This window comes from Haliotis cracherodii, unplaced genomic scaffold, assembly GCF_022045235.1.
Source record: "Haliotis cracherodii isolate W230 unplaced genomic scaffold, xgHalCrac1.p SCAF_2, whole genome shotgun sequence".
Lineage (NCBI taxonomy): Eukaryota > Metazoa > Mollusca > Gastropoda > Lepetellida > Haliotidae > Haliotis > Haliotis cracherodii.
In genome coordinates, this window is record NW_027266275.1 from 50,969,134 (window position 1) to 51,113,312 (window position 144,179).

General features: G+C 41.1%; 6 protein-coding genes and 1 pseudogene across 10 annotated transcripts; 3 read left to right on the forward strand and 4 right to left on the reverse strand.

Moving 5' to 3' along the window:
• Positions 1 to 5,583: 5,583 nt before the first annotated feature.
• On the reverse strand, positions 5,584 to 14,026 carry LOC139469227 (protoheme IX farnesyltransferase, mitochondrial-like). Its single transcript, XM_071251365.1, has 6 exons — positions 13,693 to 14,026; positions 12,682 to 13,075; positions 10,775 to 10,899; positions 8,552 to 8,622; positions 7,978 to 8,210; positions 5,584 to 6,276 (listed from the first exon to the last, which is right to left on the reverse strand). Exons 1-6 carry the CDS (start codon positions 13,846 to 13,848, stop codon positions 5,849 to 5,851), a joined length of 1,407 nt encoding a protein of 468 aa, XP_071107466.1. The 5' UTR covers positions 13,849 to 14,026; the 3' UTR covers positions 5,584 to 5,848.
• Positions 14,027 to 14,077: 51 nt separating this feature from the next.
• On the forward strand, positions 14,078 to 18,801 carry LOC139469228 (ribonuclease P protein subunit p21-like). Its single transcript, XM_071251366.1, has 4 exons — positions 14,078 to 14,167; positions 14,864 to 14,964; positions 15,697 to 15,779; positions 17,720 to 18,801. Exons 1-4 carry the CDS (start codon positions 14,099 to 14,101, stop codon positions 17,839 to 17,841), a joined length of 375 nt encoding a protein of 124 aa, XP_071107467.1. The 5' UTR covers positions 14,078 to 14,098; the 3' UTR covers positions 17,842 to 18,801.
• Positions 18,802 to 21,535: 2,734 nt separating this feature from the next.
• Positions 21,536 to 30,217, reverse strand: LOC139468187 (methionine-R-sulfoxide reductase B1-A-like; annotated as a pseudogene).
• Positions 30,218 to 30,415: 198 nt separating this feature from the next.
• On the forward strand, positions 30,416 to 47,448 carry LOC139468189 (protein FAM227A-like). The gene is made up of 15 exons (XM_071249997.1): positions 30,416 to 30,539; positions 32,505 to 32,672; positions 33,415 to 33,468; positions 35,524 to 35,600; positions 38,424 to 38,459; positions 38,622 to 38,735; positions 39,146 to 39,208; positions 39,523 to 39,663; positions 40,569 to 40,695; positions 40,894 to 40,998; positions 41,878 to 42,329; positions 43,434 to 43,590; positions 45,327 to 45,405; positions 45,978 to 46,125; positions 46,415 to 47,448. Exons 1-15 carry the CDS (start codon positions 30,416 to 30,418, stop codon positions 46,481 to 46,483), a joined length of 1,914 nt encoding a protein of 637 aa, XP_071106098.1. The 3' UTR covers positions 46,484 to 47,448.
• LOC139468190 (thymidine kinase 2, mitochondrial-like) lies at positions 46,851 to 63,491 on the reverse strand. 2 transcript variants are annotated; one of them, XM_071249998.1, is made up of 10 exons: positions 62,882 to 63,491; positions 60,402 to 60,472; positions 55,230 to 55,304; positions 52,159 to 52,212; positions 51,876 to 51,965; positions 51,029 to 51,102; positions 50,698 to 50,786; positions 49,479 to 49,558; positions 49,149 to 49,229; positions 46,851 to 48,898 (listed from the first exon to the last, which is right to left on the reverse strand). In XM_071249998.1, exons 1-10 carry the CDS (start codon positions 63,111 to 63,113, stop codon positions 48,815 to 48,817), a joined length of 930 nt encoding a protein of 309 aa, XP_071106099.1. In that variant the 5' UTR covers positions 63,114 to 63,491; the 3' UTR covers positions 46,851 to 48,814. The 2 variants fall into 2 exon arrangements, with proteins under 2 accessions (XP_071106099.1, XP_071106100.1); XM_071249999.1 differs by lacking the exon at positions 52,159 to 52,212.
• A 31,745-nt stretch (positions 63,492 to 95,236) lies between these two features.
• Positions 95,237 to 102,717, reverse strand: LOC139468191 (leucine-rich repeat-containing protein 14-like). 4 transcript variants are annotated; one of them, XM_071250003.1, is made up of 5 exons: positions 102,665 to 102,717; positions 101,016 to 101,555; positions 99,971 to 100,132; positions 99,603 to 99,781; positions 95,237 to 97,746 (listed from the first exon to the last, which is right to left on the reverse strand). In XM_071250003.1, exons 2-5 carry the CDS (start codon positions 101,488 to 101,490, stop codon positions 96,961 to 96,963), a joined length of 1,602 nt encoding a protein of 533 aa, XP_071106104.1. In that variant the 5' UTR covers positions 101,491 to 101,555; positions 102,665 to 102,717; the 3' UTR covers positions 95,237 to 96,960. The 4 variants fall into 4 exon arrangements, with proteins under 4 accessions (XP_071106104.1, XP_071106101.1, XP_071106103.1 ...); XM_071250000.1 differs by having other exon boundaries at positions 99,968 to 100,132; XM_071250002.1 differs by having other exon boundaries at positions 99,968 to 100,132; positions 102,079 to 102,706.
• LOC139468193 (small ribosomal subunit protein uS7m-like) lies at positions 102,718 to 118,627 on the forward strand. Its single transcript, XM_071250004.1, has 6 exons — positions 102,718 to 102,819; positions 114,097 to 114,264; positions 114,669 to 114,732; positions 115,523 to 115,693; positions 116,354 to 116,491; positions 117,476 to 118,627. The coding sequence occupies exons 1-6, from the start codon at positions 102,752 to 102,754 to the stop codon at positions 117,551 to 117,553; spliced, it is 687 nt and encodes a 228-aa protein (XP_071106105.1). The 5' UTR covers positions 102,718 to 102,751; the 3' UTR covers positions 117,554 to 118,627.
• The last annotated feature ends 25,552 nt before the right edge of the window (positions 118,628 to 144,179 follow it).

The following is a 144,179-nucleotide window of genomic DNA, read 5'->3' on the forward strand; positions in this document are numbered from 1 at the left end:
TCACCCTGAAGAGATCTGGGTACAATCAGTTTGTGGCCTTTGTAGAGGAGTCATTCTATGCATGATATTTCTTCCTTGAAGTGCCAGTATTGTCTTAAAGTTCCTGAAAGCGTGTCTCTGGTAGCTGGCCATCCATCCATTACCAAAGATCGGAGTTCTCTTAAACTCTCATCCTCATTCGTAGCTCTTTTGAAGTGGTCATACTTTTCTTCCGTGATTGGCAAGTAGCTGAGGATATTTACCTCCAAGTCTGGCAGCAGTTTATCATCCATGTCTGGGAGATATGACCGACTTAGCTGGTCTGCAATGTGCATCTCTGATCCTGGCTTGTAGGATACCTCAAGGTCATACCTTTGTAGCACCATCAACAGCTTTTGTAGTCGTAAAGGGGCCTGATGCAGTGGTTTTCTGAAAATAGCCTGGAGGGGCTTATGGTCAGTCTCCACCTTCACAGTCTTGCCATAGAGGTACTGGTGGAATTTTTTACAACCGAAAGCTATCGCGAGAGCCTCTTTTTCAATCTGTGCATATCTTGTTTGCGTTGCAGTTAGGGCACGTGAGGCATAAGTAACAGGTTTTCCTTCTTAAAGCAGTACTGCACCGAGCCCGGTAGAACTAGCATCAACAGACAGGGTGACTGTCTTATCAGAATCATAGTAGGCAAGGACAGGAGCACTTGCTGCCATTTTCTTCAGCATGGCAAAACTTTGTTCGTGATCCCAGTGCCACTGAACATCTTTTGAGATGAGGATACGGAGAGGCCTGGCAACATCAGACATGTTTGGCATGAACTTTGCCAAATATTGGATGAATCCTAAAAACGTATGAAGTTCTTTGACATTTTCCGGTCTGTTCATGTTCTGAACAGCTCTTACTTTTTCAGAGTCTGGCTTCAAACCATCACTGGTAAGCAGATGTCCGACATATGTTACTTGTTCTTTGCGGAATTCACACTTGGACATGCTCAGTCTTAGGTTGTACTGTCTGGCCTTGTCTAGTACTTGCTTCAGCCGTTCATCATGTTCCTGTGTGTTTGTTCCCCAGACCAAGATGTCCTCCATAATAGATTCTGCACCTTTGATATCTTCAACCATCTGGCTCATAATTTTCTGAAATACTTCAGGAGCAGATTTTACCCTGAAAGGAAGCCTTGTAAAGCTGTATCTTCCATATGGTGAATTGAATGTGCATAGCTTTGTGCTATCTTCATCAAGCTGTATCTGCCAAAACCCTGACGTGGCATCAAGCTTGGTAAAGACTTTTGCACCTGGCATTTGTGCTACAACTTCTTCAATTGTCCTCAGTGGATAGTGCTCTCTCTCTATTGGTCGGTTGAGATCAACTGGATCAATGCATATCCGGATTTTGTTGGGCTTTATGACCGTAACCATACTGTTTACCCACTCAGTGGGTTCTGTTTGCTTCACAATAACTCCTGCCTTCTCCATTCTGTCTAATTCGTCTTTAATTCTCTCTTGTAAGGCATATGGGACCTTTCTTGGTGGATGTACGACTGGACGGTTAGTTTTGTCAATCTGAATGCTGTTTTCCAGGCAGGCATCCTAGTCCCTCAAACAAATCTGTGTACTCTTCTTCTATGCTAGGTTCTGAGATTTGATGTAACAGCTGGACAAGACCCATCTCACTACTAGTCTGCACACCAAAAACAGACGTGGCTGTCATATCTACAACATGGAACAGGACGTGATGTTCAACTCCCTTTACCATACAAGGCAATGTTACTATACCTTCAACTGGAATGATATGTCCAGAATAAGATTTCAAGGGAGTTGATGATTTTCTCAGTGGCCCTGTGGTTATCGTCCTAACAGTTGCCAATGGTAACACATTACACTTGGCCCCTGTGTCAATCTGAAATGTTACAGTGTTTCCATTAATTGTTGCTTCTGTGGTCCAGTCTTCAGATTCCTCGTCCAGACCATGTATATTTAACATTCCGATGAAGAAGTCATCTCCATCACTGTCATCACACACATAGTTGTGGGGGTCTTCCTTCAGATCTACATGTAGTTGGTTTACAGTTTGGCGCTGTGAACTGCTGTGAAATGGTGGTTGTGAGCAGCATACAGATGCAAAGTGATTGAATCGGCCACATTTGTTGCACTTCCTGCCGTCAGCCGGGCACTTTTGGTTTCGGTAGTGATCGTAACCACAGTTGCCGCACATCTCTCGGTCTCTTTTCACAGCTCTAACTATCCCTCTACCTCTATCTCTCATATGCTGTCCACCTAGGGTACCTGGTCCTCCATGTCTGGAAATTGCATCTATATCCTTGGTTTCTGTCGTCATGGATTTAAGTTGTGCCATAGTTGTCTCATATGTTTTGGTGATATTAACTGCCTTATCCAGGGTAAGGTCTGATCCTTCACTGATGAGCTGTTCCCGTACTTTGTTGTGTCGGGTGCCAAACACAATTCTGTCTCTCACCATTTCATCTGGATTGTCATAGCCACAATCTTTAACTAAAAGTTTGAGCTGCGTGACAAACTGTTCACAAGTTTCCCCTTCCTCTTGTACCTTGCAACCAAACTTGTATCTTGAAAACACATGGTTTGTTTTGGGTGCCACATATTCAAACCTGTCGTAGTAAGTTTTCAATAATTTTGCCTCTTCTTCGGTTAAATCCCATGTCGAGAATATCATTCTTCCCTTTCCTCCTATCCATTTCATAAGGTAATTGCAGCTTTCTTCCTCTGTTTTCTTCTTCAGAGGCCCATTAAACATGAACTGTGCATGCGTTTTGAATGACTTCCATGCAGCAAACAAGTCAGTACTCTCCCAGTTCATACTTGGATAATTACTACCAGCTCCCTCCATTTCAACATTTATTTACCTGCTTGATCTCTATTCTAGCTTCTTACACTAGTGTTACCACTTCTGACATCATGTCATGTATTGGTAATCAAGACTCAACATGAGAGCTCATCTGACTAAGTTTATTCAGCCATGTGCTCATTCTAGGATCCCCCAAAAGTTGCACAGGCAAACTCAACTGAATGGTTGTAATGAAAAGTGGGAATTCACTGAAATACATCACAAACATGACGTGAGGTTGCAGGTTCGATTCACATAATGTACTTTTCATGTGCATTGTGTGTGACTTTTAACCAGTAATCGGGGGTGTTTGAGGAACAACAGGGCTCTGTCCTATTGGCAGTTCCAGCAAGTTTAATTCCCGTCATTCTGAACCAGATTTATTTCTGTGAACTGATATGGTATAATGTCCACCCACTGATCGAGCAGTTAAAGATGAACCTGTTATATTCTGCTTGTTGCCACTAGAAAGGACATCTAGTCTTGAACATGAACTGAGCCAAGGACCGCATGTATATACCCTCCACACATATCATAAAGTTGAGCGGATGTTTATGAGACATCGATTCTGGACTGGACTCATAGTACCTGTGCGTTTATTGTTTGATGCAACACTAAGAAATAGTTCAGTTAGGTGACGGCTGCCCGTAAATATTCGTGTCTTTGCCAGACGAACCAGTGAGTGATATTGTCAGCAACGTTCCAGACCGTCAATTACACGCACATTGATGTAACAAATGTATTCACGCAGACATTGGGACAAGTATGTGTTTTGCTACATATCTCTTCTTACAGTTGGTACATAATTAAACCAACACATCATGTCACAAGACATTAATGACAAACATTTGAACAAGACACCTGTGCAACAAGCATACGATGACCTGGAATAGTACCAGGTGCGTCGGGACGCTTTCTGGGGCTGAATAGAGTGAGTGGGTATGGTTTTACTCCGCTTTTAGCAATATTCTACCAATATTCTTCGGCTGACGAGCGAACGCTTTAACCACTAGGCTACCCGAACACCCCAGGGCTGTATAGGCAATCACTTTTATGAGTATTACGTATATTCGTTATACATATGCGGTTCTCGTATTATTATTTACATGATTGACTACGGTTTAACGTTGCTTCAAGCAACCACAAGGGCTTTGCACCGTGTGAGGAACCTGGTCTATGACGGCGGGTCTGTAAATAATCGAGTCTGGACCAGACAATCCAGTGATTGATATCATGAGCATCGATATACGCAATTGGGTTACGATGACATGCATCAACCCAGTCAGCAAACCAGACCACACGATCCCGTTAGTTGCCTCTAACGGCAAGCACGGACTGCTGAAGACGTATGCTCTGCCGGGATCTTCGTGGGTTTCTATATGGCCGACAGATGATCAGGCTCTCAACAGCCACTGGCGTTGTTCATATTATCAACCACTGGTTTGTTTATTGTACAGACGATTATTTTCCGACCAGAGTGATAAATAACTGGTATAATGCTGATTGTGGTCTTAATCAACATCAGCTGATGGGTCTCCTAAAGATTTCCTTCTCGGGAGTTGAGAACTGATAGGTCTATCTTTTGCTTCCTCCTGTATACAAGCGTGCTGTAAACCGCTTGACCTCTGCTCGTGACTGGGTATTGGGCACACGACCGTGATTAACACTGGCCTAGGTTCGCTTTGACCGGCGATCTGTCTGCCTGTGCTGGAAGACATATCAGATGAAGCAGAATGGGGGTCAATGACAGCGAAGAATTCACGGTCTCTCTCTCGCTCACTCACCTGTGCACTGTACCTACTGTTCTGAAGCTGGTCGCCACTAGACTTTCTTTCTTTTTTTGTTGTTTAACGCTGCGCTCAGCAATATTCTAGCTATGTGACGGGGGTCTGCAAATAATTGAGTCTGGACCAGACAATCCAGTAATTTATATCATGAGCATCGATCAACCTAATTCGGATACGATCATATGCATCCACAAAGTCAGCGAGCCTGACCACCTTATCATGTTAGTCGCTTCGCATGGTTTGCTGAAGACCTATTTTACCCCAGATCTCCACGCCTCCTAAGACAAGCATGGGTTGCTGAAGACCAATTCTAACCGGGATCACACTTTGCCCATGACTTGGGTTACATCAAATTGATAAACCTCCAAGACCTGCATCACCGCCACATTTATAGGTGAAACATTGCTGAGTGTGGTATTATACAACAAATAAACAAACAAAAAACTGACATGTCTCCCTGTGGACTGGAACAAGTAGTCATTGTTATTACATTCAGAGCAGGCCATTAAAAGATTATTTTGTGATTTTGGGGGGAGACAAGAAACCCACCAAGTAAGTTTTTCCATCCCAGTCTGGTAGTGCCTTACCTTGCAAGTGTTTAATCTCAGCATTAAACGATGAACACAACTCTTAAAACATAACATACAATCTGAATACAATAAAACCTGTTAATCCAGCAGTGTTATTGGGAAAAGCTGATCTTCTGGAGGATTACTGCTGGGAACGCTAAAACACAAAAGGACATTACCCCATTCTCATCAGGATGATTTTACAGGGAACAATCCTGTCTGGCAGGCTATTACCATCATTTCCCATTATCAGCGTTGTCTATCTGTATTAATATTCCAATGGCTATTAACTTCCTAATGGACGTTGAGAAGCCCAGTGGAAATATTCTCTTGGGCTAGCTACTGTATCATAATTCTTGGGTAACAAATGACAAATATCAACAAAGCACAAATTAAAAAAAACAAACATTTATTCATATACAAACGTTTGAAAATGTTCATGTTTTCCCCTGAGTGTATACAGACCGAACTGAACTGAAACCTCCAACAGGTAAGGTGATGTTTCCAGACACTTGATAACATGGTCCATCCTCTTGCTGCACCAATCTTGTTGCATCATGCGCCATGTCTGTCCAAGGGAGACCACTCATAAAATATCACAGTATTGCAGACCATTAACAACAACATGTCACACATACATAAAACTACCATGGTCTGTTACTGTACACTTGTAAGCTGTTCACTTGACGAGAGATGACTTTCGGCTGTCTTTTCCTGGGACTTCTTACTTACCAACATCATCACTAGAAGCGCTGGGATATGTATCAAGCTAAACCTAAACAGCTTCCGTGATGACTTGCTGTCCCCATCACGGTGGAAGCAGTAACCTAGGTAACAGAAGTATAAGTTAAGTGGCAGTGATCCAGCAACAAACGTCCATGTGGTCAAGTCTACTACTGGAGCCATGAGGCTCAGTCCAGTGGTCACAACACAGTAGCGGAAAGCTACACGTTTACACAGCGCTGGGTTTGTGACGGACATCATTCGGTAGCCTGCACGTGAGTAGTCTGGGCGGAGGTTCCAGCTGAGGGCGTTGAAGTGAGGAAACTGCCAGGCATACATGATTGCACCCAGTAGCAAGGCTCCTACAGGTGAAGAACACAGCATAGTTTACTCATCCACATAATTAACATAACAATAGAATGGTTAAAAAGGATATCTAAGGTGTTTTCTACATTTTGTCTTCAATTCGGAGACTATCAACAAACATCACTACCTACAGATATCAATCAAGTACTGCAGGTAATCAGCATCAGGATTCATGAATTGTTAGTGTATGCAAAAATATCTTGCTGTTGCAATGACTATGAAATCTTGTGACAACAGTAGGTCTTACTGCGTACAGTATGTGATTTCATCTTGATGAAGTTGGCAACAGTGTAGGCCCAGACAGTCATCAGTAAGTGAGTTAATACTGTTTAGCACAGAGTTTGCAAAGTTTCAGCTATATCACAGTGGCATGTAAATAATAGTGTATGGAACATACTAACAAGTGACTGAAATCATGAGCAAAGATCCATGCCATCAATCCATGATGGCACGCAATCAGACAATCACACCATATGACCACCCTATTCAATTTAGCTGCCTGTTAAACTGTTATAGTATGATTCTATAGTATCGTGGGCACTTATTAAACGCTGTATTGGTAAATCCTGTAATCCCCACACCCTGTCAACAAATTACTTATGCAAATCTATTCACAATATTTCATCGCTTGATCGAATACAAGACTCCTTGGGGTATGTCACGGCTACTCCTAAGTATACATGTTATCTTTTATATGATAGTTTCTGGAATGTTTTTGAAGTGGAATTACCCCTACCTCCATTTGAAATTGATTAGAAAAGAACCCATTTGTATGGACGAAGTCCTTTGACCCAACCTGTGTCGTATGCATACTGATTATGCATAATCCAAGACAGGAAGTGATGTAAAGTATATGTTCCACACCTATCAAGTATCATACCACAAAATAGCCATACCACCATAATATTGAGTTGCCTGCCCTTGAGTCTCTAATGACAGGTACTTTGTTAACCGAATTCAGAAAAGAAAATCAGCACTGATCAATCCTAAGTGATGCGTATTAAAACTTGAACACAGAACAAGAAACATTTAGCATATACTTTACTTACTAGGATCAATCTTAATTAAGTACAGCGAAAAAATAGAGTACCATGCTTCAACAAGCAATAGAGTGTTGGGGACCTGTCTTAACTAAAGTACTCACGCAAATGAAAAAAACCTGTTTTTCTCAATTTAAAAATCGACACAAAGTGTTACGTAGCTGTAAATACGAAATAACAAAACAACTGGAAAAGTACTAGTCTGGATTTGCTAGTTTGATCTCAGTGAACAATACAAAATGTACTTTACAGGAGGTAATTTGTCGGCACTTTCAACATTCAAAAATAAAACTAAGTCCAAATTGACATAGCAGAAACAGACTATAGGCATTATGCGCCTGTTCTCACCTGTTGTCAAGGTGTCATAGGTCACCTTGATCTACTTACACCTGGTTATGCCCTGTTTCACAATAGTCTGTTTTATTCACATTTTTACACGATTTACGTGTAAAAAGGCATAAAAACATTTGATACGCTGTATTTGTGCCACGGCCCAATTAGTACTAATTTATTTGTTTGAATATTTACATATTTTGTATATTAACTGCAATAATTTAAGATCTGAGGTCGAAAAAACAGTTTTTTTTCATTTCCGTGAGTACATTAGGTCCCCATTGGGTGTTAAAAAAATCAACACGATAAAAGTTGAACACAAACCTGTTTCCAGCCCGCCTGAACTCGCAGCCCAGCCCATCATGGGGGGTATGGCACCAACTACAGACCCCACCCAGGTGTTGCTGATGCTCAGTCTCTTCATCGGGGTGTAAGCTAGAGTGTACAGTGCAAGGTTGAAAGTGCCAAGCAGGGCAGTTGTGCTGTTCACACCCAGCCCCAACATGGAGATGCCTGTTACTCCACACACCCCAGCAAAGATCACACTATGAAGATGGCTGGAATAGCAAGACAATTAGAGAATTAGACCTCAGATACTATCAAAATATTTCTGAGCCAGGATGCAATGTCCATCACAAAACACTATGATATAGTGGTATGTAACCATGGTTTTCTGAATACAGTTTTATAATCTGCTCTCCAGTAGAACTGTTCATTTATAAAAAGTAAAATTGAGATTTACAGTTCATTTACTCAGACAACAAATAAATGTTAACACTGGTAATATCTTGGTACCAATATTCACAGATTATGTTTAATATTGCAATTTAATGTAGAACGCAAATTCCCATCTTGCACTTACTTATCATGCAAATAACAAAGTGATTGTGAAACTTACCTCAGATGACCCCGTACCAACACTCGGTTCTTTGTGCGGTTCATCTGAGAGTCAAATGGGACTTCGAAGAACTGTAAGCAATAGGGAATTCAAAACCTGTCAGATGCAACCAAGCAATCAGTTGGTCTGTTCAGATGCTTATTGGCATTGATATTTTGAAAAGCACAAGGGTTCACTGTCATTAATCAATATTTTTGTGACCTTTCATCTCCTATCTATGATCAATTTTACCAGCATTTGCATACAATCTTAGGCTTAACACATCTCTCTCTCAATCAGCATCATGAGTGGGATAAAAAAAAAATAGCCACCCAAGCCCCCCCCCCCTCGTACATATAGAACAACCGCATAGCTGTAAACGCATAAGCAAAACGGCATATGACTTAAAATTTATCCTTTAAAATCATTGGGTATCAGTAATTCTATCTGGGTTTTCAAATTTCTGTTACCCACTAGTTTTTACACATGCGGGTATTTAAGTTAAATTTTTTAAAACACTATTCATCTAGTCCCTGCAAACTGGTGTCGTGTGGGTTTGAGAGCTTTATAGGACTCAAAAATACCACGACACATCCACAAGGAAGTGTGATGGCAAATGATCATGATGTAACTGTCATCTTGGAGTTTGGCAAGGTTGACGGAATGCCCGTTTATGATTTCAAAATAAGTTGCTGATTTGCTAATCGAATACGCAAGGTTACTTCACAATATTTTGATGATACGCACAAGTTTTATTTTTGTAGTGTATCTGTAATGTTCGTTGTGTATTTGATATGCTTGGATTTTATTTTACTGCGTTTTTCTGCAGTTCTGATGCATATTTTACACAGATATGCAGCTTATGACGATCATGGTGCGAGCGTTCGATATCAGCCGAGGAGCGAGCATGGTAACTCGATCGAGAATGCCAATCCTGTGAGCAAGATCTCCGATCGTGACAGCGAGAACGCCAATCCTTGGAACGAGAACGCCGATCGTGAGAGCGGGAATGCTGATCTGTAGTCTTGGAGGGTGAAAGTCGCACCGAAACTTTAAAAGCCAAGTTAGTTAGGGAATGCCATTCCTCACATCGGGAACCCAGGGTGCACTGACCCCGACAGTCGCAACATAATGAGTGGGGATCAGACGTGGAATAGGTATGTCTGCATTCTTTACAAGCAGGACGTTGTTTGTCCTTTTTTCTCATATTATTTAGGATAATCGACAACTTGGTGAAGGACAAACAATCCTGTGATGTTTAAACACCTCGCCACACAATGTCGATAAGAAACAGAATGAATTGTTAGAGGCGCACACGTGGTCAGTTCAAGCAGGCACAGCGTGCACGAGAGGCATGTGATTGACCTAGCTTTTGGACGTAACCATGGAGATGCAGGGGGGCTTGGGTGGATATTTTTATTGTCAGGAGCTGGAAACATGATTCAAGCATGTTCCCACATAGCATGGATGAAGAAGGGAGAAATGCAAAGTGTGAGATAGGCTAAGTTTAAAACTTTTATGTTTGCACGACTAATTTGCACTACTACTTGAAGAAAATATTTACAGTAAGAATTAGGGCTGCAACGATTACACTATGCTTCGATTATTATTTGGTAACGAATATGAATATTTATTCAGGAATACAATCACAACTCAGCAGTTGATGTATGATTTATTATATTCAGTGAAAAATAACATAAATTATTTGACATGGTTGGTTAATTATCAACATATTATACATTCATATACTGCACGTTATCCAGGTTCAAGTATCTGCTCAAATACAACAATGACTGATGACTACAATACTGTCAAATTATATATATGACTGTTGTCTTTAAAGAAATCTATGCATATAATATGTTATGAATATTTTTAGGTACAGGGTATGTTGATGCACATGACTGCATATTCATAAATATTCAATTCTAGTGACCATGAATAATGAATTCAATTCATGAATGGATACGGTTCGATTCACCGAATACACAAGTGAATTGTAACAGCCCTAGTAAGAATCGATATATTTTACTGGTGTGCGACTGTGATAGATACTTGTACTGAGCAGTATATAATCGTGATCCAGCGATGCATCGGTACTTCATCCCACTACTTATGATAATATAACAAGAGTTACTAACCACATCATGACTTTGTTTGAACCTACCTAACACCATGACAATGGATGATCATCATGATCATGCTGATACGACATGTTGGTTGTGACCAAAAAGTTAAGATTACCTGATTAATGGAATTAGCTGCACAGGAGGAAAGTCCAGTACCCAGTGTGCATAGAATGAATGTCGTGGGATCAAAAGCTCCAGGTGCCATTGCATACCCAGCCATTGATGTCAGCACAACCAGCCCTGCAAGATACAAACAAGGAACTTTCATTACATTCTTCAGCTGGATTGAGCATTAACAATGATACAACAGCAACAAATCAAAGCATTGTTCTTGCCATAAAACAGGACTACTCATTACAAGATCAGCAAACATGTTACACCAGTCTATTCAGAGATGCTTATCATTAGGCAGTCAACAAATGTCAGTTTGAACAGATATCTCAGTTCACTATAAAAGGTTGCAAAAGTGTATTGGCAAGATGGCTTTTTGAGGCTTGAAATTCCTTACATCACAGTGCCAATGGCATGGTTAAATAGTTATTGTCTTCTTTGACATGTGCCGGGGTGACCAAGTCTGTTCTAAACCCATTTTCGACCTTGAACATGTTTGAATCCTCAAAGGGTTAGCTTGTATTAACTCTGTCAAAACATAGTCACCGTAAATCACCGCTACAAAATTGGCGTGTTCCAGGGGTGTCCCAAATATTAATCAAATATTACCACCAAGCGGTTTTACTTTTAGCATGCAACCAAGAACAAAAGATATGCATATGTCCAACTAATTCATGTAAACTTTCTATAGTTTCTGTGGAGAACCTTACAAAATATGATCTTTAAAGTAAGATTTCTGTGAAATAAATCATCAAAATCAAAATCCAATAGGGCCGTCACTAAGATAGATATCCAAAAACGGCTGACAGAGTTTGATGTGTTATGCATGGAGACAATTCTCAGAAAGTTTGAAATCATTTCATTCATTTGATTCAGAGAAGATAGGTTTTGAAGACAGGTACCCCAAAAACCCTGTGAAAACCTTGAATCCAATATGGCTGCCAAACCACGTGACCACTGACCAAAGTCAAAGAACAAAAAATATCAAGGGACTGAAGCAGCAGATACACACAAGGTTTGAAAGTAAACGGACAAACGATTGTTGAGCAGCAGGGCAAAATATATCGTCCAAAAATACTTGTTTTTAAGTTAACTGCCCTTGGCCTTTGGGACTACAGCCTTGGGATTTTGGCGGGCCCTAGCACCCAACGGTTTACATACACATACAAAATCGAGTCAGTCGTAATTTTGCTAGGTCTGGTAAAAAATCGGCGGAATAATAAATAATAATAATAAATCGAACGATTACAATAGGGCTCTACAGCCTTTCAGCTTGGAGCCCTAATAATAATACACAACTCAAGCTGCTTTTTGGGTGCTGAAGGTCAACAGTCACATTTCCATCTCATGCCAATGGGTACCCATGTTTAGTGCTGGGTGAACAGAGGCACTTTTTGAACAAAGCACTAGCCTAAGGAGACACCTATGTGCTACAGGTGCTTCAGTTTGGGCAGGACCAAAGCCCTAGAAACCCTCACTCACAGGAGTCACACTTCCATGGTATGAACAATGATGAAGATGGATCAAATTCAAAAGCATTCTTGTTGGCACAAGGTTTGCTCGGAGGAGATCACAACACTTTATACCATGTTGATGTTTTAGCTAATGAATACATTTTGTGTTGGTTGTCTCAAAGTTTGTACATATTTGCAGGTTATGCATCAACAGAGCATGTCATAACCGTTGCTGTTTGCTAGTTATTACCTACAAAGGCTGTGTATGTTCAGATTTCAATTATCTACTGCTGATTAATTACAGGTATTTATGATATTGCAATATATTTGACATAATCATGACAGTTTACTCTGATCTGTACTCTTCAATTATTGGAGGAAATAAAGAATGTCTGTCATGTTAAAGGCAAAGATTGCATGACAATAACTTTAGATTACATATTATCCACTGCTTTACCAGTTAGTCTGATCTTGGAAAGCTTGAGGTAGTACTGAGGTAGTTTCCTCAAATCAAGTTGACATTCTCTCCACAGATTTTCGTCAGAAGCTGTCGTAATCTTTGGTGGTACTGTGATGTCCGAAGGAGGCGCTGGTATGAACAATGTTTCCACCTTAATCTTTGAAGGCGAAAATGGAATGTCTTGTACTAGTGGCAGAATAACACTTAAATTTCTACCAACATTTTTTGCATTGAGATGCACTAGCTTTGCTGCTGTGCGAAAGTGAAGTGACACATAGTCCTTGGGTGTAGCTGGAGGGACCAGTGCGATGTTGTCCAACTCATCATCAGAGTTGGACCCTTCAAAGGTACCTGAGGATGGTTTCTCATCAGAGACTGCACGAGTGTCATACTGTAAAATAAGAGAGATATATAATATTATTCTTTATCATGTACTACAACATTAATTTTACTGCCAAAAGAAGACTCCCATTTTATGTGGCGAAGAGCTGATTAGCACATTGTGTAATTCCAGGCACGACAATAACAGTGTTCCTCAGGCTGCAACATACCAACTAATCATGCTAATCCTTGTGGGTTTCACCAAAGTGTTCAATGTCTAACACCTATATCACTTTTCACACTTCAACATGACGTTATATAACTGATATTCTGTTCAAAGGCATAAAAACTGAAATAAGCAAAATACACTAGCTCATTCAGTCACTATTTGTATCTATAATTTAGGCCCTTAGGATAAAACTCTGTATGTACTAAGTTATCTTTTTATCTCCAAGCAGTTGTTTTCTCTAAGCTTCTCGTCATTTAAAAATCAACTGAAACAACAGTATGTTGTCTTTCAACAGATCAAATAATATATAAGTTGAGATAACAGAACATTTGTTGTTAATTTACACAAACAAGACAAAATAAGATACTTTTTCACGTTTCTAGAGTTTGATTTCACCTTTATGAAGGTTTTATGAAGGTAATAAATTAATCGTGTGGAAAAACACTGTACAAACTTACATGTCTTACAGAATGATGCGTGCATCCAGCTGAAAAGGCCTTCGTGTGTAACGTCCTGTGTCTGGTTAACTGTTGATCGCTTATTGCCAGCAGACGCCTCCATCGGACGCGATTGATCCTCGCCAAGGTTATACAAGGGTTACATGACAGACGCATCGTAACCGGCAACACAAGCGAAATGTCGGTATTTACCGCTCAGACTAATATTTTTGGGATGAGAGTTAAATACTTTAAAGTATATCGTCACATATTTCATTGTATATGTTGTTCAAGATCACATAACACTCTTTCCATCACGACACACGTTCTTCTGGTTCACATTTGCGTGGTACTTAACTTCCGGGTGGCATCGGAAGTTGTATTGGTCATGTTAGAAGCGAGATCTCAAATCGTGTATCGATAGAAGATGGGGAAAGTCAAAACTCCCGGTATCGCTAATAAGGAAACTTTTCAACGTATCAACTTTTTGTATCAGGTTAGGAAATCACATGTCATATATGTGAATTGCATTATCTGCATAAATCTATCAGCTGACAAGGATTTATTTAACCACGAAGGGTTGACAACTTCTATTGAAGTAAACGTCTCACGCCAGTTCATGTTTATATTTACTGTATTTATCTTTGGGAACCCTTTTTGTGTGTATGATATATTATCCTCAAGATCAAACTAGAGTTTCTTTTCATACCCTCCTGCTAGATTTTAGTGTAGCTTAGCTGCTGTGTTCATGAGTGAATATGACACACATAAACAGCTGCTAACCTTGTCCTTGGTCACTGTTTAGTTTAGCCATAGACCATATAATATTATATGGTCTCTGGTTTAGCATATGAACAGAAATAAGCATACTCGAAGTCACATCAACTACTTAGCATTTTAATAAACAGGTTAAAGAATTATTTGGGCAGTCTCATAATGTGAGCAGTCTTGTCATGCTTTTGACATGTTCCACAGAAACTGTGACTATCTGGGTGACACTTTTTCATGATAACAATTGAGCAAAAGATTATTTTTTAGCATCATATCTCTAGATACTATGGAATCTAGTAATCTAAGTACATTCGAAAATGTCACAATTTGATCATGGATTAAAAGACAAATACAACTTTTAAACTGTTAAAATTCTTCATTGTCCTGAACAAGATTTCAGTGTTTGTCCTGTTTTCTTCAGGCAGCGCACCAGTGTCTGGAGACCTCTCCACATGATGTGAGTCTGTGCCGGTATTACGTTCACACACTGAAGACACTAGCCAAGAGACAAGTTCTCCGATTGTAAGTTCATCAGATATGAAGAATATACTTCTCATGTTTTACATGAAGTCACACAGACAAAACCTGCTGTGTTATGTTCTTGGATTTCCAAGAACTTTCATTTCTTACTGTATTAGCATCCGGTATTTAGATTTGGCGGTCTAAGTTTACTCAGGGGTGATCTGATATGACCTTTCTGTGGAGGGGTCGTCACATCTCCACACAGAGAGGTACTTTACTGGAGTAAAAGATCACAGATTTTATTGAGGTTGTATAAAGGTAGGGATGCCATCATATATCATGATATGATGTATCGATATATTTTTAATTTCGATCTGTACCAATACCAATTTATGAATATCAATACCACATTAATAGTTCACTGCTACAGACATTTTTACATTTATTAACATGAACATGGTATAGATTGACAATGAGAAGGCAGACAATTCTATTTTAGACATGTGATGGATCAGTCTAGTTCATATTTAGCATGAAATTGATTAATTTCAGGTCTACATACGTAATTTATATCTATACCCATACAGAATATTTAACTGTTTAAGTGGATATATCAACACTAGACTGTCCAATCAATGACACCTCTTGCAAGAGTTTGTTAATGTATTGAGATCTAATATTTGTGAACCAATGATCTTGTGTTATCACTTTATTAACAGACTTGCTTAAGTGTAGAATATCGGCTAATTCATTATAATAAGCATGAGAAGAGGTATGGTTTCTCATCATCAGACACCCAGACATGAGGCGGACGCTGTGCAAGATGTGCAGTGTGCTGCTGTTGCCAGGGGTGACAGCAAGAGTCAGGACAGGCAGTGAGTATCCTACTGAGGGCAGGGCGTTCTCTAAAAAACAGCCCAGGGATATTATGTTTGTAGAAAGTTTAAGGTTTCTTTGGGAAATCTAGAGTAAAAGAGGTCTTCAGCTACCCATGCTTGTTGTAAGAGGCAACCAAGGGGATCGGGTGGTCAGGCTCGCTGACTTGGTTGATGCATGTCATCGATCCCAATTGCGTGGATTGATGCTCATGATGTCTATCCTTGGATTGTCTGTTCCAGACTGGATTATTTACAGATCGCCATCATATAGCTGGAATATTGCTGAGTACGGCATCAACAAACAAACAAACAAACTGAGGGCAGGACTTTCTATCACAACAGCACGGGGATATTATGTTTGTGTTAGAAAGTTTCTGGTTCCCCGACAGCTCTCTGTATAAGTAGGCTTCGTATCTGACATGTGTCTCAGACATTCCCCTGAGGAACACCTCTATTACATTGGAGCTCAGGGTCTGTTGTCAGAGAGAAGTTTGGGACCATGACATAATTTTCCCTAAAGAACATGAGTGAAACCACATAAATATGACCCATGTAAGTTATGAGAAAACAGGTCATTTTTATAGAAGTGATGTCTTTTTTTTATAAGTTTCTCAATATCTGTCAATGTAAGCATTGCAAACACCACAAGAACTGTTACAATCCTGTAGCTATTCTGTTATTATGATGTTGTAATTTGATTTGGACCAAGGTGGACATATACTGAAACACTATGAAACACAATGGTAGTTATTTACAATTTCTAAGAAATAAATATGGTGAAGTTCTCATAATTTTCTAAGAAAACATTGTATCAGGCAAAAATATTGAGTTTGGGTTTTTACTGGTGAAGTGACTAGAGAGACAATAACTGAAGAGCTCATATTTATTGTGTTAATGTGAGAAAAAACTGTCTTTTTTTTTGTTTGTTATGTTTCTTAAACCCCGACCTTAACAGTCTAAGTGGGTGAGGGTATATATATTTATAACAAGGAATGCCGTCCATCCTTCCGACGACATTGATTTATGTGACCTATAACTTGAAAACTGCTCAATAGATTCTGTTCAAACTTGGTGAACACTTTTTATACCAATAGGAGGGGAGCAGTGCAGTATTTGATTTCAATGTTTGGAGTTTCTGAAAAAATACAGCTTTTTTTCCATTCTTTTACTTAGAATTATTTTACTAAAACATTTGTGTGATCTATAACTTGAAAACACTACTATTTCTTTTGAAACTTAGGAAGCAGTTTCCATACTAAAAGGAAAGGAGCATTGCAAAATTTGGTTTTGACATGTGCATTTTCTGAAAAGATATGATGTTTTTCATGTTGAGAACTTAGAATATTGTTTTTACTTCAACATTTGTGCAACCTATGACTTGAAAACTACTTCATGGATTTTTTTCCAACTGGAAAATATCAATAGGAGCGGTGCGGTGTGAAGTTTGTTTTCAATATTTAGATTTTCGAATATAATATGGCTACAATAGCTATAATATGTACTATTTATATTTTTATCATTTTACTTAGAATTAATTTACTGAAACATTTGTGCGTCCTGTAAGTAGAATACATATTCATGGATTCTTTTTAAATTTAGGAAACAATTTCCATACTAGTGCAGTGCAGAGATTATTTTTGTATGTGTATTTTCTGAAAAAAGATGTGATTATCTTCATGTTTTGAACTTGACTATTTCTTACATTTGTGTACCCTATAACTTTAAAACTACTTCATGGATTCTTTTGCAATTGGGGTACAGTTTCTATACCAATAGGAGAGGTACAATGCAGAGTTTGATTTCGATAAGTTGATTTTCTGAGAAAATATTGCTTTTTTCATGTTTTGAACTTAGAAATATATGGGGAGATAAGTCCGGGAATGAGTGAGCCCTGATCACTCTTTGTCTTGTTATGATTATGTTTGTATTCTATTCAGAGAAACAGATCAAGTTAACACAAGTCACCTGTTTGGAATGTGGAGCTTGCAAGAGGTTTCCATGGAAACCAGATCATCAGCTTTGGGCAGACACAGAAGAGGCATGGCTTGCAAAAACCTGATCCTCCTGAAGACACACAGAGGCTTCCTCACAGGTTGTCAGATTGGGTTTTCCAAAAATGGAACACTATGTGTGTCTGAAATCTGAAGTATCCCTGTGGAGCATGTTTAGAGATGCATCCTTTAGGCTTGTCAGAAACCTGTGATCTTCCCCGATTCCCTGGATAATATTTCTAGGTTTGTCAGCACTAAACCTTTGCTCCTGGGTAAACCAAAGTAAACTATTAATTTGTAAGACCTGCATCACAGGTTAAAGAGTGAGGAAGGCTAGATGAGGAACAGTATCGCTTTTGTGGCAGTCACCCAGAGGCCTGGGATCTGTGAACATTGTATGTCCATGTTTAAAATCACCTCAGGAAGCCTGAAGTGGAGTGTTTCTCTTTGTGTGAAAAGAAAATGAAATACATACATCTAGCTCTACAACAGAAATAGTCACAACAATGCTGGCAGGTAGTGATAGTAACGAGGAACACATGCAAGTATTGGCCTGTGATTCACGCTACTTGAGCTTGTGTTGAATACATACCACCTGTGTTTCTCTATCTTTCTTCTTCTTACCATTATGTAAAAGATGGCGAATGTGTTCATTCAACATGGGACCACCTCCGTGGTCTCGTGGTAGAGCATCTGCCCAAAGAGCAGGAGGTCCGGGTTCGATCCCTGGCTATGTCATACCAAACCATGTTAAAAGATGGTAGTTCTTGTTACTCTGCCTGGCACTTGGCATTAAGGGGCTAAAGCAAGGATGGGCCGGCTCGGTGTGAGGTATCCATGTTAAACTGTGGCATGGTATCTCAGTGGGCTAGCACTATAAAATCAACATTGGTCACAACTAGTACAAGAGGCCACACACACATATGCATGCACGTCGCTATATAAGTGCAATAATCTTGAAACATGATGTTAACCCCATTTCACATCATTCAACACGGTTGACAGATCATAGATATTGAAAGAAGTGAAAGGAATTAAACTTTGTGAAGATATTTTGTAGTTGTTTTAATTCATTAATGCTGTTTGATGCTGATCCAAGATGGACATCGTATGGCTACGAGTGAGTGAGTGAGTGAGTGAGGTTTTACGCCGCTTTAGCAATATTCCAGCAATATCACGGCGGGGGACACCAGTAATGGGCTTCACACATTGTACCCATGTCGGGAATTGAACCCAGGTCTTCGGCGTGACGACCGAACGCTTTAACCACTAGGCTACCCGACCGCCCGGATGGCTGCGAGAACTCCCGAGCAGGGCAGTGATGACAAGAGTACGACCTTCCTGAATTAGTGAGATAAAACCCACTGGGTACGGTCTGATGCTATCACTGTCAGGACATGGTTTGTCTGGCCCCCAATACCTTGTCATATTGATGTTGCTGACTACACTTTGGGTCACTGTGGTGTAACTGCAATGTTGCTGGCTACACTTTGGACCAGTGTGATATAGCTAAGATCTTGCTGGCAATACTGTGGGCCAGACTGGTATAACTGATGTTGCTTGCTGCACAGTGTACCAATGTGATATTGCTGGCTAGTTTGTGAGCCAGTGTGGTATAACTGATGGCTACACTTTAGGCCAGTGTAATATAGTGAACATTTTGCTGGCTACACTTCGTAACATTGACATAATTAGGATGTTGCTAGCTATACAGTGTTACAGTATGATATAGCTACAATGTTGCTGGCTATACTGTGGGTCAGAATGATATATAGCTAACATTTTGCTGGCTATATTGTGGGCCAGTGTGGTATAACTGATGTTGTTGGCTCCACTTTGGACCAGTGTGATATAGCAAAGATGTTGCTGGCTTTTCAATGGGCCAGTGTGATAGAGCTTAGTTGTTTCTGGAAACACTGTGGGCTAGTGTGATAGAGCTTAGTTGTTTCTGGCAACACTGTGGGCTAGTGTGATAGAGCTTAGTTGTTTCTGGCAACATTGTGGGCTAGTGAGGTATAACTGATGTTGCTGGCTCCACGATGGACCAGTATGATATAGCTTAGATATTTCTGGCAACACTGTGGGCTAGTGTGGTATAACTGATATTGTTGAAATCACTTTGTGCTACTGTGACGTAATAACCCAGCTAATACCCCCATTCCACTGACCATCGGAACCTGATCTGAAGCCCATCTGATCCCAATTTTGCAAAATTTTCAGTGTTCTGATGAGTTCCAATGAAAATTCACCCGACATCCTCTTTTTTGGGCCCTGTTTTCCGTAAAATCCGATAGAGATCCAACATTGATCGGGGAAATCGGATGAAAGACTGGTAGCGGCCCGATGTCTGTCCGCCATTTTCATCGGCGGCCTCCGATTGATCTGATTGCGGTCTGATTGTATTCGAGGGTGACCTGACACTAATCTGACACTTCCAACACTCTCCCGACACCAATCCGACACATCAGTTACTATTCATAGGGTAATCGGACACTGACCCAACACTGGTCGGATTTGTCGGAAAATCGGCAGTCAAGTATAAAAGCGGGCTGCACCTCCTGACAGTACTAGACATGGATCAACTTCTTCGCAACGCTGCAGCCCTGGGCTGTGTTTTTATGCTCCAGCAACACACTATGCAACAAGATGCAATATCCCTTGAGGTCCTGAGAAGGAGCCCGAGAAGAACGCGAAGAAGCCCACGTCGTTATTGGGTTCGACCATGGCTGCAAGCTGATAGAAGGCTGTTATATGGGCACTACAACAGCATTCTTCAATTTCTTGAGAGTTACGCCAGAATGTTTTGATGAACTACTCCAGAGACTCGCACTAAGACTCACTAAGGGTATACTAATGCCTGTTCTTTCTTGGAGCCATCTTCAGGATCTTGGTGCTGTAGTGTCCGATGAAAATCTGCGAAGTGAGTGTCGGCTGACCCTCCTTTTGTAGTCCGCTTGCTATGCAATATGTGTCGGATGGCAGTTGAGTTAATGAGCGATTACCGTCTGATGTCACAACGGATAGCAATCGGACGGTGCTAAATATCATGTTAACCTCCGATGAGAATCGAATTGGTGATGGGCAGCTATCAGGTGCAGACCGCAGATTGCAATCAGATGAGCGTCAGATGACTATTAATTATTAGACACTCATCAGATTTCCGTCAGACGTTGGCTAGACACGTCCGATAGTTGCACAACCCGACACACATCGGACTGACTCGACATTCATCCAACACTGACTCGATTTGCGACCGGAAATGGCGTCCGATGGCGAACTAAGCTCTGAGCTTAGTTCCTTCATCGGACGATTTCGCCTCATTGGATCACGCCCGACACGTCGGACACTGACCTGATAGTCAACAAACACAAATCGGAATCATCGGAGTGTGATACGATACTCTTCGGGGGGTTACCGGAAGTCAAAAACTTTGCTTCCAATGAGTGACCGATGAGCCACAATTCTCTGTGGAATGGGGGTATTAATGGGTTCAACAGAGAACGGACCTCACCAATCTGGAAACACCAACATCTAGAAGCTACTGATGGGTATGTCAGTATAGTTTGAAAGGACATTCATACAAAACAACAACTTGTTAATCCAGACATATCTGTACAAGTAACTTGATAATCTGGACAATTTCAATGGTTTGTGTCTGGATTAATGGGGCTTCACTGCATACGGATTGTTCAGTGTCAGTAGAGACCTCTCACATTTGATATTGGTGAGCATCACATCTGCTAAATAAAACACAAGAGAGCATAAAATTACAGTTTTATTTATATTAACTTTCCCAGAAAGGGGAGACATTGCATCAGAGGTTATTTCCTCCCCCAAAAGAATTGCATAAGCTCTTGAGTGATCTTACAACAAAAATAACATCCAGCTCATTTCTTGCATATTCCTTGTACACTATTTTACATACTTTGTACGTACATGCAATTGATATGTTTCCACAGTTGGATTTCAACAACTTGGTTACAGGACTGTTTGGCACAGGTGTGGTACACCCCACAGAACATGTATGTACATCTGCTGTAATGTTAGTTGGTCATGGTCAAGGAAAAACCAAAGGAAAGTTTTTGTGTTCAAAGTGTAGTCTTACACTGTTTGCAACAGTTGTACTACAATAATATTTTCTTGCATATTCAGCAACACACCACTAGAAAACAGAGCCTGTTACCAAAGGTGTCGTCACTGATCGTGGGTTGTATTTACTACTAATAATACTTAGATTAGAGAAAGTCTCATAAAAGATACCATTCATTTGTGATCAGCTGAGCAAGTTTTCTCAAATCCAAACAAAAAAGTATGCAACCATAAACAGCCCAAATACAAAGATATGAATTACAAAAGTGTAGAAGAGTAATAACCTTGCCCTGCAGGAGCTTTATCACAGTGCCAGAAAAGAAGAAATCCTTTCCCCCAAAAAAAACAATACTAGGTCTATGTACTCGCTGACTTGGTTGATGCGTGTCATTGCATCCCAATTAAGTTTATCGATGCTCATGATATGAATTATTATTTATATAGCTGGAATATTGCTGAGTGCGGAGTTAAACAACAGACAAACAAGCAATCAATCAAAAACATCTGATACAGTAGAGAAAGAGGCTGATACATGGCCATAGTATTTACCATGGTGTTGAGAACTTCATGAAATATAAATTATCAGTATATATATATATACAATACACCCGTAAGCCTTCTCTGTTGTATCAAAGCTCTCCATATTCTCAGTGGCCCGATTCTGTGCCAGACGGAGTTACTTCCACTTGGGGGCTTTCCCACAGGGGGCTCTGGCCACCCAGCTTCACACGCTCCGAACTGGTACAGAGAGGGGTCAGTGGGACTGGACAGCTTCATTGTGATAGGTCACAGCCCCCTTTATTGAAACATACATGTATGTGAGAATGGAAAAAAGGTCCCCATTGACTTCAGACAGAAAAGCTTTTGTGAGGCAATCACTAAGTTAAAAAACAATAGCTATGAGTGAAAAATTGAATTAACTGGATTAACTTGATCTCTCATTGTTACCAAATGTTGAATTTACAATGGAGCATATTATACTCTTAAGCAAGTGGAAATATCAACCTTATCAGGTTACCCAGTGAGATAAACAAGGTATTTGATAAAGTCCAAATACCCCTCTCCATGTAAATACCATTGTCATACCGGTACTTAAATGCTATTACTCTATAAACAAGAAACATTGGCCAAAAATTCTAACAGTGTTGTAAATCACATTTTGACCATGTTCCTGAGGCAAGAGAGTTAGCTGACTATGTTAGTCCAGTTTACACCCTGCCGAACTCGGCTGGACTTATGAAGATACATAGATATGTATAGTTTGGGTGGTCTAACAAGTCTTTGCATAGGCCAATCAAAATCGTGTAACTATATCGACATCCGGTGCGTAAAATGATTGAAGGATTTGCAAAGCATGTGTGCCAAATCTTTTCATGTTTTTAACCAAGGTGCTCACATGATTTGACGTAATTTGTGAAGTAAGGCCAATTATATCACAATATAGATCTTGATTATCGTTCAGATCGTCCTGACTGGCAACCACCAAAAGCAAGGGTACCAAGGGAATATTCCACCTTCCCAAGACACCGTTGTAGCCATTGTCACATTTCATTTTTAAAGGTTAAACTTTCAAAAAGGCTAAAATCAAACAAACTGACAGGTCTTGTCTACAAAATGGCTAATATCCGTTTGTAGTCAGACAAGGGAGAACATAGAGTGTGGAGTGGGAGAGACAGAGAGAATGTGCAGTCAGTCAGTTGTCAAGATGGGGTGTGGAGGTAGAGAATCCTGAGATTCGGAGGCTGCACCTGGACTCACTATCTATGTGGACTTCAGTCCTGAAAATGAAATAGTTCCATTATCTTTATGGCTTTAAAAGATGTGCAGACTATAGTATAATACAGACCCTATTCACAAACCATTTCATTAAAGATATACTTTTTACTTTTAGACAATCTATTCACATTTTGTCCATGACAACCATATCATGCATTACTGCAGCTAGTGTGTGCTTCTGCCTCACAAATAGGGTCTGTTTGTTGTGTGATTGGAAAAATTCCTGTAAATTGTATATTTATATACCTATCCTATCTCACATTAAGCATTTCTTCTTCGACCATATGTGGATCGCAGTTCCTCTAGCCTGTTAGCTCTGATGAAAGGGAATGATGTGACATCAGGTTGTGTTGGGTTGCTGTGCACGGGATCACATACATGGCTGAAGTGTTGGATGTTAACCATGTTAACCATGGTGATGTTGGGATGTGTTCAGGTTGATTGTTTTTTAGAAGCTGGAAACTTTGTTCAAGCTCGTTTCCACATAGGATCGAAGAAGAAATGCTCAGTGTTAGAAAGGATAGTTACAACATATAAATATACAATTTATAGAAAATTTCCCAATTACAGAACAAAACTACACAAATGTAGTGTGTGAAAGTGGGACTTAGTCACTTTGTAACACTTTGTAAAGGGATTAACCGTTAGGCTTGATACAGACTCTACATGTAATGTGAGCAGATTATGAATGACTTAACACAAACTAGGACTGCTAGTTTGTCTAGTCCCCCTTAAAAGCATGTGTTCTGTATTTATCATTTTTCTCTGAAATCACATGCTCATTGAAGTTGAAACTTTGAATGGGAGATCCTACCTATAATGCTAATCTGCTCATAGTCTTCTCAGTTAAGAAACACAAAGATGTGGCTAGTAAGCAGTAGGTTTCCACAAAAAGAGAGCAAGGAAGATTGCAAGATGTACAGTCTCTCAGTATTCCATGTTTGTCATAACAAACTGATTCCAACAGGGATGTAGGTGTCACAACATACATGATGTGTGATAGAGGTGCTTTCATATGCTATTGTACCAACTACTGAACCTTTCATTCCACTTACAATGAGCAATAAATTTTGTTGTTAACTTACACGACCTGCTACAGAGGTGACATGTGCAGTAGGCATGTTTCTCCGGTAAACTCAAGAGTGATATTTAGGGTTAAGCTGGTTACCATAACAAGGATACATACGTAACAAAACATCGCTACTTACTATCACTAGAAACAAATTTGAGAGATTCACTGAATATTCAAAATCTTGATTGGCCTTTCTTGGGTCCATCACCAATAAATTCATGCCCCAGTCCATTGCCACATTTGCCACAGGAAATCTGTAAACAAACAGTAATCAGTAGTAACCGTGATAACAGGATATGTCAACAAACAGTAAACACTGGCCACAGGATATGTCAACATACAATAAGCACTGACCACAGGATATGTCAACATACAATAAACACTGACCACAGAATATGTCAACATACATTAAACACTGACCACAGGATATGTCAACATACAGTAAACACTAACCACAGGAAATGTCAACATACAATAAACACTGACCACAGGATATCTGTCAACATACAGTAAACACTGGCCACCGATATATCTAAACATACAATAAACACTGGCCACAAGATATCTTTCAACATACAGTAAACACTGACCACAGGATATCTGTCAACATACAGTAAACACTGACCACAGGATATCTGTCAACATACAGTAAACACTGACCACAGGATATCTGCAAAACATACAATAAACACTGACCACAGGATATCTGTCAATATACAGTAAACACTGACCACAGGATATCTGTAAAACATACAGTAAACACTGGCCACAAGATATCTGTCAACATACAGTAAACACTGACTGCAGGGTATGTCAACATACAATAAACACTGGCCACAGGATATATGTTAACATACAATAAACACTGGCCACAGGATATATGTCAACATACAATAAACACTGGCCACAGGATATATGTCAACATACAATAAACACTGGCCACAGGATATATGTCAACATACAATAAACAGTAACCACAGGACATCTTTCAACATACAATAAACACTGGCCACAGGATATATGTCAACATACAGTAAACAGATGCTCCTACTGGACATCCATCCAACAATTCTCCGTGATCAGCCTATAGTTCATGCAAGGGAACTGCCTAACATTTTGCTTTACATTGTTGGGATAACAACTAACATTGTAACTAAGTCTCCACTGCTAGAAACAACACTGACTGAGAAGTTACCTTCACAGCTCTTGGTGACTCTGTTCTACGTGACACGCTGTCAGGTCGTATCAACTCTGTGAAGGATGGCCATGGAGAGGAATGCTCAAACTTGGACCTGCTGTGAAACAGCTCATTGTTACATGCAGAACACACATAGGTACCTGAAACATAAACAGTAATGAGTGTCAGTTGCAACACCATTTTTATCTTGTACATGATGACAGGTTAAATTTACAAAAAGACATCAACTATTTTTAATGGCCATGACACATAACTAGCAGCAAGATTTTAGGTGATAAAGTTAAACTGAGTATGACCTGTGATGTCAGGGATCATGTGCTGTACAGTAATTTGACGGGGTACATGGTGTAAGTAGGGCAACACTGCTTTCAACAGTATTTCAGTTGATCGCAACATGTCATATTAATGTCAGAGGAAAGCCTAAACATACATAGGTTGTACTTGTACATACTACATACGTTTATCAATTTGGCAAAACCCATAAGCAGAGACGTGGGGCCTACAGACCAAACCTTATAGACTTATAGACTGTGTGTTAAAGCCTGCATGAATCTGAGATTTAAGTCTGTCAGTGTTATTTTACTCTCAGAGTCTCTATCGGCAATATTCTAGTTATATCAAAGTGGACTGTGATACCGTATTTGCTGTATTAAGCGTCATGCTCCAATAATTAAGTGCAAACTTCTAGACCAATGTGTACATGGTGTAAGTAATCTTAGCCCCCGACTAAAGTTACATGACAGACCTTATTTTCTTACCAATATTTTTATAGATTATTTAATTGTGCATATTAAAAGATTTACTGTCAATATTACCATAATCTACAAAAGAGTAGAAATAAGTGATTGACAGCTTGAGCGATGACTCATACGAAGAGGTGTGGTAGACAGTACCTGAAGTAGTTTCTGTATGTATAATGATTATATCTTATTCATTAGTTTTACTTCAGCAAATTGAAAATAAAGTTATTTGGTATATTTTAGATCTCTAATGCAGTAATTAAATAGATGTATAAAGCAAGTATCTTCATTGATGTAACGACAATAACTGTATTTCTCATTTTAGCCTGCGTAAGATATTTAAGGAGGCGTTACCTAAGCATCATCAGTAAAAAGATCTAGTCTTTTGTTAGGTTCTGCTCATGGGGTCTGTCCACTGCAATATAGGGTGGACAGGCATGTCATTGTTGATCAATCAAAGTTGAAGATCACAACAATTTTAAGATTAGTAGTCCAAATTATTAAGGTGTACATGTCAGTATAATATACTCACACACAAAAGAAACGCAAGTGGTTTTAAGCAAATAGGTAACAAACACGGAACCATAAATTGATACGAGTTTTAGCATGTAGTGAAGCCTGATGGTGTTATCAATATTTTTGGTTGCATTTTGGAAGCCCCGAGTAAAAACGCAACATAAAAAACGAATCGCCAAAACACACCATTTCAATAAATATGTGGGTATCATGCACCCATTTCTCGCGAAATCGAAAATGCACGAACTGTCACGAACTGTAGTGGGTATAAAACTGTGGCCGATTCTTGGATCAACCACTCCTTGGTCAACAATGCCACGCCTAACTCAAATTCAGAGAAACCAGGCTATCGGACGTTTGGAAGCTGGAGAGCCTGTCGAAGATGTTGCCTGTCATTTCAACGTTAACATAACCACAATTTACCGTCTCCAACATCGATACAATGCTACACAGACCACAGATGACCTCCCTCAGAGAGATCGTCCTAGGGTCACCACACCTCGACAAGATCAGCAGATTACCCGTCAACACCAGCGACATCCGTTCCTAACTGCAAGTGAAAGTGCTCGACAGACCATAGGAACACATAATCGACACATTAGCCGGGACACTGTGATCCGACGTCTCCGTTCCAACAACCTCAGATGTCGCCGACTAACACGTCGTCCTGTTTTCCAACCATGGCATCGACAAGCACGACTTCAGTGGGCACAGGGTCATCGCAATTGGCGTCACCGTGGGTGGAGGCATGTCATCTTCTCTGATGAAAGTCGCTTTTGTGTCTCCCATGCAGACGGAAGAGTCAGAATTTGGCGGCGGTGGGGTGATCGTTTCGCTGACAGAAACTTTGTGGAAAGGGATCCATGGGGTGGACCTAACGTCATGATATGGGCAGGGATTGGACTTAATGCAAGACTTGGACCCATGTGCTTTCTGAATGTTGCTCAAGGTCGGGGACACGGCATCACTGCTCAGCGGTATATCGACCAAGTGATCAGACCCCACGTTGCTCCATTTTTTGCACATCAACAAAACATTTTCCAGCAGGACAATGCTCGTCCCCATGTTGCCAGAGCTACCGTGGCCTTTCTGCAAACAACACAACATCTGTGTTCTACTGTGGCCAGCCCTCAGCCCTGATCTGAACCCCATTGAACACTTGTGGGATGAGGTTCAAAGGCATCTGCACAATGTGCGCCCAGTTCCTACAACTGCCGATGAACTACGCACAGCTGCTCTGGATGTGTGCAGGAGGATCCCTAGGGCCTTCACAAATCGTCTGATCCACTCAATGTACAGGAGATGTGTGGCAGTGATCAATGCTAATGGTGGTCACACCAGGTATTGACTGACATTTTGGGTATTGACCCGAAACTGTGTAAGCCCTTAACATTTGAAAAATAAAAATTATGTCATCTGCCTTTTAATCCATTAAACTGTCTTCAGTCAAATTAACATGCATACTGCATACTCAACTTGCGTTTCTTTTGCCTGTGAGTATATATATAAATCACTGTAGGTATAAATAGTATATTAACATGTTACTTGTACCACCGTCAGTGTTTGAGTGTGTATGACAGTGTATGTGTTCCAGACATATTTCATTTCATTTTATTTGCCTTTGGGTTTTGGTATGAGTGTTAATTGGATTAATTTGTGCATTGAGTAACTTACTTGTATTGTGTATCAATGATTTGATGATAATCTAGATGTAATTTTTATATGTGTAAATAGAAATGTTTAGATGAAGTGTTTTGTATCAAGGACAGGTTTCCTCTGACTTTTATATGTTTCAATATAGATAAAGCTTCAGTCAACTTAAGTGTACGCATGACCAGATCCTTTTATACCTGTATCTTAATACTTTTTGCCAGCTGGTAAAACAATTCCCAAAAAGAGAGTCTGTACCCATCTCTTGAGACTTACAGTGGATACCCGGGTAGGGTCAGGTTGGGTACCCGGGTAGTAACTTGGACTCGTCCCCGCCCTAGTATGTATCATAACGTTTGTCCTAATATGATGAAATCATACTCTGCCCTGCCCTAATGTTTATTATTGCATTCATTGTGCAGGGTGTCTTTTTCCCCCATTACCAACAATAAATAAATAGACCTCACACACCTAGCAAGTGTCATGTTTTTACCACATCAAAACACATTTCTGGCTATTTCTGGTATAACAATACTAGGGCTGGGACGCGTAACTCGGGTACTCGGGTCGGGTGGGTACTGAGTAGGACCCGGGTACCAATAGGACTACCCAGACCCGTGGTTAGTTACGTGATATATTGTTTAATCATAAAAAAAACATCTAGAACTCTATGGTTACACTACAAGTCACTTTCAGCCTAAGCACCATTGCTTCTGAACTTTATAGGTTTGAATAAAAATAACACTTCAGTCAACTTCAGTGTATGCATGACCAGATCGTTTTATACATATATTTAAATACATTTTACCAGGGCTGCACTCAAATTATTTCCAAAGGACATTTTGTACCAAACTCTTGAGCCCTGTAGAGGGTAACCGGGTAGGGTCGGGTAATAGCGGTGTGGGTACCCACGTAGTCAATTTGGACTCGTCCCAGCCCTAAACAATGCACAATCTGCCAGAGCACACAACGTGACCAAAAACATCTTCTATCTTTCGCTCTAGTCTAGCGAAAAACCCTGCTTATTACTGGGAACCCACTTAACCATTAAATCATGATTTGTATCATCATGAAAAGTGAAGGTGTGTGGTTAGATACACATAAGGAGCATCCTACGACAACCTTCTCAAAGATCTTACGTTGTTTTTCAGATGGGATACCCTTATGTTATGTGTATTGCAATACGATCAGCCGAGATCAGTAATTCAGTTACATAACCATTAACCGGTCAACACACTACTATCACATGTAATACTGTCATTGGGTGCCAACCTGTCTCGAAATGATCTTTATAATGTTCACTGCCAGACCAACCGCAAAACGACATCTTGTCAGGATGTGATAATTCCTACTTCCTCGATTAATGACACTACCCTCCTTCGTGAACTTTATCAATGTACGAAAGTAACAAGCTACACTTTGTATATATGTATATGTTACATAACACGACATGTCTTAACGATTCTGACCAATTATCAAATTTCAGTTCAATTAATTCAATTTGCATCTGTTATTAGTTCTTCTGCAAGAATACCGTTATTTAAATTCGAAACGTATGTCACTTGAGACCAGCTTAGCGTGTGGTTGCTGAGATAAACAACATGGCGGACCTCATCAATCGGGTTGGGTCGCCCATGGACATTTGCGAAGAAAGTCTTGATGAGGCGCCAGATAAAATAGAGAAAAGGAAAAGGCTGTTAAAACTCAAACAACGAACACGATCACGTATCCTTTGCATTTAGTTTGCAACACTTCGAGTTTCGATTAGAATCAACTCGCTGCTGGAATATTGCCTGTCCTAATTTCGATCAAAATGTCCAACTTATTCGTATCTGTACAATGCTATTTGGTTTGTCAAAGTTTCTGAAAATATGATTTCCAGATTAACAATATATCATCTGCAAAAATGGTTTATATGTGCCATTGAAAAAGTAGATCATAGCAATTGTGGGAGCACCTTTAGAATACAGTACCACATCTTCTCGTGAGGACGGTCTCTGTCGTAGGTCACATGTCTTTAAGACAAGCAACCAGTTTTTGTGAGAATCCGTCGGACGCGAACTCGCGACCTTCGGAGTGTTAGCCCGACAGCTAACCGACTGAGCTATGTGGTGTCTCGTGACTTTAGTCTTCGGACACTTATGAATTATCCTGATGCCATTTAGCACACTTGTCCCATTCCGTAATCTACAAGATACCGCGGAATGATCTGATATGGTGCGAACTGAAAACGGCTCCAGGCGTCAGACCTCAGACGTTGAACTCGCGAGTACGCATGAATGACATGGTATTTAATCATTCGTCGGGTGGATTTTGTGACAGAAAAGTGTGGTAGGGAACACTGTAAGGATGATGTGGATAATAGTAAGGAACGAGGGAGGCATGTGCATGAGTGACGACACAAAGGTGAGTTTGCTTTTGAATCAGTACTGAAAAAATGTAGCCGGTGAAAGTGGCTTGTGTGAATGTTCCAAGACAGTTTCCAGTAGCCAAAGAATTCGACACAAAACCATTTCATCCTTTTTACTCGACGTTATTTTGTGAAGAATATTAGGAGCCGCTATAGAATTTATAATAGCCACTAAACGGGTAGATTTACCTTACCCTAATGATCGTAAAGGGATGCTTGACTGTAAAGGGGATCCAAGGGCTAAGGACAGAGTTCGAGTAATCTAATATCCACTTAACGGGTACCTAACCCTAATGATCGTAAAGGGGTGATTGATCGTAAAGGGGATCCAAGGGCTAAGGATAGAGTTTGGGGTAACCTACCCTAACACTAGCAATATTTGGATGTGTTCAGCGCCAATATATTATCCCTAATAAACTGCATTCTTGTGCATAATAATGAAAATTAATGAACCGAAAAAATAATATATGTATATTAGTTCCCATTTATAACCATTTTAGCCACTTGAATTACGAGAAAAACGAAATAAATAATATCTAAAAAATAAAAGTTCTTTCCTAAACTAGCGGTTGCTATAAAATGGGCCGCCGCAGGCTATATTTAGTAAACAAATATTCAAAACTCTCCACACTGCTTGGCGTATTCATTGGCATTTCATGTAGAGATGAAAGATCACTGGGAGGAGCATATGCACACACGATGACCCCTGACGTCACAGGGTATTGTTTCCCCAGTGTGACTAGCAACAAAATACTACAAATTACGTCATAGGGTATTGTCACGTGTTTGTGATACTGTATTCTAAAGGTAGGCCCTGTTGTGGTACTGTTTGTACATTTCCCCCTCATATTATACCTTGACAGGCCTCAGGGGCGACTTCTGAATTGAGCCGGTTATAACTAATATTAAAACAGTTGTACCATACTGATTCAATGACTTATTATTCAGAATAGATTCTGATAATTGCATGGAAAATATCGCACCATGGTTACAAAACTGATTTTTACCTGTATTTGAAGAAAGGTATAGGGTCTATAACCAAATAATGCGCCTACTGATGAATCCTTTTATTGAATTTTATGGTATCAGAGCCACTACAGAAATAAGTTCCAAAAGAAAGTTAATCTGACACATGGAGATTGTCACACACAAAATAAGCGGCAAATGGGACTTTTGTTTATCAAATACCAACATTTGCACACAATCTAAATACTATTTTTGTGCATGAAAAATATGTAACATATGTACCTGTGTGTTGAAATCTTTAACCGTGTCTCCAGCATTTCTGATTGGTTCCATAGAAGCTGTAAACAAGAAAATCAGCAGTTTGGATCGTAAGCTTCAGGGGTACACTCAGCTGGTGTGTGAGAGTCGTGCCGCCAGCCATGCAGACCTTGCTGATCTGTTCCCGACCACTGCTATGGGTCGGGACAGGTATCATCAGAGAGGTATGTGAACCATATATTCCATTTATGTATACCAGTAGAAACGTATACATCAACATATTATTGGACACAGGAGCCACATGGGGATTCTGGGGTAAAACATGACCCCAGTAGCCAGTTCACTGGTTTGTCTGGTCAGGATAATGTGCAAGCCACCATGATATAGCTTTAGAACACAAGCTAATTGTGCAGACTGCTGTGTTTTACAAGAAATAAACGAAGAAAACACTATGTGTCAACAAACTTGTATGCGGATACATTTTGCCAAATCTTATGTCAATAGAATTGTGATGAAATATGTGGACTGACCAGTATTGGACATGTTGGAGAACTATGTAACAAGTGTCTCAGTGGGTGAGACCACCCTTTTTGTTACCAGTATTTGTATAAACTTTATTCCATTGTTGACATGTAAAAGTAACCCCCATAAATGATACTTACAGAATGAAAAGCAAATAACAACTAACTAGTGTCAGATTTTGCATCAAAACTATGAATGTAACAATCACAATGCCACAACAATTGTAGAAATACTTTCTGAAGATTATTTCACAAGTGCAAATATTATTACAATGTTGTGTAAATTATTACCCTCTAGAATAAAAAGTATTTCACTTAATGTTATGTGTTTTTGTATCACGAAGTACACACTGACTCACATGATTCATTTCATGTATACATTGAAAATAAATTTAGATAACCTTCTAATCTAGAACCATTGAACTGCTGTTTCTCTTCATTCCAGAAAGGGAGACGAAAGAAGTTAACTGTTTTGCTGGAATCTACACATTCAAGTCCAGTAAGTCCAAAGTCTATCTCATCGAACTTGTCAGTTTTGTATCAGTCACACAGGTAGCCTTATCAAACAACAATGTTGCAATTATTGACAAGTTTGTAGAGAGAGCAGGTGTGACCAGAAGATAAGGGGTAGCTGAAAAGTTCTGAGCCTAACTACAAATTACAATAATAATTTCAATTATTTTTCGGGAGGTAGTCCACCATTAGGATTTCTTTGGAATCCCAGAAAACTGAAGCCTTCAGCTTGCCAGTTGATGGAACAGACTATCAGTCTCAGAAACAATTCTGCTATTCTGCAATCGCAGAAAGATTTGCAGAACATTTGACTTACCGCAGAATTGCAGAAAAATCACGGAATTTGCCTTTTTTAATTAATTCACATTCTTATTTTCCTATTTGTTTATTTTCAAGCTTTTCTATCCAAATTTGCACTCAAATGATGCTCAAACATGTAACATGCAATTCAAACATACAAAACATGAGTCCTACAATGAAAATTTGAAATATATCATTCCAACTTCATGTTGCTCATGCTCCTGTGGTATTATGACTACATAAACTATGTAACCATAAATAAATAGCAGACACTATGCATATGTATTTGCATAAATCTATGTCTTGAAATGTCTAAATACAAGCGATTAAGTTTTTTAAATGAGTTTGTAGTATCGTTTCTGGGGGAAATGGTTATGCTGTTATTTGCCGCAGAATGTTGGTAATTTTACCGCAGAATTCATCTGGGACTGGACTTTGCCTTCTGAGAAGGAGATGTTAGACGTTTCCACTGCTTTGACTATTGTTTAGTCTCTGGCTGATAGTGGTGAACCCAAGACTCATCCATGCATGTTATAAAAATTGCTCAACAAACGCAGCTGGGTCTGCTTCAAAAGGAGGTAAATTCTCTAGAAATATGACAAATCTGGAGTGTTTCTGATCAGAAGTCTTGGAACCCAGCGTGCCCAGTTCATTCCTTAGATTGTTCTCAACCCTCTCATTCGAGATGCCTACACTATTGGCTATGTGACATGTGGTGATTCATATTTTATCACCATTTTCCAAAGTGGTGGCAGTTGAATGTCTTTCTGATCTTTGATCATCTTTGAGTCTCCCTCTTGAACTCTGCTGCCCACCACTTAAAAGTGTGACAGGAAAGAGCATCATCCCCTAAGGTTTACACTGTCTGCATGCATAGCTGTTGCAGTTGGCCCTTACAGTTGGATATACTTGATTTTTTCCCCTTCCTCATCTTCACTGAAACATCTGTATCAAAACAATGTTAAAACTTTAGCCAAGTCCACTATATTAATGGAATGTTTCATTGCACTGATGTGTGTTTCCCTATGGGGTTTCCATGGCAGAAACAGTTGTCATAGCGATTGATTTACGACATCCATTGTCTTAAGAACATTTAATTGCAAAGGCTCATTACCCTGGAGCCATGACATCTCTATGCCTTAAAACACTTAATTGCTGTTATTTATAAGATGCTAATCCTATTTGTTAATCCCCATTTTTGTGTACATCGACCGTCTGCCATCCTGCTGATGAATTACTGTTTACATTTATATTTATTACTTACTAAATGTCAGGTGACTTTGGCTATATAAGCTTTGGTCCAGGAAGGAAAGAAAAAAAGAAGAAAGAAAGGTCTTACCCTTAGCCTAGCTATTGTTAGGCTGGGTGCTCTGTGGCACCGAGACAACAACCACTACCACTATGTGCTGACCTGACACAGTGTCTTTTGTATGTATATATCTACATGTATAAAGTAAAACTGTATATACCGCAAGCCATCGTCTCCAAGTTGTCACTTCCTACTGAGAACCATACGTCAGCCCCTTGCATATACGAGTGTGCAAATTATAAATTAATCAACGTCAGACCACGTGCGTTGTTACAGTCATCAGTGTCTGATGTTCCTTGCCATCAACCACTGATGAGTTGCATTGAACACCCACTCATCATTCAAGTAGAAATAGTAAACATGCCTAATGATATGGCCTTCATTTCTCAATGCAATACTCACTGAAATATTCCATGTTGTGACACATTTCAGCCCTTGTTCCCGGACTCAGTCAGAGGGTGAAACACATATCTAAAATCAGCATGCAGCCCAGCAAGACAGCTCTCAGTGTGAGTATCTGGGATCACAGCAGCAGGCTTCGATCCCACTATAGCACATTGCAAATATCTGTTTAGTAGTATTACACAGAAAGTGTTGAAGCTACAGGATTTGATCCAAATACAGCACATTACAAATATCTTCTTCTTTTTCTTCATGTTGAAGCTACAGGGTTTGATCCCTCCATTTGTCACTAGGGTACATAGGAAGTGTTGAAGCTACAGGGTTTGATCCCTCCATTTGTCACTAGGGTACATAGGAAGTGTTGAAGCTACAGGCTTTGATCCCTCCATTTGTCACAAGGGTACATAGGAAGTGTTGAAGCTACAGGCTTTGATCCCACCATTTGTCACTAGGGTACATAGGAAATGTTGAAGCTACAGGGTTTGATCCCTCCATTTGTCACAAGGGTACATAGGAAGTGTTGAAGCTACAGGCTTTGATCCCTCCATTTGTCACAAGGGTACATAGGAAGTGTTGAAGCTACAGGCTTTGATCCCAATATAGCACATTACAAATATCTTCTTCTTTGTCTTCATGTTGAAGCTACAGGCTTTGATCCCACCATTTGTCACTAGGGTACATAGGAAGTGTTGAAGCTACAGGGTTTGATCCCTCCATTTGTCACTAGGGTACATAGGAAGTGTTGAAGCTACAGGGTTTGATCCCTCCATTTGTCACTAGGGTACATAGGAAGTGTTGAAGCTACAGGCTTTGATCCCTCCATTTGTCACTAGGGTACATAGGAAATGTTGAAGCTACAGCGTTTGATCCCAATATAGCACATTACAAATATCTTCTTCTTTGTCTTCGTGTTGAAGCTACAGGCTTTGATCCCACCATTTGTCACAAGGGTACATAGGAAGTGTTGAAGCTACAGGCTTTGATCCCACCATTTGTCACAAGGGTACATAGGAAGTGTTGAAGCTACAGGCTTTGATCCCACCATTTGTCACAAGGGTACATAGGAAGTGTTGAAGCTACAGGCTTTGATCCCACCATTTGTCACAAGGGTACATAGGAAGTGTTGAAGCTACAGGCTTTGATCCCACCATTTGTCACAAGGGTACATAGGAAGTGTTGAAGATACAGGCTTTGATCCCACCATTTGTCACAAGGGTACATAGGAAGTGTTGAAGCTACAGGCTTTGATCCCACCATTTGTCACAAGGGTACATAGGAAGTGTTGAAGCTACAGGCTTTGATCCCACCATTTGTCACAAGGGTACATAGGAAGTGTTGAAGCTACAGGGTTTGATCCCTCCATTTGTCACAAGGGTACATAGGAAGTGTTGAAGCTACAGGGTTTGATCCCTCCATTTGTCACAAGGGTACATAGGAAGTGTTGAAGCTACAGGGTTTGATCCCTCCATTTGTCACAAGGGTACATAGGAAGTGTTGAAGCTACAGGGTTTGATCCCTCCATTTGTCACAAGGGTACATAGGAAGTGTTGAAGCTACAGGCTTTGATCCCACCATTTGTCACAAGGGTACATAGGAAGTGTTGAAGCTACAGGGTTTGATCCCTCCATTTGTCACAAGGGTACATAGGAAGTGTTGAAGCTACAGGCTTTGATCCCACCATTTGTCACAAGGGTATCCTAGTGTTTTGGGTTTCACCTTGAGTTACATACCTGGGGGTCGGAGGGATCCCTATAATTGATTTAGAGGGGCAATCGGTAAATTATCATGTCTTGTGTTTTTTTATCTCAATTTTCAAATTTGTCTTGACCAATTTTAATTGTTATGATCTGTTCGTTTCCCTGAATTCACTGAAGGCATACAATGTAATTTTTTCTGCAGAAGACAAACACATTTTTATTTCAAATGTAGGGGTTGTGTATGCGCTGGTGACCTGCTTCATTCTGATTCGCTGTATAGACAGGGTATATAAATTAGCATTGATTTTGAAGGCTTGTACAGAGGGGTCACCTTTTATGTGGGGTCACTTTATAGACAGCAATATACGGAACTTTTGAGACCTACAGGTGGTATCTGGGTAGGGTCAGGTAATATGGGGTCGGGTACTTGGGTAGTAAATTTGGACTTGTACCGGCCCTATCATGTACAGTATCATACCGTTTGTCCTTATGTGAATCATACTTTGTTCAAATCATTAGATTCTGGTGTTGGTTTTTAGTCTCCACTACTTAAACAGAAAATATCTGAATATCAATACTGACTGCAATTATTGTTAAGTGGCTGTCTTTGTTGACTTTTTAAACTGCAGACTATATATTTGCCGAACTCGGGTGGAATATCTGGGCTCGATCGTAGCGCCACCAGTGGTTGTTATGAGTTATGTCCCTTCTATGCTTCTCCAATTGACCAATCAGATTCCACCTCTCATATCACTTGCATTTGCTTCAAACAAAATGGTGTCGCTCTGTCAAGATGATCTGATCTATAATCAAGATTTATGTCGTAATAAGACGGTTCTTACATCATGAAGTGCATCAAATCATGTGAGCACCTTGATATTAAAAGCATGAAAAGATTTGGAAAGTCTGTGCTGATGCCAAATTGTCAGTACACATGCTTTGCAAATCCTGCAATCGACCGAAATCTGCACAGCAGTTGAAAACCAGATGTCGATTTCGTTGCACGATTTCTTTTGGACTATGCATAGGCTCGTTAGTTCAGCCAAAATGTCAATCCATGATACCAGCCTAGTTTGGCAAGGGTGGAAACTGGACATTTCCGGGAAGATGATCTAGGTGAGCTAATGTGCTGTATCACTATTTTTCATGTTTCAGACAGGCTGGCATTGTTAATTTACTGACGGGAGCTGTGTAAGATATGTTATACATCAGAATTTAACTAACTTGTTACAGGCCAAGAAGGAGACCGGCAAGCCCAAATTTGTGGAAGTAAGTATTATAATTATAGAAGTCCCATCACTGTAATTTCAGCATATTGCTATTCAGAAAATTCCATTTTCTAATCATTTTTTTTCTAACATTGGCTTACTTTGCTGTAATATTTTATGTTATATTGCCTTATCTTTTAATATTTTGTCCTCTTTGTTATAGCTGCATCAGTATCCAGGCTATGACCCGACAGAGTTAACTCCCCTGCCAGACGGGATCGCTGCAGCAGATATGCTGAACAACGCAGCCGAGGCCTCCATGGCGCTCGATCGTAAAGTGAGCAATTATCTGTAGATAACTTGTGAGTGTTTAAGACTGTGTACAAACATCCTCACAGTTTCCTCACTTGTTAGATCATGCAACATCCCTTTTGCACATTTTGTTGTTAGAGATTTTCAGGTCTAAAATAGGCTGTGGCCCAAATGGTTTTATCTATATTTCATTTGATTGTACGATTTCTGCTTTGTGTGTGTGTGTACCCCATGACTGCCTGAACATGTGACAATGGCTGCTTGGACTGTAGTTTATTTGTTTGAATGGCTGTATAAAGATATTTCTCTAATTAAAGATTTAATGGGGCTGTACTTTTATGAATGTGTTTGAGAATTGTGAAGAACTTGTGTGTGTTGTGCAGCCAGTCTATGACTTTGCATGGGTAATACTGAGTTATCATCTGTTGATTACAGCCGCACTTCAAGCCGGAGTTCGACCACCTGTTCTACTCACAGATGTCACAGGCAGTACTGCAGGTCAGGTCATAAACACATTCTTGCCTTCATGTTGCTCTTTTATAACTTTTCAGGTTTTTGACATGTGGATTCTCAAAACAGTATCACATCACATTGCTACTATGTTGTTCTGGACGTTACACATGGATCAAGTCAGGGGAGCAGAAGACCGACTTCCATGAAAGTCCTTTCTGGACGAAATGGCTGAAACTTTCTTAATAATAATCATAAGACATCTGTTTATGTATTCCTAATCTCACCTTGTCTGGTCCAATCTTAGTCTTCACTTAGTCTTACTATGTTTGTTCTTGGTCTCACCGTCTGTTTACGTACAGGATCTGTTCTGGTACTACTTCCTGGAGAAGTTCCAGTCCAGTCGCAATTCCCAGGTGAAGCTATTCAACCGTATCGCCCACAACTATGTGAAGCTGATGATCTATGCCAAGAACCCCGTCTACAGAGACACCTTCCTCAAGGTGGGACCACAATATGCATTTTCCGGCTTCCTTGGTTAAATCAGAGGATCTTCACAGGATTCCTTCAAGAAGTTTACAATAAACATGATTCTAATTTCCATATTGAGATAATTTAATTGGGGATTATCTGGTCCATACCTGATTATTTACAGGCCACCACCTATAGCTGTAATGATGTAGGTGTAGCATTAAACAAAACAAAAAAACAATTTCATTCAATCATTGGGGGAAAAGGCATATTTGTGATCAACTGTGAGGTAAGGGATCTTATGGGTGAAAAGGGACATTTTGACTTCTTATTTTATTTTAAAACTACAGTATCCTAGGACAACAAAAATACAATTCATATCCTTCAATTCTTATTATTACAGAGTTACATGGCATCAAACATTTGCACTCATTTCCTGCAAAGTCCCATGTTCAGAGTTATAACTGTTTATGTAATGATTGCAGTTTTTTTTATATAATGTCTGATTTATTGCAAGTAGACATGTATGCGGAAATGTTTAGAAATAATGTTTCCATTACATTACAAACTAACGAGAGAATAAGATATTTTTGTACAGTCTGCACACATGGCGATTTTACAGAAGTAAATTGACGTCAAATGTCTTTCTTTGACGTCACGGGGGTGGTCGGGTAGCCTAGTGGTTAAAGCATTCGCTCGTCACGCCGAAGACCCGGTTCCCGACATGAGTACAATGTGTGAAGCCCATTTCTGGTGTCCCCCGCCGTGATATTGCTGGAATATTGCTAAAAGTGGCGTAAAACCATACTCACTCACTCACTCTTTGACGTCACAACACATTTGTATCCTAGCACCCAGAAGGTCCCTTTTCTCCTGGTTGGTCACATTTTGCTTCTATCCATGACATGTTTCTGAACTGCATTCTGTGTGTGAGCAGGAGTACCCCATGCTGATGTGCCAGGCCGTCTACTCCGCCTTCTGCCATGCCTTCCCCGATTCATACCGCCAGTTTGGAGAGGTCTTCAAGGATGACCTTGTGGCCCTCATCATGGAGTGGATGACCGGTACATGCATCCTTGTTGTGTGATTGTTTGTGTCATCATTGTGTCAGTGTTTGTGCGTTGTTTCAGTGTGTCATTGTTGGTGTTTATATCATTGTTGTGTTAATGATTGTCATTGTTTGTGTAATGTTGTTTGTGTCATTGTGTAAGTGTAAGTAGTCTGAATAGAGCTGAGATAATGTGGTCTGTGTTGTGTTCCAGGGCTGCGTCTAGCCCCAAGGGTGTGGCTGACATGGAACATGGAGCATCTGGAGCCAGCCAACATCAAGATGAGGGAAGAAATACTCTCACAGAAAAACAAGAAGTGTATGTTTCACATTCATTGTACTTGGTTTCCCATCTGTTGTACCAGGTTTCCCATCTGTTGTACTTGGATTCTCATCTGATGTACTAGGTTTCCCATCTATTGTACTAGGTTTCCCATCTGTTGTATCAGGTTTCACATCAGTTGTACTTGGATTCTCGTCTGATGTACTAGGTTTCCCATCTATTGTACTAGGTTTCCCATCTGTTATACCAGGTTTCCCATCTTCTGTACTTGGATTCTCATCTGATGTACTAGGTTTCCCATCTATTGTACTAGGTTACCCATCTGTTGTATCAGGTTTCACATCAGTTGTACTTGGATTCTCATCTGATGTACTAGAATTCCCTTCTATTGTACTAGGTTTCCCATCTATTGTACCAGGTTTCACATCTGTTGTACCTGGTTTCCCATCTATTGTACTTGGATTCCCATCCGTTGTATCAGGTTTCACATCAGTTGTAATAGGTTTCCTATCTGTTGTACCAGGTTCTCATCTGATGTACTAGGTTTCTCATCTATTGTACCAGGTTTCACATCTGTTGTACCTGGTTTCACATCTATTGTACCAGGTTTCCCATCTGTTGTACTAGGTTCCACATCTGTTGTACCTGGTTTCACATCTATTGTACTAGGTTTCACATCTGTTGTACCAGGTTTCCCATCTACTGTACCAGGTTTCTCATCTGATGTACCAGGTTTCACAACTTCACACATCAAATCCTTGTAGAATACAGCAATAAACTAACTCTCAATTTTTTTCTCTGCATTGTTAGTTGGAAGTTTAATTATTCATATATGTTAAATAATGTGTTATTTTATGGTAAAATTGTTGTACTATGTAAATATCAAGTTCTACATATGCCATTGTGCCCCTGCAGCCAGCACAGCAATCAACTTTGACTTCCTGGACAATCTGGTGTCCAGCGTCCCGAGTCAGTACACATCCAATACCTCCCTCAACCAGTCAGGCTCGCGGTCATCTCTCTCCTCAAACTGGACTCAGAAGAAACATGTACCCAGGATACCTCGCATTCGTAAAAGCACTCAGTCTATGTCTCGTAAAGTTTCCACTCTGAAAGTTGTCTCCCCTGCATCCTCCCAGGATTCCCATGTGATTGATACAGTTGCCGACGCACAGGTCAGTCCAAGGAAATCGTCGCAGAAGTTGCTGGACCCTCGGAAGTTGTTGGAGGCCCTGACTCCGATCCGAGAAATGACAGGGGAAGATGACGAGCCCCACACAGACATGGAGGACAAGAAGCTATCGCAGATGTCAACATCCGCAGCCAAGGAGGTCTCACACTCCCGTGACAATGCAGGCAAAATCGAGGTCAGTGAATTCATGCAGTATTACAGTAAACGAATCAAATGGGAGATGTTGCATAAATAGATTATTATACAAGAATGTGTGTTGAACTGACTTTACAAAACGAGTGTTTCTTCTTCTATTTCCTTAGCGAGAACGAGGGTAATACGAGAATTGTTTCAACAGATTCATAAAATCAGATTGACACACATTCTTTATTACCCATTATTTCTGAATCCATTTGATCTCCCCTGTGACGTTTTTTCTGGTGTGACATCATTCCGACCTTACATCACAATAACATTTCAATGCCGTCAACAATGGTTTACAGATGACATAAACAATACACTGGTGTGCATGAAGTGATATTTACAACAGTGCACAAATTTTAAAGGGGTACAATGTGTGAAGCCCATTGCTTTGTGTCCCTTGCCATGATATTGTTTAAAGCGCTGTAAAACCATACTCGCTAACTACTCCATCCTATCCTAAGTAATAAAAAGAGTTTGCCACTAACGTGCCCCTGTTGCAGAATTTATGACATAATTATATGTAAACAAACCCTAACCTTTTTTAACCAAAGGTGGAACTTGTCATGTCACCGTTTTCCTCCAAAAGCAGATTTGCCTGCTGTGACCTTGAAAATGGGGTCAAGGTCACCAAAACTGACTGGTGTCTGCGGTGTCTGTATATACACCATAGTTCCAAATATGAAGACAATCCAGCGATTAGTTCGAGAGATTGCGGCAACACCGTTTTCCAACTCCAAAAGCAGATTTGCCTGCTGTGACCTTGAAAATAGGGTCAAGGTCACCAAAACCCACTAGTGTCTGCGGAATCTGTATATACACCATAGTTCCAAATATGAAGACAATCCAGTGTTTAGTTCTTGAGATATCGCGGCAACAAACAGGTGGGACATACGGACGGTCGTGAATACTATGTCCCCCACTTCTCGCATTCGCGCGGCGGGGGACAATAAGCAACTCTGGGCCAGACAAACCAGTGGTTGATAGTATGAACTATGACTAGTTGCCTCTTTTAACAGGCAGTAGAGTATTGGGGACCTATTACCCAGGTCCCCAAAGGGTACCAAGTTTGATAGCAGTATGTCTTGTCTATTTTCAGTCGCACCCTGCATGTCGTGGCCCCGACTTTGTGAGATCTGCCTTCAACATCAGTGGCCACAGTCCCTTGGTGGCACACTTTATGAGGATGAAGAACCTGACAGCAGAGCCTGGTGTCAACTTTCGGGTACAGAGGACGGAGATAGAAAACCTACCAGCATATCCTTCATATAGAATGTTTGTTGTTTAACATTGCATTTAGCATGGTCCCAGCAGTAAGACAGTGGACCAGACAAACTAGTGATGGATATCATGAAGATAAATCCATGCTGTCCTTGTACTATGACAAGCTATCAACCAAACCACCAAGAATTCTTGCAACAAGCGTGGGGCCACTGTGGTACAAGTGGTAGAATTTAATAAGCAACCTCTGTTAGATGGTATGGTAGTGATTGCCCAATAATCAGTTAGTTATTAACACGTCTGACACATCAATAATACCGCAGTCAGTGAAGGCTGCAAAGCTCATTATCGTAAAGTGTAAATAGTGTCAACTGATCACTAGATATAAAAAGCTTTGTTGATAATTTCATATATATTTTTTTACTTATCCTTCATTACTACCTAAATGTTTTTACTGCTGTTCTTCTACTAGAAAGGAGCTGTGAGAGGTCCAGGCTGCAGAAGTTATTGTTCCATCCGGTTGTGTGGCATATGCCCTCTCACAGCTACCACATGACCAGAAGTGGCGATGTCACATATAATCACATTACTGCTAGTCATTGGACTGTACAGAGATTTGAGACTAAAGCTCCCAGTTTTCAACAACCAGATAGCATCCTTTTTTTTATCCTTTGATAACCAATACATTTCTCAATTGTATATATTACAAGTATCGTACTGTTACCGTAGTTTGTGCATGTTTTTCCATCCACCATCTTATATTTGCCACGTCATGCCTGCATGTCTTGTGCTTTGATATTTCATATGTCTGTGTTGGCTCTTGTTCATGGGCTATTATCTATCCTGTTCTGGGCTTTTTAAGTGTATCATAATACTCTTTAAATCATAATTTTTCTCCAGTCAACTCTCAAAAGTTTGAGTTATAATTACATGCCCTTTTCTCTTTGTTAATACACGTGTCTTTTTTGGTTGCAACCTTTGTCTATTTCATTGAACTTACATGCTGCGTTGCTCTTCTCAACACGTCAAATTGACCATCTGTGTGATCATCACCACCACCAGGCGCCTTGGTTATCTCACCTTAAGGAATTGGGATTCTTAGTACAAGAGGCAACTCAAACCTGGACGGTCTTGACTTTTACACCTCGGAGCTGACCCTGTGACCTCTCTGGCAGTAATTAATTACCCCAGACTAGTTGGTTTCATGCGTCCATTTGTTCCAGCTGCTTGAATCTAAATTTAGAACTTGCCCCACGCCCTTTACAACTTTTCCGTTTTCCATTACTGAACTTCACATCTCCTACTTACTCTCTCTCATGTGGCTCTATCGGACAGGAATGGTCTGTTGTTTCGCTTTTTCCCCACTCAGGATGCTTAATGGTTACTGGACTGGTTGAAGGTCTATCCTGAAATTCCATCTGAAAGGTATGCCCCTTTCCGTTCCGTCTGACAAAAACGCATTAAGGTCGTAATGCAGGATAAGTTAATAAATTTAGTGAAATCTAAATATTTTTCTCATTTGGATACTTGTCCTGCATTACCACTCTATTGTGCCCACGCATTGCTTTGCTTCCTCCCCACCAGGTTCAGATGGGCGTACCAGCAGTAATGCAGGTTAAATATCCAAATGTAAACAATGTTTTTCAACAATATTGAATTTTACTAATTTTGGGGCCTCTTATTTCAAATGACAATATTTTGTGTATATCACATTCTGCTGGACATGATTTAAAACCTCCTCCAGTTGAAGTTTATTCCTTAACCAGCATCACTCTAGATACCCCAACCTACCGGGACGTGATCCGTACATCTCTTAAGACTATCAAAGACATAGAGCAGCAGTTCTCACAGTAAGTTCATCACTATTCAAATTGACCTAAAATCTCTGACCATATGATATCTCAGCATGAGCAAATAGGCCTAACACCTGTAACTCGGCAATGTGAGACAATGTCTTGCGTTCACTGTTAGTGAGGTGAAATGGGGTTTAATGTTGCTTCCAAGATTATTGCACTTAAATAGCGACGTGTGTGTGGGGGCTGCTTGTACCTAGTCCTGACTCATGCCGCTTTTATAGTGCTATCCCACTGAGTTACCATGCTGCAGTTTAACACAAATACAGCATACTGCTTCCGAGCCAACCAGTCATTGTTTTAGTCCCTAACTGCAGAGCACCAGGCAGGGAAACAAGTACCATCTTTTGGTGTGACGCTGCAGGAGATTGAACGCACGATTATCTGCTCTCTGAGCAGACGTTTCATAGTTCGTGTTTTACTCCGGACATGATTTACAGATTATAACCAAGATGAATGTGCTTTGCTACAATACTTCATGTTAACGTTTTCCAGCAACTTATCAACAGTTAACTTAAGAGTAGGCAACTTTGAAACAACTAAGACCATGTTGATGTTACTGCCTTCAGAATGTACACAAGGAACATGCGAGAGAATGCGGTGTTCGTGAAGAAGCAGAATGCCATCATGCGGGAGCACGTGCAGAAAGAATCAGCCCTACTGTCACGACCTAAGGAGGTCAAACGGCTCAGTGATCTGCTCATTCTGGAACAGAGAGTGAGTGTTGTATCCTAGGGATGGAACATTGTAGTGAGAAGACAGTTATATCCTGGATGGGTTTATTGCAGCAAGGTGTGTGTGTGTGTGTGTGTGTGTGTGTGTGTGTGTGTGGGGGGGGGGGGGGGGGAGTTGTATCCTGGATGGGTTCATTGTAGCAAGGGGAGGGTTATATCCTGGATGGGTTGATTTTAGGAATGGCAGTTTTTGAAGCTCGGCTGGGTTGATTGGAGGGTGGGTGAATGTAACACTTTCTCAGGAATATTGATCTGGTGAAATATCTTTGCAGAAAGGTCAAGATTCTATATCTGCCGGAGCAGATGCCGCCATAGAAGCAGCACTAATGGCCCAAGAGTGAGGCTGTTGGAGACGCAGCATGATCCCACCTGATCCAACATTGTCTGTGATACACCCAGTGCTCCTGTGATACTTCACTGTTGTTGACTTTACAGTATCTGTACATAACCCAGTATGTAGTGTCTTCACTGTGCAATATGATATGGTAGATGCTTGTTTGGAAAATCTGCAACTTTTATAAACCTTGTTCTATAACCAAAGATTAAATTTGTGTTGCAAGCCATGTAATCCATATTGACCAGCTGACTTTTATGTGATAATTTTGTTAAACAGTGTGTGTATATATGTGCTATTGTGTTATGTTTGTCAGGTATTTTATACAAAAAAAGTAACTACATGACATACATATCATAAATTTATTTGCATTACATCTTCATCACTCACCTTTAAATAAGCACTTTAATGATGTGAAATTAAACGTTTACAGGCCACTAATTGAGGACAGAACACCACGCTCACATTAAGACATTTGACACAGAAACATCAAAATGCATTATAAAATTTCAACAAGACAGGCATGACTCTGAATAAGCTCACATCAGCCAAATGTGTCACTGAGTGAGTGAGTGATTGAGTATTGTTTTACGCCGCTTTTAGCAATATTCCAGCAATATCACGGCGGGGGATCACTGAGTGAAACATTGGTGATTCTGTCATTGCCAAATTCTCTGCATTTTGTTGGAAAAACAATTATCCCCAAAGGATTGTTCATTGTTGTTCAACAATAATGCATGGTAACTGCCCAATGTTGATTTGAGATTTCCTGAGTAAACTGTCATGATTAAGCAAACATTTGTAGATTTATCAGTGTTTCCATTTAAAGGTAATTACCAGTTTTCTACCGGTAAAATTAGGCTTGGACCGGTAATTCATGTGACTGCCAGTCCTTGTGGCCAGGCAAATATAGTATTTAATAAATCTGTGATATTCATACAAGTATATGTTTCGAATAAAGTCAGCTTGTCTGATGCCGTCAGGGTTTCCCCTTGTCGATTTTTAGTACAAGAAAATAACATTCTGCTTTGCTTCGAGGTTAAAAGTATATTTGTAGTGACTTCATCTTGAAATATTAAAAACAAAAAGGAGAAAAATGACTGAACTTTGTGTGAATGATGTGCAGATCTAACTAAGTCACTTCAGCATGTTCAGAGATGAAATGAACGTGATTTTGAAAGAATTAAAAGCAGGTAATATTCATACGTATTTTTACATGTTTAAAGTTGGGACTGACAAAAATTTGGGGGTTACTGGTAATTTTTCGAGTTACCAATCCCCCAATACGAGGTTAGAAAGGTACTTTTGTCAGTGTGCCACAGGGCACGCATAGAATTTCAGTTGGATCCATCTTCAAGTCATTTCACCTTGAACAGTTTTTCATTGAGATATTGACAAATGTCAGGTTCTTATGGTGCCTCCAGCATGTTCATTCTTATCAATGGCTTCCAGTCACACATTTGTCAATGTCCTTACCTATGATCGATTGAAACTGGCCAATAGTTTAAATAGTCATAAGCACATTGAAGTAGAAATTTGCCACTTTCAAGGGTTTTGCTATGTTATAAGATGTTAGTTTCTATCACTGCCAGGAATTGTCATTCAAAACACTAAATCAATGTGTCCAATTCAGTTCAAGGTAATGCAGAGAAGGGATCATTTTCCCATAACCCTTAAGCATGATCCAAGTCCAAAACACTGAATAGGGATAGTCAAGGAACATGAAAAACAAGACATAAATGTGTGCATTCCTTCTCCTTAATGCTGACAACCTGTGTTCAAAATTAAGCATGATTATATTTAGGCTGAAGTCCTGTTGAATGAGATGGATTTAATGCCTCTTTCATGGATAAAAGCCTATCAAATGATACAGAGCACCTAGGAAGTCTTTATAACATGTCTCAATCACTAACAAAATATAAATATCTAAAATCAATAATGCCCATGTTTAAGAGAGAATGAGGTACTTATGTTGATGACTAAGATCTTGGCCAACTTTCATATCTTGTACACGAACATGCAGCAGGATGACCAGCAATAGATGGTAGATGAACTGAGTTACTCCAAAATCAATGAAGTCAAACTTGATGTTATTTTCCAGGTTTCGTCAATATTATTAGTTCCATCAACATGAGTCCGGTGTTTCCTTGACGAGGTGAAACTCACTTTTTAAGACCCAACTTGTAGACATCCCATCAATATCAAAGGAAGATGCTGGACTCTCTCTCTCTCTCTCTCTCTCTCTCTCTCTCACACACACACGAATTCAGACCCCTCACACAGTCGCTCATGCTACAATAGAAGACACTATGTACACTAGTCTAATGTGGAGTCTCTACTAAACATAGCCACATAGAATCTCCTGGCGCTTGTCCTCATACAGAGTCTTCATCTTGTCATATCCACGGTTGGCATCAAGAATCTGAAATACATTTAAATACCAAAAGCACTAGCAAAAAACACATGATCCAGACACACTGAAATGTACATCTGTTGTTTTATTTGTTGTTTCATGGCACCATATTCCAGCTATATGACTTAGTCATTAAATCTGGACCAGATTATCTGGATATTGATATTGTCAAAAACGATATGGCCATCAGCAAAGTCACTAAAACCACACGGGGTGCATATTTAATGGATCTAAATTCTTTACAAAAGGATATACACACCAACACAGGAGCAGGGACGGAACCTAACGTCTGCTTCACCAGCCAATCCTCGTGGAGGTCATGGAGGTCGTCAATAAGTTTCTGTAATGAGGAATGTCTGGTTCTCACAACTAACCTCCACAGTCTCATCTAGTACAGTGCACAGGTTCACATTACCACAGAGTAGAAATACCTTGATCATGTTGATGCGCTAATAATTCAAGCTTCTGATCATGTTGCGAAGTAATTTGTTTTGAATACAAACATATATATGTTTGTAACTTGTAATCAGAATGCTCTTTGTCAAATGTCTTTGTGTAGGAATTATCATGTATTTGTATTATGACATACCTTGGGCACACTCGCTTCTTCCTTTCGCAATCTCTTTTTTATTCGCTCATAGCACACTTCAGGGTCGGCCCGCAAATATACTGTAAAAATAGAACACATTAAAATGTCTGTAGAGACAATATTATGATTATGTTGACCATCTGGGTTTTAACATCAGCTATTGAACAACTTCACTAATGACGTCATTTGAAATACAGTGTCTGTTGTTAATGCCAAATGATCAACAATATTCCAGCTGTATGATGGAGGCCTGTAAACAATCGAGTCTGGGTTAGATAATCCAGTGATCGACAGTGTGAACAATGATCCATGCTGTCATGGTATAATGACATAATCAAGAATCACAATCGGGAGAAACCTTGGATTCAAACCCTATAAATGATGAACTCTGCACCTACGCCCTTGATTCAACATACAAAGCAGGTTAACCTGTAATGATTACAAACATATGAATAGACAATGCCTTTTAGAAAATGGTCAAATGTAACATATGTCATATTTTGGATTACAATTTAAAGTACAAATTCCACTACTTTTTAGGTGGAGTCCCACTTACAAATTTAGCCTGTGCACAATGTCAGCGACCTCACCCATTTGGCCACTGAAGCTTCCACAAAAATAGTCAAACTGATAGCAGGTCTCGATTTAAGAAACTTGATTAAATTGCACCAGGAGCATGTTAACATGAAAACTTTGTTGCACCAGACAAACACCAGGTTGCACCCTGGTCCTAAATATTTACCAAAGTTGAAACAGGCCAGCCCGCTGCCAGTGTCATAGGAACATATGCACATAATCTTAAATTAACCACAGTTCGGTAACGTTAAGCCCAAGAAAGCATGACAAATTACATGTTACATTGGGATTAGTGATGTAGCATGGTAAATAACCTTTAGAAGTACTGAGTGTTCAAAGATCAATTTTGTGTGGACAAGTAATGGTTTGTCAGTGACAAATCTGAAATGATTGACATGCACCTGGTGCATGTTGACATAATAATAGGGTGCATTTTTCAAAAACAGGTTGCACTTGTCCATGTTTTATAGCTAAATCAACCCCTGGGTAGTCAGGATCACATACTTTGTGTACCCATCTGATAAGTGTAAATTGGCACGGGTCCCATGACCCAAAGCTATGAATGCACAATGCCTTTCAGAAAGTGGTCAACAACACAGCTAATAACAAATGTGCTGGCACACTGGAACTAAACATTACTCACCAATCAGATCTAACTCAGCCTTCTGTGTTTTTGACAACCAATCAAACCATTCCGTCAGTACTGCATATTCCAGGCCGTTAATAGTTTGGCTAAAATAATAACATCCTCAAAAATGCATTGTCATTCTTCATTGTTATTACAACTTAGAAGTATTGATACTTCTGTCTACAACAAACGATTCTTCCTAAAACAAATTCGGGTAACAAATTATGAATGGACTTATCACGACATTTCACATTTGGTACTAGTGCATGAATAATTTTATGGGCAATGTCTTCACTACAAGATGGAGCCATTATGAGAGTGATACACCATGCCATGGTTGGCTGACCTGCGGTAGTTGTTCTCCACGAAGCAGTAGCGGGTGCTGTACAGGGAGCGCTCTAACATCTTGATGGGCTTGGTCTGAAAACATCATCAGTCTTGCATTGCTACTGGTGCACCAACTTACAAACTGATGTCTACGACTGTCTCAGGCTTTCACCAACAATAAATCAATCTGGCTTTCCAAAAATTAACATTTTGCTTATAACCAAACACAGGTGATTATCATGATGGCGGTATCACAAGAACAGTTTGTAACATTTAACAGGTTTATTGTCTGCCACATAATTTCGAGCAGAGCTTCAGATTAATGTGTTTGTTGTTTAATGCTGCACTCTGCAATATTCCAGCTACCCGGTATATGACGGTGGTCTGTAAATAATTGGGGGCGGTCGGGTAGCCTAGTGGTTAAAGTGTTGGCTCGTCACGCCGAAGACCCGGGTTCGATTCCCGACATGGGTACAATGTGTGAAGCCCATTTCTGGTGTCCCCCGCCGTGATATTGCTGGAATATTGCTAAATGCGGCGTAAAAACCATACTCACTTACTGTAAATAATTGAGTCTGGACCAGACAATCCAGTGAGTGACTTCATGATCATCGATCCAAGCAATTGGGATGCAATGACTTGCATCAACCATGTCAGCGGGCCTGGCAACCCGATCCTATTAGTTGGCACTTATGGCACGCATGGATTGCTGGAGACCAATTCTAACCCTGATCTTCATGGGTATCAGATTGATATGAATACAATGATTGGTCAGACATTTGGATTTTGATTGGTAACCCTTGGGCTGAGCATACTGTGCTTAGCCCAACATCACGACTTACGTGACGACATACATGACGACTTACGTGAGGCTTGGTGTGCATCTGGATCCGGGTGAGTTGAGCATACAAATTAAATGAGAAACTCCATCTTGAAGGATCCTCATACAACAGGCCCTGTAACAATGAACATATCTGAAACTGACACACATACAAATTATATCATTGTGATAACTACAGCCTCGCATGTACCTGTACACATGTTTACAATAACATAATAACAATAATCTATTCAATCCAAATCATCAGGATGCTTTGACTGGCATGCTTGACTCCAACATTGAAATGCCATGGTGTTTACATGACTCACCAAAGCATTATGCCCCTGTATATTGGTCCACTGCTCTACTGGTTCTTTCAGTGCCTGAAACATGCACACATGTTGACACCTCACTGACAATAAAAACAAGGGCTTTTAACATGTTTAATTCATTCACTAGGTATATACTTAACATCAGTCCACAATGACTTGATCACAGCTCCCCACAAGGTTTTACCCAATGCAGCAATGTCCAAGCAGATTGCACAAATGTATAGAATGGACACAGAAAAAGAGGGATAAAAAATACTATTCATTGTACCAAATTCTAACAATACACTACATTCAAGGATAGATATTGTGTACTTTCTTCAAGTGGGCCACGGGACACTCCTACACAAATATAGGAGCGCCCTCTGGAATTTAAGTTGGCCACCCAGAAGAAATACTCTTTATCCATGTCATTCCACCACGAGGAAGATAAAAAGCAGATGTCATTTAGAAAGTTTGCCCCGTTCCTTTCATCAAGATAGCTTGATAATACCTTTTCAATTTCTGAATCACCTGGTTTAATCACTGTGCATTAACTAAGCCTGTCCAAAAAAATGTTTCCAGTGCATCTGTCATGTTTATTGGTAAACATGTACACTAGCATTTATAATAAGCATCTTCATGATCTTTGTTTAAAAATACTTATTTCCAGTTAGCGAGCCTGACCACCCGATCATGTTAGTCACCTCTTACAACAAGTATAGTCGCCTCTTAAGCTCTGCACGCTAAAGTCGAAACCCATTCGACAGAGGTGTCCATCCCCGTGCATCTGATGTCGAACCCATTCGACAGGCGAATAGCATAACAACACCCCAAAATAAAACTCGCCATATCTATTTACCAAGAAGGCTTTGTGTAACATTTAAATTACGTATGACATGCATATATGCTCAGCTTGCTCAGTATCAAAACGTTCATTATTTATTTACCTCTAAAAGAAAATATCGCGAGTTAAAAAACTTCTCGGCACACAACTACCAGAAACGGCCATTGTTGACTTTTGGCACTTCAAGTTGAGCGGCATGCAGTCCGATATTTTCTTTTTAATTTCATAATTTTTCCTATTCGATCATAATTTTTTGTTTGCTGACGAAAGGAAAACACTCATGTTCCTTCATTTCTAAAAATTAGCAACTTTCAGTGTAACTAATTGTAAACAAAACCAATCTGAATCGTAACATCATCGATTGGATGGAACTTGTACGATCATGGCAACGGCGGTAAACAAACAACTCCACATGCATAGTTATCCCGTTAGACTATTACAGTCATTTTGTTACATCTAACTTAATTTTCTAGAATTATTGACCCGTATGTATAAATCTTTGTAAAAAGAATTTCATTTTTAAAGAGTTTGCAAATGATTTCGTTTGATAAACATTCCGACACATTGACAAGCCGACAAATGTCAGTGATACGTTTGGGCGTGGCCTAACTCGCGATTTGTTGAGTTGAACAAAGTCAACAAACACTGCGGGAAAAATGACAAATATTGGATGATACGCAAAATCTGAATTGATATACATTCTAGATATTTATTGGTATATGACAAATAAAACATTCTTCGATTGAGATGATCGTCAACTTTCGCCAAGTTATATTTATAAAGGCAATGTAAACTTTGTTGATATTAAAATAGCAATAAGTTATGCGGAGGTCGGGCAAAGCGCGCCATGTTTGATTTTAGGACGTCTGCTAGCATCATGACACGGGTCGTTTATTTTTTTATATCGTAAATATTCAACCAAAACGCTTTAAATTAGGATTAGTGAATATTTATAAGTCATTAATTGTTTCCTGCAAATTTTATAACATGACACGTCAGATTAACCCGAATATTCGTATTTCTGCAACCGACATGATGACCTCGAAAATTAAGTTATTTTTCTGTTTAACGTTCAGATAATAAATTCACTAGAAATGGTTCATAATTTACCATCGCGCTGATATATGGCGATTATAAAACCCGAATTTTTACTCAATTAAAATTAAGATATCAGAGATATGATTATTGAAATCAATTTGCACAAATGTTACGATATTAAAAGGTTCCTAGCATGAAATGCAAACCACCTTCAATAACGCAATTCAGGTAAGTTCAAGAAAATTTACAAATTTTGTGTTCGCTTTGGTCTTAACCTTGGGATGATTGAAAACACCAGGATATTTTTATATAGAATTGTGTAGTTTTCTATCAGGAATAAATGTGCAAAATATTTTTTCAATTGGCCCTTGTTTAATGAGGCACCGTGTCTTTGAAATCACCCATCCTCTTTAGAGCCCCTTACGCTAAAATTAATTCAGCAGGCTAAAGGTTAAGACAAGCAGACCCCTAGCCAAAAATGTGACTCAATATCAATGCGACTCCCCCCACCCCATCACTAGTGGAATAATACATATCCTTACCTTAATTTAAATCACACTCACGTTAATTTCAAGATTTACAGTATGTGCAGTGATCCTAATGTGATAATACCATGCCTCAAGTATGTGCAGTGATCCTAATATGATAATACCATGCCTCAAGTATGTGCAGTGATCCCAATGTGATAATACCATGCCTAAAGTATGTGCAGTGATCCTAATATGATAATACCATGCCTCAAGTATGTGCAGTGATACTAATATGATAATACCATGCCTCAAGTATGTGCAGTGATACTAATATGATAATACCATGCCTAAAGTATGTACAGTGATCCTAATATTATAATACCATGTCTCAAGTATGTGTAGTGATCCAAATGTGATAATACCAAAAGTATGTTCCATGATCCTAACATGACAATACCATGCCTAAAGTATGTGCAGTGATCCCAATGTGATAATACCATGCCTAAAGTATGTGCAGTGATCCCAATATGATAATACCATGCCTCAAGTATGTGCAGTGATCCTAATGGGATAATACTATGCCTCAAGTATGTGCAGTGATCCTAATATAATAAGCACCAGTCCAGATAAAATCACCAGATTCACCGCAGCACTGCTCAGTTTCATGTCAAAACTCTGTAGTGTTATATTTAACGTCACATGCAAAATCTCTCATGATCATCCCTGGAACCTCTCACCTGGACACTGGCTGAATGCTTGAAGTATTCCAGGAGTGTAGTTTTCCCACATCCAATGTTCCCTTCCACAGAAACCTGTCAACATGTCAGTCAGATACTATGTCACAAACTTCATTGCAAAGAATACCACTATTCCGTACCATGTACACAACCATACTCACACACAATATCTCAACATGGAGACTGAAGCTGGAGACTCTCAGATCCAAATACAACATGTGGCTTTAGTCTTTTACTTTATCAACATGCTCAATGTAACCAATGCATTTGTGCAGCACTACAAATTCAGAAAGTCCCAGGGCTTGTCTGGGTTTAGGTCTCAGTGCTTACTTCAAACTTGGCTTACATATGCAACATGACACAAATGTGATAAAACATATAATTCAACATGTCCAAAAACATATTTATTAAAAGCAGATCAACAGTAATTCTTTTGAAAGCAGATTAATACGGTCAACTTCTTTGATGTTGTTACTCATGAAAGTATTTCCCTCAAACACGCAAAGCAACACAGAGATGCCAACCCTACCTGAAGCTCTGGAGTGAACTCAGTAATCAGTAGGTAAAACAAAGGAGCAATTTCATTTGAAAAAGGGTAATGTTAATATTTTAGAATGGTTGACATTAAATTGCATATTTATATACTTATCCTATCCCACACTATGCATTTCTTCCTTGAACAAAGCTTCCTCTTCTAAAACATTTCACCCAAACACACCCAGCATCACCATGGTCACCACCCACACTAAAGGGTCACGCACTGTAATTGACTTGAGATGATTTTACCACTAAACTACCCCTGTCACTCCTTCCTCTTAGCATTGACAGGCTAGCGGAGCTGTGATGCGGGGATGGTTGGGACAATGGGAGGGCATATAGCATGTCAGAAAGGATTAGTACGTAATTATACAAGTTAATGTAAAATTTACAAATTTTTAAACCTGCCCTATCTCATACTATGCATTTATCCCTCAGTTGGGCGGAGGGGCATAGATACCCTAGCCTGTATACACTACAACCTCGAGATGCACACAACGAAACTGGTGCTAAAAAACGATATACATGAAAAATCGAAAACACTGCCTAGTGTCGTAAAGATACGAACTCGGGAGTATGTAAACACACCATAAGAGCCGGATGTAACATCATGAAATCGATATGACGTGTTACATGTTTTCATGTAGGACATCCTTACAAAACGACTGCATAGCTTTGAATAGAAATCAGTTCTACGAGACAGACCACACCAATGACCATTATCTCCGACAGGCAAAAGTGAGTGAGTGAGTGAGTGAGTATGGTTTTATGCCACTTTTAGCAATATTCCAGCAATATCACGGAGGGGGGACACCAGAAATGGGCTTCACACATTGTACCCATGTCGGGAATCGAACCCGGGTCTTCGGCGTGACGAGCAAACGCTTTAACCACTAGGCTACCCAACCGCCCCCCGACAGGCAATAGGGTCAGCCAGCTTGGCATCTCTTCTACTCTTTTGCAAAGCTAACAATCAAGCCATGGGATTAAAGCATGCTAAGAGGAGAAGAGAAACGATTGACAACATGCACAAGAGGATCATCAAACCAATACTGAGTAATTATGTGCCGAAACCAGAAGTGAGCAGGTAAGGGCATGAGACACCGCCAAAATGGCCGCACCTTATGGTGCCTTTGATTTTGAGGACTATAGTCTTCTCTACAGATGAGGTAGCTCAACCTCCACTGGGTATTCAGCCCGTGAACTCGAATGATAATAAGCAAAGGAGCAACAATTCCGATATATATTTTGTATATACAGGATACGGAGTACTGGGCCGCAGGAGCAGGTACAAGTATCGTCTGTCTGAGCTGGTGAGCAGATGTCAATTGTTGCGCCTGGACCAAGGGACCTAACCAGTGGAGGCTCTGTACTCAGTTGAATGAGATGTCATGTAGATAGTGGGAAGCGAAGACGGAACTGGACTTCAAAACAATCCTTCATGATGGCGGACAGGGTGCAATTGCTGTGGAAGGCCATGGTAGCGGCGATGGCTCTAGTCTCATGTGGATTGGATGTCACAAGAGGAAGCAATGGTAAGGGAGACTTCAATAGTGGCCACCATGGAAAGTGTGATGAAGAGTCTCTTGCAGGTGTGCCGAAGTGGTCACGCAGCCTCTCAATAGATAGGGAGCACTCTAACCGGACATAAGGAGAGGTCTTCATGGTCGCCTGGGCTCAGGATAGCCGCCAACGACAGATGGTTTGTGATGAGAAGACCTTCCCATTCTGTACTCTCAAAAGCGAGCATTTCACTCACTCTAGCTGTGGCCATGTTCCGGAGAAAGACCGTCTTAAGGGTGTCTCAACAAGTGGTTCATACGCTGCAGTAGTCAAATGGCGGAGGATGACATTAAGATCCCAAGTGGGCGGCCAGAATAGAGAAGACTGGTCAGCCACCATATAAGACCGAACTAGTGACTGTAGATCTTAGATCCTTAGTTGAAAGGATAATGATGGAGTTGATCGCAGCGAGATCAGTATTCAAAGTGGAGCCCTTACACTTCAAAGTAGATCTCAGATGTTGTAGATACTTGGTGACCTGTTGATGAGAAACAGTCACCGGTTTGGTGATGCCACAAGGTTGACAGTAAGCTTCGAATGCTTTCCATTTATGGTCCTATAACACCTTTGTGGAGGAATGATTAGCCTCCGTGATGGTCATCATGGTCATAGCTACTCTTTTAGTGAGTGAGTGAGTGAGTATGGTTTTACACCGCTTTTAGCAATATTCCAGCAATATGCCGTACCTGGAAGATGTCACTCTGAAGGTAGAGCTTCAGGAAGCACTGGATCAGTTAAGTTAAGTAGACCTCTCTGAGTGAGTGCTCTTGCCCAGCTTGGTGTCGAATAGAGCCCTGATGAACTGGAAACATTGAGTGGGAGTCGTCTTGGACTTCGCAACTTTGACGAGCCAACCAAGCTGCTGCGTAAAGTCCAGATGTCACTGGTGAATGTTTAGAACTGTGTGGGCTTGAATATAATCGATGTACAACTCGAAGATGATCCCTCGAATGTGCAGGAACCTCATGATTAGCCTGGCAATATGAGTGAAAAGCCACAGGGCGAAGAAATTCCAAATGGGAGCACCTTCCATCGGTAGTGATTGCTTTGAAAAAGGAACCTGGAGGAAATGGCAATGCTCCCAATTGATGGGTACATGTAGATATGCGTCTTGTGTGTCGATAATGACCATGTGGTCTTTCGTTTGATTGATTGTTTGAGGGATAGGAGCGTAATGGACAGCATGCGAAAATGCGGTGGATTTTCAAGATACATAGCGTTGAATGTCTTTATGTTGAAGATAATCTAGATCATACTGATTGTTTCTTTTCCACGCGGGAGCTGACAGGCCGGATATTCGCTGATGAAGTGTGGACGTTGTAGGGGGAGTCCGTATTACATTGGCAGCCTGCAAACTTTCTGCAGGAAGAGTGTGACGAAGGGATCGGCCAGGATGTACCAGTTCTCTGCCAAAAAAAACCCTTAGTCTTCTGCCTACAAAAGTCTCTACAATGGGTATGACGGGAGGCAGAAGTTCCCAGTCATCCAGTAGCTGATGCGAGTCACTAAGAGGAAGAGTCGCCTGGTTTGGCTAATTCTCCAACGTGCTTGGAAGCAGTGAAAGAACATATGTTGGAGGATTTGTAACCATGTTGTCCTTGACAACCACGACCTCTGCCAAGGAAAGAACTTGTTTTAGATCCAATAACCTAATGAAGGTCAAGCTGTGAAGGGAAGAATTGAGTTACATTTTGGCTGCACTAACGAGTTTATGCATAGCCCAATCTAAATCGCGCACCGAAATCGAAGTAAAGTGTCATGCAGATTTTGGTCGACTGCAGGATTTGCAAAGCATGTGCATCGCTTACTCGTCAACAGATACTTTCTAAATCTTTTCATGTTTTTAATCAAGGTGCTCACGTATTTAGATCTTGATTATCGATCAGATTGTCTTGACTGGGCGCCACCATTTTGTTTAAAGCAAATGCATGTGATACGAGAGGTTGAATCTGATTAGTCAATAGGAGAGGCATAGAAATTACATGACTCGTAACAGCCACCGGTGGCGCTACGATCGAGCCCAGGATTTCCAGCCTAGTTCGGCAAGGGTGGAAACTGGACTTTTAGAGTCAGTTTACTCTCTTGCCTCGGGAAGATGGGTCAGCATAGTCTCAAGGTAGAATGCTAATGACACCAGTGATGCATTAGCAACTTGCTCTCTGTAATACTTTATGCACGTAAATAATCCACAGGACTCAAAGTTTAAATTTTTGCCAAGCAGCCATATTTTTTTCTAGGTAGCCGGTGGGAAAATCAAGAAACTACTTGAATTTGGTTACTTGTGACTTGAACAATGATGCAATTTATGTTACTAGATTATATAGGTTTATCCTCGCTTATCCAAGTCAACTAAAATAAAGAACTAATTACATTACTTTTAATGTATTTTGGTTCATTGTCAACTTTAGAAGGAATTATTTGCAAGTACAGTTATTAGCAGACATGTTTTCCAATATCGGCTGTTATTTATTTTTGTGTCTACAGATGTGTAGCAATAGAATTTAGTCTCCACAAGATATTTTTCTGGGTAGTCATTTGGGTACCTCTGAATTTTAGACAGTAGACAAATTGAAATTTAGATCACATTGGCTACCGCTTTAGTTGCAACTTTGAGGCCTGATCCATGAAAACAATTCAAAAATCTTAATCTGGGAGAGAACAAGCATAACAGCTCAACTTCAGGCCACAAATTGTAATGATTGGCATCTGTTGCAATAATATAAGGGATTTTCCTAGGATTCAAAAGCTAAGTCTCCAGGAAGGCATAATGGAAAATATATATTTATTTTGTTCAAAACTGCGATTTTCTCAAAGTTCTCATACTATCAGCATGGTCTGTGAATACACGTCACCTTGACCAAGCTAACACATTCGCATTGATTAGTTATTACAACTATATTAAGATGAATTGGGAAATATGTAATTCTCATTTGGGGAGTTTTTTAAAAGGCCTGACATCAAGTTAAAACCATGCAGTTTCAGCCATTTGGGCAAACTTAAAGCCATTTTAGTCTTCACTGCTTAACCTCCCATTTTTCATCCTGTTCCTCAGGCATGGAAACAGAAAATTACCGTAAAGTGTTTCTGATCCTGGGGAAAAGTGAACTCCTTCTTCACATCACTGATGTAATTATCTGCAGCATCTGTAAGAACAATCACATAGATCATGTACATATCTCTGCCAGATTAGCATAGACTACATGAATAGATGGCATCCTTTCCGGAACACATTGGAATCTAAAGTAAAATGAACTATTTCAAAGGTTCAATCATTCATGACAATAGACAAAATCTAAGACATCATCTCAGAGGTACTTAGACATGTTAGGGAAAAATCACCTGCTCATTTGAAAACAAAACATGATAGAAAATTTGATATTTCAGAATGTCAAGTCGTATCTGGATGACTTAAATCAAATTTTCCAGGACTGTGTAAGCCTAGCGCCCCTTGAAATCACCTCAATTTTCATGAAAGATATGAACAAGTGGAAACAAAGCAATGAAAATGTGAACGAAAGTCCTGTCCAACACTGGCAAATTTTGATAAATATTATGGTCATGAAACAATGCCATTAAATATAAATCAAGATATTTCACGCTGATATAATAACTTTCTACTTTAGTTTGAGGACACCTCCATAGGATGTCGCATCAACATGCAAATGACCTTTCCAATCAGCATCAAGACTTATATACATATATATTCTAGCAAGCAATTACCAAGGATACTAAACTAACTGTCCTGGGCAAGAATATTAGGAAATATTGTTATTTTGTTCAAAATTGGGATTTTTTTAATAAGTTTCTATTTCAGAGGCTTTTAACGTTATAACATAACATTGCCATTGCATTCAATGCAATAAAGTAAAAAAATATAATGTAAGCTCTTCCTCTTTATTAGTCCTGCTATTATAGTTAAATACGGGTCACCATGACAAAACTGTTACATTCGTGATAAGTACATTAACATGAAATGACATTTTTAACTGAATTTGAAGGTACAACAAAATAAGGCTGTGACATTATATTGTTGTAGTGATTTAGAGTGCCACGTTATCTACACCAAAAAGGAAGCACTGTCACAGGAGTATTTGTGTTCTGTGAGTGTTTTCATGTACACAAATCTAAATTTACGAATCAAGGGGGCAAAATGTTTCAGAAAGCTGACATCTGATAGGCTCAAGAACCCAAATGTGACAGATATAACACTGTAGTTTGAACATATGTATTTTATTCACCTTCAGTGTTGTTGCTTTTAAGTGTTCAACTTTTATGTTTAATTATTGGTTAAGATAGATTAACGTATTCAACATAATAAAAATGCGTCCTTCATGTGGTAAGCCTTAACAAACCCAAGCCAGGACATCCTCAACTGATTGGCCAAGCTAACCCTCAAAGTTGAGGAAGAGTGTATGTGCTGTTTCATGGAATTGTCTACCTTTTTAATGCATTTGTGATTAGTTCTGTATAATATACAATCTGTACTATACGGGATCCGGAGTAATATTTTAAAGTTGTATGTAAATAGCATAGTTTATTAATCATTGTTATAAAAGAATATGTTCTGTTTAGATATCCGGAATAATAAGTTGCGGTACTCTAGCTATGAAGACACCCTAGTTTCACCCACAGGGTAGGCACATGATTACTTGTAAGTTGTATAGTCAGTTTCTATATTTGTGTTACTGTAACACATAAGTGTGTCACACCTGTAAGTTCATGTATATTTACATATTTTGAAAGAGATTTATAATCTCTTTACACTTAGAATAATTATCCATATATTATATTTCCTATTTGGTTCTTACATCAGTTAGCAGATTATTGTACAGTATAACAACTAATATATGAATAACATCTGTTTGTATTGTAACACGGTTTGTACTACTGTGATGTTGATGACTTGTATCGTTAATATTACTTATCATTCCTTTAATATGTTTCAGGGTGTAGATAAATATATGACACATCCATTGGTGGAATAAAACATCTCTCACCTGAGCATGTGTTTGCCTATTACTCATTCACTGCCCTGCTACAAAACATCCTTCACTTACTTTGGGCAATCAAAGTTAGGTAAGGGTTCACCCTCAACACAACCTCCAATGAAGATGTCCTCAGATCTTCACAGAGGTACCTCATCATTGCTCATCAGAGTAACAATATTTTGGATGAGTTTGGTCCAGAAACAAGTGATTTACTTTTACAAGGTGATGCTTAACAGTTATCTTGAAAAATGTCTGGGGTCATTTTTCAAAATAACTTATTTCCAAAAGCTGGGCTGCATTTTGTAGCCCAAAAATGAAGACTGGACACTTCTTCCATCAAAATTATCTTAACTGATATATTCAGTGTATTCTTTCAGAGACAAAGTGGTGTAGGACAAATGCATTATCCGATCATGGAAATCATTACAACATTTCAAAGAAAGTTTATTTTATTATTTAATCAAAGATATGAAAATGCACCCACTCTTTGACAACAAGCAGAATTGCAAATTTAGCCCATTCTGGCCTTCAAGTAAGATATACAGGTACAATTAAAATACTCACCCTGTGATGGTGTCTTTAGTTTCATATTTCGTAAGTTTTCTAACGTCCCCAACATTTCTCCAAATCTTTCATATGACGTCCCTGTCGCTGATTTTGTTTTTTTAGATCGCGTCGGCTGATCCCCTAAAAAAAGTCTTCTGGCGCAAATCCATGTAAAGGAGTTTCCCGCAATCGTAAAAACCGCCAGGGAGTCAATGGTTATACGCTGATTGGTCAATCTTCTCCACGCCATCTACTGGAAACTTTAGGAACTAATATTGTAAACAACCTCCAGAGGGACAGCTTTAGCTTCCTTTCATTACGATTTTATGAACGCAAAAGGATTTGTATTCAACTACCAACACAGATCTAAACAATACTAAAAGAATAAACCCGAAATGCCTCATATAAGATCATAAGTTACTCCTCATCGCAGATTTCACAGCACAACATGTCTCCACTAATCAGTCATTGAGTCAGTAATGGACCACTACCACAGGTCCCGTCTGTGTCTCCATGACGGATAACCTTCGACTTCGCGATGCTGTGTCCTTATAAACATGTCACATACACAGATTCAAGCAGTGCTTTCGTTCACATGTGATTGCACACTCATATCGCAACACTTTCCAGTTTGAGCACATGTTCAAAACTCGCTACAACACTGCGGGTGCAGTAAATAAATCGCGTTCATTTCGCATTGACGCTGCCCGGAGATTTGGTGACTCGGGATTCTCCGTCATTTCCCGGAAGCACTGCTCGCCGGATCGAAGTTTCCAAAAAGGCTGCGAAACAAATGCCATTTTATCTGAAAACTTGTTAAGTTGTTATTATCCATTTTCATACAAATGTCCACCCCATTCCTCTACATATTCTTTTTATTCATTTCTGTAGGTATGTCACTTTTCCTTTTCGTCATCACATTAGTCACCGTTAAAGATCCGGGTTAAAATCTGACTTCAGCAACCCATGCTTCTCGTAAGAGGCGACTATACTTGTTATAGAAGCGACATGATTGGTGCATGTCATCGTATCCCAATTGCGTGGATCGATGCTCATGATGTTAATCACTGGATTGTGTGGTCCAAACTCGATTATTTACAGACCGCCGTCATATAGCTGGAATAATGAGGAGTGTTGCGTTAAACAACACACAAATAAACACACAATACATAGGTCGATCAAATAAGATCAAATTAACAAAACAAGCCCAGATTTCTATAGCTTGTGTTCAGTTAAAAATGAACGAGGAGAGTGAAAAACAGTGGGCTTTCACAGCGTGAGCCAGGTGTACACGCACCTGCTCATCAATATTAACGAGATTGAAATGGGGCCATCCTCTTGTATTAAGTGTATAATGTCTCCATTCGATTATGAGGGTTTTTCACAGGGGGTAAAGCAACACAATGTGATGAACATAAATACAAAGCATTATACACCTGCTGCCTCTATGATAGCACAGATATCACACAACAAAGTGTCTGTAAGGAGTATATCTATAATGAAGTGGATCATTTGTTATACAACTGTATACTATAGTTTTCTCTTTAATAAAGTTACTTTATAGTGTATTAGGTTGGCATCGGCCATTATCCACTAATTGCATTAATATGATTGTCGAAATATCTGTACACCATCATTGTGCAATGTATACTCACACGCAAAAGAAACGCAAGTGGTTTTAAGCAAATAGGTAACAAACACGGAACCATAAATTGATATGAGTTTTAGCATGTAGTGAAGCCTGATGCATTTTGGAAGCCCCGAGTAAAAACGCAACATAAAAAAACGAATCGCCAAAATGCACCATTTTAATGAATATGTGGGTATCATGCACCCATTTCTCGCGAAATCGAAAATGTCACGAACTGTAGTGGGTATAAAACTGTGGCCGATTCTTGGACCTACCACTCCTTGGTCAACAATGCCACGCCTAACTCAAATTCAGAGAAACCAGGCTATCGGACGTTTGGAATCTGGAGAGTCTGTCCAAGATGTTGCCCGTCATTTCAACGTTAACATAACCACAATTTACCGTCTCCTGCATCGATAAAATGCTACACAGACCACAGATGACCTTCCTCGGAGCGGTCGTCCTAGGGTCACCACACCTCGACAAGATCAGCAGATTACCCGTCAACACCAGCGACATCCGTTCCTAACTGCAAGTGAAAGTGCTCGACAGACCATAGGAACACATAATCGACACATAAGTCGGGACACTGTGATCCGACGTCTCCGTTCCGACAACCTCAGATGTCGCCGACCAGCACGTCGTCCTGTTCTCAAACCACGGCATCGACAAGCACGACTTCAGTGGGCACAGGGTCATCGCAATTGGCGTCATCGTGAGTGGAGGCGTGTCATCTTCTCTGATGAAAGTCGCTTTTGTGTCTCCCATGCAGACGGAAGAGTCAGAATTTGGCGGCGTCGAGGTGATCGTTTCGCTGACAGAAACGTTGTGGAAAGGGATCCATGGGGTGGACCTAGCGTCATGATATGGGCATAGATTGGACTAAATGCGAGACCCATGTGCTTTCTGAATGTTGGTCAAGGTCGGGGACACGGCGTCACGGCTCAGCGGTATATCGACCAAGTGATCAGAACCCACGTTGTTCCATTTTTTTGCAACCACACATTTTCAAGCAGGACAACGCTCGTCCCCATGTTGCCAGAGCTACCATGGCCTTTCTGCAACAACACAACATCCGTGTTCTACCAGCCCCCAGCCCTGATCTGAACCCCCATCGAACACTTGTGGGATGAGGTTCAAAGGCGTCTGCACAATGTGCGCCCAGTCCCTACAACTGCCGAACTGTCTGTATATGACTGACTTACCCATATTGTCCTGGTTACAGTAAATAACATGGTTACTGAGATTAATGACGTCTGACAACCGTCCCAAATGCATGGATTGTGTGTTTCGGGCGGTGATTCTATATTGCCAATATTGGCACTGGTGTTTTGATCAGGTAAGCTTACAGTTTTATTTCCTTGAGGTGAAAACAGTTTCAGTTGGTATCTAAACACTGTTGAAAGCTGAAAATTGATAATGGCGCGCGTTCAGAAGACTGCTACGGCTTTGGCTTGATGGTTCATTGATCTTGTTTACGTCTATATTTTTTGTCATTTCAAGTGATTTGACAAAGTCGACGTCGATGTTGAAGCTGTCCCACGCAGACGTAACCTTTGACGTAATTTAATAGTAGTGTATTCTGGGTGGACGACCATGGAGATCTCATCATAGACGATTCGTTGACGCATTGACGCATGGTCAAGAGGCATGTCAGTGTCCTCCCGGTTCTACATGTCCGTTTCCGGGAAATTGATTGGTGACGAGTAGTGCAGTTTGCCTGTACTTTGTTAGCCGCTTGTGCCAAACACAACACAGAGAGGACGGAAATGTTCCTACATGTGAGATTGCATATGCCGCACTGAGCAGAAAGATCAAGAGCGATGCTAGAAAAGTCATACACGAACCCGGAAACGACCTAGAAAACAATGATGTGATCACCAAACTGAAATCAATGACGTCGACAATGGAGCTACGTCACGGCTTGTTGTGTTCTCCAAACAGATGACATCATAGATGGATATCGTCAAAAATCAGCTGACATCAGAGACAATCAGACTCTCTGCACTGCACGCGACAGACGGATGTGTTGCTTTCGGAAACCACATGTCGGCATAACAAAGGTCACTACTAATCAGATGGCACTGGTGTTTGGATCAGGTAAGCTTATATTTTAAGTTCCTTGAGGTGAAAACAGTTTCAATTGGTATCTAAACATTGTTGAAAGCTGAAAAGTGACATTGGCGCGCGTCCAGAAGACGGCTACGGCTTTGGCTTGATGGTTCATTGATCTTGTATACCTCATTATTTTTTGTCATTTCAAGTGATTTGACAAAGTCGACGTCCATGTTGAAGCTGTCCCACGCAGACGTAACCTTTGACGTAATTTAATAGTCTACCAATGAATTATTTTTGCTGTTTTCATGCGACGCAATCAGGTCATCAAAACATCTTATACATGCTAGTCTAATGAAGAAGAAGCCACAAGACTATGGTTACTGAGATTAATAACGTCTGACAACAGGCCCAAATGCCCGGATTGTGTGTTTCGGGAGGTGATTGTATATGTCCAATATTGCAGGAAATAAAGGCTTATGTTTTGGAATACGTTGGTTGGGATCCTATCCTGTACATATCTGTCGCAATCAGTGAATGAGAAACACTGTGTTGCTTTACAATACCCATCTGTAGTAACCACGAAGTGCTACAGAGTACAAATATTCCAACGATTCCTACATGCTCTGAAAAGGCAGCAATAGATGCGGATGTCGGTGTGACATGACTTCTTTTGTTCATGATTAGATGAGTATTCGCTTGAATGAAGCTAAATGCAGTCTGGTAGTACTTTTTGTAACGTATTCTGGGTGGGCGACCATGGAGATCTCATCATAGACGATTCGTTGACGCATTGACGCATGGTCAAGAGGCATGTCAGTGTCCTCCCGGTTCTACATGTCCGTTTCCGGGAAATTGATTGGTGACGAGTAGTGCAGTTTGCCTGTACTTTGAAAGCCGCCTGCGCTAAACACAACACAGAGAGGACGGAAATGTTCCTACATGTGAGATGGCATATGCCGCACTGAGCAGAAAGATCAAGAGCGACGCTAGAAAAGTCATACACGGACCCGGAAACGACCTAGAAAACAATGATGTGATCACCAAACTGAAATCAATGACGTCGACAATGGAGCTACGTCACGGCTTGTTGTGTTCTCCAAACAGATGACATCATAGATGGATAACGTCAACAATCAGCTGACATCAGAGACAATCAGACTCTCTGCACTGCACGCGACAGACGGATGTGTTGCTTTCGGAAACCACATGTCGGCATAACAAAGGCCACTACTAATCAGATGGCACTGGTGTTTGGATCAGGTAAGCTTATATTTTAAGTTCCTTGAGGTGAAAACAGTTTCAATTGGTATCTAAACATTGTTGAAAGCTGAAAAGTGACCTTGGCGCGCGTCCAGAAGACGGCTACGGCTTTGGCTTGATGGTTCATTGATCTTGTATACCTCATTATTTTTTGTCATTTCAAGTGATTTGACAAAGTCGACGTCCATGTTGAAGCTGTCCCACGCAGACGTAACCTTTGACGTAATTTAATAGTCTACCAATGAATTAATTTTGCTGTTTTCATGCGACGCAATCAGGTCATCAAAACATCTTATACATGCTAGTCTAATGAAGAAGCAGCCACAAGACTATGGTTACTGAGATTAATAACGTCTGACAACAGGCCCAAATGCCTGGATTGTGTGTTTCGGGAGGTGATTGTATATGTCCAATATTGCAGGAAATAAAGGCCTATGTTTTGGAATACGTTGGTTGGGATCCTATCCTGTACATCTCTGTCGCAATCAGTGAATGAGAAACACTGTGTTGCTTTACAATACCCATCTGTAGTAACCACGAAGTGCTACAGAGTACAAATATTCCAACGATTCCTACATGCTTTGAAAAGGCAGCAATAGATGCGGATGTCGGTGTAACATGACTTCTTTTGTTCATGATTAGATGAGTATTCGCTTGAATGAAGCTAAATGCAGTCTGGTAGTACTTTTGTAACGTATTCTGGGTGGGCGACCATGGAGATCTCATCATAGACGATTCGTTGACGCATTGACGCATGGTCAAGAGGCATGTCAGTGTCCTCCCGGTTCTACATGTCCGTTTCCGGGAAATTGATTGGTGACGAGTAGTGCAGTTTGCCTGTACTTTGAAAGCCGCCTGCGCTAAACACAACACAGAGAGGACGGAAATGTTCCTACATGTGAGATGGCATATGCCGCACTGAGCAGAAAGATCAAGAGCGACGCTAGAAAAGTCATACACGGACCCGGAAACGACCTAGAAAACAATGATGTGATCACCAAACTGAAATCAATGACGTCGACAATGGAGCTACGTCACGGCTTGTTGTGTTCTCCAAACAGATGACATCATAGATGGATAACGTCAACAATCAGCTGACGTCAGAGACAATCAGACTCTCTGCACTGCACGCGACAGACGGATGTGTTGCTTTCGGAAACCACATGTCGGCATAACAAAGGTCACAACTGATCTGATGGCACTAGTGTTTGGATCAGGTAAGCTTATATTTTAAGTTCCTTGAGGTGAAAACAGTTTCAATTGGTATCTAAACATTGTTGAAAGCTGAAAAGTGACCTTGGCGCGCGTCCAGAAGACGGCTACGGCTTTGGCTTGATGGTTCATTGATCTTGTATACCTCATTATTTTTTGTCATTTCAAGTGATTTGACAAAGTCGACGTCCATGTTGAAGCTGTCCCACGCAGACGTAACCTTTGACGTAATTTAATAGTCTACCAATGAATTATTTTTGCTGTTTTCATGCGACGCAATCAGGTCATCAAAACATCTTATACATGCTAGTCTAATGAAGAAGAAGCCACAAGACTATGGTTACTGAGATTAATAACGTCTGACAACAGGCCCAAATGCCTGGATTGTGTGTTTCGGGAGGTGATTGTATATGTCCAATATTGCAGGAAATAAAGGCTTATGTTTTGGAATACGTTGGTTGGGATCCTATCCTGTACATATCTGTTGCAATCAGTGAATGAGAAACACTGTGTTGCTTTACAATACCCATCTGTAGTAACCACGAAGTGCTAGAGTACAAATATTCCAACGATTCCTACATGCTTTGAAAAGGCAGCAATAGATGCGGATGTAAATGTAACATGACTTCTTTTGTTCATGATTAGATGAGTATTCGCTTGAATGAAGCTAAATGCAGTCTGGTAGTACTTTTTGTAACGTATTCTGGGTGGGCGACCATGGAGATCTCATCATAGACGATTCGTTGACGCATTGACGCATGGTCAAGAGGCATGTCAGTGTCCTCCCGGTTCTACATGTCCGTTTCCGGGAAATTGATTGGTGACGAGTAGTGCAGTTTGCCTGTACTTTGTTAGCCGCCTGTGCTAAACACAACACAGAGAGGACGGAAATGTGCCTACATGTATGATCGCATATGCCGCACTGAGCAGAAAGATCAAGAGCGACGCTAGAAAAGTCATACACGGACCCGGAAACGACCTAGAAAACAATGATGTGATCACCAAACTGAAATCAATGACGTCGACAATGGAGCTACGTCACGGCTTGTTGTGTTCTCCAAACAGATGACATCATAGATGGATAACGTCAACAATCAGCTGACGTCAGAGACAATCAGACTCTCTGCACTGCACGCGACAGACGGATGTGTTGCTTTCGGAAACCACATGTCGGCATAACAAAGGTCACAACTGATCTGATGGCACTAGTGTTTGGATCAGGTAAGCTTATATTTTAAGTTCCTTGAGGTGAAAACAGTTTCAATTGGTATCTAAACATTGTTGAAAGCTGAAAAGTGACATTGGCGCGCGTCCAGAAGACGGCTACGGCTTTGGCTTGATGGTTCATTGATCTTGTATACGTCCTTATTTTTTATCATTTCAAGTGATTTGACAAAGTCGACGTCAATGTTGAAGCTGTCCCACGCGGACGTAACCTTTGACGTAATTTAATAGTCTACCAATGAATTAATTTTGCTGTTTTCATGCGACGCAAGCAGGTCATCAAAACATCTTATACATGCTAGTCTAATGAAGAAGCAGCCACAAGACTATGGTTACTGAAATTAATAACGTCTGACAACAGGCCCAAATGCCTGGATTGTGTGTTTCGGGAGGTGATTGTATATGTCCAATATTGCAGGAAATTAAGGCTTATGGTTTATAATACTGTGGTCGGGATCCTATCCTGTACATCTTTGTCGCAATCAGTGAATGAGAAACACTGTGTTGCTTTACAATACCCATCTGTAGTAACCACGAAGTGCTACAGAGTACAAATATTCCAACGATTCCTACATGCTTTGAAAAGGCAGAAATAGATGCGGATGTAGGTGTAACATGACTTCTTTTGTTCATGATTAGATGAGTATTCGCTTGAATGAAGCTAAATGCAGTCTGGTAGTACTTTTTGTAACGTATTCTGGGTGGGCGACCATGGAGATCTCATCATAGACGATTCGTTGACGCATTGACGCATGGTCAAGAGGCATGTCAGTGTCCTCCCGGTTCTACATGTCCGTTTCCGGGAATTGATTGGTGACGAGTAGTGCAGTTTGCCTGTACTTTGTTAGCCGCCTGTGCTAAACACAACACAGAGAGGACGGAAATGTGCCTACATGTGAGATCGCATATGCCATACTGAGCAGGAGGATCAAGAGCGACGCTAGAAAAGTCATACACGGACCCGGAAACGACCTAGAAAACAATGATGTGATCACCAAACTGAAATCAATGACGTCGACAATGGAGCTACGTCACAGCTTGTTGTGTTCTCCAAACAGATGACATCATAGATGGATAACGTCAACAATCAGCTGACGTCAGAGACAATCAGACTCTCTGCACTGCACGCGACAGACGGATGTGTTGCTTTCGGAAACCACATGTCGGCATAACAAAGGTCACAACTGATTAGATGGCATCGGTGTTTGGATCAGGTAAGCTTATATTTTAAGTTCCTTGAGGTGAAAACAGTTTCAATTGGTATCTAAACATTGTTGAAAGCTGAAAAGTGACATTGGCGCGCGTCCAGAAGACGGCTACGGCTTTGTCTTGATGGTTCATTGATCTTGTATACCTCATTATTTTTTGTCATTTCAAGTGATTTGACAAAGTCAACGTCCATGTTGAAGCTGTCCCACGCGGACGTAACCTTTGACGTAATTTAATAGTCTACCAATGAATTAATTTTGCTGTTTTCATGCGACGCAATCAGGTCATCAAAACATCTTATACATGCTAGTCTAATGAAGAAGCAGCCACAAGACTATGGTTACTGAGATTAATAACGTCTGACAACAGGCCCAAATGCCTGAATTGTGTGTTTCGGGAGGTGATTGTATATTGCCAATATTGCAGGAAATAAAGGCTTATGTTTTGGAATACGTTGGTTGGGATCATATCCTGTACATCTCTGTCGCAATCAGTGAATGAGAAACACTGTGTTGCTTTACAATACCCATCTGTAGTAACCACGAAGTGCTACAGAGTACAAATATTCCAACGATTCCTACATGCTTTGAAAAGGCAGAAATAGATGCGGATGTAGGTGTAACATGACTTTTTTTGTTCATGATTAGATGAGTATTCGCTTGAATGAAGCTAAATGCAGTCTGGTATTAATTTTTGTAACGTATTCCTGGTTTTGCGACCATGGAGATCTCATCATAGACGATTCGTTGACGCATTGACACATGGTCAAGAGGCATGTCAGTGTCCTCCCGGTTCTACATGTCCGTTTCCGGGAATTGATTGGTGACGAGTAGTGCAGTTTGCCTGTACTTTGTTAGCCGCCTGTGCTAAACACAACACAGAGAGGACGGAAATGTGCCTACATGTGAGATCGCATATGCCGCACTGAACAGGAAGATCAAGAGCGATGCTAGAAAAGTCATACACGGACCCGGAAACGACCTAGAAAACAATGATGTGATCGCCAAACTGAAATCAATGACATCGACAATGGAGCTACGTCACGGCTTGTTGTGTTCTCCAAACAGATGACATCATAGATGGATAACGTCAACAATCAGCTGACGTCAGAGACAATCAGACTCTCTGCACTGCACGCGACAGACGGATGTGTTGCTTTCGGAAACCACATGTCGGCATAACAAAGGTCACAACTGATCAGATGGCATTGGTGTTTGGATCAGGTAAGCTTATATTTTAAGTTCCTTGAGGTGAAAACAGTTTCATTTGGTATCTAAACATTGTTGAAAGCTGAAAAGTGACATTGGCGCGCGTCCAGAAGACGGCTACGGCTTTGTCTTGATGGTTCATTGATCTTGTATACGTCCTTATTTTTTATCATTACAAGTGATTTGACAAAGTCAACGTCCATGTTGAAGCTGTCCCACGCAGACGTAACCTTTGACGTAATTTAATAGTCTACCAATGAATTAATTTTGCTGTTTTCATGCGACGCAAGCAGGTCATCAAAACATCTTATAAATGCTAGTCTAATGAAGAAGCAGCCACAAGACTATGGTTACTGAGATTAATAACGTCTGACAACAGGCCCAAATGCCTGGATTGTGTGTTTCGGGAGGTGATTGTATATATCCAATATTGCAGGAAATAAAGGCTTATGTTTTGGAATACGTTGGTTGGGATCCTATCCTGTACATATCTGTCGCAATCAGTGAATGAGAAACACTGTGTTGCTTTACAATACCCATCTGTAGTAACCACGAAGTGCTACAGAGTACAAATATTCCAACGATTCCTACATGCTTTGAAAAGGCAGCAATAGATGCGGATGTAGGTGTAACATGACTTCTTTTGTTCATGATTAGATGAGTATTCGCTTGAATGAAGCTAAATGCAGTCTGGTAGTACTTTTTGTAACGTATTCTGGGTGGGCGACCATGGAGATCTCATCATAGACGATTCGTTGACGCATTGACGCATGGTCAAGAGGCATGTCAGTGTCCTCCCGGTTCTACATGTCCGTTTCCGGGAATTGATTGGTGACGAGTAGTGCAGTTTGCCTGTACTTCCTTAGCCGCCTGTGCTAAACACAACACAGAGAGGACGGAAATGTGCCTACATGTGAGATCGCATATGCTGCACTGAGCAGGAAGATCAAGAGCGACGCTAGAAAAGTCATACACGGACCCGGAAACGACCTAGAAAACAATGATGTGATCACCAAACTGAAATCGATGACGTCGACAATGGAGCTACGTCACGGCTTGTTGTGTTCTCCAAACAGATGACATCATAGATGGATAACGTCAACAATCAGCTGACATCAGAGACAATCAGACTCTCTGCACTGCATGCGACAGACGGATGTGTTGCTTTCGGAAACCACATGTCGGCATAACAAAGGTCACAACTGATTAGATGGCATCGGTGTTTGGATCAGGTAAGCTTATATTCTAAGTTCCTTGAGGTGAAAACAGTTTCAATTGGTATCTAAACATTGTTGAAAGCTGAAAAGTGACATTGGCGCGCGTCCAGAAGACGGCTACGGCTTTGTCTTGATGGTTCATTGATCTTGTATACGTCCTTATTTTTTATCATTTCAAGTGATTTGACAAAGTCGACGTCCATGTTGAAGCTGTCCCACGCAGACGTAACCTTTGACGTAATTTAATAGTCTACCAATGAATTAATTTTGCTGTTTTCATGCGACGCAATCAGGTCATCAAAACATCTTATAAATGCTAGTCTAATGAAGAAGCAGCCACAAGACTATGGTCACTGAGATTAATAACGTCTGACAACAGGCCCAAATGCCTGGATTGTGTGTTTCGGGAGGTGATTGTATATGGCCAATATTGCAGGAAATAAAGGCTTATGTTTTGGAATACGTTGGTTGGGATCCTATCCTGTACATATCTGTCGCAATCAGTGAATGAGAAACACTGTGTTGCTTTACAATACCCATCTGTAGTAACCACGAAGTGCTACAGAGTACAAATATTCCAACGATTCCTACATGCTTTGAAAAGGCAGCAATAGATGCGGATGTCGGTGTAACATGACTTTTTTTTTTCATGATTAGATGAGTATTCGCTTGAATGAAGCTAAATGCAGTCTGGTAGTACTTTTTGTAACGTATTCTCGGTAGCCGACCATGGAGATCTCATCATAGACGATTCGTTGACGCATTGACGCATGGTCAAGAGGCATGTCAGTGTCCTCCCGGTTCTACATGTCCGTTTCCGGGAATTGATTGGTGACGAGTAGTGCAGTTTGCCTATACTTCGTTAGCCGCCTGTGCTAAACACAACACAGAGAGGACGGAAATGTGCCTACATGTGAGATCGCATATGCTGCACTGAGCAGGAAGATCAAGAGCGACGCTAGAAAAGTCATACACGGACCCGGAAACGACCTAGAAAACAATGATGTGATCACCAAACTGAAATCGATGACGTCGACAATGGAGCTACGTCACGGCTTGTTGTGTTCTCCAAACAGATGACATCATAGATGGATAACGTCAACAATCAGCTGACGTCAGAGACAATCAGACTCTCTGCACTGCATGCGACAGACGGATGTGTTGCTTTCGGAAACCACATGTCGGCATAACAAAGGTCACAACTGATTAGATGGCATCGGTGTTTGGATCAGGTAAGCTTATATTCTAAGTTCCTTGAGGTGAAAACAGTTTCAATTGGTATCTAAACATTGTTGAAAGCTGAAAAGTGACATTGGCGCGCGTCCAGAAGACGGCTACGGCTTTGTCTTGATGGTTCATTGATCTTGTATACGTCCTTATTTTTTATCATTTCAAGTGATTTGACAAAGTCGACGTCCATGTTGAAGCTGTCCCACGCAGACGTAACCTTTGACGTAATTTAATAGTCTACCAATGAATTAATTTTGCTGTTTTCATGCGACGCAATCAGGTCATCAAAACATCTTATAAATGCTAGTCTAATGAAGAAGCAGCCACAAGACTATGGTCACTGAGATTAATAACGTCTGACAACAGGCCCAAATGCCTGGATTGTGTGTTTCGGGAGGTGATTGTATATGGCCAATATTGCAGGAAATAAAGGCTTATGTTTTGGAATACGTTGGTTGGGATCCTATCCTGTACATATCTGTCGCAATCAGTGAATGAGAAACACTGTGTTGCTTTACAATACCCATCTGTAGTAACCACGAAGTGCTACAGAGTACAAATATTCCAACGATTCCTACATGCTTTGAAAAGGCAGCAATAGATGCGGATGTCGGTGTAACATGACTTTTTTTTTTCATGATTAGATGAGTATTCGCTTGAATGAAGCTAAATGCAGTCTGGTAGTACTTTTTGTAACGTATTCTCGGTAGCCGACCATGGAGATCTCATCATAGACGATTCGTTGACGCATTGACGCATGGTCAAGAGGCATGTCAGTGTCCTCCCGGTTCTACATGTCCGTTTCCGGGAATTGATTGGTGACGAGTAGTGCAGTTTGCCTATACTTCGTTAGCCGCCTGTGCTAAACACAACACAGAGAGGACGGAAATGTGCCTACATGTGAGATCGCATATGCTGCACTGAGCAGGAAGATCAAGAGCGACGCTAGAAAAGTCATACACGGACCCGGAAACGACCTAGAAAACAATGATGTGATCACCAAACTGAAATCAATGATGTCGACAATGGAGCTACGTCACGGCTTGTTGTGTTCTCCAAACAGATGACATCATAGATGGATAACGTCAACAATCAGCTTACGTCAGAGACAATCAGACACTCTGCACTGCACGCGACAGACGGATGTGTTGCTTTCGGAAACCACATGTCGGTATAACAAAGGTCACTATTGATCAGATGGCATTGTTGTTTGGATCAGGTAAGCTTATATTTTAAGTTCCTTGAGGTGAAAACAGTTTCAATTGGTATCTAAACATTGATGAAAGCTGAAAAGTGACATTGGCGCGCGTCCAGAAGACGGCTACGGCTTTGTCTTGATGGTTCATTGATCTTGTATACGTCCTTATTTTTTGTCATTTCAAGTGATTTGACAAAGTCGACGTCCATGTTGAAGCTGTCCCACGCGGATGTAACCTTTGACGTAATTTAATAGTCTACCAATGAATTAATTTTGCTGTTTTCATGCGACGCAAGCAGGTCATCAAATCATGTTATACATGCTTATCTAATGAAGAAGCAGCCACAAGAGTATGGTTGCTGAGATTATTAACGTCTGACAACAGGCCCAAATGCCTGGATTGTGTGTTTCGGGAGGTGATTGTATATGTCCAATATTGCAGGAATAAAGGCTTATGTTTTGGAATACGTTGGTCGGGATCCTTTCCTCTACATCTCTGTCGCAATCAGTGAATGAGAAACACTGTGTTGCTTTACAATACCCATCTGTAGTAACCACGAAGTGCTACAGAGTACAAATATTCCAACGATTCCTACATGCTTTGAAAAGGCAGAAATAGATGCGGATGTCGGTGTAACATGACTTCTTTTGTTCATGATTAGATGAGTATTCGCTTGAATGAAGCTAAATGCAGTCTGGTAGTACTTTTTGTAACGTATTCTCGGTGGGCGACCATGGAGATCTCATCATAGACGATTCGTTGACGCATTGACACATGGTCAAGAGGCATGTCAGTGTCCTCCCGGTTCTACATGTCCGTTTCCGGGAATTGATTGGTGACGAGTAGTGCAGTTTGCCTGTACTTTGTTAGCCGCCTGCGCTAAACACAACACAGAGAGGACGGAAATGTGCCTACATGTGAGATCGCATATGCCATACTGAGCAGGAAGATCAAGAGCGATGCTAGAAAAGTCATACACGGACCCGGAAACGACCTAGAAAACAATGATGTGATCACCAAACTGAAATCAATGATGTCGACAATGGAGCTACGTCACGGCTTGTTGTGTTCTCCAAACAGATGACATCATAGATGGATAACGTCAACAATCAGCTGACGTCAGAGACAATCAGACTCTCTGCACTGCACGCGACAGACGGATGTGTTGCTTTTGGAAACCACATGTCGGCATAACAAAGGTCACAACTGATTAGATGGCATTGGTGTTTGAATCAGGTAAGCTTATATTTTAAGTTCCTTGAGGTGAAAACAGTTTCAATTGGTATCTAAACATTGTTGAAAGCTGAAAAGTGACATTGGCGCGCGTCCAGAAGACGGCTATGGCTTTGGCTTGATGGTTCATTGATCTTGTATACGTCCTTATTTTTTATCATTTCAAGTGATTTGACAAAGTCGACGTCCATGTTGAAGCTGTCCCACGCGGACGTAACCTTTGACGTAATTTAATAGTCTACCAATGAATTAATTATGCTGTTTTCATGCGACGCAAGCAGGTCATCAAATCATGTTATACATGCTTATCTAATGAAGAAGCAGCCACAAGAGTACGGTTACTGAGATTATTAACGTCTGACAACAGGCCCAAATGCCTGGATTGTGTGTTTCGGGAGGTGATTGTATATGTCCAATATTGCAGGAATAAAGGCTTATGTTTTGGAATACGTTGGTCGGGATCCTTTCCTCTACATCTCTGTCGCAATCAGTGAATGAGAAACACTGTGTTGCTTTACAATACCCATCTGTAGTAACCACGAAGTGCTACAGAGTACAAATATTCCAACGATTCCTACATGCTTTGAAAAGGCAGAAATAGATGCGGATGTCGGTGTAACATGACTTCTTTTGTTCATGATTAGATGAGTATTCGCTTGAATGAAGCTAAATGCAGTCTGGTAGTACTTTTTGTAACGTATTCTCGGTGGGCGACCATGGAGATCTCATCATAGACGATTCGTTGACGCATTGACACATGGTCAAGAGGCATGTCAGTGTCCTCCCGGTTCTACATGTCCGTTTCCGGGAATTGATTGGTGACGAGTAGTGCAGTTTGCCTGTACTTTGTTAGCCGCCTGCGCTAAACACAACACAGAGAGGACGGAAATGTGCCTACATGTGAGATCGCATATGCCATACTGAGCAGGAAGATCAAGAGCGATGCTAGAAAAGTCATACACGGACCCGGAAACGACCTAGAAAACAATGATGTGATCGCCAAACTGAAATCAATGACGTCGACAATGGAGCTACGTCACAGCTTGTTGTGTTCTCCAAACAGATGACATCATAGATGGATAACGTCAACAATCAGCTTACGTCAGAGACAATCAGACACTCTGCACTGCACGCGACAGACGGATGTGTTGCTTTCGGAAACCACATGTCGGTATAACAAAGGTCACTATTGATCAGATGGCATTGTTGTTTGGATCAGGTAAGCTTATATTTTAAGTTCCTTGAGGTGAAAACAGTTTCAATTGGTATCTAAACATTGATGAAAGCTGAAAAGTGACATTGACGCGCGTCCAGAAGACGGCTACGGCTTTGTCTTGATGGTTCATTGATCTTGTATACGTCCTTATTTTTTGTCATTTCAAGTGATTTGACAAAGTCGACGTCCATGTTGAAGCTGTCCCACGCGGACGTAACCTTTGACGTAATTTAATAGTCTACCAATGAATTAATTTTGCTGTTTTCATGCGACGCAAGCAGGTCATCAAATCATGTTATACATGCTTATCTAATGAAGAAGCAGCCACAAGAGTATGGTTGCTGAGATTATTAACGTCTGACAACAGGCCCAAATGCCTGGATTGTGTGTTTCGGGAGGTGATTGTATATGTCCAATATTGCAGGAATAAAGGCTTATGTTTTGGAATACGTTGGTCGGGATCCTTTCCTCTACATCTCTGTCGCAATCAGTGAATGAGAAACACTGTGTTGCTTTACAATACCCATCTGTAGTAACCACGAAGTGCTACAGAGTACAAATATTCCAACGATTCCTACATGCTTTGAAAAGGCAGAAATAGATGCGGATGTCGGTGTAACATGACTTCTTTTGTTCATGATTAGATGAGTATTCGCTTGAATGAAGCTAAATGCAGTCTGGTAGTACTTTTTGTAACGTATTCTCGGTGGGCGACCATGGAGATCTCATCATAGACGATTCGTTGACGCATTGACGCATGGTCAAGAGGCATGTCAGTGTCCTCCCGGTTCTACATGTCCGTTTCCGGGAATTGATTGGTGACGAGTAGTGCAGTTTGCCTGTACTTCCTTAGCCGTCTGTGCTAAACACAACACAGAGGGGACGGAAATGTGCCTACATGTGAGATCGCATATGCCACACTGAGCAGGAAGATCAAGAGCGATGCTAGAAAGATCTGAGATTAATAACGTCTGACAACAGGCCCAAATGCCTGGATTGTGTGTTTCGGGAGGTGATTGTATATGTCCAATATTGCAGGAAATAAAGGCTTATGTTTTGGAATACGTTGGTTGGGATCCTATCCTGTACATATCTGTCGCAATCAGTGAATGAGAAACTGTGTTGCTTTACAATACCCATCTGTAGTAACCACGAAGTGCTACAGAGTACAAATATTCCAACGATTCCTACATGCTTTGAAAAGGCAGCAATAGATGCGGATGTAAATGTAACATGACTTCTTTTGTTCATGATTAGATGAGTATTTGCTTGAATGAAGCTAAATGCAGTCTGGTATTAATTTTTGTAACGTATTCTGGGTGGCCGACCATGGAGATCTCATCATAGACGATTCGTTGACGCATGGTCAAGAGGCATGTCAGTGTCCTCCCGGTTCTACATGTCCGTTTCCGGGAAATTGATTGGTGACGAGTAGTGCAGTTTGCCTGTACTTCCTTAGCCGCCTGTGCTAAACACAAAACACAGAAAAGACGGAAATGTGCCTACATGTGAGATCGCATATGCCGCACTGAACAGGAAGATCAAGAGCGACGCTAGAAAAGTCATACACGGACCCGGTAAAGACCTAGAAAACAATGATGTGATCACCAAACTGAAATCAATGACGTCGACAATGGAGCTACGTCACGGCTTGTTGTGTTCTCCAAACAGATGACATCATAGATGGATAACGTCAACAATCAGCTGACGTCAGAGACAATCAGACACTCTGCACTGCACGCGACAGACGGATGTGTTGCTTTCGGAAACCACATGTCGGTATAACAAAGGTCACTATTGATCAGATGGCATTGTTGTTTGGATCAGGTAAGCTTATATTTTAAGTTCCTTGAGGTGAAAACAGTTTCAATTGGTATCTAAACATTGATGAAAGCTAAAAAGTGACATTGGCGCGCGTCCAGAAGACGGCTACGGCTTTGTCTTGATGGTTCATTGATCTTGTATACATCATTATTTTTTTGTCATTTCAAGTGATTTGACAAAGTCGACGTCCACGTTGAAGCTGTCCCACGCGGACGTAACCTTTGACGTAATTTAATAGTCTACCAATGAATTAATTTTGCTGTTTTCATGCGACGCAAGCAGGTCATCAAAACATCTTATACATGCTTATCTAATGAAGAAGCAGCCACAAGAGTATGGTTACTGAGATTATTAACGTCTGACAACAGGCCCAAATGCCTGGATTGTGTGTTTCGGGAGGTGATTGTATATTGCCAATATTGCAGGAAATAAAGGCTTATGTTTTGGAATACGTTGGTCGGGATCCTTTCCTCTACATCTCTGTCGCAATCAGTGAATGAGAAACACTGTGTTGCTTTACAATACCCATCTGTAGTAACCACGAAGTGCTACAGAGTACAAATATTCCAACGATTCCTACATGCTTTGAAAAGGCAGCAATAGATGCGGATGTAGGTGTAACATGACTTCTTTTGTTCATGATTAGATGAGTATTCGCTTGAATGAAGCTAAATGCAGTCTGGTAGTACTTTTTGTAACGTATTCTCGGTGGGCGACCATGGAGATCTCATCATAGACGATTCGTTGACGCATTGACACATGGTCAAGAGGCGTGTCAGTGTCCTCCCGGTTCTACATGTCCGCTTCCGGGAATTGATTGGTGACGAGTAGTGCAGTTTGCCTGTACTTCGTTAGCCGCCTGTGCTAAACACAACACAGAGGGGACGGAAATGTGCCTACATGTGAGATCGCATATGCCGCACTGAACAGGAAGATCAAGAGCGACGCTAGAAAAGTCATACACGGACCCGGAAACGACCTAGAAAACAATGATGTGATCACCAAACTGAAATCAATGACGTCGACAATGGAGCTACGTCACGGCTTGTTGTGTTCTCCAAACAGATGACATCATAGATGGATAACGTCAACAATCAGCTGACGTCAGAGACAATCAGATTCTCTGCACTGCACGCGACAGACGGATGTGTTGCTTTTGGAAACCACATGTCGGCATAACAAAGGTCACAACTGATTAGATGGCATCGGTGTTTGGATCAGGTAAGCTTATATTCTAAGTTCCTTGAGGTGAAAACAGTTTCAATTGGTATCTAAACATTGTTGAAAGCTGAAAAGTGACATTGGCGCGCGTCCAGAAGACGGCTACGGCTTTGGCTTGATGGTTCATTGATCTTGTATACGTCCTTATTTTTTATCATTTCAAGTGATTTGACAAAGTCGACGTCCATGTTGAAGCTGTCCCACGCAGACGTAACCTTTGACGTAATTTAATAGTCTACCAATGAATTAATTTTGCTGTTTTCATGCGACGCAAGCAGGTCATCAAAACATCTTATAAATGCTAGTCTAATGAAGAAGCAGCCACAAGACTATGGTCACTGAGATTAATAACGTCTGACAACAGGCCCAAATGCCTGGATTGTGTGTTTCGGGAGGTGATTGTATATGGCCAATATTGCAGGAAATAAAGGCTTATGTTTTGGAATACGTTGGTTGGGATCCTATCCTGTACATCTCTGTCGCAATCAGTGAATGAGAAACACTGTGTTGCTTTACAATACCCATCTGTAGTAACCACGAAGTGCTACAGAGTACAAATATTCCAACGATTCCTACATGCTTTGAAAAGGCAGCAATAGATGCGGATGTAGGTGTAACATGACTTCTTTTGTTCATGATTAGATGAGTATTCGCTTGAATGAAGCTAAATGCAGTCTGGTAGTACTTTTTGTAACGTATTCTCGGTAGCCGACCATGGAGATGTCATCATAGACGATTCGTTGACGCATGGTCAAGAGGCATGTCAGTGTCCTCCCGGTTCTACATGTCCGTTTCCGGGAAATTGATTCGTGACGAGTAGTGCAGTTTGCCTGTACTTCCTTAGCCGCCTGTGCTAAACACAACACAGAGGGGACGGAAATGTGCCTACATGTGAGATCGCATATGCCGCACTGAACAGGAAGATCAAGAGCGACGCTAGAAAAGTCATACACGGACCCGGTAAAGACCTAGAAAACAATGATGTGATCACCAAACTGAAATCAATGACGTCGACAATGGAGCTACGTCACGGCTTGTTGTGTTCTCCAAACAGATGACATCATAGATGGATAACGTCAACAATCAGCTGACGTCAGAGACAATCAGACACTCTGCACTGCACGCGACAGACGGATGTGTTGCTTTCGGAAACCACATGTCGGTATAACAAAGGTCACTATTGATCAGATGACATTGTTGTTTGGATCAGGTAAGCTTATATTTTAAGTTCCTTGAGGTGAAAACAGTTTCAATTGGTATCTAAACATTGATGAAAGCTAAAAAGTGACATTGGCGCGCGTCCAGAAGACGGCTACGGCTTTGTCTTGATGGTTCATTGATCTTGTATACATCATTATTTTTTTGTCATTTCAAGTGATTTGACAAAGTCGACGTCCACGTTGAAGCTGTCCCACGCGGACGTAACCTTTGACGTAATTTAATAGTCTACCAATGAATTAATTTTGCTGTTTTCATGCGACGCAAGCAGGTCATCAAAACATCTTATACATGCTTATCTAATGAAGAAGCAGCCACAAGAGTATGGTTACTGAGATTATTAACGTCTGACAACAGGCCCAAATGCCTGGATTGTGTGTTTCGGGAGGTGATTGTATATTGCCAATATTGCAGGAAATAAAGGCTTATGTTTTGGAATACGTTGGTCGGGATCCTTTCCTCTACATCTCTGTCGCAATCAGTGAATGAGAAACACTGTGTTGCTTTACAATACCCATCTGTAGTAACCACGAAGTGCTACAGAGTACAAATATTCCAACGATTCCTACATGCTTTGAAAAGGCAGCAATAGATGCGGATGTAGGTGTAACATGACTTCTTTTGTTCATGATTAGATGAGTATTCGCTTGAATGAAGCTAAATGCAGTCTGGTAGTACTTTTTGTAACGTATTCTCGGTGGGCGACCATGGAGATCTCATCATAGACGATTCGTTGACGCATTGACACATGGTCAAGAGGCGTGTCAGTGTCCTCCCGGTTCTACATGTCCGCTTCCGGGAATTGATTGGTGACGAGTAGTGCAGTTTGCCTGTACTTCGTTAGCCGCCTGTGCTAAACACAACACAGAGGGGACGGAAATGTGCCTACATGTGAGATCGCATATGCCGCACTGAACAGGAAGATCAAGAGCGACGCTAGAAAAGTCATACACGCACCCGGAAACGACCTAGAAAACAATGATGTGATCACCAAACTGAAATCAATGACGTCGACAATGGAGCTACGTCACGGCTTGTTGTGTTCTCCAAACAGATGACATCATAGATGGATAACGTCAACAATCAGCTGACGTCAGAGACAATCAGATTCTCTGCACTGCACGCGACAGACGGATGTGTTGCTTTTGGAAACCACATGTCGGCATAACAAAGGTCACAACTGATTAGATGGCATCGGTGTTTGGATCAGGTAAGCTTATATTCTAAGTTCCTTGAGGTGAAAACAGTTTCAATTGGTATCTAAACATTGTTGAAAGCTGAAAAGTGACATTGGCGCGCGTCCAGAAGACGGCTACGGCTTTGGCTTGATGGTTCATTGATCTTGTATACGTCCTTATTTTTTATCATTTCAAGTGATTTGACAAAGTCGACGTCCATGTTGAAGCTGTCCCACGCAGACGTAACCTTTGACGTAATTTAATAGTCTACCAATGAATTAATTTTGCTGTTTTCATGCGACGCAAGCAGGTCATCAAAACATCTTATAAATGCTAGTCTAATGAAGAAGCAGCCACAAGACTATGGTCACTGAGATTAATAACGTCTGACAACAGGCCCAAATGCCTGGATTGTGTGTTTCGGGAGGTGATTGTATATGGCCAATATTGCAGGAAATAAAGGCTTATGTTTTGGAATACGTTGGTTGGGATCCTATCCTGTACATATCTGTCGCAATCAGTGAATGAGAAACACTGTGTTGCTTTACAATACCCATCTGTAGTAACCACGAAGTGCTACAGAGTACAAATATTCCAACGATTCCTACATGCTTTGAAAAGGCAGAAATAGATGCGGATGTCGGTGTAACATGCCTTTTTTTTTTCATGATTAGATGAGTATTCGCTTGAATGAAGCTAAATGCAGTCTGGTAGTACTTTTTGTAACGTATTCTCGGTAGCCGACCATGGAGATCTCATCATAGACGATTCGTTGACGCATTGACGCATGGTCAAGAGGCATGTCAGTGTCCTCCCGGTTCTACATGTCCGTTTCCGGGAATTGATTGGTGACGAGTAGTGCAGTTTGCCTGTACTTCCTTAGCCGCCTGTGCTAAACACAACACAGAGGGGACGGAAATGTGCCTACATGTGAGATCGCATATGCTGCACTGAGCAGGAAGATCAAGAGCGACGCTAGAAAAGTCATACACGGACCCGGAAACGACCTAGAAAACAATGATGTGATCACCAAACTGAAATCAATGACGTCGACAATGGAGCTACGTCACGGCTTGTTGTGTTCTCCAAACAGATGACATCATAGATGGATAACGTCAACAATCAGCTGACGTCAGAGACAATCAGACTCTCTGCACTGCATGCGACAGACGGATGTGTTGCTTTCGGAAACCACATGTCGGCATAACAAAGGTCACAACTGATTAGATGGCATCGGTGTTTGGATCAGGTAAGCTTATATTCTAAGTTCCTTGAGGTGAAAACAGTTTCAATTGGTATCTAAACATTGTTGAAAGCTGAAAAGTGACATTGGCGCGCGTCCAGAAGACGGCTACGGCTTTGTCTTGATGGTTCATTGATCTTGTATACGTCCTTATTTTTTATCATTTCAAGTGATTTGACAAAGTCGACGTCCATGTTGAAGCTGTCCCACGCAGACGTAACCTTTGACGTAATTTAATAGTCTACCAATGAATTAATTTTGCTGTTTTCATGCGACGCAATCAGGTCATCAAAACATCTTATACATGCTAGTCTAATGAAGAAGCAGCCTCAGGACTATGGTTACTGAGAATAATAACGTCTGACAACAGGCCCAAATGCCTGGATTGTGTGTTTCGGGAGGTGATTGTATATTGCCAATATTGCAGGAAATAAGGGCTTATATTTTGGAATACGTTGGTTGGGATCCTATCCTGTACATCTCTGTCGCAATCAGTGAATGAGAAACACTGTGTTGCTTTACAATACCCATCTGTAGTAACCACGAAGTGCTACAGAGTACAAATATTCCAACGATTCCTACATGCTTTGAAAAGGCAGCAATAGATGCGGATGTCGGTGTAACATGACTTCTTTTGTTCATGATTAGATGAGTATTCGCTTGAATGAAGCTAAATGCAGTCTGGTAGTACTTTTTGTAACGTATTCTCGGTAGCCGACCATGGAGATCTCATCATAGACGATTCGTTGACGCATTGACACATGGTCAAGAGGCATGTCAGTGTCCTCCCGGTTCTACATGTCCGTTTCCGGGAAATTGATTGGTGACGAGTAGTGCAGTTTGCCTGTACTTCGTTAGCCGCCTGTGCTAAACACAACACAGAGGGGACGGAAATGTGCCTACATGTGAGATCGCATATGCCGCACTGAACAGGAAGATCAAGAGCGACGCTAGAAAAGTCATACACGGACCCGGAAACGACCTAGAAAACAATGATGTGATCACCAAACTGAAATCAATGATGTCGAGAATGGAGCTACGTCACGGCTTGTTGTGTTCTCCAAACAGATGACATCATAGATGGATAACGTCAACAATCAGCTGACGTCAGAGACAATCAGACTCTCTGCACTGCACGCGACAGACGGATGTGTTGCTTTTGGAAACCACATGTCGGCATAACAAAGGTCACAACTGATTAGATGGCATTGGTGTTTGAATCAGGTAAGCTTATATTTTAAGTTCCTTGAGGTGAAAACAGTTTAAATTGGTATCTAAACATTGTTGAAAGCTGAAAAGTGACATTGGCGCGCGTCCAGAAGACGGCTATGGCTTTGGCTTGATGGTTCATTGATCTTGTATACGTCCTTATTTTTTATCATTTCAAGTGATTTGACAAAGTCGACGTCCATGTTGAAGCTGTCCCACGCGGACGTAACCTTTGACGTAATTTAATAGTCTACCAATGAATTAATTATGCTGTTTTCATGCGACGCAAGCAGGTCATCAAATCATGTTATACATGCTTATCTAATGAAGAAGCAGCCACAAGAGTACGGTTACTGAGATTATTAACGTCTGACAACAGGCCCAAATGCCTGGATTGTGTGTTTCGGGAGGTGATTGTATATGTCCAATATTGCAGGAATAAAGGCTTATGTTTTGGAATACGTTGGTCGGGATCCTTTCCTCTACATCTCTGTCGCAATCAGTGAATGAGAAACACTGTGTTGCTTTACAATACCCATCTGTAGTAACCACGAAGTGCTACAGAGTACAAATATTCCAACGATTCCTACATGCTTTGAAAAGGCAGAAATAGATGCGGATGTCGGTGTAACATGACTTCTTTTGTTCATGATTAGATGAGTATTCGCTTGAATGAAGCTAAATGCAGTCTGGTAGTACTTTTTGTAACGTATTCTCGGTGGGCGACCATGGAGATCTCATCATAGACGATTCGTTGACGCATTGACGCATGGTCAAGAGGCATGTCAGTGTCCTCCCGGTTCTACATGTCCGTTTCCGGGAATTGATTGGTGACGAGTAGTGCAGTTTGCCTGTACTTCCTTAGCCGCCTGTGCTAAACACAACACAGAGGGGACGGAAATGTGCCTACATGTGAGATCGCATATGCCACACTGAGCAGGAAGATCAAGAGCGATGCTAGAAAAGTCATACACGGACCCGGAAACGACCTAGAAAACAATGATGTGATCACCAAACTGAAATCAATGATGTCGACAATGGAGCTACGTCACGGCTTGTTGTGTTCTCCAAACAGATGACATCATAGATGGATAACGTCAACAATCAGCTGACGTCAGAGACAATCAGATTCTCTGCACTGCACGCGACAGACGGATGTGTTGCTTTTGGAAACCACATGTCGGCATAACAAAGGTCACAACTGATCAGATGGCATCGGTGTTTGGATCAGGTAAGCTTATATTCTAAGTTCCTTGAGGTGAAAACAGTTTCAATTGGTATCTAACATTGTTGAAAGCTGAAAAGTGACATTGGCGCGCGTCCAGAAGACGGCTACGGCTTTGGCTTGATGGTTCATTGATCTTGTATACGTCCTTATTTTTTATCATTTCAAGTGATTTGACAAAGTCGACGTCCACGTTGAAGCTGTCCCACGCGGACGTAACCTTTGACGTAATTTAATAGTCTACCAATGAATTAATTTTGCTGTTTTCATGCGACGCAAGCAGGTCATCAAAACATCTTATAAATGTTAGTCTAATGAAGAAGAAGCCACAAGACTATGGTTACTGAGATTAATAACGTCTGACAACAGGCCCAAATGCCTGGATTGTGTGTTTCGGGAGGTGATTGTATATGTCCAATATTGCAGGAAATAAAGGCTTATGTTTTGGAATACGTTGGTTGGGATCCTATCCTGTACATATCTGTCGCAATCAGTGAATGAGAAACTGTGTTGCTTTACAATACCCATCTGTAGTAACCACGAAGTGCTACAGAGTACAAATATTCCAACGATTCCTACATGCTTTGAAAAGGCAGCAATAGATGCGGATGTAGGTATAACATGATTTCTTTTGTTCATGATTAGATGAGTATTTGCTTGAATGAAGCTAAATGCAGTCTGGTATTAATTTTTGTAACGTATTCTGGGTGGGCGACCATGGAGATCTCATCATAGACGATTCGTTGACGCATGGTCAAGAGGCATGTCAGTGTCCTCCCGGTTCTACATGTCCGTTTCCGGGAAATTGATTGGTGACGAGTAGTGCAGTTTGCCTGTACTTCCTTAGCCGCCTGTGCTAAACACAAAACACAGAAAAGACGGAAATGTGCCTACATGTGAGATCGCATATGCCGCACTGAACAGGAAGATCAAGAGCGACGCTAGAAAAGTCATACACGGACCCGGTAAAGACCTAGAAAACAATGATGTGATCACCAAACTGAAATCAATGACGTCGACAATGGAGCTACGTCACGGCTTGTTGTGTTCTCCAAACAGATGACATCATAGATGGATAACGTCAACAATCAGCTTACGTCAGAGACAATCAGACACTCTGCACTGCACGCGACAGACGGATGTGTTGCTTTTGGAAACCACATGTCGGCATAACAAAGGTCACAACTGATTAGATGGCATCGGTGTTTGGATCAGGTAAGCTTATATTCTAAGTTCCTTGAGGTGAAAACAGTTTCAATTGGTATCTAACATTGTTGAAAGCTGAAAAGTGACATTGGCGCGCGTCCAGAAGACGGCTACGGCTTTGGCTTGATGGTTCATTGATCTTGTATACGTCCTTATTTTTTATCATTTCAAGTGATTTGACAAAGTCGACGTCCACGTTGAAGCTGTCCCACGCGGACGTAACCTTTGACGTAATTTAATAGTCTACCAATGAATTAATTTTGCTGTTTTCATGCGACGCAAGCAGGTCATCAAAACATCTTATAAATGTTAGTCTAATGAAGAAGAAGCCACAAGACTATGGTTACTGAGATTAATAACGTCTGACAACAGGCCCAAATGCCTGGATTGTGTGTTTCGGGAGGTGATTGTATATGTCCAATATTGCAGGAAATAAAGGCTTATGTTTTGGAATACGTTGGTTGGGATCCTATCCTGTACATATCTGTCGCAATCAGTGAATGAGAAACTGTGTTGCTTTACAATACCCATCTGTAGTAACCACGAAGTGCTACAGAGTACAAATATTCCAACGATTCCTACATGCTTTGAAAAGGCAGCAATAGATGCGGATGTAGGTATAACATGATTTCTTTTGTTCATGATTAGATGAGTATTTGCTTGAATGAAGCTAAATGCAGTCTGGTATTAATTTTTGTAACGTATTCTGGGTGGGCGACCATGGAGATCTCATCATAGACGATTCGTTGACGCATGGTCAAGAGGCATGTCAGTGTCCTCCCGGTTCTACATGTCCGTTTCCGGGAAATTGATTGGTGACGAGTAGTGCAGTTTGCCTGTACTTCCTTAGCCGCCTGTGCTAAACACAAAACACAGAAAAGACGGAAATGTGCCTACATGTGAGATCGCATATGCCGCACTGAACAGGAAGATCAAGAGCGACGCTAGAAAAGTCATACACGGACCCGGTAAAGACCTAGAAAACAATGATGTGATCACCAAACTGAAATCAATGACGTCGACAATGGAGCTACGTCACGGCTTGTTGTGTTCTCCAAACAGATGACATCATAGATGGATAACGTCAACAATCAGCTTACGTCAGAGACAATCAGACACTCTGCACTGCACGCGACAGACGGATGTGTTGCTTTTGGAAACCACATGTCGGCATAACAAAGGTCACAACTGATTAGATGGCATCGGTGTTTGGATCAGGTAAGCTTATATTCTAAGTTCCTTGAGGTGAAAACAGTTTCAATTGGTATCTAACATTGTTGAAAGCTGAAAAGTGACATTGGCGCGCGTCCAGAAGACGGCTACGGCTTTGGCTTGATGGTTCATTGATCTTGTATACGTCCTTATTTTTTATCATTTCAAGTGATTTGACAAAGTCGACGTCCACGTTGAAGCTGTCCCACGCGGACGTAACCTTTGACGTAATTTAATAGTCTACCAATGAATTAATTTTGCTGTTTTCATGCGACGCAAGCAGGTCATCAAAACATCTTATAAATGTTAGTCTAATGAAGAAGAAGCCACAAGACTATGGTTACTGAGATTAATAACGTCTGACAACAGGCCCAAATGCCTGGATTGTGTGTTTCGGGAGGTGATTGTATATGTCCAATATTGCAGGAAATAAAGGCTTATGTTTTGGAATACGTTGGTTGGGATCCTATCCTGTACATATCTGTCGCAATCAGTGAATGAGAAACTGTGTTGCTTTACAATACCCATCTGTAGTAACCACGAAGTGCTACAGAGTACAAATATTCCAACGATTCCTACATGCTTTGAAAAGGCAGCAATAGATGCGGATGTAGGTATAACATGATTTCTTTTGTTCATGATTAGATGAGTATTTGCTTGAATGAAGCTAAATGCAGTCTGGTATTAATTTTTGTAACGTATTCTGGGTGGGCGACCATGGAGATCTCATCATAGACGATTCGTTGACGCATGGTCAAGAGGCATGTCAGTGTCCTCCCGGTTCTACATGTCCGTTTCCGGGAAATTGATTGGTGACGAGTAGTGCAGTTTGCCTGTACTTCCTTAGCCGCCTGTGCTAAACACAAAACACAGAAAAGACGGAAATGTGCCTACATGTGAGATCGCATATGCCGCACTGAACAGGAAGATCAAGAGCGACGCTAGAAAAGTCATACACGGACCCGGTAAAGACCTAGAAAACAATGATGTGATCACCAAACTGAAATCAATGACGTCGACAATGGAGCTACGTCACGGCTTGTTGTGTTCTCCAAACAGATGACATCATAGATGGATAACGTCAACAATCAGCTGACGTCAGAGACAATCAGACACTCTGCACTGCACGCGACAGACGGATGTGTTGCTTTCGGAAACCACATGTCGGTATAACAAAGGTCACTATTGATCAGATGGCATTGTTGTTTGGATCAGGTAAGCTTATATTTTAAGTTCCTTGAGGTGAAAACAGTTTCAATTGGTATCTAAACATTGATGAAAGCTGAAAAGTGACATTGGCGCGCGTCCAGAAGACGGCTACGGCTTTGTCTTGATGGTTCATTGATCTTGTATACATCATTATTTTTTTGTCATTTCAAGTGATTTGACAAAGTCGACGTCCACGTTGAAGCTGTCCCACGCGGACGTAACCTTTGACGTAATTTAATAGTCTACCAATGAATTAATTTTGCTGTTTTCATGCGACGCAAGCAGGTCATCAAAACATCTTATACATGCTTATCTAATGAAGAAGCAGCCACAAGAGTATGGTTACTGAGATTATTAACGTCTGACAACAGGCCCAAATGCCTGGATTGTGTGTTTCGGGAGGTGATTGTATATTGCCAATATTGCAGGAAATAAAGGCTTATGTTTTGGAATACGTTGGTCGGGATCCTTTCCTCTACATCTCTGTCGCAATCAGTGAATGAGAAACACTGTGTTGCTTTACAATACCCATCTGTAGTAACCACGAAGTGCTACAGAGTACAAATATTCCAACGATTCCTACATGCTTTGAAAAGGCAGCAATAGATGCGGATGTAGGTGTAACATGACTTCTTTTGTTCATGATTAGATGAATATTCGCTTGAATGAAGCTAAATGCAGTCTGGTAGTACTTTTTGTAACGTATTCTCGGTGGGCGACCATGGAGATCTCATCATAGACGATTCGTTGACGCATTGACACATGGTCAAGAGGCGTGTCAGTGTCCTCCCGGTTCTACATGTCCGCTTCCGGGAATTGATTGGTGACGAGTAGTGCAGTTTGCCTGTACTTCGTTAGCCGCCTGTGCTAAACACAACACAGAGGGGACGGAAATGTGCCTACATGTGAGATCGCATATGCCGCACTGAACAGGAAGATCAAGAGCGACGCTAGAAAAGTCATACACGGACCCGGAAACGACCTAGAAAACAATGATGTGATCACCAAACTGAAATCAATGACGTCGACAATGGAGCTACGTCACGGCTTGTTGTGTTCTCCAAACAGATGACATCATAGATGGATAACGTCAACAATCAGCTGACGTCAGAGACAATCAGACTCTCTGCACTGCACGCGACAGACGGATGTGTTGCTTTTGGAAACCACATGTCGGCATAACAAAGGTCACAACTGATTAGATGGCATCGGTGTTTGGATCAGGTAAGCTTATATTCTAAGTTCCTTGAGGTGAAAACAGTTTCAATTGGTATCTAAACATTGTTGAAAGCTGAAAAGTGACCTTGGCGCGCGTCCAGAAGACGGCTACGGCTTTGGCTTGATGGTTCATTGATCTTGTATACGTCCTTATTTTTTATCATTTCAAGTGATTTGACAAAGTCGACGTCCACGTTGAAGCTGTCCCACGCGGACGTAACCTTTGACGTAATTTAATAGTCTACCAATGAATTAATTTTGCTGTTTTCATGCGACGCAAGCAGGTCATCAAAACATCTTATACATGCTAGTCTAATGAAGAAGCAGCCACAAGACTATGGTTACTGAGATTAATAACGTCTGACAACAGGCCCAAATGCCTGGATTGTGTGTTTCGGGAGGTGATTGTATATGGCCAATATTGCAGGAAATAAAGGCTTATGTTTTGGAATACGTTGGTTGGGATCCTATCCTGTACATATCTGTCGCAATCAGTGAATGAGAAACACTGTGTTGCTTTACAATACCCATCTGTAGTAACCACGAAGTGCTACAGAGTACAAATATTCCAACGATTCCTTCATGCTTTGAAAAGGCAGAAATAGATGCGGATGTCGGTGTAACATGACTTCTTTTGTTCATGATTAGATGAGTATTCGCTTGAATGAAGCTAAATGCAGTCTGGTAGTACTTTTTGTAACGTATTCTCGGTGGGCGACCATGGAGATCTCATCATAGACGATTCGTTGACGCATGGTCAAGAGGCATGTCAGTGTCCTCCCGGTTCTACATGTCCGTTTCCGGGAAATTGATTGGTGACGAGTAGTGCAGTTTGCCTGTACTTCCTTAGCCGCCTGTGCTAAACACAAAACACAGAAAAGACAGAAATGTGCCTACATGTGAGATCGCATATGCCGCACTGAACAGGAAGATCAAGAGCGATGCTAGAAAAGTCATACACGGACCCGGTAAAGACCTAGAAAACAATGATGTGATCACCAAACTGAAATCAATGACGTCGACAATGGAGCTACGTCACGGCTTGTTGTGTTCTCCAAACAGATGACATCAAAGATGGATAACGTCAACAATCAGCTTACGTCAGAGACAATCAGACACTCTGCACTGCACGCGACAGACGGATGTGTTGCTTTCGGAAACCACATGTCGGTATAACAAAGGTCACTATTGATCAGATGGCATTGGTGTTTGGATCAGGTAAGCTTATATTTTAAGTTCCTTGAGGTGAAAACAGTTTCAATTGGTATCTAAACATTGATGAAAGCTGAAAAGTGACATTGGCGCGCGTCCAGAAGACGGCTACGGCTTTGTCTTGATGGTTCATTGATCTTGTATACATCATTATTTTTTTGTCATTTCAAGTGATTTGACAAAGTCAACGTCCATGTTGAAGCTGTCCCACGCGGACGTAACCTTTGACTTAATTTAATAGTCTACCAATGAATTAATTATGCTGTTTTCATGCGACGCAAGCAGGTCATCAAAACATCTTATACATGCTAGTCTAATGAAGAAGCAGTTTTGGAATACGTTGGTTGGGATCCTATCCTGTACATCTCTGTCGCAATTAGTGAATGAGAAACTGTGTTGCTTTACAATACCCATCTGTAGTAACCACGAAGTGCTACAGAGTACAAATATTCCAACGATTCCTACATGCTTTGAAAAGGCAGCAATAGATGCGGATGTCGGTGTAACATGACTTCTTTGTTCATGATTAGATGAATATTCGCTTGAATGAAGCTAAATGCAGTCTGGTATTAATTTTTGTAACGTATTCTCGGTGGGCGACCATGGAGATCTCATCATAGACGATGGCCCGGAAACGGCCTAGTAAACAATGATGTGATCACCAAGCTGTATATTGTTTCCTTCAAACTTAAACTTATGAGGCAGATAAAATCAGCTGAGATAAACACCATGTAATTGACAAGGCGGGATAGACATTACTACGGTTTGTTCCAGAGCATTAACAATCTGAAGGGACTACATGGGGCAAGTCATTTTACACTAAAACTTTGTTATTTTACATAAACCACTTGTCCGAAATAACTGGGACCAGGTGGGCAATGGTGTCTACCCTGGCAAATTCTTCAATTCCACTTTTTGCCATTTAAAGCGTCATTGCAATCTCTGAGCTGTCATGACAAAATATTATTTTCTGATTTGTGCTGTCTGTAATTCTTTCTTTTTTAGTGAATTTCCAGACCTGTGGAGAATAGGTCTTCAACAACCCATACTTGCCAAAACAGGCTAGTATACTTGTCATAAGAGTCAACTAACAGGATCAGGTGATCAGACTCGCTGACTTGGTTGATGCATGTCATCAATCCCAATTGCATGGATTGATGCTCATGATATCAATCACTGGATTGTCTGTCCCAGACTCGATCATTTACAGACTGTCATCATATAGCTGGAATATTGCTGAGTGCAGCGTTAAACAACAAACAAACAACAAAGTTCATTTCCAAAAAACGAGTGTCCTATTACGTAACTACAGACGATGTCAGAATTCTTTGGTTCGTCTGTACCCTTCCACATAACAAGTAAGGGAAGTCTACTAGCTTTATGTTTACTTACAAACAGAAAATAGTAATACAAAGTGAGAGCAACAGAAGTATATACAAATAATTAAGAGGGTATGTATGTTCTCATATTTACATTTCACATATATTTTAGAAAACATTTTACAGACATTTGTTTGAAAATATTTACAAATATATTCAAAAATAAATTCATAAATAATTGTGAGTTTTATCCTTATGTTCCTTTTAGGGAACTGTTTTATTGCATGTTAGGATTTATCACAACCTACCTCTGATTTCCAATTAATTCTTTGGAGTTTCAATCATAAACATTTATACAGCACAGCAATTAGTGAATCAATCAACACATGTGCTGTAATGAGAACTACGGCAACATATGAAGTGCCTCATGTGACCAACATAAAGTTGGTCACAACTTGGTCACAAACATCCTTAGCCAATAAATAAGCTTGCATTTGTGACCTTGACATCACCATCTGAATGTTGACAGAAATCAAATCTTAACAAAATTCATTTTTTCAATATCAGCATGAATTGAGAAGCAACATTCAATGATATACGTCATTTGAAAGAAACAGATGTCAAATATAAAATGGACAATATATTTTCTTCAATTTGAATAATTTGCAGGTCCTTTGTTGAATGACAATTTGTAGGTCTGCATGTTTCTGTGACCTTCACTGACCTTAGACCTGAAATAATCCTGGACGAATTCTCCGATTATGGAAAGATTTGCAGAAAATGTAACTTACCGAAGAATTGCAAATATATCTCAGAAATATCAGTGACACTATGCATACGAATTTACAATAATTTTTTTAGGGGTATAAAGGATTGTTTTTACTGCAGAATTGTGTGATTTTAGCTGCAGAATTTTGATAATGTTACCGCAGAATTTGTCGGGGACTGCTGAAACATTGTGGACCTAAAACGTTGCAGGGTGAGAAGCTCCTGATGTACATCAGGGTATCACTTGTAGATTACAGCTTGTGACATTCCAAAAACACACATGAACAGAAGGAATATTACCAATATATCACAATTTAAGGACACAGTTCCAGTATTTTGAAAATCAAACTTTACTTTTTAACCCTTGCACTAGAGAACAGCACACTGTTCAAATGCATATCAACATTCTTAGGTTAAAGCAAGGTCTTCATAAGCGATAAAGATTGTTGTTGAATTTTCCACTTCAGAAGATGTCCACAGCATGTAGACATACCACTTCAGAAGATGTCCACTGCATGTAGGCATACCACTTCAGAAGATGTCAACAGCATGTAGACATACCGCTTCAGAAGATGTCCACAGCATGTAGACATACCACTTCAGAAGATGGCCACAGCATGTAGACATACCACTTAAGAAGATGGCCACAGCATGTAGACATACCAGTTCAGAAGATGTCCACTGCATGAAGACATACCACTTCAGAAGATGGCCACAGCATGTAGACATACCACCTCAGAAGATGTCCACAGCATGTAGACATACCACTTCAGAAGATGGCCACATTATGTAGATATAGCACTTCATCAATCCAATGAGAGGTTAGACAATATAGATAGTTTTCCAGGCCTATTGATAATGGCATCTGGGGAAATAGATATTTTCCACAAGCCCAAAGACACACTCTTTTGGACTCTATTGATAATATCACCAATCCATTCAGGATTCGTCCATGAAAATCCTCTCCAACTCAACAACCACTAGCTGCATGATCCCAATCTGTGGCCGGGATTCAGATGTCTTGGATACAATATCTCGTAACCTAGCAACAGTTGTAATTCTCTCCTCCTCCTCAATCTCCTCCGAGTCATGGTGGTAGCAGTCTGTTGGGTAGGAAGTCCGGAAGACCTTCAACTGCGGGAGTTGGGCAGCAGCTTCTGTGAAGTAAACCAGTGCCTCTCGAGATACACGGTTCTCGGCCAGGTTTAGAAACAGCACATACTTTAACATGGAGAAACTTGGCAGCAAATACTCAAAATGTTCATCCATGAGTCCACAGTCTTCTGCTTCAAACACAAGCAATGAATTTGCTAAAGCACTAAGAAGTTTGCTGAGGTTCCGGCATGCGGGACCAAGACTATTTTCACTGAGGTCAAGTTCACAGAGGCCCATTGTATGATGGGATACAGAAAGGTAAGTGATATCAGACACTGTAAGTCCACATGCTGCCACTCTTAAGTACTGAAGAGGTTTAGGAATGTTAGACAAAAGCCTTCGCAACTTAGTTTTGATTCTGTTGTTACTGAGATCCAGCCTGGCCAGGTTAGGCATGTGCGTGAATGTTTCGGAGAGTCTGTCAGTGGCAGCATCACTCATATAGAAGTAGATGGAGTTGCAGGACAAGTCCAGGGCTGTCAGGTTGACGAGGGTTGAGAACGCTGGACTTAGCTTGACGATGTCGTCAATGGTGAGGGAGTTGTACTTGAGCTGCAGCCCCTGAACATACTGCAATACAAACAATCATTATACAGTCGAGCCTCGTTGTGCCGAACCTTGTTGTGTCAAACTTGGATGTGTCGAATTCCCAGGTGTCTCAAACTTGGGAGTCCCAAGTATCCACATTAAGCATAAAATTCCCCTGATGTCTCAAACCCTGGATAACTCAAACCATTTTTCAGGTCCCAACAAGTTGGACACAAGAGGTTTGACTGTAGTTAAACAGGTGCAACCAAGGAAAATACATCCAAGATTATTCAGTGTATTATATCTCCATTCTGTTATGATAACCATCCTGAAACCATATGCTACCATAGCTTCTGAGTGAACGAGGGAGTGAGTTGGGTTTAACGCCGCTTTTAACAGTATTCCAGTTATATCGCGGCATGTCAACTTAATGTGGGAGGAAAGCCCGAAGTGATGCAGGTCTCAAATGTTTACTACTTTGGTAGTCATAGGTTCCTGGCATGCCAAAGGGACGCAACTCTGCACCGCGAACCGCGGCACCTTAGACGACTGGGCCACCCATGCCCTCACCATAGCTTCTGGCCCAGAGAAACCAGTGGTTGACATTATGAACAACATCCCAATCCATCAGGGTATGATGATGCTCATTCAACCATGTCACTGAGTCTGCCCACAAGATCCATTAAGCTGTTTATTACATCAACCATAGGTTGCTAAGGACCAACTGTACACCCAAGCTTCTAAGGAGGTTACTGATCAGGGAGCTTGACATCACTTTCAAAACTAAGCCATGATAGCAAATGGGCCCAGGATAGAATGTAGAAAAAAACCATTGGGTAACCATTACATTGGGAATAAGACATCCACAAACGATCATAATATGAATCTGCTCTGAGTGAGTGAGTGAGGGAGTTTGGTTTAACACCGCTTTTAACAGTATTCCAGTTATATCACGGCGTGTCAGCTTAATGTGGGAGGAAAGCCCGAAGTGATGCAGATCTCAGACGTTTACCACTTTGGTGAAACCCACGAGCACGGGTATGGTGCTGACAAACCTAGAAACATAATTGGGGAGAACCGGGATTCGAACCCACACTCATAGGTTTCTGGCGTGCCGAAGGGACGCAACTCTGCACAACGAATCATGGCGCCTTAGACAACTGGGCCACCTGTGCCCCCTTGAATCTGCTCTGCTGGACCTAACCCTTTGTAAATCCTACCCATTCAATACTATGACTGTAAGTGATGTGACACGTCTCCTCAGCTAGGTGATGCGCTTTATGCAGCAACACAAAACCCTGAACTAAGGCTTGTTACCCGCTTTTCCCAATCAAATTGTCCGGAATTGTTAATGGACAAATGACACCTCTAGTGGTAAAAACAAGTTATATGTCCACCTCATGTCAGATATGTGATATACACAATATATGATCACCTCACCTCTGCTATGTGATATACAAGATATATGACCACCTCACCTCAGTTATATGATATACAAGATATATGACCACCTCACCTCACCTATGTGATATAGAAGATATATGACCACCTCAGCTATGTGATATACAAGATATATGACCACCTCAGCTATGTGATATACAAGATATATGACCACCTCATCGCAGCTCGGTAATATACAAGTGATATGACCACCTCACCTCAGCTATAAGATATAGAAGATATATGACCACCTCAGCTATGTGATATAGAATGATATATGACCACCTCAGCTATGTGATATACAAGATATATGACCACCTCAGCTATGTGATATACAAGATATATGACCACCTCAGCTATGTGATATACAAGATATATGACCACCTCAGCTATGTGATATACAAGATATATGACCACTTCATCTATGTGATATACAAGATATAATATGACCACCTCACCTCAGCTATGAGGACCTTGAGGAGAATGCTTAGTCTAGCCTCTCCGAGACACGTAGCGCCAAGACGGACGATGCACAGCCTGACTCGACTGTGGGGGAAGCTGGACACCTTCAGGGCCTTACACAGCTCACTGTGAGTGGACTCCGATGTCACGAAGGCATCAAGTTTAATCATGATACCTGAAACCGACAAGACCAGTAAATTTCTTGTATTAATCTTCCATCCATCATGTCATTTCTTTTCAGGGAAACACCGATCATTTCTGTGGTCTGTCTCCTCAAAGAATTCTTTCCAAGTATGTTTAAAGTAGGACAAAGTAAGATTATCTAAGAATTATTAGGATAAAAATGATTGCTTGAACGAACTACAGTTTTCTGGTAGTGAAGGCAGCACAGGATCAATGTGGGCTGGGAGGTCTGGACGGTCATAGCTGGGGATAGTGTCATTGTAGAGACGGATCTGCTTGTTCTGCTGTGATTCAGTGAACGCCAGCATCACATGTGATGCCAGGAAGTACACAATTACCTCAGCTGCAAAACAAATAGCTAACATCATTTACTATGATTACAGGTCATAGAAACTTGGAAATAGCAAACATCATTAATATCATTGCCTATTTTGAAAATAATCATTAGGAAATCCAGCATGATCATTCAGTGTCCTAGAATGTAAACCAATCTGAAACAGTAACCATGGTAACCATGAAACCAAATTTATGCTTCTCATCCTTACTTTCTCACAATCATAAGATCCATAACAAACTCAGGATGTCCTCACAAGTATGATCTGTAGCAGTGTAAGTAACTTACATCAAGGTAGCCACTATACTAAGATGCTAAATATCATTATACTGATGTGTCAGCAGTGTTGTTTGGTTTTTATTAGACTAATTATGTACATAAAATTTTACTACATGCACTGTATTAAGTTTAATTAAATGAAAAAATAAATAAATAAAAATAGCTCAGATATCTCTGGTGTACAGCATTCAATTGGAATACGATTCACCATGTTCAAAATACCACCAGACTATGCTTGAGTCCTTGAGCATGTTCAGGGTATTCATTGTGAAAGGTTAGGTCAAGCTGCTGCAGGTTATTAGACTTGGTACTGTAACGTTCCTGGGTCGTATGCGAACATTCATTCCTGGGTCGTACTCAAACTCCATGAGAGCCACAACAACCTGTCTAGTCATTTCAACTTCATTTACTCAAGTGCCAAGAGGTGCGGCCTGAGCACAATGACATCATCAGTCTGACGTCACCAGCTTGCGTCATGTGACATAAGTCGATCTATTTTTAGTATGTAAACACAACAGGTACCATTTGTTACCTGTTGTTAAAATACTTGTAGGAAACAGGGTTAGCATGTTTCCGTAACGGTACTGCAAGTCAATAGACATGCAAGACTTACCTGTAGGGTACCCAGTTAGGTCAAGGTACCGTAGATTAGTTGGCTGTCTTTTGCGTAGACTTTCTATGAATGTGTGAGCCATTGTTGTGGTATAACGAAGACTTTGCCTCACAATGTCTGCCAGGTACACAGAGTTGTACAGTGGTAACAGCGACGTGAACACGGGAGGTGCTAATCCCGACAGAGACATGGTTGACAATGGCCAATGAGATAAAAGAACCTCAATCGCTCTATCACGGTTGCCAAGCAACGCTTCATGCATGAGAGGCAAACATAATGTCTGGGGCATCACTTCAACCGCCTGGTAGGTCATGGTGGAATCCTTGACAATATAAGCAGCACATAAGTGGGTAAGGGTCGGAACTTTTCCCTTGGGTGACTTGGACCAGGCACAGTTGGCTTGAGCGTGGAGATCCAGGGGGTACACGGCCCCCTGGTAGTGGTCGTACCACAGCGACTCCATGTTGCTGGCCATGGTCTACAGCATGGAGACGCAACTACACTGTGGACTTTCTCAGCATCATCAACAAGCCAGGACACCTGAAAGAACAGAACCATAAAATAATGCAATGATCACACCTGAATAGCTGTACAAAATAAATCATGATGATATATGATCCGTTTTACAAAATCAGCATTCTTGACACTTGTCCAGGTTTAACAAACCTTGTTTCCAAATCTCGTGTTAGATCTACTTGACGTGTTGATATTGACATAGACATAAGAGGAGAATAAAAAGGTATTTATAAATTAAAAGGTATTTATAAATAGACATCAAATGCTATGTTCAGATTACATTATTCATCCACATTAAGCTCCATGCAGTGATCAGTGTCATGCATTTCTATTAATATTATTGCATTTCGATCTTGTTATGATCATTGTCAAAAAGAGAGTTTGGTCATAATTTTTGGAGTGTAACTGTGTTACATATATCATGGAAGTTTCCATGTTCATTGTCTGAGTTCAATAGACCTTTCGTTGTATGTTACCTGTCAATGATTCTAGAAATGGGAACAAAATATCCCTGCAAAGAACCTGGTAAAACCTGTCCAAATTGTACCTATAATAGATCTATGTGTATCCCCGTTTTATGGGTTTTCGGACGCTTAGAAAGATTCACACTTTTCTCTCTATTCACATGAACAAATGTGAAACATCTTATTCGTTTTTAAAAGACAACTTTCTCTTAAAAACAAGCTATCATCTGAGTATTTACAACGTCTGTGTAATGCTACTCCCCTCGTTTTACCGCGAGTAATCGCGATAACATGGCCGTCGAAAAACGTATGACGTCCGAAATCCTCTGATGCGACGAATTTTATTTCCAAATGAAAAATGTGTTTATGGTGAAATGATGACAATATTGAAGTAACGTTACCAAATGTTTACTGTCATATATTTGATCAACCAAACTGAAAGAAACTGTGTCTAAAATAAGATTCGGTAAGTCAGCCTAGTGTTCCCTGTCCCCAACAACCTCAATATTCCCGGAAGTTGGGCCGTGTTGTCACTTTCGACAAGATTAGCCTATGCAAACAATTCGCTATTTTCCGCACGGGTTTGTCATCAATTCAGTAATAACCATCAAAGAATAATGTGATAGGTATACTGATTTCCTTAGGTGAGTTCCTTAAAGTCAACATTACCCCCGCTGGAGCTCCACTAAGAGTAATTCGTCTAATCGAACACACAATTCACGTGCGTGTAATACTACTTCCGGTAACTTTTGCAAGATGGCAGCCTGCAGACCATTGCATGTGTTGAAGCTGTGCTCGTCAATATCACGTTTGCACCAACCATCGTAAGTAAATGAGAACTAACACGGGAGTAGTGCACTTAACCGGCCGCATTTTTGGGATTTGAATAAGCGCCGCGTGTGATCGAACTCACGTCAGTGAGTCGGTTAACACGAAAATTGTGCACTTTGAAACTGACAGACTGACTTTTGGTTAAAAGCACGAAACTTAAAACAACACTTGGCACATGTATACATTAAACCATTCCGATCACATCTGGATATAGATCCACCTCACACTCCGGCGCATTGGTGACTAAGCATAACATCACTGCCACAGGCTAATTTGCGTATCATGTGAACGGACTTTTCTCTTGTTTGTAAACAATCTCATTAAAATTAGATCTTAGTCCTCGCTACCACTAAACAAAGATCTGAAGACATCCCATTAGGGGTCACGTTTCATCCAACAAATCAGTGCGTCGCTTACCAGATCATGAAAGTGACATTCGGAATGTGATTTCTAATCATGCAACCTCAAAAATGTTAACACAGGATATTCAGAACGATAGTTACGGGCTTAACGACTGAATCCATACAATCTAGACCGTCTATTTAGTCATTCCAGAATGTTCTTTTGTTCAGGTTTCAATTTTTTAATTGAGAATTTGTCAAAATATGTTTTGAAGTGTAATCGCCAATTTGAAATTAGTGACGTAAAGCATGAGAAAGCTGCCTTCTGATTGGCTAATGTCACCTTCATGTCAGTCATTCCATTGGTCGGTCAAAGTTTGCGCATGGTCAGTCTGACGTAACGTGGTGTCCTCAGATCTTTGTTTAGCGGTAGCGAGAACTAAGATCTTATTTTAATTAGATTGATTCTGAAATAAGAATGGATCGACCTAATGGTGCGCTTTACACACTGTTTTGCATAATTACATAGATCTGTACTACAACTGCGACATTGTGGCGCATGACGTATATCTTTATGCATCAAAGTGAATGTATCACTAGCCCTCTGTAGGTCTTCAGTGGAGCCATACAACCGTACAATCAATGAAAACAAAGGCTAACAATGCAATTGGAAATAGTTGTTCACTTTTTAATATATTTCCTCAATGAAAGTTAACCATTCTGTGACATATGTTTATCTAAGTGTGTAGACGTGTCAAAACTAAAACAGACAAAAACATATGCAATATATTGAATGGACTGTGTAAGATGTGACGAATTGTCACATGGTGCTAGCCTTTAGCAGAAGTACTGTGCTGGTTGCATGGAGCTCTGGGTTGGAGAGTGGGATTCACCTCAGCCGCTACCCCACACTCAGACATGACCCATGTTTATCTAAATGTGCAGACTCATCAAAAATGAAAAATTGAAAAACATATGCAATATCTAGAATGAACTGCGTAAGATGTGACTAATAATCACAAGGTGCACGCCTGTGGCAGAGGTACTGTGATGGCCACATGGAAAACTGGGTAAGAGAGTGCAGCAACCCCTGGTGGTAGAAACATGTTTTAATTGGCTAGCACTTTCAACTCGTACCACGTACGAGTCTCATCAGGCCATAACTGAATAACGGACATGAAGTAGTAACATATAGTTACGTGACGTCATAACATTTAGGAGAACTATGACGTCACAATACCAAGGTGACAATGGGCAACTAACTTACGCCTTTACATTTAACTTAGGCGCGTATTTATGAATGAAATGTTGCTCTTTTTGAAACAATGTAGGTTCATGATCAAAATTTAGCTTATATAGCGGGAAAACTAAAAAGTTACCGCTTCCACATGTATCTAAATGTTCACTAAGTGGAATCGTGTGGTTGTGTGGCTGCTTTATTTGTGAACGGTGAAGATTCATTCTTCTTTTTAATTTAAGTTCTGTTTTTCCGATATACTATTCATTGCATCCACTACAAACAATCAAGTAAATAACATTTCTAGTATCACAAGTCATATTTTGTTTTACAGTTAATTTAGTGTCCCTTGTAATTTGGACTGAACAGCCTTCAATTATATTGCTGCAAGTTAGGCAACGTTTGTCACCGCACTTAGAAACCTGTGGAGTGATGACAACAGAATCAAATTTAGAACTTGTCAAAATCTTTCTAAGATTTTTGGGTTGTCTTTGGCTGTTGATAATTTTGTATTTGCTCAATATCTTCTCCATGTTAATACTTTGATTCAAAATAGGCAGGTATTGTTGAACCATGGATATTGTTTTTTCATGATTAAGGTTGAAGGTAGATACTAGAGTTAAATTATTCCCCATATTGTTTTCTTCAGACTTTTCTCTCCGTTTTAGTTGCTTAATACTTAGCGCCTTCTGTATGCTATCTTCAATTAGCTTTGCAGGATAATTTTGATGCAGTAGGAAACTCTTAAGTTCAGCAAGGCTGGTAGTTTTAACATCATTCCCGGAAACAATGGTACAAATACGTCTTGCGAGACAGTAAGGGATATTACGTTTTGTATGATACGGGTGACATGATCCAAAATCCAAATATTGGTGCGTATCAGTATTTTTATAAAAGATATCAGTTTGTACAAATCTTCCAGATATTAAATTGATTCTTACATCGAGAAAGGTTAAACTGGATTCAATATATAAACTTATATATCATAAGTATCTTGGTCACTTTTTACAAATATCGGATCCATAGTAATGTATTCAGAATTAATTGCAACAGTTCTGTATAAAATTCAATTACTCAACAACAAAAGTTCTGTGAAACCAATATTTTAGTGTATTTTTCAAACAAGTAAAGTTTGGTTTTCAATATTGTAGTACATGTATGGAATCAAGTCACCAAAACGCAACTGCTACAGAAAAGCATGCATTCCATGCAAAAGTTGACTTTTATGCAAGCCCCATGCATTTCACTACCCAAGAATGGGTATAAAAACATGTGCCTTAACGGGATTCCATATGCATTGTTTAGCATCGTGCTGACAACAACCTCTCAGAAAACAACAAAATTACGCAATTATTCAACTTTACGAAAATGAGCTTCTGCGAGCCATAGGTATGCTTGAAGCAGGATCGAGTCAACGTTATGTTGCAAGACAATTTAACGTCCAAAAAACACTATTTGGTGTTTATGGCAACGTTAGCAACAGACGAATGCAGTCAGAGACCATCCTCGGAGTGGCCATGAGTAACTAATAATCGATGAGACAACTGGATTCGAACAACACACCTACGAAATCGATTCCAGTCAGCAACAGTGACTGCAAGAAGCATTCCTGGCCTTCGACGAATATCTTCACAAACCGTATGTCATCGCCTAAGATGTGCAGGGATTGTCGCCAGACGTCCCATTTTGACAGGAAACCACCATCAAGCACTTCTACAGTGGTGCAGACAGCGTCTACGCTGGACGGCCATGCAGTGGGGACAAGTTCTATTCACTGACGAGTCTCGTTTTCACCTCAGCCACAGCGATGGACACATTCGAGTGTACCGACGTCGAGGTGAACCTTACGTCAATCATTGTGTCTTGGAAGAAGATCGGTTCGGGGGCGGCAGCGTTATGGTATTGGGTGGGATTACAGCAGAGGACCAATTTGATAGTGGTAGAGGGAAATCTCAATGGACAGCGCTACCGCAACGAGATCATCGGCCCTGTTGTTCTACTGTTTTTACGTCGTCATGGCCCTTTCAACATGACAACGTCCGGCCTCGTATTGCTCGACTTGTTCATGATTCTCTGGGTGGGATTACAGCAGAGGACCCATTTGATAGTGGTAGAGGGAAATCTCAATGGACAGCGCTACCGCAACGAGATCATCGGCCCTGTTGTTCTACCGTTTTTACGTCGTCATGGCCCTTTCAACATGACAACGTCCGGCCTCGTATTGCTCGACTTGTTCAGGATTCTCTTTAACAAAACAACATGAATGTCATCCCATGGCCGGCTCGCTCCCCTGATCTCTCACCAATCAAGCACATGTGCTCCAGCAGATATGGACAGATATTCCACCGGACTTTTTGTGACGCCTGGTCCATTCCATGAGACGAAGATGTGTTGCTTGCATCGCAACCAGAGGTGGAAACACACGCTATTGATTTGTAAATTGACATTTTGGCATGTTCATGTATTTTATGAAATCACACATTTTCTGAAGTCAGTATGGCAAATTAAACCATTTGAACACTTACAGTCCTGAGTCTTTTATCTGTTGCAAACCGAAATTGTTTCAGATTTGGTAAAAAACATAACTTTGCATTAAATCTTATTCAAAGTCACAGGATCTTTTGTTGTTCAGTATAGTTTGCAGTGCCCAGGCCTCAAAGTTGCACCTGTCATTTTCTACAAATTATGATTGTACTGTATTTAGGATTAATCGCAATAGTGCTGTATATTATTCTGGTATGCAGCATCCCCTGGTGGTGATGAAAGACCAAGATGGCACCAGTGTGGTTGAAGTCTCTAATGATATTAATCAATACTCAATATATCATAACTATTTGTTCAATTTATAGAAATTATCAAAGTTATTTATTCAGGATCATTGGCAACAATGCTGTCTATAATAAGATCTAGTTTGCAGCAACCACCAGTATCCAAAATGGCTTCCAATTCCAAAATGGCTTAATTTTCAGAAAACTGTCCATTTCTACAGCAGATATAGATATTATTTGACTTGGGGATACAATTTAATATGATGAACAAAACATGTGTAAACAACATTGTATAAAAGTATATATGTATTGTCTATGTTCTGTAAGCATCATCGCTCGGCTTATTATATTTTAATAATGGGACGTTTTTCAAGCACCTGCCCGTGTACATAAACCCCATGATAGGTTGCACGCACTGTGGGCTGTTTTAGAGCTGCCTGTATGGGTAGAATTATTCTCTTGTCTGAGATCTTCATGAAAAGATGATGCTTTGCCATACAGAATACAGACCTTGTTTCAAATGAATGAATATCAGTATCCCACACTGATACATCCAGTAAAACATTACTTGTTTTAAAGCCAAATTTAACTGAAATGATTGAAATGAACAAATGTTACTGATATTGTGTACAAAAAGTTGACAATTTCTGAAGATTAAATCATTTTAACAGACATCTTTGATTTTTGTTACCACCACGCAGGGGGCACTGCATACTAGATTTAATTGAATACAGCATTGTTACATTTAATCCTGCATAAGTTTCCATGATTTACCAGATAGTTATGATATTTTGAGTATAGACTGGCAGCATAAGAGATTTCAACCATGATGCTAGCCATTTTGCATTTTGTACCACCAGGGGCCCACTGCTGAGATTGATCCATATCCAGAAATGTTTGGAATGGTTCAATGTATAGTTTTGAGTGTGCCAAGTTTGGTGCTTTTAATCCAAAGTGCACAATTTTGACAAAGACCAGCCTTAACCGCCCAACTACATTGCCAGCTTGAAGCTAAGGAATCTATTCTCGTGTTATGGGTTTTCGGACGCATAAGAAACATTCATAGTTTTTTCGCTAATCACCTGAACAACTGTGAAGGCAAGTTTGACGGATGACGAAAGCAACTTGAAAAAAGATGGTCATGCACTTTTATACTCCACATCTGATTCTTAGGTCTTTGTTGATACTTATCATGTTTGGTTCTGTTACTTAAATCTGCTTACTTAGCTCTGCTTACTTAACAGAGCTTACTTAACAGAGCTTACTTAACTCTGCTCCCCTTATTCTGTTTCTGCTCCAGTGACCACACTGCCTGTGTAGGCTTATCACATGACCAGACTTTCCTCTTGTTTGTAAACATACATACTTGTTCTGATATAAGAACAGACAGGCTTAATGCAAGCCTTTCTGTGCACTTTACATATTGTTTTCAATAATTATGTCAATATACAATAATTATGTAGATATACTACGGCAACTGCGACAGAGAGGTGTATGACAATATGGCTTTACACATTGAAAGTGACTATATCCTAGCTCTCGGTAGGCTTTCGATGACCAGACATGTAGGATATATACCCAATGGGAACAGTTTTTCATGTTTTAGAATATTTTCTCATTGAAAGTTAAACATTTCATGACCTATGTTTATCTAAATGTGTAAACTCGTGTGAAAAGAAACATGAAAAACACAAGAATAGACTGTGTAAGATGTGACAGAGGTACTCCACTGTCCGCGAGGAACTCTGGTTGGGAGAGTGATTGGCTTCATACAAACCAGGCATTTTTATTTAAATTTGTAGTCTAGGCTTTTCTAAACACTGTCTTCTAGTCTAATTAAGCTGGCACTAGAGCTGGGACGGGTAAGTCAGGTCGGGTGGGTCCTGAGTTGGACCCGGGTACCCAGAGGACTACCCAGACCCGTGTTTTTAAGTTTAATGATTGTATTGTGACATTCTATTGCAACCCAAAATATGCCTTGACTGAATACTGTATTAGTATATATTTCTGTGAACAATGAAAATGAAAAAAAAAAACTACCTTTTCTTACACACTGGTGGGTGAGAACCCATTTGAGATAACGCCATTTTTGACACATTACTAAATCATTATTCATTAGCGTGTTTAGAAATCTAAATAAAGGATATTTACTTGAAGAACTGAATTTCAGAAATATCATTTCCGTGATCACAGGCATCTGTTTTTCATCAAATCAGTAATGATAATTCTGAATCGTCGCCGATAATCCTAGAATAGTTTAGAATGTTTTGGAAAATACGCCAACACGAATGAAGTGTACATTCCGCCATATTGGATATTGTTTACAAAATTCACGTTTCACGTATGCCAGTTATGAGACGCCTTTAGATCACATATATTTCAAACTCAGCTGCTAAACATGCAGCCCCGAATTTCTCATACATTTTAGAATTAAATGTCAAATGGTCTTTGTCACCAATTCAAAGAATCTAGATAAAATCAAGCAAAATATATTAGGTGTGGAAACGAACACTGTGCTCGGAAAACTGTACTTGTTGAAATGTAAACAAAACTAAATTCAGATCTTACACCGTGAAGTATCGTCTCCTATTTTGAGAGATCAATTCGTATAATTGTTGCAAACATTGGCTAACGGGTTAGAGAATATCCGTGGGAAGAGCACAAACTATGGAATTTAAGATATATAGTAATACATTACCAGGATCACGTAAATTCAATAGAAATCGTAAAAGCTCCACCCTGTGTCACACCATGACTGAAGCAAAGTCATGCACAACGATGACGATAGTAATCTGCTTTTCTGACTAATTCTCTTGGTTACATTGGAAACATAAAAACAAATAACAGTATGCAGATTGTCTGATTGTTTCTGATTACTTACATGACACATTTATGAATATCCCATCCCTCAATCAACGAAAATCCTCCCCTGAAAATTTCGCTACTGTTGCCAGTGAACATGCCATTTTGTTAAAGTCTGTCACTGGTAATGATGTCATACGGAAGTAAACATTGTTGTACATGTTTGGTAATTTCTTTGAGGTGAAAGTGTTTAACTGGGCATCTTTGACCTTATCTACCTTGCATTATCATTATTGCCTTGATAATCCTCAGATGTGTCAGAAACCTTTTTAGGTTTAGGTGTAGGGTCACATTATTTGTGAGTAGTAAGCAGCACATAGGATGACATTACTTATGACAGTGGTGTTATGTATTAATGCGCCACTGCGATCATGAGAATAGACAAAATACATCGATTCAATGCTCAAAAGATGCGATTTTAGGGTGTGTAAGAAACAGATTACTGCACTCGTTCCTGTCAGATATCGTTTATTTTACAACTCGTTTTTTCAAAGTGTATCTAACTCTCTTTCACTCATTAGATACGTTTTGAAACAACTCGTAAGATGAATGGTATCTGACACACTCTCGTGTAGTAATCTCTGTCATCAATGTATTGGCATCAGGCCAAGGACAGTTGCGATGCATTGATAGTTTATTTAATCATTACCTGCTAATGTACATCAAGCTGAAATTTAGTGTTTATGAGGATTGGTGTTGCAATAAGACCATGCTAAACATATTCATGTTGACAAATGCTCTCCTAACTTTGGGCAGGTTCAGTCTTGTCAAGCTCTTTCCAAATGTAACAGTGACCAGTTGTACAAGCTGTCAGTGGGGTTGACTCAGACTCAGAGTCTGTACACAGAGGAGGGGTGGTTGTGGTGTTTGTTGCTTTGTTTAGCACCCCGATCAGCAATATTCCAGCTATATGACTGTGGTCTGTAAATAATCCAGTCTGGACCCGACAATCCTGTGATTGATATCGTGAGTATTGATCCACACAGTTGGGATACGATGACATGCATCAACCAAGTCACCAAGACTGATCCTGTTAGTCGCCTCTTACAACAAGTATAGTTGCCTCTTACGACAGACATGGGTTGCTGAAGACCTACTTTAACCCGGATGTTCAGGGGTTTGATGTTTTTTCCAAAAATGTTGTAATCTTAAAATAATATCTGTTATAAATTGTGGACTAGTCTTGAACTGAAGAAAGTTAAGATGCTCATCTCTGAAGCGCCTTCTTGGTGAACAGAGTTGTGTCCCTTGGATCATTGGTTCTGATCATTGGTTTGTCAGCAACAATCCTGTGCTCCCGGGTTTCACCAAATTGGTAACCCTGTTCACTTCTGGTTACCCTCCCACATTGATCTGACATGCAACTGAAATACTGGTGATAGTGGAGCAAAAAGACAACCCATTCATAATTTAATAAACTAGCTTTATAAAGTAAGAGAGATAAAGTACTTATAGCCTGAACAGTGCAGGGTTTGCCTTGACACAGAAAACCTGCGTATTTGACTCAGTCTAAGGAGAAAATACGCGTCAGTCATAACACAGATCATTCAGACTGTCAAAATCAATTAATTGCACTTTACTGTTGGAACATTAAAATATGAAACGGACATATCCTTTCACAATGAAATATGACGGATATCAGCTTTGTCTAATATTGGAAAACCTAATGTCTAAGAATGAAACAGCCCAACTGGCAAGCTTTTGGTGGCAGCCAATCAGAATTAAGTTTCAGTTGTTACCTAGCAAGGTGATTGTATTTCCTGTTAGTCACTATCAAGAATAGTTATGCCACATCATGTAAACATTTATAATATTATATAGCAGTTCCCTTATCAGCCTATATACCAATCTGTTATCTGCAAATATAATAAATATTGGATGTTACAAATTACAGTGATCCCTCGCGACAACACTACCTGTAATTAGATTAACAACTGTGGAGAGAGTAGATAAATACTTAAAACATGATTTAAACAGCTTGATTAAAGAAACAAGATGATAGGTTTTACATTAATTTTTTTTGGCGAAATCTTACATCAATTAGTAGTTTGTTTAAATGTCCCCCCTCGAAAGACCTGACTCCCAGTATTACAGCTAGGAAGTCATAATAACCCCCAGTTTTAGAGTCCAGGGCAAACCCTGTGTTCGGGTGTGGGTGTGGGGTCTAGTGGTCTGACTGGTGCATTTTAGTAGTCATCTATAATTTGTAATCAAGAAATATACCTATCTCAAAATCTTGATAGGTTTACATAAAGACATTTAGGCCTCAATATTTGATGTGTGAAATAATAGGCTCCAATTTAATCTGTTGACTGGAAGACAACAGGAAATGCAGTGGAATCAGATGGTATTGATTGTGCCAACGCTGGATTGACTTCTCAAACATAATACATGCATTTCAATCAGTTGTCATGCTTGCTGTTCTAAGGGAAGTAACTCCACCACCATCTGACTTGCAATTCTTCTCAGGAGGAAATATTAATCAATATTCTGATGTCAAGTTCAAGGCAAATTAACTTCAGTGGTGTTACACTGATTGTATTAGGGACATTCATGTGGTAGCTTACAGTTACAGACATTACCATTTAGAACAGGATGCCCCGAGCATTGATTCAGATGCTGATTTGAAGCTGACTTTTGAGAAATATTTGAGAGAATGTGCAACAGAAGCCTTGCCACTGCTGGCGTTGTAACCTTCACAGATGCAACACTTAACAGATGCAGTGACATCATTGTAGATAGCAACAGAAGCAGGTACAAGATGCTTCATGCAGCAGTAGACATCCATGAAGTTATCAAAGAAAATCCACTTATTTCAATATTTAGAATAATGTGATAGTGATAGTTATGTGATAGTTGCTGAATAGTGCAGTGTTTATCATTACTGGTATGACAAGTGAACACTTTCTGCCATGGGAATATATGATATAGACTTTATTGAATTAAGATCAGAGGTAAAAAAATATTGAAGTCACTGAGTCCCAACAAAACAGTTCTCACTCGCTAACTACTTTGTTCCTGTTTGACCATGTTAAGGACCTGTCTGCTCAGTTCATATGACTTTATAACAGCTTGTGTCCATCTTGATTCTTTGAACACATACCACCCCAGTAGACACTAATGTATTGTTTCTCATGCCATATTTAGGAGATAAACATACTGTGTTTTCAATGTAGAGCCAGGTTACGTAGATTTAACTGTGCTAAATTGAATTTGGATCTAACGCACAGCGTGAGGTTTCAAATGTTAAATTTAGCGCTGTTAAATCTACAGGTAACCTAGCTCTATATTGAAAACACAGTATGTTTATCTCCATTCTAGCAAGATTAAATAAAATGTGAACTCTTTGGTGTTAGCAAATATACTGAGTGAAGCGGCATGGGTTGCATCCAGTGTTTTGAGTGGGTTGTCGATCTCAATTACGGAATCACAGCAATTTGGTAAGCTAACATGAGGTGGGCACCCCTAAAGAAAACTAAGCAAGCTTTGAAAAGCTTTTGTTCTACTTCACAAGTCATCATTATGATGTCATATCGCTCATTGTGACGCAACAGATATAATGCTCCAAATTCCAAGCTCTCTGTTGTATTCCCAAAACTTAAAATTCATTCTCTTTGTAGATTTCTATCATGTTTTCTGCACAAAATGTATTGCCACACATCCTTTGAATATTGTAGTGATTGCAACTTTGCATTTTGCAACAGATAATTGTAGATATAATTATTTAAATATGCCTACCAACATTGTATAAAATCAAATACTTTTCTATGAATATTAGATTCCGTGGCGCTGCGGCCATGAAATTGGCTGTTTCAATGAGAGGGGTTTATTGTGATTAAACCACCTCTGATTGACCAATCAGAATCGAGTAAGTTCCAAATTCATGGTAGAATACTGGTTAAACATGTTGCCCATGACCTTGAAATATTGAATTAACCTTCCGCAAATTTGTTGGGGTTTTGATTTATCTGAATGTTGTCCATGAATCCATGATTTATAAAACTCATTTTTTTAATCTGTGAGAATGTGGAGTTTTTTGACGACCATCATCTCTCTTTCCAGACTCTGTCATGCTCGGACTGCCATTTACTCTGCCAACTATCAGGAACCAACATTTAAGAAGAAAGACCTGCAAGAGCCTCTGCCCGACACAGACCCACGTAGGTTCCAGCCAATCAAAGCAGCCTTCATAGAGCAGACTTCTTCAATATACTATGACGAGACAGTGCAGTAAGTATACATGTGCATGAATGTTGAGACAAATAACATCCAGTTATTATCATGATTATGGACGGACCACTTGATTTGCTGGGGTGTGGGGTGGGGATTTTGTATCGAGATTAGATCCTACAAAACCACATTTTTTATGTAAAACTATAAACCTGAGAGTCTGAAGCATATTCATTTATTTCAAGTATTTTCGGGGACAAAATATTGTTATATTGTTTTCGGTCAAATCCTTGTTGTGAATTCAGTCAAACAATGTACGGAACTTGTTGCATGAAGGAAGACTGCTGAACAACTCTAGAAACTGAAGTGTAGCCAGGGTATCCTTTGTTAAATCCCACATCCAACTCCTGTTCTCTTCGTAATGACAGTCAGCTTCAGAAACATTCTTTGTTTCTCTTTTATAGGAAGTTCATTCGTCAGATGATGAAGTCTGGAAACCGTGCACGTGTGCAGAAGATCATGGATAGGGTGGGTACCGCTGGTCTGACAGGGCAATAGACATCTGGACGCCATCTGCCGGAAACAAGGAGTTAACTGACTGTAAAAGTCCTGTTTCCACCCTTGCCAAACTAGGCTGGAATTGCGGAGTTACATTTTGGCTCGACTAATGGACTATGCACAGTCCAATCAAAATCGTGTAAAGAAATAGACATTTGTAAACAACATAGATTTCAACGTGCAGATATCAGTCGTTTGCATGATTTGCAAAGTATGTGTACTGCCAACTGGATGTTGACAGATATTTTGCATATCATTTTTTCATGTTTTCATGGCTTTAATCAAGGTGATGCACTTTGTGAGTTAAGACCCGTTTTGTTACAATATAGATCTTCATCTATCCCTTGACTGGGTGCCGCCATTTTGTTTGATGCAAATGTAACTGGTATGAGAGGTGGAATCTGATTGGTGAATAGGAGGGACATAGAAGGGACATAACTAGTAAGTCACTGGTGGCGGTATGCCGGAGCCTGGAAATTCCAGCCTAGTTCGGCAAGGGTGGAAACTGGACTTATAGTCAGTTTACTCCCTAGCCTCAGGAAGATGTCTGGACTCTGGATATCTGCATGTCTGCATCTGTCTTGTCCCACAACTTGTGCAACTTGGCCATATTCTTGTGACAAATCTGTTTTAAATGCTTTACTTCCTTTGATGTGATGGTGTATTGTCCAATCTGTACCTTTAGTCATAGTACCTGGCACATTAAATTTAAACAGTATGTCTGAAAACTTAATTTAACTTAACTTAATGTATATTTCAGACACTGGAGAATTTGAAGAGAATTCAGGTTGAAAAGTACCACAAGGCAGAAGACGTGCAAGAGAAAGAAAGTATTGAATGTAATCCACTGTCAATCTTTCACACTGCCGTTAGAAACTGTGAACCAATTCTTATACTCACAAAGGTTCAAAGAGGAGGAGTCATGTATCAGGTGAGAAGTACTTATCAACTGAGGTGAAGTTGTGTATCGGATGACAAAATATCAGGTATGAAACCATGTCATGTGAGGCCCAGGAGTGCTGTATCAGATGGCGAGGAGTCATGTATCAAGTAGGAGTTGTGTATCAGATGGGGAGGAGTCATGTATCAGGTGGGAGGAGTTGTAAATCAGGTGACAGGACATGTATATCATGTGGGAGGAGTTGTGTATCAGTTTGGAGGAGTTGTGTATCAGGTGGGAGGAGTCATGTATCAGGTGGCAGGAGTCGTATTTTGGGTGAGAGGAGCCATGTATCAGGTGGGAGGAGCCATGTATCAGGTGGGAGGAGCCATGTATCAGGTGGCACGACTCATGTATCAGGTGGCAGGAGTCATGTTTTGGGTGGGAGGAGCCATGTATCAGGTGGGAGGAGTCATGTTTTGGGTGGGAGGAGCCATGTATCGGGTGGGCGGAGTCGTGTGGCAGGACTCATGTATCAGGTGGGAGGAGTCATGTATCAGGTGGCAGGACTCATGTATCAGGTGGGCGGAGTCATGTTTTAGTTGAGCAGAGTTATGTATCAGGTGAGAAATATATATATTTTATATGCAAGATAAGATGATAGTGATGCAGCGTGCAGTCTGTTGTCAACTCCACTATTGTTGCCTGCAGGTTCCAATTCCCTGTAAAGATAACTACAAGCGGTACAAGGCTATGAGATGGTTGATAGACAGCTGTCGGGACAAGGAGAGGAAGATGCCCATGGAGGACAAGCTTGCACGGGAGTTGCTGGATGCCTACAGAGGGGAAGTAGGTTAACTCATACACAGGGTCACTCTCTGTAGTTGCTGGATGCCTACAGAGGGGAAGTAGGTTAACTCATACACAGGGTCACTCTCTGTAGTTGCTGGATGCCTACAGAGGGGAAGTAGGTTAACTCATACACAGGGTCACTCTCTGTAGTTGCTGGATGCCTGCAGGGGGGAAGTAGGTTAACTCATACACAGGGTCACTCTCTGTAGTTGCTGGATGCCTGCAGAGGGGAAGTAGGTTAACTCATACACAGGGTCACTCTCTGTAGTTGCTGGATGCCTACAGAGGGGAAGTAGGTTAACTCATACACAGGGTCTCTCTCTGTAGTTGCTGGATGCCTGCAGAGGGGAAGTAGGTTAACTCATACACAGGGTCACTCTCTGTAGTTGCTGGATGCCTGCAGAGGGGAAGTAGGTTAACTCATACACAGGGTCACTCTCTGTAGTTGCTGGATGCCTGCAGAGGGGAAGTAGGTTAACTCATACACAGGGTCACTCTCTGTAGTTGCTGGATGCCTGCAGAGGGGAAGTAGGTTAACTCATACACAGGGTCACTCTCTGTAGTTGCTGGATGCCTGCAGAGGGGAAGTAGGTTAACTCATACACAGGGTCTCTCACTGTAGTTCCCCACTCCTTTACCTGTTGATGCGACAGGTTACCATGGTTACAGTTAACCCAATACTGACGTGTTTGTTTTTATTTTCTCCGTATTATAACATATCTTGTACAAATCATTCGATTTTATTGTTAGATTTTCTTCACTTTAAGTGCAGAATGTATTTGAATATACAGTATTTGAATATCAATTGTGACAGCAACTTTTGTTAAGTGGCTTTCATTGTGGACCTTTCAACTGTTGACTATCCATAGCCAAGTGATCTTCAGTGCCATGGCATTGTTTAAGGTATTTTCAGACCTTTGTTTTCCTTTTTAATTAAAAACTGACTAGTCTTTCCATAACAAAGTTCCTATCTCATTTCAGGGCAGGAGCATTCGCAAGAAGCAAGACCTCCATCGACAGTGTGAGGCCAACAAAGCCTACTCTCATTACCGTTGGTGACCTTGCATCACAACCCCAGGCTAACCTTGACCTTCCTAGTGTCAGAGCTTTTCCTCCCTCCTGTTGTAGGAACAATATGTGCCGTGTTTAAGTGGCGTTGTACAGCAAGTGAGGGGGATTTTGTGAGAAGGTACACATACATTTTTCAACACAGGACTGCTACAGTAACAAGGGAAGGATTGTGTAAGGATGTATACACGTTTCAAGACATATGTGGATGCTGACCACACAACAGTCACTCAGCAACTTAGGAGTAGTAAATGAAAAATACACACCTTTGTGATTTAAAAAACAGCTCTTTGTTTGCCTAGATCTGTTAACTCTCTCCCAAGTCATTGACCACACATTTTAAATTTTGAAACAACTGTGTTATTGCAATTAATTTTCAGCATGAGTTCAGAGAGAAATGGCACCGTGTGTTTAACCCTGTCTGTATCAGGAGGTGTCCCCCGCCGTGATATTGCTGGAATATTGCTAAAAGCGGCGTAAAACCAAACTCACTCACTCACTCACTGTATCAGGAAGATGGGAGTCAGTGCACCTTGACTGAAGAATGTGTTTTTACATCAGTTGTGTGACTAGATCACAAGGACTGTCACAGCATTCATCACTGGCCTACACTTTGTGTGATCCTTCTGGACACCCAAAGTGTACAATATGTCCCATCCAGCAGGAGACGGAGTGTTGTACATTTGTATATTCCTCTAATCTCTCAGTGAATTTATTATTTCAACTTTCCAGCCAGGCAGTGAGATGATAAATGTATTCAGTGAGGAAATGTTACAAATCTGTCTTCAAGGGTTCAACAACCTGTGCAAACTCTTTTTTAGGGTATTAATTACATCATGGGACAGAAGAAATGTTCTTGAATGAAGGGGTGTGAGGGTCAAGATGTCCTCAATCCTAAAGTTTGAGATATAGAGAATAATGACTGTGGTCAAATAGCATGTCTTTCATCTAGCAGTGTTAGATATGGTTATGATGTTCATGATTGAAAATATTTGCTTTGTCAGGCAAGCCAATAAAGGATTTTAAAAAGATTAGCCAACAATCATTTATATGTTTCAAAGTCATAGTGATACCACCTCAGCTTTTCTCTAAATAACAAACATATGCTATACAATACGTAGCAGTGTTTGGTCTGGAACTTATATGAAAGATTATATGAGGTTTGCCTGTGGTTCCAGAACCAGTTGTATTTTCAGAGGAGATTTAGCAGTTTGGCATGGGTGACCACGAGTGTTATGTTTATATAGCTCTGTGTGTATGTGTGTGTGTGTGTTATTAATTGTCAAATAATAATACAAGAACATTAATTAAAAGGTAAACAAGATTCAGTATTTGTTTTTTATTATGCTAAAACATTAGTGTACTGGGTATACATGCATGGTATATTTATATAAAGCTGATATCTTTGAGTCTACTATCTTTCACAGGGATTGATTTAAGGGAGTTGATTTAGCTTGCACCAGCTGCATGTTGGCATGGAAACCTGGTTGAATCAGGCAAACCATCTTGCACCCTGGTCCCATAAAAGTATCCTAGTTGAAACTTAGATGCATAAACTAGTCTAAATAAGTAAGATCTCAGATCTCTGATGAATCACACATTAGACAGGGGTTGATGATGTATGGTTTATACAGCTAAGTGGTATTGAGTGTGTTCCAAGGTCGGTGTTATGAGGACAAGGAATGGTTAGTCAAACCAAAATAGGAATTGTTTTTACATTCACTTGGTGCATGTAGACCTTATTAGATATTAAGTTGCATTTTTCAATAATTGGATGCACTGGTGCATGATTTATACAGCTAAATCGAGCCCTGCTTGATAAATACTTACACGTGGGCAGTCATGATAAACACATATCATACTACAATACAACTTTATTTTCATAAGTCAGAATAGTCAAGATCCCAGATGTTGAGAAGAATCTTCACTCACGATTGACGACTTATCAGGGGAGTTAACTCTTCCGATGTTAGATTGTGTAATGAGAATTGTATGATGTTAATGTTATGTTTTATCGCCATAATCTGTATCTGTGGAGATTTAAGAATCGTTTTTACCATCAAATACTCCTCTCAACATATTGCATTATTTATAGAGAATGGTGATTGATAGTAAAAAATATAAATCATTATTCTAAACAGAACCTTTTTGCATTGATGTGAGGCACCTGTTCGATGCTGTGATAGAAGGGACTATAGTGACAAAAGAATATACACATCAGGGAAGAGTATTGAACAAGATTGTTGTCTCATAGTTTGGTTTCAGTAGTGTGTGGTCGATGTCCATCATAATAACCACCGGGTCAAGTGGGTAGGGCTCCGCATTACGGGGATAAAGCAAGGGCTGGTCAGTCCAAGTTAAACTGTGGCACTGTGGCAAAGTATCTCAGTGGTCTAGCACTATAAAATCATCAATTTGTTATGGTGTTGTTGGGACTATCATATATCCAAGAGCTTTCCATATATAATTTAAATCTGTTATACAGGGTATGGTTTTCAAAAGGGGTCACGTGACCAGTCCCAAATACGTTATGGTCGTTTGAACCAAGTTTGGACGTGCAGAGGATGTCTTCAAGGATATCTTCTCAATGTGAGTGATACAGTCTACCTGTGTTTAACATATACTGCACGTCTTCCTTGTCCTGGTACATGTTTCCGTTTTCTGGATGTGAGATCCCACATAGTTACAGTTTTCAGGAAATAGCTTACAAGACATCACAAGGACATCTTGGACAAGTAACAAAGAAACGCATACATGCACGCGATCTAAGGTTAAACAATGCACCCCTATCGTCCTAGCTTTGCTCACAAATTATTTCGGACACATTGCAAGTTGCAGTTGTGTTTTTATACCAAAAACTCATATACATCGCACCTTTACGATATACTTCCGGCGTCCCGCATCAGTAACGTGGCTCATGCAACGCTCCCTCAGAGCACGATCGGAGTTGCGACACGTCTCAACTTGCAATAATCGCTTCTTATTTACTCTAATATCTTTAATCGCATTATATTTTTCCTTTGGCAGCTTCTTTTCGAATTCTATGTATTAATCGTCAGTGCTCACTATATCTATCACTAAAGGCCAACATCTTTATCCTTCATTGATCAATTGGTACACAACGATAACACGAGGAAAACCTCCCTCTGGCCCCCAAAAAATGAAAAAAATTACATGTATTGGGAATGTAGGGAGCATGGAAAAATGTTACATAAAGCGGGGGTCAGCAATATAAGATACAGTCCTAAGACGTATCCAGAGGGACCAGACCACCCTATAGTAAATGTCCAGCTCATGAGTCGGTAAGATTTGTTGTAGCTAAGCCAGCCTCGTGACTATTCGTTGCAACAGCCTGAAGTGCTTGTTAAATTATCCGCTACAAGATACGAGTGTCAGTATATTATACAAGCCTCTGTGGCAACGTGTCGTTTGAGAAGTGACCTCGCTACCAGCAACTTTCCAAAGATATTCTTTCCGAGACATGACTGTAATGTGATTGGACGGCTATTTTTAGCATGGATGACGTTCAATTCGGACACGGGTCTAAATTATGGTAGCGATTTTTTTTCAAAATGTGTTGACATTAGGCATATGTGTCGTTTGAATTAGGGGACTAACATATGTTTCCTATTTTTGTAATATTATGAAGTCAGACCTTTATTTAACCTTTATGGCAAAATAAAGGGTATCCTTGACCATCCGGTGAGAACTGGCCTTCAAGCAAGCCATGTTTGTAAGAGGTAGGGTCGGGTGTGGCAAGGCTCGCTGACTTGGTTGATGCATGTCATCCTATCCCATTTGTGTAGCTCACGACCGCCTTCGTGTAGCTGGGACATTGCAAGGTGCGGCATTAAAAAACAAAGAAACAAAAAAAAAACAGTGTGATTCATCAAAGTGAAAGTATGTCACGGGCAATAAAAATCAAAACTAGGTGCAAACAGCCAGCCGTCAAATTTAATCCAGTACCCTGCGCTCAAGGGAGCAACTGCAAAATGTAGGCTTTCGTATATGGTTGGCATGGAGGCCAAACTTGACTTCGAAAAGAAACAGTTTGAGCAACTTTGGGAGAGGCTGTCGGGAGGGTGGTCCAGGCGAAGTTTCATCACCCGACACCTTTTGATGCAGGAGAAAACAGCGACACAAGTTCCAGCAGGCCCAAACTGCCCACTTATGCAAGCCGGCGATTTGGCCATGGTGACTAGTGTGTTAGACCAAAGAGCCATTGATGGGGCCGTTGTGGCTAGGGCTGAGCACCTCTGCACGCTAATAAGGGCTATATTTCTTGTGAGGGAGTGCTTAAATGGCACATAACCCCGTGACCCCGTGACCCCGGTAGCCCCAACACTCACGTTCTACATTTAACATGCTCTTATCTCCTGTGACAGAAATTGACTGATGAAGGTGGAAGTTGGCATGCAGGGTCCTCCCACTGAAGACATCTTACCTTATCAAATTTTATACAGGGCCTAAACTATGTATGATATAAGTTCGGAGCTTGATCTTAAAATATTTTTATCTAAATGCGAAACTACTGAACAGACTCTAAATATTCCCGGGCTGAACTCTTCCATGTGTACTGGTGAAAGTCCACACGACCGGTCGACTGGTGAATCGAGACGGCTGTACATTGTAGACCCGTGCTGTAGGAAACCATCTACGCAAAATACAAACTCGTAGATATATAATACATACTGATTTATCTTGGTGAGTGTCGTTATGATGTTCTCAGTGGGTCGAAAACACAGTGCTGTGTAATTGACGGGGGACAATCCGGTGCCAGACATGGTAGTGTCTTGGCGCAATAGGTCAATCAGTGCTCCCACCCCAAGAGAGAAAGTGGGCCCTCAACCATGTTCAACTTTGATTCTGCATAAACATGCACAGTACGTTCGTGTGATGTTAACCGCACCCTTCTTGAGTCCATGGACCGTCAATGTGAAAGTATGGCCGTGCCGCAGCGCTAGGTCTCACGGGATGGTTCTTATACACCTTACGTCACCTACAATAACCCACTATAATGTAATGGCAGTTACAAAGTCAGACAGTAGCTGAAATTAGGAAGGTGAGGTGAAATGGGGTTTAACGTCGCGTTCAAGATGAATACACTTATGTAGCGACGTGCATGTGTATGTGTGTGTGTGTGTCTGTCTGGTCGTACTAGTCCGGAATATAGTGATAGCCCACTGAGATACCATGCCACAGTTTAACATGAATACCCCATTCAGACATAGCATCCGAGCCGACCAGTCCTTGTTTTAGCCCCTTAACAAGAAGTACCGTAACGTCCTTTAAGGTCTTTTGGTATGACGCGGCCGGGGATCGAACTCCCGACCTACCGCGAAAATACTGAACATGTCAAATTGTCCATTACTCAGGTAACATTCTGCATGTATCATTATGAAATTTATATCTAGAGTAACTTCATTTTAAAATTTCTCACGAAAGGTCCATCTTCGCGAGGCAAGGTTTTTAACTGACTACAAAAGTCCAGTTTCCTCCCATTCCAGAACAACGCTGGAATTTCGTGGCGCGACCGCAGGGACACTAGTGGCTCTCACGAGTGATGGCCCTTCTATGTCACTCCTAGCGACCAATCAGATTCCACCTCACACGCGGCACCCAGTAAAAACGATCTGATCGATAATCAAGAACTATGTTGTAATAAAACGGGTCTTACCTCGCGAAGCGCATCACATAATTTGAGCACCTTGATTAAAAACATGAAGAGATTTGAAATTGTCGATGCCCAGTTGATAGTACACATGCTTTGGAAACCCTGCAGTCGGCGGGAAATCGGTCGTTGAAATCCATCATGTTGTTTACGAACCGGATGTCTAGTTCGTTGCGCGATTTTGGTTAGACAATGCATAGACTCGATAGTCCAGCCAAATTTTTTTGTTTTTGATCTCAGCACTGGTTTCTTTAAAATATACTCTTAAAAGAAGTAGGGGAAACTCGGAATTAACTAACAATTTCCAAAATTGTAAAAGATATTAGTTTCTAGTAGTGAGTTAAATTTAACATCGCATCGGCAATATTTCAGCCATATAGCGATTAGTTTCTAGTAATAGTTGTATGATAATATATGAAACATTTTACACGGTCGTGAAGTATGACAGCAGATGTTATGGCGATCTTGAAGGACGATAGGGGTCAAATAGGAAATTTCAAAGTTGTCGTTTTTAGACCATCGGTAGTGTGCAATACCGCCACGATTTGTCAAACATGCATTTAATCGTGGAGGCATACTGGGTATGAGCCTCCCAATGGCGATTTGAGGGAGTCTGTACCACTCCTCTTGCAGCGCCTGGCAATGTTGAGCCAAAGTGGTCGGATGTCTATGACGTTGCCGTAGACGTCTCCCTATCAGGTGCCAGACGTGTTCAATGGGGCTCATTGCTGGCCATGGTGTTCTATAGATGTGGCGCTGCTTGATGTGAACATTGACGTATTGGTGCACAGAGAGCACGGACGTTGTCGCCCTGAAAGACATAAGGTTGACACACACGCATTGCTATCTGTACAACAAAAGATGTCAGTATGTTTCCTTGCACAACGTGGAGTGGGCTTCGCTCAGTCATAGTGATGCCACTCCACACCATAACCGATCCGCCGCCAAATCTTTCATGAGGTGTCAGGTTGACATTGGCTACCACGCCTATCAAGGAATTGCAAAGTGAATAGTGACTTGTCTGAAAACATGAAACGTGACCAGCGACGATTACCCCACTTTCGACGTTGTGTACAGCATTGACATCTGTTGGCAATATGACGATATGTATGGGGCAGCGCAACACGTGGCTGTCGAACATGGGGATGAGCTGCATGTAGTTGGTTTCTGATCGTGTGACCCGTAACTCGTACGCCAGTAGCCTGATGAACGTTTGCAGCAATTTGATTCGCCGTTTGCGCTCGATTTCGCAGAACCTGGTTTCGGTTCAATTGATCCTGTACTCCTGTCGTTGACCTGGGACGCCCTGAACAGGGTCGATAGTCAACATTGTGGGTTTGTTGGTACCTTTTCCCTTGTCTGCTTATCACAGAATTTGAAACATTGAACGTATTGGCCACTGCACACTCCAGTATGCCAATAGTACATCGACACTCCCTGCGTTGCAGCAGCCGCGTTGCTAGTTCATACACAATGCATAAAATCATGTAAATCACAACCGTATGATAAGCAGAATCAAAAAGATTGACAGAAATTATGGTCCACAGCGTTTAATCGACCTTCCTTTTGAAAGTGTCAAAAACAGGAATAAGAGAAGGGAAGTCCTCACGCAGTAGCGCAACGCACGTGTGTTGCGCTACTGCGTGAGGACTTCCCTTCTCTTATCTTAATACTCAGGAAAACGCCCTTTTAAGCTAAAAGTGCATGATATTTATAACAGTCAATACATTGGAGCGCTCACGCATATGGGATGAAATCTGATAGGCAGTGTGTATCGTGGTATGCAGAGTAACATTACATTCTTTGGTGTGTTCTGATTTTTTAGCCCGATGTGGAATGATATTATAAAATATTACTGCAGATGTAATGTATGTGGACTTCTGTTATTGATCTTTATAAACCTAAAGTTACAAGTATTCCAGGAACATCAAGGTGAACTGCAGGTTTTTCCAACCTACCTACGATATTATAACCATCATATCCAAGGACGTTTAAGTTAGATCTATTCATTTCTCAAAAACAAATTGAGAACCAGCTGGACATATCTCCAAATGAAGTGATAATGACATGACATGTTTTTACACAAGTCAGCAAGGTGTTACAATTCAGTTCTTATTGCCAACTTTAATGACTGGCCCAGGTCGCCACAGAGTTTGCAACTGTGACGTAAAGGAAATTTCAATTATTACTTGGCGAAATATGGCACGCTCCAGGAATACGTGTTATAACCTACATTACATACCGCTATTTTGAAGAGTGAATATTTCAAGAATTTCAATTCAGGGTTTTAAAGACAACACGAAAGGTGCAATCGATCTCGCTTAAATCCCGACCAGATGCCTGTCTGTGGAGGAAGACCGTCTGTGTAATGTGTCGCTCCAGAGACTCCATCACAGAACTCTCTTGCAGCATGTCTGTGTATATAAGAAGGAATTTGCCGGAAGAGATTGGAATATCAACTTCTTTCTCGTACATCGCGTTTCGACATTTCTTCGTGTTTTCTATTGCGAGACAAATCACAAATAACAATACAAATATATTATTAATGTTATTGCAAGAGAAAAAACCCAGTCTTGATTACCGCCGAAATTGTTTCCATTTGGCGTGTAGGGCAAAATAGCTGTGAAAATTATATGAATGGACCTCTAAAAATCAGTGTTGACAAAAAGTGTTCGCGAAAAGGGTAGGCATGCCCTGTCCCGGTAGTACCCGCCACTCACACAATATGCAGTTATGAGTTTGTCGTATTTTCATATTGGCAGTATTTCAGCCACTTAATGAAGAGACCAATAAAGTAAGTACACTCACATATGCATGTCTTTGTATTACGGACACCGGTAGTCCGGTAACCCCGCCATTCCAAACCATTATTGAAGCGTCTAGAGAAACTTTAAACTGTCGGCGACTTCAGACCTGCTATAAGTCGCACTCATTGTTACAGAGGTCACATATCGGTTTTGTGGGGTTTGACATGATATATGTATCAGCAAGGTAGGTTGTATATCTGTCTGGAACCACGTCGCGATGGATGTGTTTTTGCGATCTCGTTGTTGATTGTAAATCGCTCCAATATGGATAGTGATAATGATTGGAGTGGCGGTAGAGGTACTTCAAAATGTTTTATGGCAGTGTAATTTATTGTTAAATAATGATTGTAACTGTATTACATTGTTTCTGTTGAGATTCATTAGAAGTTCCTTGCATTGTATTTGGTCAATGATTAGTTGTCAGGAATGTAGTACTATTTAATGTAAGCAGTGGGGATGAAGGTATTATATTTAGATGCTGGAATTATCTGTAAACTTCCGGAATAGCATGGATGTATGTCAAGCGTTATAGAAACATGTGGAATATGTTGTGATGCTCTAGTGACACTGGACTGGTCAAGCACTGTGTGGAAAGTACTGGGAGCTAGTTAGACTATATAAGTGCCTGTCATCTCAAATTTCATCTGACATTACATCAAGACCAGCTGTTGTGTGAAGATCACTTCTTATCCTACCACTATCTCGGAAGCTTGCCCACTGTTGCGGATAGGTGAATATTATTATCACTGAACCTTTGCTATCACCTGTTTGATACTGCCACTGAATAGTGCACTACGACTCCATTGTGTACTGCCATTGTAATTGCTGTGCAGTAATTTGTATTGATTTGTAAACCTAGTTAATTTTGTAATACAATTGTTGATTGTAAACCATTTGTTGGTTGGTTGTTGGTTTAACACTGATGTCTTTTAGATACAGATTTCTGGGATAACTTAATGTTTCAATTAAGGAATCGACACGTCAAAAAATGCATTTGACTTTGAAGAAACGTGTACTAGCTTAGCAGAAAGTTACTTTAACATGGTATAAGAAACACAAGTATCAAGACAGAACTCTCCAGAACTGTCCTGGGATTAAGCCACAAATATTTTAGTCCAGTAACTCTAAATCATGGTGTTCAGAAAAGTATTGGTGATGTGGAGTTCATGTAAAACCTTGAAAATGCAATGTTGTGATTCATTGTAAGGTTGCCTTGAACGTATCCATTTCTCACATCCTTGTCGGGGATTGTGTTCCAAAGGGTCTGACTCAAAGCAAAGGGGTGACTTATAACGTTGACTGTGACGTTGATGTAAACGAAATTGTTGAAAAAGGTTCTACCTGCCAAGTGTATACTACCAGGCGAGGAACAAGAAATCTCTGTCGACATGTGATACGCCTCATCTCCCTGTACGCATCGAGGTGTTTTTTTAGTTATCTCTGTTGTCTTTTTGTTCCAATAAGGTGTTGCAATTGTTAACGGTGTGGCAGCGTGTCATCTCGGTGCAACAGAAATATAAGCAGTATGTACACGATCTAGTGGGGTTCATAACGCTGAAAATGGTAAGGAGATTTTTTCAATGTGTCAAAACTGTGGAGATAATCACAGTGCTGCTTACTGAGGTTATGAGAAGTATGAGGAAGCCGTGTCTGTTCAACGAGTCCAGATTAATAATATGCCTAAACCACTCACATTGTCATGGTCGCGTATGCTTCTTACGCTTCTACTTCAGGAAGCAACAGTGTTGTCTCACCTACACCAAGTAAGGCTAGATTGGCGATCTGCTTTTTTAATTATCTGAGATCTGCTAAATAATGTTAGAGTTTGAGAAGGGGACGTTCATGTACAGGTCATCATGTACGACTCCAGATAGAATAAGAAAAAAGTTTTATGCAATCAAGAGTACATACGTCTTCCTCGATATTGAAAATGTTTATAAATCCGTTTAGGTATATTGTCAAAACGAAGGTTTGAATATGGCTGAATATGGCTGCCAAGTATTTATATCTCCTTCAGAATGATATGTTTCTAAACTTGACCACATTCAGTCTAAGGTTTCGCGAATTTTACACGGGTGAGTTTTGCAACTACCCCAGTTTCAGCTCTCCATGGTTGAACGTGTCAAAACGTGAAGCCATGTCTCTCGAACAATAACCCAATTTAAAACCAACTACAATTCAACTAATGATGTTAATGACTGAGTGTGTTTTCGATTGGTAACATACTTGGCCATACTTATTGGATTTGGGACATCTGTTGTTCAACCACGCGCTTCCATCAGTGTGTCCAAAACACTCTATTCGTGATGCTGATAGAAATACAAACTACGGCAACGACTAGGCGTCATCTTGGAGGCGTTGGTCAGCCTACCTGCCGAGGCTGCCGATGGTCAAGTCAAGTCTCGACTAACACTAACACTATCGCGAATCACTGTCAGACTGCAACGTATACATGCGACACATGTGTGGTCATTCTGCAGTATCCCACACCTTATCCACAATGCCATGCTTTGACCAGTGGCCAATCAGTTATTCCCAAACTTCAATCAGAGACCATGTACCGGTAGATGGACACTGTTTTAATGATGGGTGCAAACCTATCCACGACTGATCACGGTAAACAGCCCAGCTGCTTTTATCTCCTTTGTGTTGACAGCACTGTGATTATAGAGGTATATACATGTAACGTACTGAACTCGGGGATTGCTTTCTTTTCACTCATTGTGACAGGGTTGGTTGGTTTGTTGTTTTACTCCGCACTCAGCAATATTTCTAGCTATATGACGGCGGTCTGTTCAATCATATAACGCTGACCAGACAATCCAGTGATTGACATAATGAACATCGATCGACGCAATGGGGATCGATGACATGCATCAACCAAGTCAGCATGTCTGACCAACCGTTCCCGTTAGTCGCCTTTTACGACAGTCATGGGTTGCTAAATACCTATTCTACCCCGGATCGTCGGGTTCATTGTGACAAGGCATAAACATATTTATATGGAATGCGAGTTTCAAATATTCACACATTTTATCACCAAACAGGACATCAGGTCAGGATCTGCTGGCTTTCGTTTGAATCACAGATTTGTATCAATAACGAAAACATGTTTGTCAGCACAATACCGTAAAGTGGCAAACGTCCACATTCTTCGTTTCTTTGTTTTTCCGACATTAAAGTGTCGTAGTATAAACTGAAATACTTGTCAAAGTGGCGCCAAAGCCATCTCTCTATTTTCAGTTTTGACCAGGGTACCGTCAAATATGTGACGGTAGATTGAATTAAAAGGAACACAGATGTTTAAGAAACCCGTCTACTCTTGTGTGGTGAGGCAAATTAGATTATTACGATACACATAAATCGGAAACCATGAGAGAAATATACTCCGGATAATTCAATCATGTGCCGTTTAGTGTTTAAGAAATGAGTAATTTGGTTTATCAACGTGAAGATGAGTATTGATCGAGGACAGATGGAATGTCACATCTTCAAATTTTAGCCCACTTTTAGATACAGTGTCTCATTTTGGTCTAATCAATTATCCCCCCTAGGCATTCTGGGGCTTAATTGGCCCCTAGTGCTCGATCCGTGTTGTAAGAGACGAAGCGCATGAAGTCACTGTAATGTATGGATAGCCGTTAGATCGTCGACCAACCTAGGAAGACTGGCAAGTTCCCATGGCTTGTATAGACGCCCAGTCCATGGTGTACCTGCTCCAGAGCCTTGGCATCGCAGACCGCCGCTATCCAACTGAAAAACATCAGGTATAACATTTCTCTCATTCTACAGCATACCCCTATCTTGTCACTCGACAACCCAGCCACCCACTTACACATTGAGCCACTCGACAGTCCACCCACCAACTTACACATCTAGTCGCTCGACAGTCCACCAACCCACTTACACATCTAGTCGCTCGACAGTCCACCCACCCACTTAAACATCTAGTCACTCGACAGTCCACCCACCCACTTACACATCTAGTCGCTCGACAGTCCACCAACCTACTTACACATCTAGTCGCTCGACAGTCCACCCACCCACTTACACATCTAGTCGCTCGACAGTCCACCAACCTACTTACACATCTAGTCACTCGACAGTCCACCCATTCACTTACACATCTAGCCACTCGACAGTCCACACACACACTTCCACATGTACTCCTCACTCGACAGCCCACCCACCCACTTACACATTTAGTCACTCAACAGTCTACCCACCCACTCACACATCTAGTCACTCGACAGTCCACCCACCCACTTCCACATCTAGTCACCCAACAGCCCACCTACCCACTTACACATCTAGTCACCCGACAGCCCACCCACTCCCTAACTAATGTACTCCTCACCCGACAGTCCACCCACCCACTTACACATCTAGTCAGTCAACAGTCTACCAACCCACTTACACATCTAGTCACTCGACAGTCTACCCACCCACTTCCACATCTAGTCACCCGACAGCCCACATACCCACTTACACATCTAGTCACCCGACAGACCACTCACAGACGTCCACATCTAGTTACTCGACAGTCCACCCACCAACTTCCATATCTAGTCACCCGACAGCCAACCCACCCACTTACACATCTACTCCTCACTCGACAGTCCACCCACCCACTTCCACATCTACTCCTCACTCGACAGCCCACCTACCCACTTACACATCTACTCCTCACTCGACAGCCCACCTACCCACTTCCAATTGTATTCCTCCCTCGACAGTCCACCCACCTGCTTACACATCTAGTCACCCGACAGTCCACCCATCCGCTTACACATCTAGTCACCCGACAGTCCACCCACCCACTTACACATGTACTCCTCCCTCGACAGACCACCCACACACTTATACATCTAGTCACCCGACAGCCCACCCACCCACTTACAGATGTACTCCTCCCTCGACAGACAACCCACACACTTACACATCTAGTCACCCGACAGTCCACCCGCCCACGTACACATCTAGTCACCCGACAGTCCATCCGCCCACGTACACATCTAGTCACCCGACAGTCCACCCGCCCACGTACACATCTAGTCACCCGACAGTCAACCCATCCACTTCCACATGTACTCCTCACTCGACAGTCCACCCACCCACTTCCACATGATAGTCACCCGACAGTCCACCCACCCACTTCCACATGTAGTCACCCGACAGTCCACTCACCCACTTCTACATATACTCCTCACTCGACAGCCCACCCACCCACTTACACATGTACTCCTCACTCGACAGCCCACCCACCCACTTCCACATGTACTCCTCACTCGACAGTCCACCCACCAAGTTACACATCTAGCCACTCGACAGTCCACCCATCCACTTACACATCTAGTCACGCGACAGTCCACCCACTCCCGAACTAATGAACTCCTCACTCGACAGACCACCCACCAACTTACACATCTAGTCACTCAACAGTCCATCCACCCACTTACACATCTAGTCACTCAACAGTCTACCCACCCACTTACACACCTAGTCACCCGACAGTCCACCCACCAACTTCCATATCTAGTCACCCGACAGCCAACCCACCCACTTACACATCTACTCCTCACTCGACAGTCCACCCACCCACTTCCACATCTACTCCTCACTCGACAGCCCACCTACCCACTTACACATCTACTCCTCACTCGACAGCCCACCTACCCACTTCCAACTGTATTCCTCCCTCGACAGTCCACCCACCTGCTTACACATCTAGTCACCCGACAGTCCACCCATCCGCTTACACATCTAGTCACCCGACAGTCCACCCACCAACTTACACATGTACTCCTCCCTCGACAGACAACCCACCCACTTACACATCTAGTCACCCGACAGTCCACCCGCCCACGTACACATCTAGTCACCCGACAGTCCACCCGCCCACGTACACATCTAGTCACCCGACAGTCCACCCGCCCACGTACACATCTAGTCACCCGACAGTCAACCCATCCACTTCCACATGTACTCCTCACTCGACAGTCCACCCACCCACTTCCACATGATAGTCACCCGACAGTCCACCCACCCACTTCCACATGTAGTCACCCGACAGTCCACTCACCCACTTCTACATATACTCCTCACTCGACAGCCCACCCACCCACGTACACATGTACTCCTCACTCGACAGCCCACCCACCCACTTCCACATGTACTCCTCACTCGACAGTCCACCCACCAAGTTACACATCTAGCCACTCGACAGTCCACCCACCCACTTACACATCTAGTCACCCGACAGTCCACCCACTCCCGAACTAATGAACTCCTCACTCGACAGACCACCCACCAACTTACACATCTAGTCACTCAACAGTCCATCCACCCACTTACACATCTAGTCACTCAACAGTCTACCCACCCACTTACACATCTAGTCACCCGACAGTCCACCCACCCACTTACACATCTACTCCTCACTCGACAGCCCACATACCCACTTACACATCTAGTCACCCGACAGCCCACTCACACACGTCCACATCTAGTTACTCGACAGCCCACCCACCAACTTCCATATCTAGTCACCCGACAGTCCACCCGCCCACGTACACATCTAGTCACCCGACAGTCAACCCATCCACTTCCACATGTACTCCTCACTCGACAGTCCACCCACCCACTTACACATGTAGTCACCCGACAGTCCACCCACCCACTTCCACATGTAGTCACCTGACAGTCCACCCACCCACTTCTACATATACTCCTCACTCGACAGCCCACCCACCCACGTACACATGTACTCCTCACTCGACAGCCCACCCACCCACTTCCACATGTACTCCTCACTCGACAGTCCACCCACCAAGTTACACATCTAGCCACTCGACAGTCCACCCACCCACTTACACATCTAGTCACGCGACAGTCCACCCACTCCCGAACTAATGAACTCCTCACTCGACAGACCACCCACCAACTTACAAATCTAGTCACTCAACAGTCCATCCACCCACTTACACATCTAGTCACTCAACAGTCTACCCACCCACTTACACATCTAGTCACCCGACAGTCCACCCACCCACTTACACATCTACTCCTCACTCGACAGCCCACATACCCACTTACACATCTAGTCACCCGACAGCCCACTCACACACGTCCACATCTAGTTACTCGACAGTCCACCCACCAACTTCCATATCTAGTCACCCGACAGCCAACCCACCCACTTACACATCTACTCCTCACTCGACAGTCCACCCACCCACTTACACATCTAGTCACTCGACAGTCCACCCACCCACTTCCACATCTAGTCACCCGACAGCCCACCTGCCCACTTCCACATCTAGTCACCCGACAGCCCACCCACCCACTTACACATCTATTCATCCGACAGCCCATCCACCCACTTCCACATTAAGTCACTCGACAGCCCACCCACCAACTTACATATCTAATCAGACGACAGCCCACCCACCCACGTACACATCTACCCCTCACTCGACAGTCCATCCACCCACCCACTTCCACATCTAGTGACCCGACAGTCCACCCCCCACTTCCAATTGTATTCCTCCCTCGACAATCCACCCACCTGCTTACACATCTAGTCACCCGACAGTCCACCCGCCCACGTACACATCTAGTCACCCGACAGTCCACCCGCCCACGTACACATCTAGTCACCCGACAGTCAACCCATCCACTTCCACATGTACTCCTCACTCGACAGTCCACCCACCCACTTACACATTCACTCCTCACTCGACAGACCCCCCACCAACTTACACATGTACTCCTCACTCGACAGCCCACAAACCCATTTACACACGTACTCCTCACTCGACAGACCACCCAACCGCTTACACATCTAATCACTCAACATTCCACCCACCAACTTACACATGCACTCCTCCCTCGACAGACCACCCACCCACTTACACATGTACTCCTCCCTCCCTTGTACGATTCCTGACTATAAAAGCCAATAGGTAATGTCTTGAAGATACTCACTGCTCTCCTTCAGTAGAAACGGGAGCGGGCTTCTCTACTCCAGGTAAATGGCTGGGCTTTTCGACAACACTTTATAAGATTTATAAATTGAGCACTAGTCGTTCTTAACTGTGAAGCATCAATATACTAGATTTAAACATTATATTAAAAATCAAATCAAGTAAATGGCTCTACCTCTGATATTTACCCAAATAGCCAGAGGATGTCAACAAGGAGACATAGCTCCTATTTGCATACATTTTCTGGAGTTTGTTCTACAAACAATTGATTTCTCTGCATTCTATTTCTAAACCTGTACTAACTGAGGTAGTAGGGATAGGGTCAGAATATTTTATTTTACTATAAATATGTATAAATGCACTTACACGATGCACAATTCATGACATTTTGGTCTCTTTTGCACCTATTGTTCAAGTAATGCCAATCATTATTCATATTTATTGCTCAGATAACAATGTTCGTATAATAACAACTCGGCTGGTGCGCGCAATCATCACTCATTATGAGTAATTTCCTATCTAATATAGGAAACATACGACACAACACTTGGTTGTGTTCAGTTCCGGGTCATCAATGCCTCGTTCTGTCACATACATACATACATTATACATACATACATACATACATACAAAGACAATGAGACCATCGCCCTGATGTAGGTGTGTCGTACTACTACAGGAGAAGTTCCAGTAATCAATACGCGATGGCAGATAGAGGCTGTGTTGATGCAGGCCACTGACCTGCGACACGCGCCCGTGGCTCAAATTCATATAGCCTGTAAAATGGAAGAGGTCATCGTTTAGTTTAATATACTTCTCCCCTTTCTCCATGGATCCCCATGAATGCGTACTGTCACAGAAACATGTGACGAATGATAGGCGGCATTACTCTTGCTTGTCTGCCTATGTATCGCAGTTACTTGGAAGTTTTGTTGACTATTATTCAGGAATCTTGTCTTTAAATTAATCATTATGTGAAACGATGTTTGCAGTTGACATAATTTGCATTTGCACTTATTCATAAATATACTTAACATGTTAAGGTATAAAACAACATTTCAACTGCGACTTGTATGCATTCAATAGGTTTCTCGCATTATTTGCCTTATTCTAGCATGTTCTGCGTCCAGTGTACCACTACTCTTCCAAAAGGCTGTATCCGCGTTTGCGATTCCTTGCCGCTAAATATACACCACCCACCCACCTAAAAGATAATCAAAGAAAAATACATAAATTAATTTCAACGTTTTGGTGATGGTAATATACTCAGAGAGCCTCCTATTGTGCGTCTCGTCAGCGGAATTGAGCTGGTGGCGATCTACAGGTCCAGCTGGCCAGCTTCATATTAAAAAAGGGGGCATCGAACGCTTGTACCTCTATACGAGTCTATGGAACTCAACCAACATCTTCACTTGGATAATACAGCATGTACTGGATGAGACTATACTTCACTAGTCAAGTACACGCCAGCGGACACGAATGACAGGGCATGCGTGTGGCCGGATATTGACTTGACCTTTATGTCAGTGAGACATGAATAATATAAAGGAATATTTTTTTTCAGAAACCCCGGTGTATCATATTTCCTGTCCCCAACTTTCTTGCAATCTTCAGAACAAAATTATATTTAAATAATCCCGAGTCAAGTACATCTTTTTATACATCAAAACGATTATCTTAATGTGACATTGTATATAAATATTTACAGCCTAAAACGTAATTTATAAAGTACAGTAATATGTATCTTGAACGTCTTTAAAAACATTATAGCTTACGAATATTTCACCATACATACGTTACGATAATCCTTTGCAGATCGCCGTGTTGGCCATGTAGTTTAAGGGCTAGCACGTGACGCTGATTCTCCACGTGAGTGCCAGGCATATGTACATCAATCAAACTAAATACGGAGAACATGGGTTGGGTGGAGTTACAAAAATAAAATGATCATATGTAATTCATCAGATTTAAACGAGGTAATTGTCTAGATGGGAAAATGTTTCTCCCTTCAGCTGATCTTGATTACAGGATTAGGGTATAAATATTCATGGTTGTTCAACACAATGTCTAATATCGACCCAATCTCCTGGGGTCCCTTGTACCAATCTAACAAGGCATTTACATTTGTACTTTTTTCAATGACGTTTCAGGGCACGCGCACCTGTCAGCCAGGCCCCGCCGGGAGGTGAGTTTAGACGTTATCCCAGTATTGTACAACCGCATGGTGGTTGTCAGTTGCTGCCAGGGCTGGATCAAGCCAATCGTACCACGCTAGTTATTGCCTTCTGCAATGTCATTATAGTAATATATAATTTCAAAGAAAATCGAATATTTCCATTTGTATAAAAGATTATCGGTGCCTTGTCGGGTGCCCTTTATGCGGTCAGGCCTACATACTATGAGATCATTCAAAGATATAATACACATCACGTGGACAATGGTCACAAGCCAGGATGCAGGAGTCGACAAGGGTATCAATACTTCGTTTAGACACAAGGAAACTTCCGCCGTTTACAATGTTATTCCATATAAAGAAGCCATTTTTAAAAACCGTATCCTGTATTAATTTCCGACACAACTAGTTGCTTTGTTCACAATGTGACATACTCAGACGGAAATACGGAAACCGAGATCGAGTATCTGCCGACATGTTTTGTAACTGTGCCAGGGATATAGCTATAGGTGAAGCCAGTGGGTTCACTTAAAGGTCTACAGTGTGTAATGTGTGTGTTATAAATCAATTAGTAGGTTCAGTAAAATGCTTAGTGTGTAATTTATGTATGAGTCCGTTCTACGATTCCGACTATGTCATGCGCATGAATCACTATCAACTATTGATGACACCAGGTTTTCGCGAAGAGAGTGAACATATCCTGACCCATCATTGCCACCCGTCGCAAACACATGCCGCGGCAAGTCAATTGTTAACATGCAAATGAAACGACAAATGGTACAGTTCAAACTAGGAAATTATATTATACATCATTTTTGTCACTGTTGCGTCATATCTGTCAATGTATTCCACATGTCCGGCATAAATAATTTTGAAAGCTTCACTAATAAGGCCTTGAATGTTGTAACCCTGATCAAACAATGTTTCAGGAGGATTTGTGTCGCGCTCTTTGAAATCTTCGCAGAGGAGAGCATGCTCCATCGTACCTTAACAGCTCTGAAATATGGACACCAAAAGCTGGAGCTGCTGGAATATTACTGGATGAAGGGAAGGTTGAAATCATCGCTCTTGTCATACTGCTTGGTGGTGAGTGGGTTCAACAGTCTAGTGTCAAACACGTGTGTCCTAAAGTGATTGCTACTTTGAACTGATAACATTTCAGAAATGAATTCAATGTCAAGAAAAGTGTTGCACTTGGGCTATCGAATTCTGTGTCGAATGTTTTGCACGTAGTATATTATATGCCAGAGAATTATATCAGTATCGATCTGCCGAAACAGACTCCACGCAAACAGTAGCAAAAAACATATGAATGGATCCCAGAACAACAGTGATGCCACCCATGCCCGCGAAAGTCGTGCTTCACCGGTAGCACCCGTCATTAACTCAATTTGCAGGAAAGGGAAGCGTTTATTCTGTTGCCCAGCGCCATACAGCGACACTCCTGCCATACGATGTCTGCCTGCAAACAATGGAGTCCCCGCCAGAAATCTGTTTAATTGTAACTGCACAATTATATTGCTAATTATTTTTGTTTGTCTGTTGTTTTATTGCACGATCCCTCGTCCCAGAGTTGTCACTAACACGTCAGTACACTTACCACTGCCGGTATTGGGTTTTGTAAGTAAGTGTTTTAATGCCGCTTTTACAACAGTAAATCGTTAGAAATAGGATTCAAAGCGGGATGTTCGGTGTGACGGGCGACTGCTTTAGACACTATGCTACTCATGTCATAGTCTGTTCATACAAACCTTGAATCTACAAGGGTTAATAAGTCATACTTGATGCAGCAGTTTTGACAGATGCATCTGATGAATATTGTTTACCTTGACCTTTAACCCCCACATGCCCCATTTGCAGCCAGTGATCCTCGGCATATTCAAGGCAAGTACTCGCTCTACGAATCCGCAGTTTAATATTGCTAAAAGCGGCGTAAAACCATACTCACTCACTCACTATTTACATTAGATATCATACATGTGCCACAACGTCTTTATAGGATTACGATTGACTGATACACGTTTACATTAGATATCATACATGAACTATAACGTCTTTATATGATTTCCATTGACTGATATACGTTTACATTAGATATCATACGTGAACTATAACGTCTTTATATGATTACCATTGACTGATACACGTTTACATTAGATATCATGCATGAGCCATAACGTCTTTATAGCATTACCATTGACTGATACACGTTTACATTAGATATCATACATGTGCCATAACGTCTTTATATGATTACCATTGACTGATACAAGTTTACATTAGATATCATACATAGCCCACAACGTCTTTATAGAACTACCATTGACTGATGTACGTTTACATTAGATATCATACATGAGTCATAACGTCTTTATATGATTACCATTGACTGATATACGTTTACATTGGATATCATACATGTGCCACAACGTCTTTATATGATTACCATTGACTGATATACGTTTATATTAGATATCACACATGAACTATAACGTCTTTATAGGATTACCATTGACTGATACAAGTTTACATTAGATATCATACATGGACCATAACGTCTTTATATGATTTCCATTGACTATTACACGTTTACATTAGATATCATGCATGAGCCATAACGTCTTTATATGATTACCATTGACTGATACACGTTTACATTAGATATCATACATGTGCCATAACGTCTTTATATGATTACCATTGACTGATATACGTTTACATTAGATATCATACATGAACTATAACGTCTTTATATGATTACCATTGACTGATACACGTTTACATTAGATATCATGCATGAGCCATAACGTCTTTATATGATTACCATTGACTGATACACGTTTACATTAGATATCATACATGTGCCATAACGTCTTTATATGATTACCATTGACTGATACAAGTTTACATTAGATATCATACATGACCCACAACGTCTTTATAGAATTACCATTGACTGATATACGTTTACATTAGATATCATACATGAGTCATAACGTCTTTATATGATTACCATTGACTGATATACGTTTACATTAGATATCATACATGTGCCACAACGTCTTTATAGGATTACCATTGACTGATATACGTTTACATTAGATATCACACATGAACTATAACGTCTTTATAGGATTCCAACTGACTGATACATGTTTACATTAGATATCATACGTGAGTCATAACGTCTTTATAGGATTACCATTGACTGATACAAGTTTACATTACATATCATACATGAGTCATAACGTCTATATATGATCACTTTTGACTGATACACGTTTACATTACATATCATACATGAACCATAACGTCTTTATATGATCACTTTTGACTGATATACGTTTACATTAGATATCATACATGAGTCATAACGTCTTTATATGATTACCATTGACTGATACAAGTTTACATTAGATATCATACATGAGTCATAACGTCTTTATATGATTACCATTGACTGATACAAGTTTACATTAGATATCATACATGTGCGATATTACCGTTGTTGGCAGGAGAGAGATTATCTCGGGGAGCGGAGAGCTGGGAGTGGTGTTGGGCACGTCGTGTCGATGTCGTCACCGCTTTGGCCGCGAGGGTGGTAACGTGTAGTCTGCTCCTGGGCTCGCTATTTCAAGAAGACAGACAGAAATATGACCACCAGCTAGCCTGACTGTCGGCAGTGTGGCACGGACCCACTAATCAGGGCGTCTCAAGAGTGGCCGGCATCTCCCGGCAAGTAAAGGACATCAAGCAGGAATGACGAAGGATAAAACATCATTCTTCTTTGTTCAATAAACTGGCCAACTTTGTTGGATATAGCATTTCCCATATCTGAAGCTAGTTGTCAGTTAAGCCTAAAAAGGAAAACGTGCCTTCTAGATGTTTGATGGGGAAAAGGGGAAGATGGAAAACCCACCCCCAACCCACGTACCACCCCACCCCTACTCCACAAGATTCCTGCAAGAGCACAGTGCCCCTCGCCAATGCCATTGCAATAACATTGCATGCCTGACACCGTTATATCTCTCAGAGTGTAAAGACTAAGCCGAACGCACCGTAATGTGTCTGCATAACAATCTGTACAGAGTCTAGTAATTCTCTATTGGCTGTGCATGGTGTGTGTGACAACCTCATTTCCATCTCCTGGCACGACAGTCTGCCTCCTCGTCATCGACTACAAAGCTCGGGAGCCCCGCCAACGTCGCTTTAAACAAACTTAGAACTGCGCTAATACAATACAAGATGTAAACGCGTATTGATTTCGCGTCTAACTAAAAACAATCCACTTTAGTGTTTTCTGTTTCAGGAGGTAGTTTAACTGAAACTGAAGTAAGTCTGACTGGGCACGCAACAATCAGTACGCCTTGTGATTATGTGCATGATTCGTCTCCTGTCATTGTAAACAATGTGGTTGGGCAATCCCTGCCCGTCACCTCAAAGGCCGATGACTTCCCCCATCCCATCATTAGATCCGCTACTGTGGATGTTAGGGTCGGCAGAGCTGGCGAAACCGTCCCACTTCTTTCCCCAGTGTCCCCCGCCGCCATTATACCCAATCAAAGCCTTCCATAAGCCATTACAGCCAATCACTGTACTGCTCTCTCAACTCAACTTGGAGCGGCGCCAGTCTCCACATTCCCGTAATTAGAGTCCAAGTGTGGTTAAATCACGCTAACCCGAGGTTTAGATCCCCCCTGCATACGTGCATCTCTTTGTCTCTGCGTTTCTCTTAGTCCTTCCAAGACTAGACTCCTGAGCCGATTAAGGAGCCACATCGGTTCTGTACGATTGTGCCATGACGTGATATTTACTCACGACAAGGACCAACATGCAGAACATGTTCTTCCGTTTCCCGAACACCTGGTGCCACCTCTGTTACGTTGATTCAGAAACACCTGGTGTCACAACTTTTGTAATGATTCGTGAATACCTGGACTCACCACTTTTTCAATGATTCGTAATACTTAGTATCACCCCTGCCAAAATGAGTCACGAACACCTGGTGTCACCACTTTTACAATGATTCATGAATACCTAGTCTCACCACTGCCAAAATGAGTCACGAACACCTGGTGTCACACTTTTACGATGATTCGTGAATACCTAGTCTCACCCCTGCCAAAATGAGTCACGAACACCTGGTGTCACCACTTTTACAATGATTCATGAATACCTAGTCTCACCAAAGCCAAAATGAGTCACGAACACCTGGTGTCACCACTTTTACAATGATTCATGAATACCTAGTCTCACCACTGCAAAAATGAGTCACGAACACCTGGTGTCATCACTCTTACAATGATTCGTGAATACCTAGTCTCACCACTGCAAAAATGAGTCACGAACACCTGGTGTCACCACTTTTACAATGATTCATGAATACCTAGTCTCACCACTGCAAAAATGAGTCACGAACACCTGGTGTCACACTTTTACGATGATTCGTGAATACCTAGTCTCACCCCTGCCAAAATGAGTCACGAACACCTGGTGTCACCACTTTTACAATGATTCATGAATACCTAGTCTCACCACTGCAAAAATGAGTCACGAACACCTGGTGTCACAACTTTTACAATGATTCGTGAATACCTAGTCTCACCGCTGCAAAAATGAGTCACGAACACCTGGTGTCACCACTTTTACAATGATTCATGAATACCTAGTCTCACCACTGCAAAAATGAGTCACGAACACCTGGTGTCACCACTTTTACAATGATTCGTGAATACCTAGTCTCACCACTGCAAAAATGAGTCACGAACACCTGGTGTCACCACTTTTACAATGATTCGTGAATACCTAGTCTCACCACTGCCAAAATGAGTCACGAACACCTGGTGTCACACTTTTACGATGATTCGTGAATACCTAGTCTCACCCCTGCCAAAATGAGTCACGAACACCTGGTGTCACCACTTTTACAATGATTCATGAATACCTAGTCTCACCAAAGCCAAAATGAGTCACGAACACCTTGTGTCACCACTTTTACAATGATTCATGAATACCTAGTCTCACCCCTGCCAAAATGAGTCACGAACACCCTGTGTCACAGTTTGTATTGTGATTCGTTAACATCCGGTGTCACCACTTTTACAATGATTCATGATTATATATATATATGAAATAATCTCAAACGCGACAAACCACCTCACCTCACCATCTATCGTCATATCAACAACCGGTGGAGCGATCCCATTCCCATATAGAGGATTACAGTATGAGTGTGGAGCACTGGGGACCGGATATATTCCGACCCGCCAATAGCCCTATCTGTATCAATTATCTAAATGCATTACTCGGATACGTTAATGCTCGCAATGAAGCCTGAAGTCTGTTTTCAGCCTTATCAGGTAGCGAGAAGAAACATCACCAAACTGTAGCCGTCATATGAGTTGATCTCCAGAACGCCGCCGTTATTGCACCTACAAAGCGAGAGCATCAGTCCATTCGACGAGATTGCCCTGGACTTGGTCGGAAAATAAAAAATGATCTGGCCAGGACAAAACTTGATAAATCTATTTATGGTTTATGTAAAAAAAAAAGCAAATAGAGATGAGAGCAAGATAAAAGCGGAACACAAAATGAATTATAGATGCAGAGTTCTCTCAGTCCTGATCGGAAAATAAATCAATTATTTCGGAAATCTTACCTTGTTGACGGATTGTCATTCTAGGAGAGAATACCATCTGCATAAAAAGCTGGCCTAAACTTCTAGAGTGAGTGAGTGACTAGGGTGCCATTATTAGCAGTAGTACAGTACGGTGTGAGAACAGATTCTAACGGCAGTATATTGAAGGGCAGTACTACAGCACGGTGTGAGAGCAGATTCTAACGGCAGTATAATGAAGGGCAGTAGTACAGTACGGTGTGAGAGCAGATTCTAACGGCAGTATAATGAAGGGCAGTAGTACAGTACGGTGTGAGAGCAGATTCTAACGGCAGTATAATGAAGGGCAGTACTACAGCACGGTGTGAGAGCAGATTCTAACGGCAGTATAATGAAGGGCAGTACTACAGAACGGTGTGAGAGCAGATTCTAACGGCAGTATAATGAAGGGCAGTACTACAGAACGGTGTGAGAGCAGATTCTAACGGCAGTATAATGAAATGACTACGGCGAGGTTTAACATATGCACCTACTTCCATGTAGCGTTCTCACAAGGTTAGCAGACTTCACGGACCTGCATCCAGATCAAAGTCCTGGTTTACAGTTACACGGCGTTTAAAACAGACAAGTTTATTTCATATACATATTCAATATATATGCTCAAAGTTATTTAAACTAAACCTTGGCGAGTAGGTCTTATCGTTGTTATCTAAATTACTATCTGATGAAATTGATAGGAAGTGACTGGGTTTCGTTTGTAAAGTTGAACTATAAAAGATATCCATATTGACTGCCAGTTCGTGTCGGCAGAACGTCCACAGGAGTAAGTGAATACGCAAATCGATCGCCGGATCTCATTTAAGACATCAGAATGTTTTTGTTCCCAGTTGAGACCGGAGAACTGACGCTAGTCCTGTGAAAGTGTTTTGCCACATAGGCTAGGGCGCTGAGCCGAGTAGCCGACAGTAGTCATCGTCGTAGACGATGTATGTGACGGTGGACAGATTGGACGTTGTGTAGTGCTTCATAATAGAGTCACATCTGTGTGGAGGAGACGCAGAGAGGAGCACAATGAAGACGTTTGCTTCTGAAACACATGACCACTGACAGAATAGATTGACAAGTTGCAAGATTCAATATTGTCAATGTGTATGCAGCGCTCCAGTCAGCAGTCGGCTGACAGGTTATTGTCTTCGGCGCTAGGTTGGTCTGTGGGGAGTATCTTCCCTAACATCATCTACCTCCACTGCTACATCACATCTCGGCTGACCAGTGTCCGAGTTCCACCAGTCTGACCCCAGGAGCAGAGAGGTTTAAGGCGGTTGGGGGTCACTACCTTAGAAAAGCCAAGCGTCATAGAGAGAA

What these genes read in the sequence shown, in the direction of transcription:
- LOC139469227 (XM_071251365.1), bottom strand. Translation starts at nt 13,848, where the DNA reads ATGCGTCTGTCATGTAACCCTTGTATAACCTTGGCGAGGATCAATCGC. An exon ending in TTCCAAGATCAGACTAACTG is followed by an intron (nt 10,900 to 12,681) that starts GTAAAGCAGTGG and finishes TGTATCTTGCAG; the next exon opens with GGCTGGTTGTGCTGACATCA. An exon ending in CAGCTAATTCCATTAATCAG is followed by an intron (nt 8,623 to 10,774) that starts GTAATCTTAACT and finishes TATTGCTTACAG; the next exon opens with TTCTTCGAAGTCCCATTTGA.
- LOC139469228 (XM_071251366.1), top strand. Translation starts at nt 14,099, where the DNA reads ATGGGGAAAGTCAAAACTCCCGGTATCGCTAATAAGGAAACTTTTCAA. An exon ending in AAGAGACAAGTTCTCCGATT is followed by an intron (nt 14,965 to 15,696) that starts GTAAGTTCATCA and finishes TCTCATCATCAG; the next exon opens with ACACCCAGACATGAGGCGGA. An exon ending in AGCAAGAGTCAGGACAGGCA is followed by an intron (nt 15,780 to 17,719) that starts GTGAGTATCCTA and finishes TATTCTATTCAG; the next exon opens with AGAAACAGATCAAGTTAACA.
- LOC139468189 (XM_071249997.1), top strand. Translation starts at nt 30,416, where the DNA reads ATGGCGGACCTCATCAATCGGGTTGGGTCGCCCATGGACATTTGCGAA. An exon ending in CTCACAGAAAAACAAGAAGT is followed by an intron (nt 40,999 to 41,877) that starts GTATGTTTCACA and finishes GTGCCCCTGCAG; the next exon opens with CCAGCACAGCAATCAACTTT. An exon ending in TGCTCATTCTGGAACAGAGA is followed by an intron (nt 46,126 to 46,414) that starts GTGAGTGTTGTA and finishes ATATCTTTGCAG; the next exon opens with AAAGGTCAAGATTCTATATC.
- LOC139468190 (XM_071249998.1), bottom strand. Translation starts at nt 63,113, where the DNA reads ATGGCGTGGAGAAGATTGACCAATCAGCGTATAACCATTGACTCCCTG. An exon ending in AGCATTCAGCCAGTGTCCAG is followed by an intron (nt 52,213 to 55,229) that starts GTGAGAGGTTCC and finishes TGCATGTTTCAG; the next exon opens with GCACTGAAAGAACCAGTAGA. An exon ending in GTGGAGAACAACTACCGCAG is followed by an intron (nt 50,787 to 51,028) that starts GTCAGCCAACCA and finishes TTATTATTTTAG; the next exon opens with CCAAACTATTAACGGCCTGG.
- LOC139468191 (XM_071250000.1), bottom strand. Translation starts at nt 101,490, where the DNA reads ATGGCCAGCAACATGGAGTCGCTGTGGTACGACCACTACCAGGGGGCC. An exon ending in CCTAACTGGGTACCCTACAG is followed by an intron (nt 100,133 to 101,015) that starts GTAAGTCTTGCA and finishes TTTGTTTTGCAG; the next exon opens with CTGAGGTAATTGTGTACTTC. An exon ending in TCAAGGTCCTCATAGCTGAG is followed by an intron (nt 97,747 to 99,602) that starts GTGAGGTGGTCA and finishes TTTGTATTGCAG; the next exon opens with TATGTTCAGGGGCTGCAGCT.
- LOC139468193 (XM_071250004.1), top strand. Translation starts at nt 102,752, where the DNA reads ATGGCAGCCTGCAGACCATTGCATGTGTTGAAGCTGTGCTCGTCAATA. An exon ending in TCACGTTTGCACCAACCATC is followed by an intron (nt 102,820 to 114,096) that starts GTAAGTAAATGA and finishes CTCTCTTTCCAG; the next exon opens with ACTCTGTCATGCTCGGACTG. An exon ending in GAGGAGGAGTCATGTATCAG is followed by an intron (nt 115,694 to 116,353) that starts GTGAGAAGTACT and finishes TGTTGCCTGCAG; the next exon opens with GTTCCAATTCCCTGTAAAGA.